Genomic DNA, 121,896 nt, shown 5'->3' with positions numbered 1-121,896 from the left:
CCACTATTCAGCAATGAGTTAATGGAGAAGATAACGCAATTATCTTCTCCATTAATTCCTATATCGCAGAGTACCGCACTGTAGAGAGCAAGCCAAAGCAAAAAGCATTACATTACTCGAAAAATCTTTACTTTATATAACTTCATATAACTCAGAATGGCATTATATGAAGAAAATCCTTAAATTTCCTAAAAAAAACTGCAGGTACCGAGGGAAATTTTCCCATAAGTCCCTGCAGGATCTTCAAATTCCGCCCCTGCTTTGCGGTGACTGCCGACTGGTAAGTACATTTCCAGCCTGTCAAAACTGACTAACTTGATTGAAATGTGTACACAGGCTTTATATTAGTCTAGCGTTCCCGCTAGGCTGTTTTAGCGGGGCGCGGCGCCCTGCCCTCCTTCTGGAAGGCAAAAAGCGCCCTGCCCTAACAGCCTGCGGGTGCTGTCTTCACCCGCGGGTCGCAGTGTCCCGCGGGTGAAGAAATGTGCGGTGACCTGGTCACCGCCGGAGAATAGACGCCGGGCGCATTCGTCCCTACAGCATCAGCGATGCTCTTGGCTGACGCTGTCACTTCTCTCCCGGCACATCGCAGGGACGGGCTACTTTCGGAGTCCCTGTCCCTTCAGGTGCAAATTGATACATCCAGGCGGTATGGTCGCATCTTGCAATGCGATCATGGGCAATACTATGGCACTCAGATCACATTGCAAATGCGATCATTGATAAATTGACCCCCTAAGACCATTAACCGAGTGTATAAATGTCTCAGGCTCGGAGGAGTCGGGATGTTGTCTTAAATGTAAACGCCCTAATGCAACCTTTGTTCACAATTTTTGGTTATGCCCTAAGATTCGCAAATTTTGTGAAAAAAAAAAAAAAAGTCTCGTTAATTCTGTTATGCATCTTAAGCTGCATACACACAAAGATTTTCTGTCCAACCATCCAACTAGTTGATTGGTTAGAATGAAAATCTGGTAACATATGGCAGTAACTGATGATCAGCAATTTGCTCCTAAATGCCAGAAAACAGATGAAAATGGTCGGTCAGAGACGTTTGAACAAATTGTTTATTTTAAACATTTAACAAACAACAGTTTTTGTCCATTTTCCGACGTTTGGGAGCAATTTGCTGATTGTCATTTGCTTTCATACCTTACCAGATTTTCATTCCAACCAATCAACTAGTTGTATAGAAAATCTTTACGCGTGTACCCAGCTTCAGTCTCAGGCAGGAGTGACCCCTTAACCCGAGGGTTACTGTAGTGCAGACCGCAGTCTGCACTACAGAGATAAACAAACACACTGCCGCCGGCACCGGCAGCAATGTGTTTGTTTTGACAGGCAGCCAATGAGAGTCAGACAGACTCTCATTGGCTGCTGCGCCCACTGCAGGAGCCGGGCTTCCGGCTCCCGCAGAGGGTAATGGGAGAGATGCCATGACGTCTCTCCCATAATTCAGAGCGGGCTGGCCCGGGAGGACAGAGGAGCGGTGGCGGCAGGAGCGGGGATTAAGGTGTTTTATTTTTTCTTTATGTGTGTGTTTATCTGCACTGCTGGGGGGGGATGGACTACTACTGGGGACACTGCATCGGGGGACCACTACTGGGGGGTTCCACTACTGGGAGCACTGCATCGGGGGACCATTACTGGGGGCACTGTATAGGGGGGGGACTACTACTGAGGACACTATATAAAGGGCACTGCATAGGGGGGACCACTACTGGAGGGCACTGCATAGGGGGGCACTATATAAGGGGCAATGCATAGGGGGGACCACTACTGGGGGCACTCTATAAGGGGCACTGCAGAGGGGGACATAATTAAAATTGTAGGAGGGGGCAGTTATGGGTCATAATTGTGTGAGGAGGGGGCAGAGTTTAAATACTGCAGTATAGCTTAGTGGCCCTAGGCTTCGTTGAATTTTTTAATGTGGCCCACACTGTCTTAAAGGTTGAAGACCCCTGCCTTAGCCCTTCCTAGTGCTAACTTCTCTGGCTTGGACCTTGGTCTGGAGAGGAAGGCTGTTATCGTCACTGTAGCTTAAAAAAAGTAATACGATGCAACTGGATCTCCGCTACGCCTCATTTTTTGGAGTCAGATAAATCACACTTGCATAAGATTTTGTACTGTGACAGACAAACCGTCCTCCCTGACCTTGAGACTGGGGTCCCTCTCTTCTATAAAAAATGGGGTAATTATATTGACTCCCTCGACTCCTGCACGCAATCCAAAACCCTTAAGATTTTTTAGACTACATCCTGGTACCTACAACGACAACTGCCCTAAACCCATATGCACATCAACCCGTGTTTTGTAGTGTTTCAATGGAATGATATGACATGTGTGACCCTTGCGAACCCATACCTGGTCTCAATTATGAGATGGTCGGGCATACTCTGTTATTCCAGCATTAAGCATCTCGAGGCATTCGTTTTAGTCACATTATGGAAAACGCAAATACATGTGAAACATACATAGGGCTCAGGGAGGCAATCTGCTCATATATTTATTTCCATTGTACAACAATCGTGTCGGGCAGTTAGCTAGATACGTCATTATCACTTGGATATATACAGATGCAGAAAACACAGTGGATAAACAGTGTACACTCAAAGGGCTATATTTACTAAGGTGTGGCATTTTAGAAGTGGAGGTGTTGCCCATAGCAACCAATCAGATTCTAGCTATTATCTTTTAGAATAGAGGGGTGCAATAAGGCCCCCCCCAGCTGTCGTAGAACTACACATCCCAGCATGCCCTGCCACAGTATTGCTATTTGGCCATGTTAAAAACTGTTGCAAGGCATGCTGGGATTTGTAGTTCAACAACAACTGGGGGGCTGCTTATTGCCCATCCTTGTTCTAGAAGGTGCTAGATAAATGTTAGGTAGAATCTGGTTGCTATGGGCAACATCTCCACTTCTATAAACCCGTACATTAGTAAATATTCCCCAAAGAGTCAGCCAATCACTGCCTGTCAGTAAGCCCTGTGATCACCAGAAGATAGCTACAGTACAGTAATTAAAAGATTTACCACAAGTATGATATTGCAAACTGATTGAAAAGATATATACAAGTAGGGGCGCACAGTTGCTCAGAGGTGACTGCATTTGTAACCTAATATGATAAGAAAGTAACGGTGTGAATGAGAGGTGGGGCCCAACAGTAAGAAATGTAATGATTTACTTCATCAAGAGCACTATATAATTTGACATAAAGGGATAAATTTACTAAGATGGGAGTTCTATGTAAGAAGTGATGTTGCCTATAGCAACCAATCAGATTCTACTTCTCATTTATCTAGCACCTTCTACAAGATAATACCTGGAATCTGATTGGTTGCTATGGGCAACATCACTTCTTACATAGAACTACCATCTTAGTAAATATATCCCCTACAGTCATACAATGTGATGCTGAGATATAATATCAATATGGTTCCAACCATATAGACATGCAAATTAATTGGGAAATACTACATACGGATTATTTGGGAATAAAACCCCTTGTTTGCTGGGAATATATAAATAGGCTCACATGAGAGTATAAATATTCTGGGAAGGAAAGAACACTGACAATTCCCTCCCCATCTCTATTTATTATATAAGCGGCTTATGGGGGTAGATTTAACTTTTTTTTTTATACAGGCAGACGCAACACGGGTGTGGATTGAAAGATCTACAGTGTCTAGATATTCAATAGACAGACTTTAGAAGGTAGAAAGTGAATAGTCGACAGGGTCAAAGGTCGACATGTATATGATCGACAGTGTCAAAAGGTCAGCAGTTATTTTAACTCTAATCCTAACCCTCTGCCCCTATTGCCTAACCCTAACCGTCCCCTTCCACAGCCTAACCGTAACACTCCCTCTAGTGCCTATCCTTCACCGTCTCCATCTGCGGCCTAACCGTAACACTCCCCCTAGTGCCTAACCCTAACTGTCCCCTTCCGCAGCCTAACCGTAACACTCCCTCTAGTGCCTAACCCTAACTGTCCCATTCCGCAGCCTAACCGTAACACTCCCCCTAGTGCCTAAACCTAACCGTTCCCTTTGGCAGCCTAACCGTAACACTCCCTCTAGTGCCTAACTCTCCCCTAGAGCCTACCACTGACACTCCCCCTAGTGCCTAATCCTAACACTCCCCCTAGTGCCTAACCGTACCACTGACACTTCCCCTAGTGCTTAACCCTAACACTCCCCCTAGTGCCTAACCCTAACACTCCCCCTAGTGCCTAACCGTAACACTCCCTAGTGCCTAACCCTAACACACCCCTAGTGCCTAAATCTATCCGTTCCCTTTGGCAGCCTAACCGTAACACTCCCTCTAGTGCCTAACTCTCCCCTAGTGCCTACCACTGACACTCCCCCTAGTGCCTAACCCTAACACTCCCCCTAGTGCCTAACCCTAACACTCCCCCTAGTGCTTAACCATCCTTCCGCAGCCTAACCGTAACACTCCCCCTAGTGCTTAACCATCCCCTTCCGCAGCCTAACCGTAACACTCCCCTTAGTGCTTAACCCTAACCATAAGAGCAGGTAACTGCGCACCTGGGTAACACCATGCTGCACTGCAAGTTGTGCAAAGAGAGTTAGCCATGAGAGAGTAGTGTCCACACTGACTTCTAAGTTGTAGTATAAAAAATAAAGCTGTCTAGTATTTGTAGTCTGCATGCAACAGCAGCCAGTATTTACCCTGCATGCAAACATAATGTATTTGCACCCCTCGCATTGCTCCAGCTGGAATGTTACCCGCTTTATTTCCACTGTGCGACTGGAGCTCTAAAATCCTCTCCATAACGCTTTCATGTCAATATACCTATGTATATACACAATATATATATATATATACACATATATATATATATATACACATACACACACAACACAGTATATATATGCCTGTTTATATAATTTACATTACTAATATCAACAGATTTTATGTTATTTAATTACTGCAATCCTATATCATGTACAGAAGCCCATAGGAATTGCTTGTCCCCTATGTGAGTTCTCTGATGTGTAACAAGATTTGATTTATGGGTAAAACATTTCCCACACTCAGGACATGGAAATGGTTTTGCACCCGTGTGATTCCTCTGATGCTTCACCAGATTTGATTTCTGGGTGAACCACTTCCCGCATTCAGCACAGGCAAATGGCTTCTCGCCCGTGTGAGTCCTCTGGTGCTGAACCAGGCTGGATTTCTGTGTAAAGCATTTCCCGCACCTCGCGCAGGAAAATGGCCTCTCGCCCGTGTGTATTCTCTGGTGGCGTATCAGCTCAGATCTCCGCGTGAACCATTTGCCACACACAGAACACGGGAAGGGCCTCTCACCCGTGTGAGTCCTCTGATGCTGGACAAGACTTGATTTCTGAGTGAAACATTTCCCACACTGGGCACATGAAATGCTTTTCGCACCTGCGTGAGACCTCCGATGTCTGACAAAGACAGACTGGCGCGTAAAGCATTTACCGCAATCAAAACAGGGAAACATCCTATCACCCATAGAAGCTGTACCAGGTATGACAAGATCTGGGTGATCTGGAGAACACTCCTCATAATTAGAGGGCTCAGATGATACATCCGCACTACGATGTACTGGATTTAGATTCAGGGTAATAGGGGTTTCGCCTGGAAAGTTTTCTGTGATGTCCTCATCTTCTATTTTAAAAGATGAACGTAGCAGGAGATCTTCGTCCGAAGTATTCATGCGATTGCGTCCATCTGCTGGAAACAGAAAAGAACGTATGAAAGCCCAAAGCTTAACCTACACTGATGAGCAGATCACAGTGGTGCAACATGGTCAAGCCAATCATCACGGGACAGGAAACCGCATAAGCCAGTGACTATGTCCAACAACAATTCACATCAAAACAGTGGGTCCCGGCAATGCATAGATCACTTACCTCCATTTAGCTCCGGTGGTGTGGCAGTGTCTTCCGGGCTCGGCAGTTCCAGTTGATGCAGAGTTTTGACTGTGTCATCTGATCCAGCGGTTCTGGCAGGGAGTATGCTAACCTCTAACCCTAAAACTAATCCCTCCCCCTGCAGGCTAACCCTAATGTCGGCACTCAACATAATGTCGGAAATTCACGTGGTGACGTTTCGGGTGTCGACATTTTAAACTTGTGGACATGTTGAGATTTCAAACAAACAATCTCAATGTCAGAACAGTCGACAAATTGGTGTCGACATGATAACTGTTGACACTCTGAATGTCAATGGGGTGACTGCATCTCGGAGCCCTGGAAGCAGAATAGATGTGAACAACTATTGCAGTCCCGGATGACACACAGGGTCCTTCATCCGCTAGAGAAGACGTCATCACGATCATCGGCACTTACACCTGCTACATGCAGACCCATTCCAAGTTGCGTGTGACTCACAATCAGGGCCATAAGTAGTAAAAGAAACCATTGAAGCAGCCTCTATGTATGAGAGAGAAGGAGGCCAGCAGGGCAGAGGAGTAGAACAGAGTACGGGCACAGAGTGACAGCACACAGGTATATATTAACACAGAAGGCTGACAGCCAATAGGAGAGCATCAAGACAGAGCAGGAGAATGGAGCTGTAGCTGTAGTGACAGAGGAGGGTGTAGGATAAGAGAGTGCTGTAGTGACAGAGGAGGGTGCAGGATAAGAGATGGCTGTAGTGACAGAGGAAGGTGTAGGATAAGAGAGTGCTGTAGTGACAGAGGAGAGTGTAGGATAAGAGAGTGCTGTAGTGACAGAGGAAGGTGTAGGATAAGAGATGCTGTAGTGACAGAGGAGGGTGTAGGATAAGAGATTGCTGTAGTGACAGAGGACGGTGTAGGATAAGAGATGCTGTAGTGACAGAGGAAGGTGTAGGATAAGAGATGGCTGTAGTGACAGAGGAGAGTGTAGGATAAGAGATGGCTGTAGTGAGAGGAGGGTGTAGGATAAGAGACTGCTGTAGTGATAGAACAAGAAGAATATGTGACTGTTCTGTACTTAGTGATTATTACTCACCTGTGCTGTTACCTGTAGGGATTTCCTCCTCTTTGATAATAACACGGAGCTCATCCTCCTCCTTTTTTATCTCTTCTATAACAATTTGAAAATCACTGAGGTTTTCATCCTAAATATTAAAGAAGAAAAAAAATATTTTTTTTTAAATACTCCCTAGCAGCTGTAATTTAGTTATTGAGTTAACTCTTTAGTCAGCTGAGTAGAGACAGGAAGAAGAACTCCTTCAGAAGGTATATAAAAGGACTCCTTCTTTCATTGGTGTCTTTGAGAACCTTCCCAATATATCCTACATAACAGACAACATGAGCGTCAGTATTGTGCTACCATGGAGTATGAAATAATGGCGGATTATGCTCTAATTTCCTTTTCAAACTCCAAGGCAGCCCATCATGTATGGAAAGTGCTCCAGCAATATAGCAATGAAAGCAACTGGGTTAAATATAATGAACAGGGGATGCATTCACAATACCAGCCATAATGACAACATTGTTGATATGTCGGCATGGAAATAACATCTGTAGAAGGTTGACTTTCTGCAAATCCCTTGTAACATGGTGAGATAAGCCGTAGACAGTAGAGAAGGTCTGCACCACCGAACTAATGTCAACCAATCTTATTGTAAATCAAGGAAAAATGATGTTTCCAGGCTTTAAAAAGTTCTCTCAATCATTTTGTCTCAGCAGTGACTGCTCAAACTCTATGCCCTCAATGACTGGACACCTGGGTTTGGATGAAGAATCAGTTCCTGGTGCAATCTGAGCAATGTGCCCAATGCCATGGCTGTTCCAGCAACATTCCCCAAGCCCCTGGGAAGCAGCCAGAATAGTAATACTGCCATGACCTCTACTGCTTCTCTCGATCAGGTGCGAGGTGAAGGAATGAGCAAATAGTCCAGCAGATAGTGCCATGGCATCAAGTACACATCTATTCCCTTTGCTCTGGTGTCCCTTGACAAGATAGAATCAAGCTCAGTGTTTGAAGATGTTGCCATGAGGTCTATTTGAGGAAGTCTGATCTCCTGTGTTAGTAGTAACCTCTTTATGTCTATTCTCCAAGATTGAATTGATATAATCGGATACCTGTGCCTGCCACGTGCAACAAAGTGAGGGATATAAAATTTTATAATAACCGTGAGAACAATTTGTAGAATTAGGTCTTAGGTGGGTAAAGTAAGTTTAGCAACAACAAAAGTGTTGACTAAGCTCCCTGGATGCCCTAGAATAATAGAATAAAGAGACAACTGAGCTGATCCTCCAGGAGCATGGAGAAGTTTTGACTTAGATGGTAGAGGGAGTGCAGTCAAATGAACCAAGTATGGCCTCTGCGCTACCAGCTAGGCTTTGGAGCCTATCGACTCCAAAGCCTAGCTCGTTGATACCATGCAGCACAGTATAAACACAGACCGTTCTTGGACCTCTTTTGGGGACAATCAGGGTTGTCCAAGCTTCATGGGTTCCACTGGAGTAATTTTGGCAATTGAAAATGAGGTGCCAGCCTAAAGGTGGAATGGCGGGACTGCTCCTTTTCCTGAAGCCACTACCTGAAACGACTTTGTGACACAGGCTTATAAGTTTGTCAAAGAAAGATGGAAGCTCGCTGGAAGCCAGTTCATCCTTAAGTGTATTGGAGAACCTGGCAAAAGGTAGAATCCAAGGTGTCGATATCCTACTGAAGCTCAAAAGCTATAGCCAGGAACTGGGTTGCACATTGTCCAATTGCCTGGGAGCCTTAGTGAAGCTGCAAAGTGCTGGAGAGCAACAAAAGGCTCCTAGACAAGGTCATCAAAGGTCAAATGCAAAGGAATGCAAAACAGTTGTGTAGAGCCACCATCCAAGAATATCCTTGCAAAGTCTGATATAGCGATCTAGAGAACCTGAACTATGGCGGCTAAGAACATGCCTAGGAGATGAAGAAAATCCATTATTGGAAGTTTTCGAAAAGACTGAACTTGCCAAGCGAGAAGTTGATCTTTGACAAGTCTTTCATGTGGCAAAGACGCTGTGTCTCGTGCTGTGCCCATCTTGTGTAAGTTCCAAAAATGACACCTGTTGACAAAGCACAAGATGACTTCCTGCTGTATTGATGATGAGACCGTGTTCCTGTAGGAAAGTCATCTCCTAAGCTGTTCTGATTTTGGCGACGTACTTTGACTTTTCGGTCACAAGAAGGTTGTCTAAATAAAGCCACGCCATGATGACAGAGTACGAAAGATCTGAGGAAATGATGTTGAGCTGTAATAGGAATGTGTAGATTTATTAAAGTAAGGTAATTTACTTTCTATATGGACTGAACTGACAACGTGCGAAAATTAATTAAGATGGCTCATGTGGAGAACTGTAGAATATCTCCTGGTGTTTTTCCTACCAGGAAAAGCTTGGAATAAATGTTTGTGCCACTTTGTGTCACAGGAGCAGGAAACCTCACTCCTCCACCAGGCTGTGTATCAATCTGTCATATGCGTCTCCTCAGGGCCTGGATATTATAGAACTCCTCTTAGAGACAAACATGTTCTGAATTGAGGATTAACTAGATCAGGGATGGGGAACCTCAGGCTCAGGGGCCGTATAAGGCCCCTGGAATCATTTGGTCTGGCCCTAAGAGCTTTTTTCTGCTAGCCTCATCTGGGTAGCAGAGTGCCTAGAATGTTACCCTGCAGGCAGAATCTATGCAGCAGTGCTGTCTGTAGTGTCTTTAAGATGATTCAGATGGTCCCACCGCTGTCTTTACAGCTCCCCGGGGCATCCTCAGTATGCTCCGGGCATTGCTGTAATCATCGGTGAGCAGCAACCATACAGCATCACTCGCAGCAACCATACAACATCGCTTGCAGCAACCATACATTCCATACAGCATTGCTCACAGTAACCATACAGCATCACTCACAGTAACCACTCGCTCGCAGCAACCATACATCGCTCGCAGCAACCATACATTCCATACAGCATTGCTCACAGTAACCATACAGCATAGTAATCATACAGCATTGCTCGCAGCAACCATACAGTATCACTCGCAGCAACCATACGGTATCGCTCGCAGTAACATCGATTACAGCAACCATACAGCATCGCTCACAGTAACCATACAGCATGTATTAAAACGGAGCTATTAGTTTATTATGAATTATATGCTTCAATCAAAAGTGGCATGCTCCCTGGCAGTCGTGGTCACGATTTGGGGCCATATCCAATTAGCTGCGGTAAATTACCACGGTTAATTAGCTCGCCCGGGGCTCACTCGTGGCTATCCAATTAGCCCCGAAGTCGGCCTGACAACGGCACTTATCAGGGTTTTTTTTCGGGACCTGATGTGTCTGAAACCCGGTGGTCCCGTTCTTCTTACTGGAGGGGGGTGCGCAGGAGGTCCCTTGTGTGCAGTGCCGGATCCCTCATTATGTCAGGAGCCAAATGCTGCAAATGCTCCTGTCACTGAAGGGGAGGCTACACCTTGGTGTCACACCTTGTTGGGTAACACCCGGGTGACGCCACTGATACCACACAGTAATGCCCTTTACAGATTACGCCACATAGTAGTAAGTGCCCCAAATAACACATTTTTCCACACAATGGTAGTGCCTTACATATTATGCCACACAGCAATGCCCCTAATAACATGATACCACACAGTAATGCCCCTTACACATTATGCCTACCCAGCAACTCACCTTCCTGTGTCCCTCTAGCAGCCTCTCGCCTTCCCCTGTGTGCCATCAGCAGCCAGCAGGTGTGGATGTGGTGCCAGGTCAGCAGCTAATTACAGTTGGCACTCCGGCAAGCAGCAGCAGACATGGACAGACAGCACTGGCACAAATTACATCTGGTGCTGGTGGTGAGCCAATCGGAGCTTGAGGGCCAGCAGCCAATCAAGAGCCGCCACTGCTGATTGGCTGCCGATCGGTGTGCCAGCTGTAATCAGCTGGCGATCCGCACCAAATCAACAACGCTGACATCCCGAAGAGCCCTGACTGGACCGATCCACCTTGTGCGTGACTGGGTACACGGGGAGTGGCAGGCCGCAGAGTCAGCTTGGGCACCATAGCAGCAGCACACCTTGCGCCCACGGTAGTTATGTCACTGCTTGCATGGTATGTTAGCAAACAGTGGGGTCCTTTCCATGATCAATGGAATGGTGTTATAGGCGTGGACAATGTAAACAAATAAAGGCTGCAGATGTACTTCAGGGTCCAGTCTTCAACCCGGGCACGCTGGGTATCACAGCTAATTTTATATATATGATTATCAGATGATGTTTATCTAGGTTACCCCCCATAGCTGCTCTCCCCATCACAATAAATGACAGTCTCCTGTTACCCAGTGATGTGAGGGGCCGGTGATTCTCCATCATCACGTCCTTGTACAGACCCCTGTGTCCTTCTATATACTCCAATTTGGGCAGCACAGATGGTGTAATGGTTAGCATTACTGCCTCACAGCACTGAGGTCATGGGTTCGATTCGCACCATGGCCCTACCTGTGTGGAGTTTGTATATTCTCCCTGTGCTTGCCTGGGTTTTCTCCGGGTACTCCGGTTTCCTCCCACACTCCAAAAATATACTGGTAGGTTAATTGGCTCCCAACACAAATTAACCCTAGTGTGTATGTGTGTGCGCATGTGATAGGGAATATAGATTGTAAGCTCCACTGGGGCAGGGACTGATGTGAATGGCCAAATATTCTCTGTAAAGCGCTGCAGAATTTGTCTGCGCTATATAAATAACTGATAATAAATAATAAATACATTTCTCCATGGAGAAACAGACAGTGACGTCCTCACACCTTAAAGGAACCTGACACACACAATGATACAGTCATCATCCAGACATCCCCTGGTGTTACTGTATAATGTCCCATTCCCAGCAGTCACCTCTCCAGTCATCACCCAGACACATCCCCTGGTGTTACTGTATAATGTCCCATTCCCAGCAGTCACCTCTCCAGTCATCACCCAGACACATCCCCTGGTGTTACTGTATAATGTCCCATTCCCAGCAGTCACCTCTCCAGTCATCACCCAGACACATCCCCTGGTGTTACTGTATAATGTCCCATTCCCAGCAGTCACCTCTCCAGTCATCACCCAGACACATCCCCGGGTGTTACTGTATAATGTCCCATTCCCAGCAGTCACCTCTCCAGTCATCACCCAGACACATCCCCTGGTGTTACTGTATAATGTCCCATTCCCAGCAGTCACCTCTCCAGTCATCACCCAGACACATCCCCGGGTGTTACTGTATAATGTCCCATTCCCAGCAGTCACCTCTCCAGTCATCACCCAGACACATCCCCTGGTGTTACTGTATAATGTCCCATTCCCAGCAGTCACCTCTCCAGTCAGCAGCTGAATGATCTTGTTGGTGAGTTCCAGGATCTTCTGGTCATTGTGTCTCTCAAGTATCAGTGAAGTGAGGTGGAGGCACCGTGATGGGGCTCTGTGTCCTGCTCAGATTTACTGACACACGGGGACGGCTGCTGGGTGTCTCACATTCACCTATCTTCTTCACTACTTTGTAATACTGTGTGTTGAGAAAATACTGAATATCAAGATGGATAGGCAGAACTTAAAATGTGTGTGATAAAGTAGAGAAAAAGAGGCATGTCACAGTGATGGTCTCAAATAGTGTTCATTCTAGCACCCTGCACCTGTCACAACCTATGCAGTACCCAATTTTTGCCTGGGGTGTCGTTCTCTGCTCTGGTGCTTCTAGCACACTCAGCTGATGCAACATTCTTCTCATATGACCGTACACACGGGTCGATCAGACGACAATCAGATGATCGTTGTCTGATCGCCATGCTGTGCTGGATGTTCGATATTGAATATCCAGCACATGCACCAACACCCGAACGACTATAACGACCCGCGATCAACCATCGTGAGTCCCTATAGTAACCAGGAGGTTGGCCTGCATGCACGGGCGATTATCGATATTGTCCATCGTTCGGGGGTTAAAAGGGCCCCAAAACAGGACGATATGAACGATAACAATATGATCGATATCGTTGTTGTTAATATCGTCCTGTTTAATCGTACCGTGTGTACGCACCAATATACAGACCAGAGCGTGCTAGAGGCACAAGAGTAGAAAGCAACACCCCAGGTAAGAAGCGGTACTGCACGGGTTGTGACTGGTACAGGGTGTTAAAAAAAAAAATATGAGATATGGTAAGAACTTACCCTTGTTATCTCTATTTCTACGAAGTCCATAGGGTTCCACAGGATACCTTGGGGTATAGGTGTGACGTCAGTCGCAGGGCACCAAAGAGTTAAGCCTTCAGCCTCCCAGGATGCACTAGGTCCCCCTCCTATACCCCGCCCCCGGGCCAAGGCACCTCAGTTAGTTACCAAGCCATAGGCCGGAGGAGGAGAAGGAAGAGAGAGAACAAAGATCTGGACACATACAAGAATCACATTCTCACCAGAGGGAGACGGAAAACCGGTGACCAGAGCAAAGCCCATCTGCAGCACAGGTGCGACAGGGCGGGAGTCCTGTGGAACCCTATGGACTTCGTAGAAATAGAGATAACAAGGGTAAGTTCTTACCATATCTCATATTTTCTACTTCAGGGTCCATAGGGTATCCACAGGATACCTTGGGGATGTCCCAAAGCAGTATCCTTTAAGGGTGGGGACGCTCCTGTGCAGAAAGGAGAATCCGCCGCCCGAAGGAAGCATCCTGAGAGGCGAAGGTGTCAAACCTGTAATACCTCACGAAGGTATGGACAGAAGACCACGTAGCAGCCTTGCAGATCTGAACTGCCGAGGCACCACGTCGAGCTGCCCACGAAGGACCCACAGACCTAGTGGAATGAGCCTTCAGAGAAGGAGGGACCGGTTGGCCTTCATGAAGATAAGCTTCAGAAATAGCCATACGGATCCAGGCTGCCAAAGTTTGCTTTGAAGCAGGCCAACCCTTTTTACGGAAGCCATAGAGGACAAACAAAGCGTCCGACTTCCTAAACGAAGAAGTGCGGTCAACATAAGTCCTTAAGGCCCGCACAACATCCAAAGAGGCCTCACCCACGGAAAGACCCGGTGAGTTAAAGGCCGGAACAACTATTTCCTCGTTAACATGAAACTGGGAAACAATTTTGGGAAGAAACTCGGGCCGAGTGCGGAGCACTGCCCTGTTCCCATGAAAAACCAAGAAAGGGGGTCTGCAAGAAAGAGCCCCTAACTCAGAAACACGTCTGGCCGAAGCAATGGCCAGAAGGAAAACAGTCTTAGCTGTTAGCCATTTAAGATCCACTGAGCCCAGTGGTTCAAACGGCGGTCCTTGGAGAGCCCTCAGGACCACAGCCAAATCCCAAGGCGCCACAGGTGGAACAAAGGGCGGCTGAATGCGGAGAACACCCTGCATAAAGGTGCGCACATCCGGGATTGTAGCAATCCTACGGTGAAACCAGACAGATAGGGCCGAAACCTGTACCTTCAAAGAAGCAAGGCGAAGCCCATGATCTAGTCCCGCTTGCAGGAAGGCGAGAATCCGAGACAGACGAAACTCCCGCGGTGCATAACCTCTCGGTCGACACCACTGGAAGAACGTATGCCACACGCGATGGTATATCCTCGCGGAAGACGGTTTCCGAGCTCGTAACATGGTACGCACCACAGAGCTGGAAAACCCCCGGGACCTCAGCATGGCCGTCTCAACAGCCACGCCGTCAAAGACAGCCGAGTCAGGTCCGGGTGAAGGCAAGGACCCTGAGACAGAAGGTCCGGTCGTAGCGGCAACCGCAGAGGACTGTCCACGGACAGACCCTGAAGGTCTGAGAACCAGTGCCGTCTGGGCCACGCGGGAGCTATCAACAGGAGCGTCCCTCCTTCCTGTTTGAATTTCCGGATTACCCGTGGAAGAAGGGAGACCGGAGGGAACAGGTATGCGAACCGGAACGTCCACCGGACGGACAGAGCATCCACCAGAGACGCCCCTTCGTCTCTTGTGCGAGACCCGTACACCGGCAACTTGTTGTTGTGCCAGGATGCCATGAGGTCGATTTCTGGAAGACCCCACCTGTCCACCAGTAGTTGAAAAACGTCCGGGTGCAGGGACCATTCCCCTGGATGAACGTCTTGGCGACTTAGAAAGTCCGCCTCCCAATTGAGCACTCCCGGGATGAAGACCGCTGATATGGCCGGAAGATTGCGCTCCGCCCAAACCAGGATCCGAGAGACCTCTACGAGAGCCGCCCGACTGCGAGTTCCTCCTTGCCTGTTTATGTAGGCCACGGTGGTAGCGTTGTCCGACTGGACCTGCACCGGGCGACCCTGGAGAAACCGCTGTGCCTGCTGGAGAGCATTGAAGACCGCACAGAGTTCCAAGATATTTATTGGAAGCTCCGCTTCTGTCGGCGTCCACCTGCCCTGGAACAAGTGTGGACCCGAAACTGCTCCCCAGCCCCGAAGACTGGCGTCCGTTGTCAACAGGACCCAATTTGGAACCCAGAACGGACGTCCCTTGTTGAGGTGGATCGTCTGTAACCACCACGCAAGGGACAGGCGAACCTCCGGGGTGAGCACAATCGTCTGGGACTTCAGAGACTGAGGCAGCCCGTTCCACTTGGACAGGATCAGGTGCTGCAGAGGTCTGGAGTGAAACTGGGCGTATTCCACCATGTCGAACACCGACACCATGGAGCCCAGTAACCTCATCGCCGAGTGTAAGGACACCCGGCGGCTGTGCAGGCAACTGCGCACCCTTGACTGTAAAGCAGAGATCTTGTCCTCCGTCACGAAGATCCTTTGCTGTCCCGAGTCCAATAAGGCTCCAAGATGCAGAATCCTCCGAGACGGGATTAGAGTGGACTTCTGCCAGTTGATTAGCCAGCCGTGCCGTTGCAGCAGTGCAATGGTCAGGTCCAAGTGGTGTAACAGGAGCTCTGGAGATCCTGCCACCAATAACAGGTCGTCCAAATACGGCAACATGCGGACTCCCTGAAGCCGCCATGACCGCCATCACCTTGGTGAAAACACGTGGTGCTGTTGCCAGGCCAAAAGGTAACGCCCGAAACTGGAAGTGGTCGCTGCGGATTTCAAACCTGAGGAACTGTTGATGGCGCAAAAGAATAGGGACATGCAGGTAAGCGTCCTGTATGTCCAATGACACCATGTAGTCCCCAGGTTCCAGCGCCAGAATGATGGACCGTAGGGTCTCCATCCGAAACTTCGGGACCTGCAAAGACTTGTTGAGTGCTTTGAGGTTGAGAATCGGACGATATGACCCATTGGGTTTCTGTACCAAAAATAGATTTGAATAGAAACCCTGGCCCCTCTGGGAGAATGGAACAGGCACTATAACTCCAGCCTGGAGCATAGTGTGCAATACCTTCCGCAGCTCCGTAGCCTTGTTCCGGTCTGATGGTAGACCCGTGGTGAAGAAGCGAGCCGGGGATCTGTGCCGGAAGGAGAGGGCGTATCCGTGGGAAACCACCTCCAGAACCCAAGTGTCTGTCGTAGTGGTCGACCAACACTGGGCGAACTGTAGCAGGCGGCCTCCCACCCTGGGATCCCCCAAAGGGAGGCCCGGACCATCAGGCCGCAGGCTTGTCATCTGGCTTGGGGGCCGGACGTCTTGTACTCCATGCCTGCTTCCGGGGCTTGACCGATTTCTTAGGGCCAGCCTGTCGAGGAAACGACTGTGGTTTGGGCCTGCCCTGGGCCCTAGATGACCGAAAGGACGATGGTCCAGAACCAGAAGGAGCAGCGGCCGACGGGAGACAAGCAGATTTGGCTGCCGCCAGCGTGGCCACAATCTTATCCAGATCCGGACCGAAGAGAACTTCTCCGGTAAACGGCAACGCTTCCAGACCTTTCTTGGAATCTGCGTCCGCCTTCCAGGATCGCAGCCACAAGGTGCAACGAGCAGCTACCACTGCTGAAGAAATTCTAGACACCAGAGTACTAATGTCTAGAGCTGCCTCGTTGATGTAGGTGGCCGAATCACGGAGATTGCCAATCAACTCCGCCTGTTCGGCCGGACAGTCGGATTCAAAAGAAGCCTCTAATGAATCCGCCCAGCGCTCCATCGCTCTGGCAACCCAGCAAATGGCCATAGCCGGCCGTGCTGCCCCCCCTGCAAGGGAATAAGCGGACTTCAGGCAGATTTCTACCTTGCGGTCCGTAGCATCCTTAAGGGAGGACATGGATGGCATCGGCAATGTGGCACCACGGACAAGACGGGTCACGTGAGAATCCACCTGTGGAGGGGATTCCCACTTAGCAAAATAATTATCCGCGAACGGATAAGCCACCGCCAGGCGTCTCTGCGGCTGGTATCGCTTGCCAGGCTGTTTCCACGCCTCCTCTAAATGGTCCACCAACTGACCCGAAAGAGGAAAGACTGTGGCATCGCCCTTCACATCTTTGAAAAAGGCATACTTAGATTTAGCCGCTGGGGGAACTTCGTCCTCAATCACCAAGGCTGTGCGGACCGCCCGAATAAGTCCAGGAATATATACTTTGCACTTAGCATCAGCGTCCTTAGTATGGAGAGGTTCCTGATCGTAAGGATCCAGAATCTCCCCATCATCAGACGTCCCTTCGTCATCCTCATAAGGAGCGGACAGAGACGCCACCGTCCTTTTATGAGGCCGCATCACAGACTCCCCTTGCAACACATCCGACAAGTGCTGTACAGAACTCGTCAGGGAGTTAACCCACGCTGGCTCCTGAGAACCCGGGAGCGGGGAAATAGGGAGACTGTGGGGTACCACCAATTGTCGTGGGAACCCCTGCATGGGTGACGACACCACAGACTGCTGGGACAAACCCATCGGAGTAAACGTGGGCTGCGGAGCTAACTGGCCCACTAAAGCTGTTAACGCCTGAGCGAAACAAGCCCAGGGCGGCTCCTATACCGGTGCTGTAACCGTAATAGGCCGCGCCATGGACAAACACTGCCGGCAAAGGCCCTCCGCGCTACCCTCCCCCTCCGCTAACGGTACTTTGCACGTGGTACACTGTAGCCGGAGGGGAAAATCACTTTCAGACATGATGGCACCACGTATGTGACCTCTCTCACCAATTAAGTATTAATAGGCGAGAGACCACCCTGCAGCACCGCACCGCAAGGGCTTTAGCAGAAAGAACAGGGACAGTAATAAAGCTGACAGTTTAGAGAAGAAAAGTTACAGGCAGCGCTAGCACAGTCACATACAATGCAGAGAAATAACAATTCCTGCACTAACAGCGCTGATCACTCAACTACACAGACACAGGGCCTGGTAGGACACAGCGCTGCATACACAGACCTGAGCCACAGCGGAGGAGAGGTATGCGGGGGGACCCAGACCACGATGCTTCCTTCCAGACTTCCAGCAGCGTTCACCATGCGTTGCAGAGAAGATGGCCGCCGAGGAGCAGAGAGAAACTGGCCTGGGGAAGGAGCGCTGACACAGGACCAGTCAGCACAGTGCAGAAAGGGCTGTGTGCAGCGGGGGAGGCGCCGGCTGTGAGACAGGGAAGGCGCGCTCCCCTGGCATGCATTTAACCCCTGGGACGCCGCAGCGCTACCTCTCTGCTGCGGTCCGCTGTCCAAGGGGGTAGTGGAAGCGCAGGTTGGTCGCCTGGCTCCACGCTGCAGCCAGTCCCCAGGGAGCCCCCTGCCTGGGGACGTAGGACCATGTGATCAGCGGGGACCCACCGCGGGACCCCGCTGCTTACCTCTGTCCCCCTTGAATCCGGCCATGGTCCGGAGCATCTGGGGTCACCGGTAGCTGTGACCCCAGACGCCCACCAGCATCCCCGAATCAGTACCGGCGTTCTGGTACCGGCGGGGTGTAGGGAAGACAGCATGGACGTCAGGACTGACTGTCCATGCTGTTCATCCAGATGTGCAGCCACAGCTGCATGAAGAAAAAGCTTCAGGGGCTCTTCTAGCCCCCACTCCAACAGGTGCACCCGACTCCGGCCGGGCACCAAACTAAACTGAGGTGCCTTGGCCCGGGGGCGGGGTATAGGAGGGGGACCTAGTGCATCCTGGGAGGCTGAAAGCTTAACTCTTTGGTGCCCTGCGACTGACGTCACACCTATACCCCAAGGTATCCTGTGGATACCCTATGGACCCTGAAGTAGAAATAACACTACTCAAAATTCATCCTCTCCCCAGTCAGGTTGTGTGAGCAATAGAGAAGAAAGTGATGTCACTGTGACACTCCCAGACTCCCTCATCTCCCCAGTCACGTCCCTGTGTTAGTAAGAGATAATAGTGATGTCACTGTGACACTCCCAGACTCCCTCACCTCCCCAGTCAGGTCCCTGTGTTAGTAATAGAGATAATAGTGATGTCACTGTGACACTCCCAGACTCCCTCACCTCCCCAGTCAGGTCCCTGTGTTAGTAATAGAGATAATAGTGATGTCACTGTGACACTCCCAGTCTCCATCACCTCCCCAGTCAGGTCCCTGTGTTAGTAATAGAGAAAAAAGAGTGATGTCACTGTGACACTCCCAGTCTCCCTCACCTCACCAGTCAGGTCCCTGTGTTAGTAATAGAGAAAATAGTGATGTCACTGTAACACTCCCAGACTCCCTCACCTCCCCGTCAGGTCCCTGAGTTAGCAATAGAAATAATAGTGATGTCACTATGAAACTCCCAGACTCCCTCACCTCCCCAGTCAGGTCCCTGTGTTAGTAATAGAGATAATAGTGATGTCACTGTGATACTCCCAGACTCCCTCATCTCACCAGTCAGGTCCATGTGTTAGTAATAGAGATAAGAGTGATGTCACTGTGACACTCCCAGACTCCCTCACCTCCCCAGTCAGGTCCCTGAGTTAGCAATAGAAATAATAGTGATGTCACTATGACACTCCCAGACTCCCTCACCTCCCCAGTCAGGTCCATGTGTTAGTAATAGAGATAATAGTGATGTCACTGTGACACTCCCTCACCTCCCCAGTCAGGTCCTTGTGTTAGTAATAGAGATAATAGTGATGTCACTGTGATACTCCCAGACTCCCTCATCTCACCAGTCAGGTCCATGTGTTAGTAATAGAGATAAGAGTGATGTCACTGTGACACTCCCAGACTCCCTCACCTCCCCAGTCAGGTCCCTGAGTTAGCAATAGAAATAATAGTGATGTCACTATGAAACTCCCAGACTCCCTCACCTCCCTGTGTTAGTAATAGAGATAATAGTGATGTCACTGTGACACTCCCAGACTCCCTCACCTCCCCAGTAAGCAGATAGATGATCTCCAGGGTGAGATCTAATATCCTCTCAGTCATGTGACTCCTGGCCTTGTCCATCCTCATTTAAGACTGTAAGATGATATAGAGAAGTACACGTTCCTCTGTAGATGGGTTACTAAACTGAAAGTGAGAACATTACAGAAATGGTAACATTGATGTTTTTTTTGTCCTCCACCATTTATTGCTACAGATAAGAATGCATTTATATGGTAAGGAATTAGACAGCATAATCACCCTTACTGTAAAGAATCCCTTCCCTAGATTTAGATTTGGGAGCGGCGTGTCCTAGCTCAAATCTAAATTGCAGTGTAAAGCTGGGTACACGGTACACACCTATACAATGGTCAGCCATATCACCTGACAGTTAGTCCAGGGCTCGACAAAACCCGGGGGCCATGTCAACCAGATTTGCAGCAACCCCTGCAGCCGCTAGTGTAGTGCAGACTGCGAGAGCAGTCCACACTACAGAGTGACATACACACAGCCGCTAGCGCCAGCTGTGTGTTTGTTATAGCAGCCGATGAGAGTCAGACAGACTCTCATTGGCTGCTGTGTCGTCCATGGAGGGAGCCGGCAGGAGCTCACCTCACTCATGAGCTCCGCCTTCCGGCTCCCCCAGCAGCGTCATTACGTCTCTCCCATAGTGAAGAGGGCCAGGAGGAGCGGACAGAGGTGGTCGTCAGCAGGAGTGGGGATCAGGTAAGTTGTGTTTTTTTTGTGTGTGTGTAAGGGGCACTGCATAGGGGTGGTGGTTGCTACAGTGGGCACTGCATGGGGGGTGGTTGCTACTGTGGACACGGTTTGGGGGACCCGCTACTGGGGCACTGTACAGGGTGGGACCTCTACTAGGGGCAATGCATAGTGGGGACTACTACTGGGGTCACTGCATAGGGGGGACTACTACTGGGGTCACTGCATAGGGGGGACTACTACTGGGGTCACTGCATAGGGGGGACTACTACTGGGGGAAATGTATAGGGGGGACCACTTCTGGGGGCACTACATAGGGGGACCACTACTGGGGGCACTGTATATGGGGACCACTACTGGGGGCACTGCATAGGGTGGGGGGTGGCCACTACTGGTGGCACTGTATGGGGGGTGGCCACTGCTGGGGCACTGTATAAGGGGGGTGCTACTAGGGCACTGTATAGGGGGGGTGCTAATAGGGGCAATGCATAGGGGGGACTACTACTGGAGGAGGCACTGCATAGGGGGGACTACTACTGGGGGCACTGCATAGGGGGTACTACTGGGGGCACTGCATAGGGGGGACTACTACTGGGGGCACTGCATAGGGGTGCTCAAAGCATATTCTTGCACCTGGGCCCACCACTCTCTAGTTCGGCCACTGCTTTCCTTGCCTGGAATTTTTGGCTGCGGAGGGGTGGTGTTTCTGGGGGTTGGTTGCCTGGAGAGGGGGGTTAGCTGCTCAGTAATGTGGCTGTGGGAGGATGGTTATTGTATCCATTCAACTGCGACCATTTTGTGGACTAGTATAGTGTGTATAACAGTTGCATAAGACAGAGTTGTGCTCCTCACTCACAATTGTAATTTTATGAGTGGGGGGGGAGGGGGGGGGGAACAGTGACCTGGCTCCTAAACTTTCATCCTGGCTCCTAGGTTTTAGAAAAATGTGTCAGGCCCTGCAAAAAGGTGACACGGGGATCCCGTCCAGCAGCGCAGTAAGCTGACACCGGGGTCTCAACCAGCACCACGGTAAGCTGACACCTGGGCCCCCCCAGTAGTAATGTGACACCGGGGTCCCCACCAGCAGACAGGAGGATGGCACTGGGGTCCACACCAGCAGCGCATTAGGGTGGTAGTGCAGTAACGTGACACCGGGGTCCCTCCCAGAAGCGCAGAAAGGTGCTCAGTATGCACAGTGAGGTGACATCAGGATGCCCCATAGCAGAGCAGTAAGGTGATACCTGGGTCCCCCAGAGCAGCACAATAAAGTGACACCAGGATCCCCCCAGCAGTGCAGTAAGGTGACACCGGGGTCTCCCTCATCAGCATAGTAAGGTGACACCGGGGTCCCTCCCCCAGAAGCACAGTAAGGTGACACTGGGGTCCCCCCCAGCAGCGCAGTAAGGTGACCCCTGGATTCCCCCCCTCCAAGCAGCACATTAAGATGACAGCAGGATACCCCCAGCAACACAGTAACATCAAGTGGAGAACCTCATTACCTGCTGCCAGACACAGCAATGTCCTCCCTCTGCTGCTGCTGCTGCTGCTGCTGCCTAGTTACTGTCGCTGGAAAGTTGCAGCAATGCAGCCAGCAAATAGATAAACACTTCCTGACTGTGGAACGCAGGGGGCGGGACTCAGTGGAACGCACAAAACGGGGACACAATAAAAGCAGGGGGCGGGGATAGAGGAAATGCAGATTGCCGGAAAAGAAGGCGGGGTTCGGGAGGAGGTTTGGTGACAGTGGACAGAGATCGAGGGGGAAGGCAGGGGGCGGTGCTCTGGTGTATTGCAGATTGTTTGGACAGAGGGAAAGAAGGGGGCGGGGCTCAAAAGGTTGCAGAGGGCGGGGCCCGGCTGGAACGCAGAAGGCCGGAAGTTTGGGGTCTCACTGCCACACAACAACATACTCACTCGCCATTTCCCTTATGTCTCACGGAGAAGGTAAATAGTTTTATATTAATTATGTTATTATCAATATATAAAGGAAAGGTGCATGAAGCAGTGATCCAATAAGGAAATAAAAGGTATTTCCCAGCACACACTGATAAGTATGTAATATTTTAATAATATAGGGGAGAGGGGACTGTACAGTGATATATGATGGGGGTAACACAGCTACCAGCACACACTGATATGTGGTATTATTATTATATAGGGGAGAGGGGACTGTACAGTGATATATAATGGGGGATAACACAACTCCCAGCATACACTAATATGTAATATTTTAATTATATAGGGGAGAGGGGACTGTACCTTGATATATGAGGAGGAATAACACGGCTCCCAGCACACACTGATATATGGTATTATTATATATAGGTGGGAGGGGACTGTACTGTGATATACAATGGGGGATAACACAGCTCCCAGCACACACTATGTGGTATTATATAGAGAAGAGGGGACTGTACTGTGATATATGATGGGGGATATAACACAGCTCCCATTACCCACTAGTATGTGGTAATATTATTATATAGAGGAGAGGGCTCTGTACAGTGATATATGATGAGAATATAACAGCTTCCAAAACACACTGCATGATATAAGGGATTATTATTATATATAGTTGATGGGTCTCTACAATTAGATTTGACAAGGGATAAGACATCACCCAGCATATTATACACTGGGTTTGTTACAGTGAGGTTAGTGAGGGATTCTGGGAATGCCCTAATGATCTCTATTACTAACACAGGGACCTGACTGGGGAGGTGAGGGAGTCTGGGAGTGTCACAGTGACATCACTCTTATCTCTATTACTAACACAGGGACCTGACTGGGGAGGTGAGGGAGTCTGGGAGTGTCACAGTGACATCACTATCATCTCTATTACTAACACAGGGACCTGACTGGGGAGCTGAGGGAGTCTGGGAGTGTCACAGTGACATCACTCTTATCTCTATTTCTAACACAGGGACCTGACTGGGGAGGTGAGGGGAGTCTGGGAGTGTCACAGTGACATCACTCTTATCTCTAGTACTAACACAGGGACCTGACTGGGGAGGTGAGAGAGTCTTCACCTCTTGTGATTTTGGTTTCTGCACAACTGTGACTCTAGTCAGACACATTTAGGACTCTTACATAAACAAAAAAAGGGAAACAGTAGGGGTTTCTTTATCCAGTGCACTATTCTCCTATATGCATATGGTATATTATCGTACCCTTTTCCAAATAGAACATAATGGTAAATATATGATACATTTTAAAACATAACTTTTCTTATTATTAACTCTAAAATAAGCAGCAAAATATTGTTTAAAATATACAGTCAGGTGCATAAATATTGGGACATTGACAGAATTTTCATATTTTGGCCTCTATTCACCCCCACAATGGCTTTGAATTGAAACAAACAAGATGTGCTTTAACTGCAGACTTTCAGATTTAATTTGAGGGTAATTACATCCAAATCAGGTGAACGGTGTAGGAATTACAACGGTTTCTATATGTGCCTCCCACTTTTTAAGGGGCCAAAAGTAATGGGACAAACTAAACAATCCTAAATCTACCACCACCATGCTTCATTGATGAGGTGGTATGTTTTGTATCATAAGCAGTTCCTTTCCTTCTCCATACTCTTCTCTTCCCATCACTCTGGTACAAGTTGATCTTTGTCTCATCTGTCCATAGGATGTTGTTCCAGAACTGTAATGGCTTTTTTAGATGTTGTTTGGCAAACTCTAATCTGGTCTTCCTGTTTTTGTGGCTCACCAATGGTTTACATCTTGTGGTGAACCCTATATATTCACTCTTGTGAAGTCTTCTCTTGATTGTTGACTTTGACACATATACACCTACCTCCTGGAGAGTGTTCTTGATTTGGCCAACTGTTGTGAAGGGGTTTTTCTTCACCAGGGAAATAATTACTCTGTCATCCACCACAGTTTTTCTCCGTGGTCTTCCAGGTCTTTTGGTGTTGCTGAGCTCTCCGGTGCGTTCTTTCTTTTTAAGAATGTTCCAAACAGTTGATTTGGCCACACCTAATGTTTTTGCTATCTCTCTGATGGGTTTGTTTTGATTTTTCAGCCTGATGATGGTGACAGCTCTTTGGATCTCATATTGAGAGTCGACAGCAACTGATTCCAAATGCAAATGTCACACCTAGAATCAACTCCAGACCTTTTACCTGCTTAATTGATAATGAAATAACGAGGGAATAGCCCACAACTGTCCATGAAACAGCTTTGAGTTGATAGTCCCATTACTTTTGGCCCCTTAAAAAGTGGGAGGCACATATAGAAACCGTTGTAATTCCTACACCGTTCACCTGATTTGGATGTAATTACCCTCAAATTAAATCTGAAAGTCTGCAGTTAAAGCACATCTTGTTTGTTTCATTTCAAAGCCATTGTGGTGGTGAATAGAGGCCAAAGTATGAAAATTCTGTCAATGTCCCAATATTTATGCACCTGACTGTAGGTGTGATTGTAGTAAGAAACATTGGGAATAAAGACTTTTAAAATCTGTTGTCCTCCTATATGTTAATCCTATTATATTCTCAGTGATTTATGAGAGTAAGTCAGCGTCTGTAGAACACAGAGATTAGTGTAAATGTTGTGAAGTATGTAGATCTTATAAGCTACGTTTCATAAGACAAATATATAAACTGAGGGACTGGCTATACACAATTAAGTGGAAAGAGGTAGTTTTTACAGGAATCTATTCCCGACAGCGGCAGCCCGACAGAGGAGGAAATCCCAATCGTCCTTAAGGTAAGTATAACTAACCTAATTCTACCCCTTAACCCTCCTTTAGGGGTGCCTAACCTTAACCTCCCCCCCAAGTGCCTAAATCTAACCCCCACTTCTCCACAGCCTAACCCTAAGTCTCCCGGGGGGGTGCCTAACCCTAACCTCCCCTCTGGGGTGCCTAAACCTAACCCCCCCCTTCCCCTAGTCTAACTTCCCAGGGGGGTGCCTAACCCTAAATCCCCCCCATCCCCCCAGGGAGCCCCTAACCCTCCCATCCCCCCCCCCCCCCGCAGCTGTCCGCGCCCGGCTTACCTTCGATCGGTAAACCCGGTGTCGGGCTCCAGGCATAGGTCTAATGACAGGTCTTGACATATCGACACCTGTCATTTGTACCTTGCCGGGATTAAGCATTCGGGAAGCCAGTGGTCGGCACCACCAGATTCCCGGCTGCTTCCCATTTTTACCAGTGATGGCATACTCCACATATATTATCCTGTAATAAGACACTACTGTTTCCCTTTGTTTGTGCATGTTTCCCTTTGTTTGTTCATGATTGAATTAGGGGGTACCGGTAGCAGTCCTCACATTTGTCTGAGAAGGGGATTGGAATTTGGAAATAGATATCGAATGACGAACTGAGAATTTTTCCAAATATTCTAGTATAAGGTCACTCAATAAATATTCTAGTGATTATCAAGGAATAGAGTGATAATAATATATTAGAGCCTGATTCTCTTCTATTTTATTACATTTAGGACTCTTGTCTACTATTATATATTTTAGAAATATAGATTTGGACATATTCTGCAATATTATTTGTGGCTTTTAGCTGTGAGATTTTGAGAAACAAATATATCCTTAAAGGTGCGTATCCACTAATAGACTTGGAAACGACTGCACGATTACGACATTGTAATTGTGCAGTCGTTTCCAAGTCTGTGGTTGTGCATACACTCAATGATCAGTCGTTCAGTGTAGGCACATCTATCATCCCCGAACATGGGCAGCCTGACGACATCGGCAGGTTGTCCAGCATATTCGGGTGATGATAGCTGTCTAAAACGACCAGCGGGCACGCGCATCGCTGGTCGTTTAAAACATTTAAATGCCCGATTTGCAGGCGATTAACAAGCGATTGAACGATGTCGTTATTGTTCAATCGGCTTGTTTTATCGATAACTGGCTGCGCACCTTTAGAGCAGTCTTTCCCAAATCTGGTTCTCATGTTGCCCCCAATAGCTCATGTTTTGAGGATTTCTGTTAGTGGGATATTTACTGATACAGCCAAGTAGACTAAGGGATAAAATACTAAAGTTTGTGTTTTTAAAAGTCGAAAACCAATTAAAATGATAGAATGTACCAGATAGATTTTAGCCAGAATCTGATTGGTTGCTGATTGCTTGCTATTGGGTTTTGTATACCAACACCTAATCAAATGTACCCCTAAGTAACTTTTACATGATTAAATAAAGGCTGATAACATGATCTGTGGGAGGAGGGGGGAGGGCATCTGTCTCATTTTCCTTTACATAGGGGCATCTATAACAAATTTACTATGACAATATAATTAGAGTTAACTTTTAGAAAAGTCGTTCCACAGAGAGTTTTGTAGTGACCTTAGAATACTTCCTTCTTGGGTCTTTATCAAGTTCCCATGATCCTCTCTTCTCTGGGTCACATGATGGTATCCATTTTCTCTTTGGTATGTTCTGCTCTCCTTCAGTCTTCTCATCTGCAGAGCTGTAACCTGGGCAGGAGGTATAGGCTGTATCTCTAAAGGTGCCTACACGCTAGGCGATCTGGTCACGATGCGAAATCGTGTCCGATTTCTCCCCCCGGCAGTCATGGGCACAATTTGGTGTTAAAAAATATCCAAATTGACCCACGATCTATCGTGCCTCCTAACTATTCCAGTGCATCGTGACTGAGATTTTCAGATCTTGCCTGCAACAGGCAAGATCTGAAGATGCGATGTACGACCAGCGGGGACACGCATCGGCCTCGTGATCGTGAGTGGGCACTCACGATTAGGACATATTTTACACGATTTGACGTTCCGATTTGTCGGAATCGGGCAGATCGTGTAAAAAATCGCCTAGTGTGTAGGCACCTTTACAGGTCCCAGAATCAATCAAGTTTGGATTTGTTATATTATTATTATTTTTGTATCACTGACACACTAATCAGACTTTGCAGTTTACAGCTTTTGGCCTATTCTAAGCTCTTATTAAATCCAACAATTATTTAATTAAATCCTACAATTTTACCAACATAGCCCTGTCCTATCTGTAACTGTCTCCTCCACACACTGTCTAATATACTGTATATATAACTCCTTGCTCTCATGCCATCTTCCGTGGGCTGGCTGTTCTGGGTCCTTTACTTTCGTCCAGCCCCCACCATCACATCATCTTGCTATTTGCAGCTCTCTGTTCAAAGCCGATAATACATCTGTGGGTGCCGGCTGTAGGCTGGGGACTCGGAACCTCACACCCCATGGAGATGGCTGGAGCTGGATGAGGGATAAATGTGTAATATACACTTTACTAGAGTGTGACTCCAGGAAATGTTTACAGGTGTAATATAGGTTGTAGAATATACCCTTTTTGTATATTCTGCACAATTAGCCTGTAAAACAATTCCAGATAGGCAAAGTTCCATTTCCCTTTTTATTGATGTCTCTCTCAATACCAATAGTGTAGAATACATCTAGTTAATATGAGACACCCAGCAGCTTCCTCTGTGCGTCATGGGTACTGAGCAGGACCCAGAGCCCTATCACAGTGCCTCTACCTCACTCACTGATACATGAGAGACACAATGACCAGAAGATCCTGGAACTCACCAACAAGATCATTCAGCTGCTGACTGGAGAGGTGACTGCTGGGAATGGGACATTTATACAGTAACACCAGGGGATCTGTCTGGGTGATGACCGTATCATTGTGTGTCAGGTTCCTATAAGGTGTGAGGATGTCACTGTCTATTTCTCCATGGAGGAGTGGGAGTATATAGAAGGACACATTGGTCTGTACAAGGACGTGATGATGGAGAATCACTGGCCCCTCACATCACTGGGTAAGAGGAGACTGTCATTTATTGTAATGGAGAGAGCAGCTATGGGGCCACCTATATACACATCATAGAAACATAGAATTTGAAGGCAGATAAGAACCACTTGGCCCATCCAGTCTGCCCCATATTTAAACATATTGTTACCTCATCCCTTATTGATCCTTACGTCTTCTGAAGGATATCCTTATGTCTATCCCATGCATGTTTAACTTGCTCTACTGTCTTAGCCTCTACCACCTCTGATGGGAGGCTATTCCACTTGTCCACTACCCTTTCTGTGAAGTAATTTTTCCTAAAATTTCCCCTGAACCTACCACCCTCCAGTTTCAGAACATGTCCTCTTGTTCTAATACTTCTCTTTCTTTGAAGAATGTCTCCTTCCTTTACCGTGTTAAAACCCTTTATATAGTTGAACATTTCTATCATGTCCCCCCTTTCCCTTCTCTGCTCCAAACTATACATATTAAGATCTTTTAGTCTTTCCTGGTATGTTTTGTGGTGTAGACCTTGCAGCATTTTAGTTGCCCTTCTTTGTACAGTCTCTAATGTATTAATATCCTTCTGGAGATATGGCCTCCAGAACTGAACACAGTATTCAAGATGAGGACGTATCAATGACCTATACAGTGGCATTATTACTTCTTTCTTTCTGCTACGGATTCCTCTCCCTATGCAACCAAGCATCTGACTTGCGTTCCTCATTGCTTTGTTACAATGTTTGCTTGCCTTTAAGTCACCTGAAATAGTGACTCCCTTTCCTCTTCAGTAGTTTCCAGTATAGTGCCATTAATACTATATTTAGCCTTTGGATTTTTGAGACCCAAGTGCATGATCTTGCATTTATTGGCATTAAGCTGTAGCTGCCACGTTCTTGACCATTCCTCTAGTCTACCTAGATCATCAATAATTTGTTTTACCCCTCCTGGTGTGTCTACCTTGTTGCATACCTTTGTGTCATCTGCAAAAAGGCATAGTTTCCCTTCAATACCATTTGCAGTGTCACAAATAAAGATATTAAAAAGCACTGCTCCAAGTACAGATCCCTGAGGTACTCCACTGGTAACATTTCTCTTTTGAGACTGCACTCAGTTTACTACAACTCTCTGTTTCCTATCCTGCAGCCATGATCTTATCCATTCAACTATCTTTGTATCCAATCCCATGCTTTTCAGTTTAATTAACAGTCTGCGATGTGGAACAGTGTCAAAGCCTTACTAAAGTCTAGATAAGCGATATCTATGGCCCCCCCCTTTATCTATTTCCTTAGTCATCCAGTCAGTAAGATTTGTTTGACATGATCTCCCCCCAGTAAATCCATGCTGTTTGGGATCCTGCAAATTGCTGGATTTGAGATAATCTATGTCTCTTTCTTTTAAGAGTGTTTCCATCAATTCCCCAACTACTGATGTAAGGCTCACTGGTCGTAGTTGCTTGCCTCTTCCTTGCTTCCACTTTTGTGCAGTGGGACAACGTTTGCTCTTTTCCAGTCCTCTGGAATTACTCCAGTAGCTAGTGACTGGTTTAATAATTCTGATAATCACATATATACAGTGTAATCAGTCACTGTGTGTCGCCTACAGATGGGGCCAGTAACAGGAATACCCCAGAGAGATGTCCCCGTCCTCTTTATTCCCAGGATCATACAGAGGAAAATCACAGTGTCCCACAGGAGGATCAGGTAGGTGGGATTGGGGGGTCTCACCAAATACCCATGTGAGTTTTCACTCTGTGTTCTGTAGGCCAACTGTGTGTGTCTTATACTCTAATAATATATGAATATTATCAAAGTGTTATTTTATTGTTTTGTGACTTATTTAGGGTGAAGTTTTTACTAATATTAAGGAAGAAGATATAAAAGAGGAAGAAGAGACGTATGTGAGAGGTGATCAGCAGTGTAAGGAGGAGGAAATCCCTACAGCTATCAGCACAGGTGAGTAATAATCACTAAGTACAGGACAGTCACATATTCTCATTGTTCTGTCACTACAGCCATCTCTTATCCTACACCCTCCCCTGTCACTACAGCAATCTCTTATCCTACACCCTCCTCTGTCACTACAGCAATCTCTTATCCTACACCTTGTTCTGTCACTACAGCCATCTCTTATCCTACACCCTCCTCTGTCACTACAGCACTCTCTTATCCTACACCCTCCTCTGTCACTACAGCACTCTCTTATCCTACACCCTCCTCTGTCACTACGGCAATCTCTTATCCCACACCCTCCTCTGACACTACAGCCATCTCTTATCCTACACCCTCCTCTGTCACTACAGCACTCTCTTATCCTACACCCTCCTCTGTCACTACAGCAATCTCTTATCCTACACCCTCCTCTGTCACTACAGCAATCTCTTATCCTACACCCTCCTCTGTCTCTACAGCACTCTCTTATCCTACACCCTCCTCTGTCTCTACAGCACTCTCTTATCCTACACCCTCCTCTGTCACTACAGCAATCTCTTATCCTACACCCTCCTCTCACTACAGTCATCTCTTATCCTACACCCTCCTCTGTCACTACAGTCATCTCTTATCCTACACCCTCCTCTGTCACTACAGTCATCTCTTATCCTACACCCTCCTCTGTCACTACAGTCATCTCTTATCCTACACCCTCCTCTGTCACTACAGTCATCTCTTATCCTACACCCTCCTCTGTCACTACAGTCATCTCTTATCCTACACCCTCCTCTGTCACTACAGTCATCTCTTATCCTACACCCTCCTCTGTCACTACAGTCATCTCTTATCCTACACCCTCCTCTGTCACTACAGCAATCTCTTATCCTACACCTTCCTCTGTCACTACAGTCATCTCTTATCCTACACCCTCCTCTGTCACTACAGTCATCTCTTATCCTACACCCTCCTCTGTCACTACAGCCATCTCTTATCCTACACCTTCCTCTGTCAGCGCAGACTAATGAGGACAAATCACAATAGTACACATACAGAATCAAATTTTCCTAGCTCTTAAAATTAGATAAATGTGTAGTCCATGGCTAACTGAAACAGCCACATTAGTATAACATAGTCAATACAGGTAAATGGATGAAATGGTCGGATAAAACACAAATGAACCAAACAACCCAATAGGATCAAGTTCTACCGTCATGAAGAGGAGATACAGTTGGTGAAAATCCCATATGGTAATGCACTCAGAGAGATTAACAACCAAATGAGCACATCTTAGGTAACTTGGTATCTGTAGTCCATCTCGGTGGAAACCGAATGGGCTGATGAAGTGGTTCCCAGAATGCAAGGGAAATAAATTGCTGTATGGTGCAGTTGATCCTTCTAAATTGTATTTATTAATAAAATTGCACCTATAAACAGTATTATGCTTAAAGACCAGATGAATCCTAAATATCGGCAAGATGGCCGCCTAATTTATAGACAATGGTCAGGCACATGTCTACTGTCTTTCAAGTTGGAATCAGAAACCCAAAATTAAAGAACTGAAATTGCTACAGAATGAACAGATTCAGAATACTCACCTGGTGCAGATAGACGATCCCGTCGCATTTTGACCAATGGTCCTTTATTAAGGCTGGATGAGAGGTTATATACATTATCCCATAGTTATACTGCTTACGGAAATCCTGTTTGCAGAATTCATATTGATCACAAATCAGAAAAAGTAGTTACTTCACAGAACGTTTTCCTTTTTCAACCATGCGGAACTGTATACAGCCTTACACTGTTCCCCGGAGCACAATTCAGTGCGCACTACCAGCATTACTCCACCACGATCCAGCTGAGTTATGGCTCCAGGAAGTCCTCAGGGGACATGAAAGAGTGAGCTACGTCTAAGAGGCCAGTCGTTCTTATCCGGGCATATTTCATTAATTCATATTTATGGTTCTGTGACGTGTATTCAATTGTGGTGTGCAGAAGCATTATATTATATTTATTCCGCACATTTTGGTGCCATTAGGACGTATGACCTGTTTTTGTATTTTATTGAGAAGCCTTCTTGTAATTATTCAGAATGCAAGCTCTTGCGAGCAGGGCCCTCTCCCCTCTTGTGCTTCTCCTTACTTTATGTTCATCTACTTCTTACTCACAACTAGGACACCTAACACTTGGTGCCAATGCTCTGTTGCTTAATTGGGTGTTATGGCCACCTATGTTCCAATGTATATTATCCATGTCCTTGTCCTTAATTGTATTGTATTTTACTGTAAGTCACTTCTTGGTTATGTACCTTGTAAGGTGCTGCGGAACACTTGTGGCGCCATATAAATAAACGATAGTAATAATAATAATTCACAGCACGAAGATAATATTTTGTCCGGGGCTATTTTATTGTAGCCCGCAGGCTACAATTTCTATTCGCACAATCTCCAGGAAAGCAGGGCCACCACGAGAGTGTTAACCTTTAGCGCCGGGCAGCTAACCTGGATCTAGAGGTTAACCACAGGCTTACCGCAGAAGGAAATGGGCTTATGATTGAATAACGCCGAACGTTAATGCTCGAGGTTATCTGCCCGCTGTAAGCACTGCAGCTAATTGAATATGCCCCTGTGGGGGTAGATTTACTAAACTATCTAAAACAGACATGTGGTGGTGTTGCCCATAGCAACCAATCAGATGGTAGCTATTATTTCTCTATTGCATTGTAGAAAATAATAGACAGAATCTGATTGGTTGCTATGCTGCAACACCTCCTCTTGTGTGTTATAGAAGCTTTACCCGTAAGTCTGTTTTTTCTATCCAGATGGTTCCTCGTTCCTATAGTGCTGCACAAAAGGTTTCCCTTGGCCTTGTCACATTGCTGGAGGTGTGGATACCATAGAAATATACTGGTCCATATCTTTCGGGAATGTCCTAAAATCAATCATGTATAAAGAGCTTAGTAGTGTATACATTTCCCATTGCCTGTATTGCTGCTTTTACAATCAAGCTTTGGGTTGCTGAGGTTAATAACCATATATAAATAATGTATTACAGATGGAGCCAGTAACAGGAATACCCCAGAGAGATGTCCCCGTCCTCTTTATTCCCAGGATGATACAGAGGAGAATCACAGTGTCCCACAGGAGGATCAGGTAGGTGGGATTTAGGGTCTCACCAATATACCAGAGTGGCTCTCATTACATGACCTGTGACACTGTGCGCGTCTTGCTCTGATATTATACAGTTTAATTCCAATTGGTTCAAATCAGACATTATTAAAGTGTTCTTTTATTGTTTTTGTGGGTTATATAGGGTCAAGTCCTGACTAATATTAAGGTAGAAGATATAATAGAGGAAGAAGAGACGTCTGTGATGTGTGATCAGCAGTGTAAGGAGGAGGAAATCCCTACAGCTATCAGCACAGGTGAGTAATATACACTTAGGGGTAAATTTACAAAAGCTTCTAAAACAGACCTGATACCCGTACACCATTGTGGTTCCATTACTGCTTAACGGGATAAGACCACATGTCATATTACACATGATCCTCACTGTAGTAATAATACATGTGCGGTACTCTGTAGTGAAGACATCCTCTTACATTTATTTCAGGCAAGCCGTATACTAGTACTACAACTACCTATGTCATTATGCACTTTCTGGGTTCCTGATTTGGCATGAAAAATTGGCCTATACCTGCAAACTGCTGAACAGCATGATGTAAAAAAACAGGTTTATTTTACAGAGGAAAATCTGCAAATTAATTAATCAAATAACATGAACGTAGAACACTAAATACCAAAATAAATAAATAAAAAAAACAGTGATGAGTTAAACAGGGATATCTGGAAAACCTGCTCACACGCAAAATCACTTGATTGCCACTGATCTGCCAGTTATTTTGATAGCAAGCAGGTTTTCTAGATGTCCCTGTTTGGTTTATCACTGGCTTTCATTTTTATTTATTTTCTACTTTCATGCTATTTGATGAATACATTTGCTGACTTGGCTGCCACTGATTTGCCAGTGAGCAAATGCATTCATCAAATAACGTGAAAGTAGAAAATAAATAAAAATGAAAGCCAGTGATGAATCAAACAGGGACATCTAGAAAACCTGCTTGCTATCAAAATAACTGGCAAAACAGCGGAAACCATACCAACACGTATATATGGTATCAAAATGCAACTGCATTGAAGAAATCATGTAAAATAAATGATCAAACAGAAGAGCTATTAAAAGTGAAACAGGGTAAACAGAGATAAGAACAACACAGAGCTCAGTGCTCACCTTCACTGTTACAGTGGCTGATTGTATCAATGCAATGGTAAAGAGCGTACATTTCCTATTGATCCAGCCTGTATTGCTGTATTACAGTAACTTGAAGTTTGTAAAACATCCCCTTTTATATTTTATAAATTCAGCATGGGACCAATCCTTCTTTCACTATCAAGCTTTGGGTTGTAGACGTTAATAATCACATAAAAATAATGTATTACAGATGGAGCAGGTAACAGAAATACCCCAGAGAGATGTCCCCGTCCTCTTTATTCTCAGGACCATACAGAAGAGAATCACAGTGTCCCACAGGAAGATCAGGTAGGTGGGATTTAGGGTCTCACCAAACACCAAAGTGGCTCTCATTACATGACCTGTGACACTGTGTGCGTCTTGCTCTGATATTTTACAGCTTAATTCCAGTTTATTCAAATCCGACATTATTGAAGTGTTATTTTATTGTTTTTGTGTGTTATTTAGGATCAAGTCCTGACTGATATTAAGGTAGAAAATACAGAAGGAGAAGAGATGTATGTGAGAGGTGACGAGCAGTGTAAGGAGGAGGAAATCCCTACAGGTAGCAGCACAGGTGAGTAATACACACTTAGCGGTGTCTGATAAGGTCCCTATTTGATCTAAAAAAGGGGCGCTTGTGTTGGTGCGAAGTAAAAATAAGGGAATTGTAAATGATGGGAAGTGTAAAAGACTATAAATTAGACCAAATAAAATAAATAAAAAATAATAAAAATAAAAATTAATTTAAATGAAAAAGTAAAAATCTAAATAATGAGATGTAAATTAAAAAATGAAACGTAATAATAATATTAAAATGAGAAGAGTATGCAACACCTGTAAAGGGAAAAAAAGGTTAGTATAAAAATTTTATTCCCAAAGTAATTGCACGTCATCGGTATGGCCTCTGAGCGAAAGACCAAGACACTCACGGTGCTAACCTGCCGAGAACGGAGAACTAGACACATATAGAGGGAAACCAGTCAGCACACGGCGAATAACGGCAGAAAAGGTAGGCAGATATAGGGACAGCTAGTTAATTCCAAATCTGCGGCTTTTTATGCAAGGCCAGTACTGACGCCATTGGAACCCCTGTACTTCCCAGCACTTACTATATACACAATAAAGGCTATAAACTTTTTTTATACTCACCTTTTTTTCCTTTACAGGTATTGCATACTCTTCTTATTTTAATAATATTATGTTTCATTTTTTAATTTATATCTCATTATTTTAATTTTTACTTTTTCATTTAAATTTATTTTATTTGGTCTAATTTATAGTCTTTTACATTTCTCATCATTTACCTAGTTTTTTACAATTCCTTCATTTTTATTTAGCACCAATACAAGCGCCCCTTTTTTATATTATTATCTTAATACTTTTGTAAGTGGAGTTGCTATTTAATAACAAACCATTAGCATGGTGTAATTTCCAACTTTCAAGGTCCCTATTTGATAAGAACTTTTATTTTTCTTTGTCAAAATTAAAACATTTACATTAAACCTTCCCTTTGGTACATCCTGTCGAGCACCTTTATTCTCTCTCACGTGTATCACATAATGCTGTCTAAGGCCTTATAGTGTTGTGATTTCACTTGGGACTTGGAACTATCTAATCCTTCTTCAAGCGGTAACTGAAGGAATACTTAAAATCAGAATCTTTTTGCACATTCAGATCCCGTAAAGGCTGATTCAACACATTCAGTCATTCATACGATGGTCAACAAGATTATAACAGTTTTTTTTAAAGTAAACAGTAAAGAGAGATATTGTTTTGATTATTCAATGTCCAATCAAGAATTAAATTCATAAAAATTTTTCGTATACTTAACAATACTTAACAGTTCTTGAATAGGAAATAAGTAAAGTACAAATACAAAATAATACATAGATAACATTTATAGTTACGTGCAGCAGGATGTCATCCTAGAACTTCAATCCCCAGTCTCCCCATAGCCCATAAAGGCTCCATTATTTATACCGTTTCTACAGGTGAAGTCATCAAAACTCATTTGTAAATCCATGGGAAAATATACTTTATATAACTATGCATATCTATGCAGGTGTCTTATTTCATTTGGCCTATGTCCATTTTTAGTTTTCCCTCGTGACCTTGGAGCTAGCTTACTTCACTTGGCATATGTCCATTTTATTTATTTTACATGTTAATTATTTTATTTTTCCAAGAGAACCTGGACCTCAGTGGCCATTTTACTTATAACTTCATAAGTTTAGTTTTTAACAACTTTCTAGAACTTGTATAAGATATATTATTTCTATTTTTATTAATATGTAATTAATATATTTATTCCCATTACATAGTAGCATAAAATGTATCAAAACATATTTTAACTTTAACATTAGTTATTGTCTATATATATAACTGTGTGTGTGTGTGTGTGTGTATATATATATATACATGTGTGTGTATATATACATATGTATATGTGTGTGTGTATATGTATGTATATATGTGTGTGTGTATGTATACATATGTATGTGTGTGTGTGTGTGTGTGTGTGTATATATATATATATATATATATGTGTGTGTGTATATATATATGTGTGTGTGTGTGTATGTGTAAAATATATATATACATTATTTTTATATTTTTTTCTGAACTCTAGTTAGTCCATCAGATAGTGTTTTTACTGCTATGTATCTAGAGGGGCTTATCTTCTCTTGTAGTCATGCTGCTGGAATCATTGAACTGGCTGGTTCAGTGATTCCAGCACTCTGGGGTTAAATGTGTAAATGTGCAGCCTGTACAGGTAGCTGGGACTGAACTAAAGCCTCCCATCTACTGGGTCACAGGAGTGGTCTGAGTCCAAATTAGCCTGAGGACACCCATCCCCAGGTAAGCCCCTGATTGTGTTCTTAGTCACAGATAATAGGAAGTTCTCTGTGTAAGGGACATCATTCTATGGATCTGCTGCATGTGATGTATAGCTCACAAGCAGAAAGATAACCTAAGAGCGAGTGACGCTTATATATTACTGGAGGAGCCTGGAGAATAGCAACCAGCGCTCAAGGCTTACTACTCCTGGTGGCCTTACAGGACCCCAGCCTAAACTTGCCTGTGCTATATCACAGAGTCTTACCTGCCCCGCGCTTCATCCTGTAACACACTGGGCTTGACTATGGAGGGGACGGCCAATCTCCCAGTTGGTATTACACCAATTTGAGACCTGCTCCACAAAGCCAGCAAGGGACAAGCATTTTCTGGCATTACCTGTAGCCGGCACATTGATAACCCCTCAATCACATGGTATTAACTATCATACCAGGTGTGATCTCCACTAATAATTGAATCCACCGGTTCTGGCATTCACCGCCGTGGTGCCCTCTGCCAAGGCGTCTTCTTCCGGTCAGTCTTTTTTACCCCCAACTGCCACTCGGGTTCTCATGACTTGCCAGTAAAGGAGCTCCTATCAGGGTAAGCGTACTACTGCCCCATATTCAGCAATTAGGAACCTCTTGCCCTTAAATCACATCTGAGAGCAATAGCTGTTCTTACCTAGAGCTATCAGTATTTCAGTATCCGTACTAACCTGCTGCCAGAAACTGCTGTAATAGCAGACTGGGCAATAAGCCCATCCAATGATTCCAACAGCATGACTACAAGAGAAGATAAGCACCTGTTGATACAGTCGCACACTGGTATACAAGTGTTACATATCTAATTAATTAGCACCGTCTCCTGGTGCGTCCTAGTCACATCGCATTGTGACTTAGACGCATTTTCGTCAATAAAAAAAATATGCCAGACTCTAGCAGAGTAGCATGGGACCTGCCTGCTTATGCTAGGCTTATTGCGCAGTATGGCTTGTTTATGTATGTATATATATGTTTATGTGTGTGTGTATATGTATATATATATATATATATATATATATATATTATAATATATTTTCTATTTTATTCTCAGCAGAAGGACGTAACAGCGGGAATACCTCAGAGGATCTTCTCATTTTATCACCTGATCATGAAATGGAAAAAAACGTCACCGTACAGGATTCTCAAAGAAAAAACCCTATTAGCCTAAATTTACATAAAGTACATCACAGTGAGGAATCTTTTCCCGGTAGCTCTGATAATGGTACATCTGTAACGTCTGTTGGAGCGGATAAAATATTTCCCTCCGCTATAGATCCCAAATGTTTTACACAGAACACAAAGCTTATCACCCATCGGCCAGCTAAATCCGGACAGAAGCCGTTTCAGTGTTCTCAGTGTGGTAAATGTTTTGCGCAGAAATCAAATGCGATTAGACACCAGAGAAGTCACACAGGAGAGAAGCCGTATTCATGTCCTGAGTGTGGGAAATGTTTTAAGCAGAGATCTTATGTTCCAAAACACCAGGTACTTCACAGAGGTGAGAAACAATTTTCCTGTTCTGAATGTGGAAAATGTTTCACTCGAAAATCTAATTTTCTTTTACACCAGAGATTTCACACAGGTGAGAAATTATTTCCATGTTCTGAGTGTGATAAATGTTTCATATACAAAGCAGATCTTATTAAACATCAGAGAATCCACACGGGAGAGAAGCCATTTTCTTGCTCCGAGTGTGGGAAATGTTTTGCACAGAAATCAACTCTTATTAAACATCAGATAATTCACACAGGGGAGAAACCATATTCCTGTCCTGAATGTGGGAAAGGTTTTACAGAAAATTCAAGTTGTCTTAAACACCAGAGCATTCACACAGGTGAGAAACAGTTTTCATGTTCTGAGTGTGATAAATGTTTCATATACAAAGCAGATCTTATGAAACACCAGAGAACTCACACAGGAGAGAAGCCATTTCCTTGCTCCGAGTGTGGGAAATGTTTTGCACAGTTATCATCTCTTCTTAAACATAAGAGAAGTCACACAGGGAAGAAACCATTTTCCTGTTCTGAGTGTGGGAAATGTTTTACACTAAAATCCACTTGTCTTAAACACCAGAGAACTCACACAGGTGAGAAACCATTTATTTGTTCAGAGTGTGGGAAATGTTTTACAGCAAAATCATCTCTTGTTACACATTGCAGACTTCACACAGGTGAGAAGCCTTTTTCATGTTCTGAGTGTGGGAAATGTTTTACAGAAAAATCAAATCTTAACAAACATCAGAGACGTCACACAGGAAAAACCATTTCCGTGTTATGAGTGCTGGAAATGTTTCTCACATAAATCCTCTGTAATTAAACACCAGAGAGGTCACAGAGTTGAGATGCCATTTTGATCTTGTTTGATATGACAGTACGTATAAACAACACATTTTTTTAACATGCATTTATACAGTTAAAACTTTGCGTATTTGCAAGTGGAAAGTATTTTTTCAAAAGAACAATTCTCATTATTCCTCCTGACTTTGGCTCTTCATTGACCTCTAATCATGTCTTTTTTGTTATATAGCATTGTTTGTACTACTGCTCTAGTTGTTTTTTTTGTTTTATTATATATATATATATATATATATATATATATATATATATATATAATTTTTTCCTTTTTTTTTACATTTTGTTAAATCATTTCCACTAATTGGATGGATGAAAAGTCAATTTGCAGACTAGTATTATTTGGTTCTGGATCAAATGGTATAAAATAGTTTGAAGGACACAAGGAACAGTGCATATGGAGTTAATGCAGGATAAACTAGTAACAGGATATTAGGTTTGATACCTGACAGACAGGTTGCTACCAAGAAATTTCCTCTAGCAAAAGCCTATGATATGCAGCAAGAAGCCCTGGTACTTAGAGAAATGCGAGGCTATAAATGGACACATATATGCCTAGAAAAAGTTGGTCAAGCAGAAGAATCGTCTCTTAGGCAATGACACAACCATTAGGACACTGTAAGGTGTAATGATTGTCCTATTTGTGAGTGCTCCTGAAGTTTTGGGTGGTCTTCTAGCATGAGAGTACACTTAATTTAAAAAAAGAGTGTTCTCTGCATCTCTCTCCTGACGGAAGAGGATGATGTTACAATCTATCTTTTTGAAATGTCACTTTGTGCTGTATGTATTAATATTTCCATAAATGCTGTTGAAAAGTCATGTGGTTTTATTTTTCAACCTGCGTTATCACTTTTCAATGTTGAGTTTTTTATATGTAAAAAAAAAATCACTATTTTAATTGAATTCAATGCATAAGTCAAACATACATAAGAAGAGAGTGCCTGAAACAAGAGTCAGAGAAGCAAACATTGTGTCAGTAGTTTTAGGTTACGGAACAAATTTGATTCATAGCAGGTCCAAATAGGGGCCAGCCAAAGCCCAAGAGAGAAAACATACCAATGTATGAAGTGGATGCAATGTAACATATCAGCGAACGGACTAAACAAAGGAATCGTTACACCAGAATGTGCCCTCACCCCTAAGAGAGAATAGGTTGGTCATTATCTATATTTCTTAATTCATATCACAATGTGGAATGAAATTATAGTTACTCCCACATCTCAAATGTTGGATTTGAACCTCCTTGGACATTGCTGACCGCATTAAGAGCACAGAAGAGTCACCTGCAACCCTTGGAAGTTCGCTAGCTAGGTAATTTCCAAAACGACCCGCTCCTTCCAGCAAGGCTGGAAGTTCAGGTCAGTTGTCGCAAATCTCTGAAGCTGAAGCCAAAAACATCTCACAAAAGGACAGCTAAATAGGCAATAGAACAATTCTGTCTCCAACCATTGAGGTCAAATGTGTATTGGGGATATACCCATCACTTATACCCCTTTTGTACCAGAGCAAAAACCTGGGTTTTTGCTGGGTCTACCTAGGTTGCAGCTCAGTATAAAAGGGTCTCTGAAAAATAACCCAGGTCAAGTGACCCGGCAATCCAACCCAGGTAGCTACCAGGGTCGAACCCAGGATGGACCTGGGTAATGGTGCAGTGTAAACGGCGCAACCCGGGTTATCCGACCTGGGTCATGCTTAAAATGAGCTGATTGATGATTGTGGAGCAGTCACTTCCCACTTTTTATGACCTCACAAGTTTAGTAGGGTAGACCCAGGTTCAGTGTGAACGGGGCTGACCCAGGAATAACCCAGATCGATGGAGCTGTATAAACTGTCTGACCTGGGTTGGAACCATGTCTGAAAACCAGGTAATAGTAACTGTGTGGGGTTAAATAAGTACAATGAGACACTAGAGAATATCTCCATGTACATTCTTGTAGGAATTAAGGGGTCTATTTACTAAGCCTCGGATGGAGATAAACTACCAGCCAATCAGCTCCTAACTGTCATGTCACAGGCTGTGTTTGAAAAATGACAGTAGCTGATTGGCTGGTACTTTATCTTCATTCACTTTATCTCCATCCAAGGCTTAGTAAATGGACCCCTAAGCAACAGGAATCTACTAGACCCGTAGTTCCCAATCTCTGTCCTCAAAGAATTCTTGGGGTTATATATTGAGAGTTTTAGAATTGGAGATGTTGCCCATAGCAACCAATCAGATTCTAGCTATTATCTTATAGAAGGTGCTACTTAAATGTTAAGTAGAATCTGATTGGCTGCTATGGGCAACATCTCCATTTCTAAAAACTCACTTTAATAAATATACCCCTTAGAGTCCAGGTTTCCGTGATTTCCATGGTTCTGCACAGTTAGGGCTTAATTAGTACCTCAAGTCTATTTGATTTGGCCACCTGTGCTCAAGCCTGGATATCTTTAAAACCTGGACTGTTACGGTGCCTTGAGGACCCAGTTTAACCTCTGTGCTAGACCTCTCAGCAAGGCATTGATAGTTAATTCAGGGAAGCGATGTAACCATTGAATTAAGCCTGTATTAAGAGACTTCATCTAGAATTTTACCAAAGAAAATGTAATAAAAGGTGGGGTCCGAGGATGTTATACTCCTCCGCTTGGACAAAGGTAAGGGTGTCTGCTTACTTTATCCACCAAATGACCAATGCTGTTAATTCCATTAGCCTTCCATGCTGCAAAGGGTTTGACGAGGAACTGTAATGAAATTCATCTCCTGGTCGTGAAGGTGCAAGAAAAAGACACTAGATTCCTATCTGTCCATAAGGCCTCCTCCAGGGGAATATCTGTATATCGCTCAGTTCCATAAAGCAGTATCTAAGGTGATGGAGAATGGCGGCATGACTATAGCGAGTCACATTGGGGAAGTTAATCCCACCATTCATTTTAGGCTGTTGTACATTTGATGAATCCATTATCCCGGTGCTTACTACTCAAGATGTATTTCTTAATTATAGGGCTTATTCATTTAGTATCAGGCTGCGTTAGTCGTGGTAATGATTGGAGTATGTTCTGGTAAAGTACCCATATTAACAAGATGGATTCTGCTTAGTTAAGAAAGTCGGAGATGACGTCAATACATACCAAAACAACGCACACTCAGAGAAACGTGGTGATATAACATGAAAGGGTTCTTAGGTATTTGAGTCCCAAGATATTGGATAAATGTTTTCTCAAACCAGAATGGAGCAAATCTGCCCCATGATGGACGTGTGACTCCTAGATTCAAATATAATATTACAGGTTTATCAGTAGGCATGGGGAGGCTGGATATAGAGCCATAGTCACCAAATATAGCAGAATAGAGCAAGATGACTGGGCAGCATTAGTCAAATAGAGCAGACTATCTTCCACAGAAGTGGTCACCTAAATTTCTGATGGAGTATCCACGCGTCCTACGGGCCAGTATTTAATACTGGTGAGACCATATAATGGTACCAAATGCCTTGTTGGCATCATGGCTGAGTAACATATTGTCAGTAGAAGGAGCTTGGGCAGAAGCCACAGTGGCTGCCACAGATGCCTGGATCCACCTAACAGAAATATGACCCCCCCCCCCCCTCCTTTCCAGAAAGCCCAGCTGGTGTCCCATTAACAGACCAAGAAAGATTGGCTGAAGCTGCACAGCCATAATCTTAGCCAACTGTTTAAAGTATATATTGAGAACCATGATAGGGCGATAGGATGCCACCAGTTGAGACTTTGGCAGGAGGGGTATAGTATTGGCATTGTTGAACCCCCGATTTAGTCACTCCAGGGGTCCTGGAGGTGCGAACTGCTCCCTGGGACCACTCTGTGTGCGTTGCCGGCACGCTCACTGTGTCGGGAGCAGAGTGCTGCATGTAATGCCAGTGCAGCACCCGGCTCCTGTCACTTAGGAGTCGGAACTTTGGTGTCACCCCTCGGCGGGTGAAACCCAGGTGTGGCCCACAACCCTCTTGTGACACCATTGCTCGACGCTGTGTGTACCCACCTTCCAAAAGAATGTGTGCCCGCTGTTGTCTATCCCAGCTGGGCCCTCTGCCTTCCAGCAGCCAGTGAGTGTGACCACCTACACACGGGGGTTGTTTGTCCCAGCGCCCTTCCCCTTGCTGTGGCCTCCCCCAACTGTGTGTGTTCATTCCACCGCCCCACGTCTGCAGCAGAAGCTTCCTCCGGCACCCCTCCAGGAGAGCACAGGAGGGAACTGTTGACATCCCACAGCCACCGGAGGTAAGTAGACACAGCTTGAGTGATCTTAAAACATCCCTCTGCTGCACAAGCTGCCATGTGAACAGCAGCTTGTGCTTGGTATCAGGTACTGTACGCCATCTCAGAGTGGCGTACATTATCACTCACAAGTTCCGAAAAAAATGCTTTTCCAGAACTTGATGAATGGCATAATTTCTACGTCCTGATACTAAAGTACGGGGACTGTGGAAATGATCCGGGCAGAATTGTAACCAGGAGATATCTGCGATATCTCCTGCGTTACAGGAATGATGAATGGCACTGACAAAAGTAGGGAAATATTACATTTCACTCACTTTTGTAGAAATTAAGGAATGATGAATAGACCCCACAGTGGTCTAATATGTTGATATCGAAATGATTCATTTCAGCATGCCATATTAATTATACCATCAGCTGCTGATTTTTCCTCCATGGAAAGGATTGTATCTGACACATTTCAGTGAGAGATACAGAATTGTTCTGAAAATAATAAAGGCAATATTGTTGAATTGTTATTGAAATAACTCAATCAGGTTTAGACTGCATGAATACAGTGTATACTACCGGTAGATAGCGATCGACGCCTGCTTTAGACATAACCATGCACCTGACATTGATTAAATAAAGGCTTTTTTTGAAACCACTATATTAGGGATGTGAGTTACAGTGAAATTATTTAACAAAATAAGCAATATATACGTGTGGAGCAGCGATATTCCGGGGTCTATTCAGCAATGATTTTTTTTACTTAAAAAATGTGGAAACTATAATTTCTGCATTTTTTTAAGTCTTTCCACTATTCAGCAATGAGTTAATGGAGAAGATAACGCAATTATCTTCTCCATTAATTCCTATATCGCAGAGTACCGCACTGTAGAGAGCAAGCCAAAGCAAAAAGCATTACATTACTCGAAAAATCTTTACTTTATATAACTTCATATAACTCAGAATGGCATTATATGAAGAAAATCCTTAAATTTCCTAAAAAAAACTGCAGGTACCGAGGGAAATTTTCCCATAAGTCCCTGCAGGATCTTCAAATTCCGCCCCTGCTTTGCGGTGACTGCCGACTGGTAAGTACATTTCCAGCCTGTCAAAACTGACTAACTTGATTGAAATGTGTACACAGGCTTTATATTAGTCTAGCGTTCCCGCTAGGCTGTTTTAGCGGGGCGCGGCGCCCTGCCCTCCTTCTGGAAGGCAAAAAGCGCCCTGCCCTAACAGCCTGCGGGTGCTGTCTTCACCCGCGGGTCGCAGTGTCCCGCGGGTGAAGAAATGTGCGGTGACCTGGTCACCGCCGGAGAATAGACGCCGGGCGCATTCGTCCCTACAGCATCTGCGATGCTCTTGGCTGACGCTGTCACTTCTCTCCCGGCACATCGCAGGGACGGGCTACTTTCGGAGTCCCTGTCCCTTCAGGTGCAAATTGATACATCCAGGCGGTATGGTCGCATCTTGCAATGCGATCATGGGCAATACTATGGCACTCAGATCACATTGCAAATGCGATCATTGATAAATTGACCCCCTAAGACCATTAACCGAGTGTATAAATGTCTCAGGCTCGGAGGAGTCGGGATGTTGTCTTAAATGTAAACGCCCTAATGCAACCTTTGTTCACAATTTTTGGTTATGCCCTAAGATTCGCAAATTTTGTGAAAAAAAAAAAAAAAGTCTCGTTAATTCTGTTATGCATCTTAAGCTGCATACACACAAAGATTTTCTGTCCAACCATCCAACTAGTTGATTGGTTAGAATGAAAATCTGGTAACATATGGCAGTAACTGATGATCAGCAATTTGCTCCTAAATGCCAGAAAACAGATGAAAATGGTCGGTCAGAGACGTTTGAACAAATTGTTTATTTTAAACATTTAACAAACAACAGTTTTTGTCCATTTTCCGACGTTTGGGAGCAATTTGCTGATTGTCATTTGCTTTCATACCTTACCAGATTTTCATTCCAACCAATCAACTAGTTGTATAGAAAATCTTTACGCGTGTACCCAGCTTCAGTCTCAGGCAGGAGTGACCCCTTAACCCGAGGGTTACTGTAGTGCAGACCGCAGTCTGCACTACAGAGATAAACAAACACACTGCCGCCGGCACCGGCAGCAATGTGTTTGTTTTGACAGGCAGCCAATGAGAGTCAGACAGACTCTCATTGGCTGCTGCGCCCACTGCAGGAGCCGGGCTTCCGGCTCCCGCAGAGGGTAATGGGAGAGATGCCATGACGTCTCTCCCATAATTCAGAGCGGGCTGGCCCGGGAGGACAGAGGAGCGGTGGCGGCAGGAGCGGGGATTAAGGTGTTTTATTTTTTCTTTATGTGTGTGTTTATCTGCACTGCTGGGGGGGGATGGACTACTACTGGGGACACTGCATCGGGGGACCACTACTGGGGGGTTCCACTACTGGGAGCACTGCATCGGGGGACCATTACTGGGGGCACTGTATAGGGGGGGGACTACTACTGAGGACACTATATAAAGGGCACTGCATAGGGGGGACCACTACTGGAGGGCACTGCATAGGGGGGCACTATATAAGGGGCAATGCATAGGGGGGACCACTACTGGGGGCACTCTATAAGGGGCACTGCAGAGGGGGACATAATTAAAATTGTAGGAGGGGGCAGTTATGGGTCATAATTGTGTGAGGAGGGGGCAGAGTTTAAATACTGCAGTATAGCTTAGTGGCCCTAGGCTTCGTTGAATTTTTTAATGTGGCCCACACTGTCTTAAAGGTTGAAGACCCCTGCCTTAGCCCTTCCTAGTGCTAACTTCTCTGGCTTGGACCTTGGTCTGGAGAGGAAGGCTGTTATCGTCACTGTAGCTTAAAAAAAGTAATACGATGCAACTGGATCTCCGCTACGCCTCATTTTTTGGAGTCAGATAAATCACACTTGCATAAGATTTTGTACTGTGACAGACAAACCGTCCTCCCTGACCTTGAGACTGGGGTCCCTCTCTTCTATAAAAAATGGGGTAATTATATTGACTCCCTCGACTCCTGCACGCAATCCAAAACCCTTAAGATTTTTTAGACTACATCCTGGTACCTACAACGACAACTGCCCTAAACCCATATGCACATCAACCCGTGTTTTGTAGTGTTTCAATGGAATGATATGACATGTGTGACCCTTGCGAACCCATACCTGGTCTCAATTATGAGATGGTCGGGCATACTCTGTTATTCCAGCATTAAGCATCTCGAGGCATTCGTTTTAGTCACATTATGGAAAACGCAAATACATGTGAAACATACATAGGGCTCAGGGAGGCAATCTGCTCATATATTTATTTCCATTGTACAACAATCGTGTCGGGCAGTTAGCTAGATACGTCATTATCACTTGGATATATACAGATGCAGAAAACACAGTGGATAAACAGTGTACACTCAAAGGGCTATATTTACTAAGGTGTGGCATTTTAGAAGTGGAGGTGTTGCCCATAGCAACCAATCAGATTCTAGCTATTATCTTTTAGAATAGAGGGGTGCAATAAGGCCCCCCCCAGCTGTCGTAGAACTACACATCCCAGCATGCCCTGCCACAGTATTGCTATTTGGCCATGTTAAAAACTGTTGCAAGGCATGCTGGGATTTGTAGTTCAACAACAACTGGGGGGCTGCTTATTGCCCATCCTTGTTCTAGAAGGTGCTAGATAAATGTTAGGTAGAATCTGGTTGCTATGGGCAACATCTCCACTTCTATAAACCCGTACATTAGTAAATATTCCCCAAAGAGTCAGCCAATCACTGCCTGTCAGTAAGCCCTGTGATCACCAGAAGATAGCTACAGTACAGTAATTAAAAGATTTACCACAAGTATGATATTGCAAACTGATTGAAAAGATATATACAAGTAGGGGCGCACAGTTGCTCAGAGGTGACTGCATTTGTAACCTAATATGATAAGAAAGTAACGGTGTGAATGAGAGGTGGGGCCCAACAGTAAGAAATGTAATGATTTACTTCATCAAGAGCACTATATAATTTGACATAAAGGGATAAATTTACTAAGATGGGAGTTCTATGTAAGAAGTGATGTTGCCTATAGCAACCAATCAGATTCTACTTCTCATTTATCTAGCACCTTCTACAAGATAATACCTGGAATCTGATTGGTTGCTATGGGCAACATCACTTCTTACATAGAACTACCATCTTAGTAAATATATCCCCTACAGTCATACAATGTGATGCTGAGATATAATATCAATATGGTTCCAACCATATAGACATGCAAATTAATTGGGAAATACTACATACGGATTATTTGGGAATAAAACCCCTTGTTTGCTGGGAATATATAAATAGGCTCACATGAGAGTATAAATATTCTGGGAAGGAAAGAACACTGACAATTCCCTCCCCATCTCTATTTATTATATAAGCGGCTTATGGGGGTAGATTTAACTTTTTTTTTTATACAGGCAGACGCAACACGGGTGTGGATTGAAAGATCTACAGTGTCTAGATATTCAATAGACAGACTTTAGAAGGTAGAAAGTGAATAGTCGACAGGGTCAAAGGTCGACATGTATATGATCGACAGTGTCAAAAGGTCAGCAGTTATTTTAACTCTAATCCTAACCCTCTGCCCCTATTGCCTAACCCTAACCGTCCCCTTCCACAGCCTAACCGTAACACTCCCTCTAGTGCCTATCCTTCACCGTCTCCATCTGCGGCCTAACCGTAACACTCCCCCTAGTGCCTAACCCTAACTGTCCCCTTCCGCAGCCTAACCGTAACACTCCCTCTAGTGCCTAACCCTAACTGTCCCATTCCGCAGCCTAACCGTAACACTCCCCCTAGTGCCTAAACCTAACCGTTCCCTTTGGCAGCCTAACCGTAACACTCCCTCTAGTGCCTAACTCTCCCCTAGAGCCTACCACTGACACTCCCCCTAGTGCCTAATCCTAACACTCCCCCTAGTGCCTAACCGTACCACTGACACTTCCCCTAGTGCTTAACCCTAACACTCCCCCTAGTGCCTAACCCTAACACTCCCCCTAGTGCCTAACCGTAACACTCCCTAGTGCCTAACCCTAACACACCCCTAGTGCCTAAATCTATCCGTTCCCTTTGGCAGCCTAACCGTAACACTCCCTCTAGTGCCTAACTCTCCCCTAGTGCCTACCACTGACACTCCCCCTAGTGCCTAACCCTAACACTCCCCCTAGTGCCTAACCCTAACACTCCCCCTAGTGCTTAACCATCCTTCCGCAGCCTAACCGTAACACTCCCCCTAGTGCTTAACCATCCCCTTCCGCAGCCTAACCGTAACACTCCCCTTAGTGCTTAACCCTAACCATAAGAGCAGGTAACTGCGCACCTGGGTAACACCATGCTGCACTGCAAGTTGTGCAAAGAGAGTTAGCCATGAGAGAGTAGTGTCCACACTGACTTCTAAGTTGTAGTATAAAAAATAAAGCTGTCTAGTATTTGTAGTCTGCATGCAACAGCAGCCAGTATTTACCCTGCATGCAAACATAATGTATTTGCACCCCTCGCATTGCTCCAGCTGGAATGTTACCCGCTTTATTTCCACTGTGCGACTGGAGCTCTAAAATCCTCTCCATAACGCTTTCATGTCAATATACCTATGTATATACACAATATATATATATATATACACATATATATATATATATACACATACACACACAACACAGTATATATATGCCTGTTTATATAATTTACATTACTAATATCAACAGATTTTATGTTATTTAATTACTGCAATCCTATATCATGTACAGAAGCCCATAGGAATTGCTTGTCCCCTATGTGAGTTCTCTGATGTGTAACAAGATTTGATTTATGGGTAAAACATTTCCCACACTCAGGACATGGAAATGGTTTTGCACCCGTGTGATTCCTCTGATGCTTCACCAGATTTGATTTCTGGGTGAACCACTTCCCGCATTCAGCACAGGCAAATGGCTTCTCGCCCGTGTGAGTCCTCTGGTGCTGAACCAGGCTGGATTTCTGTGTAAAGCATTTCCCGCACCTCGCGCAGGAAAATGGCCTCTCGCCCGTGTGTATTCTCTGGTGGCGTATCAGCTCAGATCTCCGCGTGAACCATTTGCCACACACAGAACACGGGAAGGGCCTCTCACCCGTGTGAGTCCTCTGATGCTGGACAAGACTTGATTTCTGAGTGAAACATTTCCCACACTGGGCACATGAAATGCTTTTCGCACCTGCGTGAGACCTCCGATGTCTGACAAAGACAGACTGGCGCGTAAAGCATTTACCGCAATCAAAACAGGGAAACATCCTATCACCCATAGAAGCTGTACCAGGTATGACAAGATCTGGGTGATCTGGAGAACACTCCTCATAATTAGAGGGCTCAGATGATACATCCGCACTACGATGTACTGGATTTAGATTCAGGGTAATAGGGGTTTCGCCTGGAAAGTTTTCTGTGATGTCCTCATCTTCTATTTTAAAAGATGAACGTAGCAGGAGATCTTCGTCCGAAGTATTCATGCGATTGCGTCCATCTGCTGGAAACAGAAAAGAACGTATGAAAGCCCAAAGCTTAACCTACACTGATGAGCAGATCACAGTGGTGCAACATGGTCAAGCCAATCATCACGGGACAGGAAACCGCATAAGCCAGTGACTATGTCCAACAACAATTCACATCAAAACAGTGGGTCCCGGCAATGCATAGATCACTTACCTCCATTTAGCTCCGGTGGTGTGGCAGTGTCTTCCGGGCTCGGCAGTTCCAGTTGATGCAGAGTTTTGACTGTGTCATCTGATCCAGCGGTTCTGGCAGGGAGTATGCTAACCTCTAACCCTAAAACTAATCCCTCCCCCTGCAGGCTAACCCTAATGTCGGCACTCAACATAATGTCGGAAATTCACGTGGTGACGTTTCGGGTGTCGACATTTTAAACTTGTGGACATGTTGAGATTTCAAACAAACAATCTCAATGTCAGAACAGTCGACAAATTGGTGTCGACATGATAACTGTTGACACTCTGAATGTCAATGGGGTGACTGCATCTCGGAGCCCTGGAAGCAGAATAGATGTGAACAACTATTGCAGTCCCGGATGACACACAGGGTCCTTCATCCGCTAGAGAAGACGTCATCACGATCATCGGCACTTACACCTGCTACATGCAGACCCATTCCAAGTTGCGTGTGACTCACAATCAGGGCCATAAGTAGTAAAAGAAACCATTGAAGCAGCCTCTATGTATGAGAGAGAAGGAGGCCAGCAGGGCAGAGGAGTAGAACAGAGTACGGGCACAGAGTGACAGCACACAGGTATATATTAACACAGAAGGCTGACAGCCAATAGGAGAGCATCAAGACAGAGCAGGAGAATGGAGCTGTAGCTGTAGTGACAGAGGAGGGTGTAGGATAAGAGAGTGCTGTAGTGACAGAGGAGGGTGCAGGATAAGAGATGGCTGTAGTGACAGAGGAGGGTGTAGGAGAAGAGAGTGCTGTAGTGACAGAGGAGGGTGTAGGATAAGAGAGTGCTGTAGTGACAGAGGAGGGTGTAGGATAAGAGAGTGCTGTAGTGACAGAGGAGGGTGTAGGAGAAGAGAGTGCTGTAGTGACAGAGGAGGGTGTAGGATAAGAGAGTGCTGTAGTGACAGAGGAGGGTGTAGGATAAGAGAGTGCTGTAGTGACAGAGGAGGGTGTAGGATAAGAGAGTGCTGTAGTGACAGAGGAGGGTGTAGAATAAGAGAGTGCTGTAGTGACAGAGGAGGGTGTAGGATAAGAGAGTGCTGTAGTGACAGAGGAGGGTGTAGGATAAGAGTGCTGTAGTGACAGAGGAGGGTGTAGGATAAGAGAGTGCTGTAGTGACAGAGGAGGGTGCAGGATAAGAGATGGCTGTAGTGACAGAGGAGGGTGTAGGAGAAGAGAGTGCTGTAGTGACAGAGGAGGGTGTAGGATAAGAGAGTGCTGTAGTGACAGAGGAGGGTGTAGGATAAGAGAGTGCTGTCGTGACAGAGGAGGGTGTAGGATAAGAGAGTGCTGTAGTGACAGAGGAGGGTGTAGGATAAGAGATTACTGTAGTGACAGAGGAGGGTGTAGTATAAGAGATTGCTGTAGTGACAGAGGAGGGTGTAGGATAAGAGATTGCTGTAGTAGTGACAGAGGAAGGTGTAGGATAAGAAATGGCTGTAGTGACAGAGGAGGGTGTAGGATAAGAGATTGCTGTAGTGACAGAGGAGGGTGTAGGATAAGAGATTTCTGTAGTGACAGAGTAGGGTGTAGTATAAGAGATTGCTGTAGTGACAGAGGAGGGTGTAGGATAAGAGATTGCTGTAGTAGTGACAGAGGAAGGTGTAGGATAAGAAATGGCTGTAGTGACAGAGGAGGGTGTAGGATAAGAGATTGCTGTAGTGACAGAGGAGGGTGTAGGATAAGAGATTTCTGTAGTGACAGAGGAGGGTGTAGGATAAGAGATTGCTGTAGTGACAGAGGAGGGTGTAGGATAAGAGATTGCTGTAGTGACAGAGGAGGGTGTAGGATAAGAGATTGCTGTAGTAGTGACAGAGGAAGGTGTAGGATAAGAGATGGCTGTAGTGACAGAGGAAGGTGTAGGATAAGAGATTGCTGTAGTGACAGAGGAGGGTGTAGGATAAGAGATTGCTGTAGTGACAGAGGAGGGTGTAGGATAAGAGAGTGCTGTAGTGACAGAGGAGGGTGTAGGATAAGAGAGTGCTGTAGTGACAGAGGAGGGTGTAGGATAAGAGATGGCTGTAGTGACAGAGGAGGGTGCAGGATAAGAGATGGCTGTAGTGACAGAGGAGGGTGTAGGATAAGAGAGTGCTGTAGTAGTGACAGAGGAAGGTGTAGGATAAGAGATGGCTGTAGTGACAGAGGAAGGTGTAGGATAAGAGAGCGCTGTAGTGACAGAGGAGGGTGTAGGATAAGAGATGGCTGTAGTGACAGAGGAGAGTGTAGGATAAGAGATGGCTGTAGTGACAGAGGAGGGTGTAGGATAAGAGATTGCTGTAGTGACAGAGGAGGGTGTAGGATAAGAGATTGCCACAGTGACAGAGGAGGGTGTAGGATAAGAGATGGCTGTAGTGACAGAGGAGGGTGTAGGATAAGAGATTGCTGTAGTGACAGAGGAGGGTGTAGGATAAGAGAGTGCTGTAGTGACAGAGGAGGGTGTAGGATAAGAGATGGCTGTAGTGACAGAGGAGGGTGTAGGATAAGAGATGGCTGTAGTGACAGAGGAGGGTGTAGGATAAGAGAGTGCTGTAGTGACAGAGGAGGGTGTAGGATAAGAGATTGCTGTAGTGACAGAGGAGGGTGCAGGATAAGAGATTGCTGTAGTGACAGAGGAGGGTGCAGGATAAGAGAGTGCTGTAGTGACAGAACAAGGAGAATATGTGACTGTTCTGTACATAGTGATTATTACTCACCTGTGCTGATAGCTGTAGGGATTTCCTCCTCCTTACACTGCTGGTCACCCCTCACATACGTCTCCTCTTCTTTTAGGCGAGACCCTAACATTTCTACCGGATTCCTCTGGTTGCCACTTTGAGTTTCCTCTGTATCCTGTGGGACACTGTGATTCTCCTCTGTATCATCTTGGGAATAAAGAGGACGGGGACATCTCTCTGGGGTATTTCTGTTACTGGCTCCATCTGTAGGAGACACACAGTGACTGATTACACTGTATATATGTGATTATCAGATGATGTGTATATAGGTGGCCCCATAGCTGCTCTCTCCATTACAATAAAAGTGACAGTCTCCTCTTACCCAGTGATGTGAGGGGCCGGTGATTCTCCATCGTCACGTCCTTGTACAGACCCCTGTGTTCCTCTATATACTCCCACTCCTCCATGGAGAAATAGACAGTGACGTCCTCACACCTTATAGGAACCTGACACACACAATGATACAGTCATCATCCAGACACATCCCCTGGTGTTACTGTATAATGTCCCATTCCCAGCAGACACCTCTCCAGTCATCACCCAGACACATCCCCTGGTGTTACTGTATAAAGTCCCATTCCCAGCAGTCACCTCTCCAGTCATCACCCAGACACATCCCCTGGTGTTACTGTATAATGTCCCATTCCCAGCAGTCACCTCTCCAGTCATCACCCAGACACATCCTCTGGTGTTACAGTATAATGTCCCATTCCCAGCAGTCACCTCTCCAGTCATCACCCAGACACATCCCCTGGTGTTACCGTATAATGTCCCATTCCCAGCAGTCACCTCTCCAGTCAGCAGCTGAATGATCTTGTTGGTGAGTTCCAGGATCTTCTGGTCATTGTGTCTCTCATGTATCAGTGAGTGAGGTGGAGGCACCGTGATGGGGCTCTGAATGCTGCTATATGGTTCTGCCACATGGTGATGGATCCCGGGTGTCAAATGCTCACCAAATGTATTTTTTACCATAGTGTAATCCTGAGCAAGGAGATAAATATAAATAAAAATTAAATGAAGCTCCAAATTATATATATACTGTATATATATATATATATATATATATTAGGGATGTGCAGGCTCGGGATCGTGCAAACTTGAACCTATCCGAGCCTGCACATCCCTAATATATATATATATATATATATATATATATATATTTATATTATTTTTTTTATAGGGGTTAAATTAGTAAAATATATAAGGTCCTTGTGTTAGTAATAATATGAGATATGGTAAGAACTTACCCTTGTTATCTCTATTTCTACGAAGTCCATAGGGTTCCACAGGATACCTTGGGGTATAGGTGATGACGTCAGTCTTCAGGCACCACAGAGTTAAAGTTTTCAGCCTCCCAGGATGCATCTGGGTCCCTCTCCTATACCCCGCCCCCGGGCCAAGGCATCTCAGTTACGTCACAAGCCATAGGCCGGAGGAGGAGAAGAAAGAGAGAGAAGAAAAAAATCTGGACACTCACAAGAATCACATTCTCACCATAGGGAGACGGAAAAAACGGTGACCAGAATAAAGCCCATCTGCAGTACAGGTGCGACAGGGCGGGAGTCCTGTGGAACCCTATGGACTTCGTAGAAATAGAGATAACAAGGGTAAGTTCTTACCATATCTCATATTTTCTACTTCAGGGTCCATAGGGTATCCACAGGATACCTTGGGGATGTCCCAAAGCAGTATCCTTTAAGGGTGGGGACGCTCCTGTGCTGAGAGGAGAATCCGCCGCCCGAAGGAAGCATCCTGAGAGGCAAAGATGTCAAAAGCGTAATACCTCACAAAGGTATTGACAGAAGACTACGTAGCAGCCTTGCAGATCTGAACTGCAGAGGCACCACGTCTAGCTGCAAACGAAGGACCCACAGACCTAGTGGAATGAGCCCTCACCAAGGAGGGAACTGGAAGACCTTCATGAAGATAAGCTTCTGAAATTGCCATACGAATCCAGCCTGCCAAAGTCTACTTTGAAGCAGGCCAACCCTTTTCACGGAAGCCATAGAGGACAAACAAGGCGTCCGACTTCCTAAAAGAAGAAGTGCGATCAACATAAATTCTCAATGCCCGCACAACATCCCAAGTGGCGTCACCCACTGAAAGTCCAGGTGAATTGAAAGCCGGCACAACAATTTCTTCATTGATGTGAAAACTGGATACCACTTCGGGAAGGAATCCCGGACGAGTGCGAAGCACCGCCCTATTCCTATGAAAATTCAGAAAAGGGGGTCTACAAGAGAGAACCCCTAAATCCGACATCCGTCTGGCCGAGGCAATGGCCAGAAGGAATATGGTTTCAACTGTAAGCCATTTAAAGTCCACTGAGTCCAGTGGTTCAAACGGCGGTCCCTAGAGAACTCTCAGGACCACAGCCCAATTCCAAGGCGCCACCGGTGGAACAAAAGGTGGCTGAATGCGAAGAACACCTCGCATAAAGGTGTGCACATCAGAGAGCGCAGCAATCCTACGATGAAACCAGACTGACAGGGCAGACACCTGCACTTTCAGAGAAGCCAGGCGAAGCCCATGATCCAGTCCAGCCTGTAGGAAAGCCAACACCCTAGACAGGCGGAACTCCCTAAGGGAATAACCTCTAGGTCTACATCACCGGAAGAAAGTATGCCACACACGATGGTAGATTCTTGCCGAGGAAGGTTTACAAGCTCTTAGTATGGTTTGCACCACGGAGCTAGAAAAACCCTCTGGACCTTAGCATGACCGTTTCAACAGCCACACCGAGTCAGGTCCGGGTGAAGACAAGGACCCTATGACAGCAGATTCGGTCGTAATGGTAACCTCAGAGGAACGTCTACTGACAGACTCTGGAGGTCGGAGAACCAGTGCCGTCTGGGCCACTCGGAAGCTATCAACAGTAGCGTACCTCCTTCTTGATTTGAATTTCCGTAATACCCGCGGAAGAAGGGAAAACGGAGGGAAAAGGTAGGCAAACTGGAACATCTACTAGACGGACAGGGCATACACCAGAGACGCCTTTTCGTCTCATGTTCGAGACCCGTACACCGGCAACTTGTTGTTGTGCCGGGACGCCATGAGGTCTATCTCTGGAAGACCCCACTTGTCCACCAGACTCCGAAAGACGTCCTGGTATAAAGACCACTCTCCCGGTTCCTCCTTGCTGGTTTAAATAGGCCACCGTGGTGGCGTTGTCCGACGGGACCTGCACAGGGTGACCCTGGAGAACTGGCTGTGCCCGCTGGAGAGCTCTTGACACCGCATGGAGCTCCAGAATGTTTATTGGAAGCTCCGCTACCGCCCGAGTCCACCTGCCCTGAAACAAGTGTGGACCCGTGACAGCTCCCCAGCACCGGAGACTGGCGTCCGTTGTTAACAGGACCCAGTTCGCCACCCAGAACGGGCGTCTGCAAACACCAGGTTAGAGACAGGCGAACATCCGGAGTGAGCCCCAACGTCTGGGACTTGAGACACTGAGGCAATCCATTCCATCTGGACCGGATCAATAGCAGCAGAGGTTTGGAGTGAAATTGGGCGTACTCCACCATGTCGAATACCGACACCATTGAGCCCAATAATCTCTTTGCCAAGTGTGTCGACACTCGACGACACTGCAGACAACTGCGCACCCTCAACTACAAAGCAAGGATCTTTTCCTCCGTCACAAAGATCCACTGCTGCCTGGAGTCCAATAAGGCCCCGAGGTGCAGGATCCTCTGAGACGGGGTGAGAGTGGACCTCTGCCAGTTTGTCAACCAGCCGTGACGTTGCAGTACCGCAATCGTCAGATCCAGATGGTGTAAAAGAAACTCTGGAGACCCCGCTATCAACAGGAGGTCGTCCAGATAAGGCAACAGTCGGACTCCCTGCGTCCGCAGGAGAGCCGCCATGACCGCCATGACCTTGGTGAATACCCGTGGAGCAGTCACCAGGCCAAAAGGCAGTGCCCGGAACTGGAAATGTTCGTTGCAGATTGCCAATCTGAGGAACTGCTGATGGCGCAAAAAAATAGGGACATGCAGGTAAGCGTCCTGGATGTCCAATGACACCATGTAGTCCCCAGAATAATGGACCGCAGGGTCTCCATCCGAAACAGAGGCACCCTCAAGGACTTGCTGAGGGCCTTTAGGTTTAGTATTGAACGGTAAGACCCATTGGGTTTCTGCACCAAAAATAGAATGGAATAGAAACCCAGGCCCCTCTGGGAAATTGGAACATGCACTGCGACCAGCACCGGGCGAACTGAAGCAGGCGCCCCCCACTTTGGGGTCCCCCAAAAGGAGGCCTGGACCGTCAGGCCGCAGGTTTGTTATCTGACCTAGGAGCCGGACATCTGGTACTCCAGACCTGATTCTTGGGCTTGGACAATTTCTTGGCCCCAGCCTGCCATGGACAGGACTGTACTTTAGGCCTACCTTGGGCCCTGTGAGGCCAAAAGGACGACCCACCAGCACTAGAAAGAATCGTAGCAGACAGAAGACATGCAGATTTCGCTGCTGCCAACGTAACTACAATTTTGTCCAGATCTGGACCAAATAGTACCTGTCCAGACCTTCTAATCCCTTTTTGGAATCCGCGTCCACTTTCCAAGAACGCAACCATAAGGTGCGACGAGCAGCCACGGCTGCAGAGGAGATCCTAGAGGTGAGTATACAAATATCTAAGGCCGCTTCATTAATGTAAGTGGCCTAGTCTCGGAGAATGCCCACCAACTCGGTCTGTTCAGCCGAACAGTCAGAGTCCAAAGACGCCTCCAAATTATCCGCCCAGCGCTCCATAGCTCTGGCTACCCAACACACGGCCAGAGCCGGTCTGGATGCTTCCCTGCAAGGGAATAAACGGCTTTGAGGCAGATCTCCACCTTGCGGTCAGTGACATCCTTCAAGGATGACATCGAAGGCATAGGCAATGTGGCACTTTTGACTAGGCGTGTGACATGTGAATCCACTTGCGTAGGGGATTCCCGCTTAGAAAAATAATTGACCGCAAACGGATAAGCCACGGCTAAGCGTCTCTGGGGCTGAACCGTTTACCTGGATTTTTCCACGCCTCCTCTAAATGATCCACTAATTGATCAGAAAGAGGGAACACTGTAGCCTCACCCTTAATATCCTTAAAAAGGCATATATGAATGTGGCCACCAAAGGATCAATATCCTCAATAACTAAAGCCGAGCGGACCGCTCGAATAAGACCAGGGATATACACCTTGGACTTAGCGTCCGGCTCTTTGGTACGGAGAGGTTCTTGGTCAGATAGATCCAGAATCTCCCCATGATCTGACGTCTCATCGTCATCCCCATAAGGAGCAGATAAAGACGCCACCGGCCGTTATGAGGCCGCAACACAGACTCCCCCTGTAAAACATCGGACAAATGCTGAACCGATGTAGTTAAGAGTATTAACCCACGCAGGCTCCGGAGAAACCTGGGAAGGGACAGGGAGACTGTGGGGTACCATCAATTGTCTCGGGAACTCCCGCATGGGTGACGACACCACTGACTGCTGGGACAAACCCGTCTGGGTAAACGCAGGTGGCGGAGCTAGCTGGCCCACAAGGGTTGTAAGCGCCTTAGCGAAACAAGCCCAGGGAGGTTCCTGTACCGGGACCGTGACCATAATCGGCCGTGACAGTGCCAGGCACTGGGGGCATAACCCCTCCGCGTTACCCTCTCCCTCCGCTATTGGTACCTTACATTTAGTACACATGAGCTGGAGAGGAAAATCAGTCTCAGACATGATGGTAAGTATGTGACACTCACACCTATACGTATTGGTATAGTGTGAATAACACCCTGCACACCGCGCACCGCAAGGGCTTTGAGCAGAGCAAGATCAGGGACAGTAATAAAGCTGACAGTAGAAAGTGAAAGTACAGACAGCAGGCTAGCAGTTCAGTCACATACAATGCAGAAGAAACAAATCCCTGCACTATTAGCGCTGATTCTCAACTACTCAGACCCTCAGGCTGGTAGGACTCAGCGCTGCATACACTGACCTGTGACAAACAGAGGAGAGGTATGCTGGGGGACCCAGACCGCAATGCCACCGCTCACAGGCTTCCAGCAGTGTTCACCATGCTTTAAAGATGGCCACCGAGGAGCAGAAGATGAAGGAGGCCGGCCTGGGGAGGACAGCTGACACACTGTGGCCAATCAGGCAGAGCAGAGAGGCTGTGTGCAGCAGGGGAGGCGCCGGCTGTGAGACAGGGAAAGCGCGCTCCCCTGGCATGCATTTAACCCCTGGGACGCCGCAGCGCATGCCGCTCAGCAGCGGCCCGCTGTCCCAGGGGGTAGTGGAAGCGCAGGTTGGTCGCCTGGCTCCACGCTGCAGCCAGTCCCCAGGGAGCCCCCTGCCTGGGGACTCAGGACCATGTGACCAGCAGGGACCCACCGCGGGACCCCGCTGCTTACCTGCATCCCCTTGGATCCGGCCATGGTCCAAAACATCTGGGGACACCGCTAGCCGTGACCCCATATGTCTACCAGCATCCCCGGATCAGTACCGGCGTTCTGGTACCGGCGGGGTGTAGGGGAGACGGCATGGACGTCAGTACTGACTGTCCATGCTGTACTCCCAGATGTGCAGCCAGCGCTGCCTTTAAAAGAAACTTCAGGGGCTCTTCATAGCCCCCCTCTGCACAGTGCCTCCGACTCCGGCCAGGCACCGACGAAACTGAGATGCCTTGGCCCGGGGGCGGGGTATAGGAGAGGGACCCAGATGCATCCTGGGAGGCTGAAAACTTTAACTCTGTGGTGCCTGAAGACTGACGTCATCACCTATACCCCAAGGTATCCTGTGGATACCCTATGGACCCTGAAGTAGAAAGAGATAATAGTGATGTCGCTGTGACACTCCCAGACTCCCTCACCTCCCCAGTCATGTCCCTGTTAGTAATAGAGATAATAGTAATGTCGCTGTGACACTCACAGACTCTCTCACCTCCCCAGTCATGTCCCTGTGTTAGTAATAGAGATAAGAGTGATGTCACTGTGACACTCCCAGACTCCCTCACCTCCCCAGTCAGGTCCCTGTGTTAGTAATAGAGATAATAGTGATGTCACTGTGACACTCCCAGACTCCCTCACCTCCCCAGTCAGGTCCCTGTGTTAGTAATAGAGATAAGAGTGATGTCACTGTGACACTCCCAGACTCCCTCACCTCCCCAGTCAGGTCCCTGTGTTAGTAATAGAGATAAGAGTGATATCACTGTGACACTCCCAGACTCCCTCACCTCCCCAGTCAGGTCCCTGTGTTAGCAATAGAGATAATAGTGATGTCACTGTGACACTCCCGGACTTCCTCACCTCCCCAGTCAGGTCCCTGTGTTAGCAATAGAGATAAGAGTGATGTCACTGTGACACTCCCAGACTCCCTCACCTCCCCAGTCAGGTCCCTGTGTTCGTAATAGAGATAATAGTGATGTCACTGTGACAGTCCCAGACTCCCTCACCTCCCCAGTCAGGTCCCTGTGTTCGTAATAGAGATAATAGTGATGTCACTGTGACATTCCCAGACTCCCTCACCTCCCCAGTCAGGTCCCTGTGTTCGTAATAGAGATAATAGTGATGTCACTGTGACACTCCCAGACTCCCTCACCTCCCCAGTCAGGTCCCTGTGTTAGTAATAGAGATGAGTGATGTCACTGTGACACTCCCAGACTCCCTCACCTCCCCAGTCAGGTCTCTGAGTTAGTAATAGAGATAATAGTGATATCACTGTGACACTCCCAGACTCCCTCACCTCCCCAGTCAGGTCCCTGTGTTAGCAATAGAGATAAGAGTGATGTCACTGTGACACTCCCAGACTCCCTCACCTCCCCAGTCAGGTCCCTGTGTTAGTAATAGAGATAAGAGTGATGTCACTGTGACACTCCCAGACTCCCTCACCTCCCCAGTCAGGTCCCTGTGTTAGCAATAGAGATAATAGTGATGTCACTGTGACACTCCCAGACTCCCTCACTTCCCCAGTCAGGTCCCTGTGTTAGCAATAGAGATAATAGTGATGTCACTGTGACACTCCCAGACTCCCTCACCTCCTCAGTCAGGTCCCTGTGTTAGCAATAGAGATAATAGTGATGTCACTGTGACACTCCCAGACTCCCTCACCTCCTCAGTCAGGTCCCTGTGTTAGTAATAGAGATACTAGTGATGTCACTGTGACACTCCCAGACTCCCTCACCTCCCTAGTCAGGTCCCTGTGTTAGTAATAGAGATAAGAATGATGTCACTGTGACACTCCGAGACTCCCTCACCTCCCCAGTCAGGTCCCTGTGTTAGTAATAGAGATAAGAGTGATGTCACTGTGACACTCCCGGACTCCCTCACCTCCCCATTCAGGTCCCTGTGTTAGTAATAGAGATAAGAGTGATGTCACTGTGACAGTCCAAGACTCCCTCACCTCCCCAGTCAGGTCCCTGTGTTAGTAATAGAGATAAGAGTGATGTCACTGTGACACTCCCAGACTCCCTCACCTCCCCAGTCAGGTCCCTGTGTTAGTAATAGAGATAAGAGTGATATCACTGTGACACTCCCAGACTCCCTCACCTCCCCAGTCAGGTCCCTGTGTTAGCAATAGAGATAATAGTGATGTCACTGTGACACTCCCAGACTCCCTCACTTCCCCAGTCAGGTCCCTGTGTTAGCAATAGAGATAAGAGTGATGTCACTGTGACACTCCCAGACTCCCTCACCTCCCCAGTCAGGTCCCTGTGTTAGCAATAGAGATAATAGTGATGTCACTGTGACACTCCCAGACTCCCTTACCTCCTCAGTCAGGTCCCTGTGTTAGCAATAGAGATAATAGTGATGTCACTGTGACACTCCCAGACTCCCTCACCTCCTCAGTCAGGTCCCTGTGTTAGTAATAGAGATACTAGTGATGTCACTGTGACACTCCCAGACTCCCTCACCTCCCTAGTCAGGTCCCTGTGTTAGTAATAGAGATAAGAATGATGTCACTGTGACACTCCGAGACTCCCTCACCTCCCCAGTCAGGTCCCTGTGTTAGTAATAGAGATAAGAGTGATGTCACTGTGACACTCCCGGACTCCCTCACCTCCCCATTCAGGTCCCTGTGTTAGTAATAGAGATAAGAGTGATGTCACTGTGACAGTCCCAGACTCCCTCACCTCCCCAGTCAGGTCCCTGTGTTAGTAATAGAGATAAGAGTGATGTCACTGTGACACTCCCAGACTCCCTCACCTCCCCAGTCAGGTCCCTGTGTTAGTAATAGAGATAAGAGTGATGTCACTGTGACACTCCCAGACTCCCTCACCTCCCCAGTCAGGTCTCTGAGTTAGTAATAGAGATAATAGTGATGTCACTGTGACACTCCCAGACTCCCTCACCTCCCCAGTCAGGTCTCTGTGTTAGTAATAGAGATAATAGTGATGTCACTGTGACACTCCCAGACTCCCTCACCTCCCCCGTCAGGTCCCTGAGTTAGTAATAGAGATAATAGTGATGTCACTGTGACACTCCCAGACTCCCTCACCTCCCCAGTCAGGTCTCTGTGTTAGTAATAGAGATAATAGTGATGTCACTGTGACACTCCCAGACTCCCTCACCTCCCCAGTCAGGTCCCTGTGTTAGTAATAGAGATAATAGTGATGTCACTGTGACACTCCCAGACTCCCTCACCTCCCCAGTCAGGTCTCTGTGTTACTAATAGAGATAATAGTGATGTCACTGTGACACTCCCAGACTCCCTCACCTCCCCAGTCAGGTCTCTGTGTTACTAATAGAGATAATAGTGATGTCACTGTGACACTCCCAGACTCCCTCACCTCCCCAGTCAGGTCCCTGTATTAGTAATAGAGATAATAGTGATATCACTGTGACACTCCCAGACTCCCTCACCTCCCCAGTCAGCAGGTAGATGATCTCCAGGGTGAGATTTAATATCCTCTCATTCATCTTGTTACTGTCCTTGTCCATCCTCTGTTAATTTGTGATTTTACACAGGAAGGGTTTCAGTTTTACTTGACTTCCAGGAAGGGATTCTCTGGTTCCTCACAGCTGAATTGTCTGGGAATAAAATAAATATTATAATAAACAACACAGAGTAAAATCACATGTAAAATACAGATATGATACAATGAGCTGCTGTTATGTCCTCCTTACTCTAGGCCATATAGTCTGTGATTCTCAGAGGACCCTCTCATCCTTCTTCATACTACCACAGATGGTGTAGTGCAGTGGTTCTCAAACTTGGTCCTCAGGATCCCACACAGGTCACATTTTCCAGGTCACCCAGCAGGTGCACAGGTGTGAACATTACTCACTGACACATTTTAAAAGATCTACAGGTGGAGCTAATTATTTCACCTGTGATTCTGTTAAGGAACCTGTAAAACATGCACTGTGTGGGGTCCTGAGGACCGAGGGCCTGATTCAAACCCAGAACGCTAAGCCGCGACCACTCGCTATGGGCGATTGTCGCCCGTCTGTGCATGCGTAAGCGTCAAAATACACATGCGCGTGCCAGTCACTGCGGCCGAGAATCGTGCGCTCGTAGTACACAGACTGGACGCTACTTTGAGTGACAGATTGTGCCGTTTGTGGGTGGTAACAGGGGAAGGTGCTTGTGAATGGGGGAGTGGTGGTGCGAATGCAGGCGTGTCTGGCCAGCAGTGATCGCAGTGCTTGCGGCGGGGTAGGGTTTACGTCATGCGCTGCGTGCAGCTCCGATGGTTCTGATTAATCATACACTTCCTGGAGATGACGTGTGTTAAGAAATAAAAGCGGGCGTCTTTAGACTGGCGTGCGTTCGCTCTGCCGACGCTGTCTAAGACATAGAGGGCGTCCCTACACCAGACAGTGCGATCGCAGAATTTGCATACCGGGCCCCTTTTGGCTGCGAGAGAGCGCAGCTTAGCGTCTGGGTCTGAATCGCCCCGAGTTTGAGAACCTGTGGTGTAGTGGTTAGCTTTACTGCCTCACAGCACTGAGGTTGGGGGTTCGATTTCCACTACGGCCTTAACTGTGTGGAGTTTGTATATTCTCCCTGTGGGTACTCCTGTTTCCTCCCACACTCCAAAAATATACTGGTAGGTTAATTGGCTCCCAACAAAACTTAATCCTAGTGTGTATGTGTATGTGTCTGTGACTGTGGTAGGGCACATAGATTGTAAGCTCCACTGGAGCAAGGACTGATGTGAATGGCCAAATATATTCTTTAAAGCGCTACGGAATATGTGTGCGCTATGTAAATAACTGGTAATAAATAATAAAATAAATACCAGTGTTCTCACTTAGACTCTACAGTACGTGTTTTCTGCCAAAAAAACAGCGTCAGGGAAGTCCAAAAAAAGACCAGTTTCCTGCAGTACACTCTCTGGTTAGTCAAATAGAGCCGCCCCTATCATAGCAGGGCGGTCACAGGCACAATTACGGCTCCCGTACACGGGCTGGGAGTACTCTAGTGACGAGGGTGCAATTGACCTTCTCTGCAGTAGGTAAGACTCGCAGGCTGATGAGGATTTTACATAATGCCATAAATTACAATGGGACCCTGAAACAATAAATTAGGTCCCCGATTTCTTTCAGTCCCTGGGTCCCACATTATTATCAATTTGGTGGGATTACTGAATACTCCTTTAATGTCATAATGCTTAAGGTGAAACTATTTGTCAACTGTCCTAATGTGTCCGGATACACATTCAGCAAAATTAGCTCCATTTAAGATTGGTTACAAATGTCTGAATTGTGGATTTCCATTTAATAAATGAATAAATGCAGGCCCTAAAAAGGCAGAACCAATATCCAAGTTATCTCTGTCAGTGATATACCCCTGGGACACAGACACTATGCACATCACAGTGAACGCTGTACACTGGTCACACTCATATATATATGATGCACTGTTATCACTATACACAGAAATACCTCCCAACATTTCGGGGTTTATTTACTAAGCACATGTAATAATTGCCACTTTCCAGCGCGTTTATGCCTGAAATTTAAAAGGGCAATGTTTTTAACAACAAAACATTGCCTTTTTAAATTTTGGGCGTAAGTGCGCCATGAAGCGGCAACTTTTTGGACTAGCCACTTAACAAATAAACCCCTTAGGGGTATAATTACTAAAGTTCGGGTTTTTAGAAGTGGAGATGTTGCCCATAGCAACCAATGAGATTCTATTTAACATTCATTTACCACTTTCTAGAAGATAATAGCTAGAATCCGATTGGTTGCTATGGGCAATATATCCACTTTTAAAAACCTGCACTTAAATAAATCTACCCCTTTTCATTTTTTTTTTTTTTTTTTGGGGGGGGGGGGTTATGGCATTTTACAGCTGCATTTTTGCCACTAAATGCATCCATCTCATTAATATTACTCATACACTGTCTGCTGAAGTTGGGGTTCTGCATGCCCAGGAGCTTGCCATCCTTCTTGCTGAATGCACCTTCATTACTTGGGGCACTTTACGTACGTTCCCCTTGTAGGTCTGTACAGCGACATCTTAGATCCTTCTTGCAAGAGTCTGTCTGGATGGAGCCTGGGATTTTTTGGGGTCTGGAAAGATAAATGGGAGATTGTCCCGGCCAGATCCAGGGAGTGCAGTCTTTTTTTGTATGTATCATTAGTCAGCTGTAGACAAAGCAAAAGAATTATAAATTCCTGATTGATATAAAAACTAGAAACTACAGATGTGTCCTTTCTTACTGTGGCTTCAGTCGCACCAAACAGCCCCTTCTTGGCCCGCTCTAGTGTTCATTCTAGCACCCTGCACCTGTCACAACCCGAGCAGTTCCTCTTTCCTATCTGGGGTGTCGCTCTCTGCTCTGATGCTTCTAGCACTCAGCTGATGCAACAAACTGCTCAGATACAGGGCCTGATTCAGGGCCACTCGTTCGTTCGGAGCAATGTTCGCACATCTGCGCATGCGTTTTAGTACGCATGCGCGAACCAGTCAGTGCGGTCAGAAATCGTGTGCTCGCAAAATAGCGAATGCCTGCTCATTTGAGTGACAGGATGAGGCGTTTGTGGGTGGTAACAGGGGAAGGTGCTTGAAAACGGGGAGTGGAGATCCAACGCAGGCGTGCCAAACGGTCAAAACGGGCGTTTAATGGGTGTGCATAATTAACAAAGCAGCATCATCGACCACGTCACTTGGTTGTATTTTAGCCTGAACTGCTCGCATGATTGCGGTAGGAAAATGCTACCACAAGAATAGCGAGCAGTTCATTCGCCTTTCGATGTACTCGATTAATCTAATAAATAGCGGAGATGACGTATGATGTGAGCGGCCAGGGGGTGTTTTTATCAAAAAAACGTTCGCATGTTTTGTTCGCTCGTTCAGACATAGAGGCGTCAACAGACCGCAAAGAGCGAGCACTCAATTTAAATAGCCAGCCCCTTTTTCTGGACGAGCGAGCGCAAATAGCGTCCGGCTCTGAATCAGACCCACAGTCCAAAGTGTGCTAGAGCGACACCCCAGGCAGGACAGAGGAACTGCACGGGTTGTGACAGATGCTTGGTGCTAGAATTAACACTACGCCAGGCCCCACGCGTCTTTCTTGCTCAAATTTGCATCTTATTTGCATAAATAAAAAAAGTGGAAGCTGCAAGACTACATTGCTAGTGTACACTGACCACTGGGGTGTGCGACATTTGTACATCTCTGTGTGCAACGAAGTCCGAACCTGTGTATAAAGGGCTCCGATGTGAGCGACTGCAGCTTTTCCTCACGCTGATTTCCGGTGTGCTTCATTTGCGCATTTGTATGTGTGTAAAACCAATTCCTGTGCGGGTCACAGCCAAGTGCCTCTGGTGCACCGTGAGCGGCTTTTCGCTGCTTCTGTGATGCAACTGAGACCCAAAATTTTACGAAAAATACGGTACATTAGTTTGTGTTTCCACTTTATCCTTATTTGTGTGTAGGAAAGGTTCTTTACACCACAGAGGGTGCAGTCCGGCCAGGTAACCTACACGAGTGAGTGCGACTAGGAACACCGCCCAAGGTGTCAGCCATTTCAGAGGAACATCTGTTAAAGGTGTGTGTGAGCATGTGGTAGGGAATATAGAGTGTAAGCTCCACTGGGGCAGGGATTGATGTGAATGGCCAAATATTCTCTCTGTACAGCGCTGCGGAATATGTGTGCGCTATATATATAACTGGTAATAAATAAATAAAGGGTCAAAGGGATTAGAAATGAGCGTTTCTAACACTAGATTATGGCCCCAAAGTGCTACAAAAGGCTTCATACGGGAAATCACTAAGGGCCCGATTGTGAGTCCCATGCAATGGCCGATGTTTACGGAGCTGCGATTAAGACGCACTGTATCAGAAATGTACTGACAAACAGCAAAGTGGTTCCAGGTATCCACAGCACGGCAATGGACGAGACGCGATGGCGGGAACCGCGTGCTGCAATGTCAGTCCCTGCCTCCATTCCTCAGGTGTAATATGCTGCAGGTCACCTTTGTCCCTCACTTATTATGAGTCCTGCTCTTATTCCTCTTCATATATCATTATACATCCCCTCTCCTCTGTATAGTCATAATAATAGTAATGATAATCCTAGTGTGATAATCAATATATGCTGGGGACCCCCTTTCTCTATAGAGGAATCAGAATAGACCCCATGTGATAAACTGGGTGTGCTGAGAGATCTCTCATCACTCAGTCTTCATATGTCACTTTAGAGACCCTTCCCCCTCTATATAATGATAACAATGTTCCCTAGAATTAACAGCGCATGCTGGGATGGGTCCTATCCCTCCTCATAATAAAATGAAGTTATAGAGAGAGATATATTACCTGCGCCTTGCTCACGTACCCCAGAGTACCCCGGATGTAACTATTGCCTATGGATGGAATATTTAAAAAAACGCTCACCAGGTTCTAAAATGGCGTTTGAGAGATCGAGTGGACACGCCCCCCTCCGCAGCGTCACTGGCTCCAAGCGAAGGCTGGATGCCTGTGAGTGGGAGGCTCACAGAAAATGGCCGCCGCTGGCATGCACTGACGACAATAGGCTAATTCAGCAAATAAATTAATGTTTTACTCTAGATATGAAATTGTAACCATTTGGAAATTTCTGCTATTTAGAATATAATTTTTTTTTACCTAGAAAACAATGATGTTAACTCAGCCAGACTCAGTGTGTTACATAGGACTCTCCCCTTTATATGTCTTGTACATGTTACATGAACATTGTAACACTAATAATAGATAGATAGATAGATAGATAGATAGATAGATAGATAGATAGATAGATAGATAGATAGATAGATAGATAGATAGATAGATAGATAGATAGATAGATATGGGAGATAGATAGATAGATAGATAGATAGATAGATAGATAGATAGATAGATAGATCGATCGATCGATCGATCGATCGATCGATCGATAGATAGATAGATATGCGTTATATAGATAAGAGATAGATATGAGATAGATAGATATGAGTTATATAGATAAGAAATAGATAGATAAGATAGATATGAGTTATAGATAAGCGATATATATGAGATGTAGATAAGAGATAGATATGCGTTATATAGATAAGAGATAGATAAGAGATGGATAGATATGAGATATATAGATAGATAGATAAGAGATATATAGATATGAGATAGATAGATAGATAGATGGGCTATAGATAGATATGCGTTGTATAGATAAGATATAGATAGATATGAGATAGATATGAGTTATATAGATAAGAGATAGATATGAGTTATATAGATAAGAGATAGATATGAGATATGTAGATAAGAGATAGATATGCTTTATATAGATAAGAGATAGATAAGCGATGGATAGATATGAGATAGATAGATAAGAGATATATAGATATGAGATAGATAGATAAGAGATAGATAGATATTAGATAGATAGATATGAGATAGATAGATAAGAGATAGATAGATATGGGATATAGATAGATATGCGTTATATAGATAAGAGATGGATAGATATGAGATATATAGATAGATAAGAGATATATAGATATGAGATAGACAGATAAGAGATAGATAGATCGATAGATAGATAGATATGGGATATAGATAGATAGATAGATAGATAGATAGATATGCGTTATATAGATAAGAGATAGATAGATAGATAAGAGATAGATATGAGTTATATAGATAAGAGATAGATATGAGTTATATAGATAAGAGATAGATATGAGATATGTAGATAAGAGATAGATATGCGTTATATAGATAAGATATAGATAGATAAGAGATATATAGATAGATAGATAAGAGATATATAGATATGAGATAGATAGATAAGAGATAGATAGATATTAGATAGATAAGATATAGTTATGAGTTATATAGATAGATAGATAAGAGATAGATAGATATGAGATAGATAGATAGATAAGAGATAGATAGATAGATAGATAGATAGATAGATATGAGTTATATAGATAAGAGATAGATAGATATGAGATAGATCGATAAGAGATAGATATGAGATAGATAGATATATAGATATGAGAGAGATAGATAGATAGATAGATAGATAGATAGATAGATAGATAGATAGATATGAGATAGATAGATAAGAGATAGATAGATAGATAGATATATAAGAGATAGATAGATAGATAGATAGATAGATAGATAGATAGATAGATAGATAGATAGATATTATAGGCTAAAGTGAACTATGAAGCTGCACTGTTTTTCCCATATTTGTTATCACCCTTTCTGGTCTGTAACTCATTATGGGGGAGATGTATCAAACCTCAGAGAGAGATAAAATAGAGAAGATGCCCACAGCAGCCAGTCAGCTTCTCACTGTCATTTATTTAGCAGAGTCTATGAAAAGACAGACGCCCATCGGTTTGATACATCTCCCCCTACATATTTGTGCAATTTCAATATTATTGAACCTTATAAAAAAATACTATTTTTTGGGGGGTTTTTTTGCTTTATATTTTGTAGATTCTTTTTTATTACTTGTCCCCCCCCCCCATATATTTAATATATTATCCCGTTACACCCAAATGCACTGCAGAATGTTGTAGCACTTTTTAATGAATAACTGATAATTAGGATTGAATGATTCTGCAGTGTGATTGCCAATGCCTCATTGGTTACCATAGTACTCGTCCAATCATGAATCAGTTGTCATTTATACGTCAGTGTCAGTGATGGGCTGTTCAGTGCCTCACAGCACACGGGAGCCAGTCCCTCTGCAATGTCCACGTGGCACTTGCCGCCATCTTGGATCCCTACAGTAGGTGACAGATCCAGTACCGGCAAACTTTCATCAGTGTCTATGGAGCTGCATTTCCGCAGTTGTCTGTCTAGTCTGCAGCACCGTTGTCAGCCCCCTTCAGTAGCCACCGGCCCCATCCTTGCACAGTTCCAGCCAGCATCCTGAGATCTGGCTGCAATACCCTTGGGGATGTGAATCTGCCTGTGGAGGTTCCAAGGCCAGAATGCACTATTATATACATTGATGAGCCCACATCTTCCTCTCTCTGCCTGTTAAATGGATCTGTGTGAAAATATACCAAAATACAGAAAAACACAAAATCCATAATGCTTCTGATCCCAAGCATTTCGGATATGGGAGACTCAACCTGTAAATGCACAATAAAATAATAGCTAAGATATATTGGCAGAATAACGCTATATTGGGTTCATTGCAGTTAGGTTCACGTAGTTATTGTTAAAAGAGGAGTACACTACTGCGCAAACTCCAGCCTTCCTGTTCTCCAAGAAGGCTTCATGCCCTGTTCCAAGATGGCCGCAGAGCTCACTATTGGTCATATGCTGGGGCCAGGGGCGTTTTAAGAGAGGATGGGGCCCGTGTGCAGACTCAGGGCCTGATTCAGACCCGGTCGCAAGCGCTGAGCGCTCGCAACCGGGTGGATGGTGGCCCACAGCGCATGCGTACGACGGAGCCGGCTCCGTCGTGCGCATGCGCGAGACCCGGCTAGCGACGGGCAATCCGTCGCCCCAGGTCTCGCACCAAAGGGGGCGAGCTGTCGATGTTGAGTGACAGCTCACCCCGTTTGGTGGGCGGGCTGGGGGGGTGGCTGCCCAAACTGAGGCGTTCCCGAGGGAACGCTTGCCGTTTGGGGGCGGCCCCACTGACATCACGAGTGATGTCAGTGGAGAGCTTCCGGCTCTGTTAGAGCTGAAAGCTATCTGGGGCTTGTGATGAACGAGACCCTACCACAAGGGTCTCGTCGCAAGCTCGATGGTCGCGATGGTCTTGACCATCGCGACCATCATCATGGCCGCTCGCTATAGCTGTGGGTGGTCACCCACAGCTATGCGAGCGACCAGGAGGCCGCTCCAAAAATAAACAAAAAAACGCCCTGATTCAGAGCGAGCGCTCTGAATCAGGGCCTCAGTGCGGGCCCCCTCCTCTCTCTAGTGGTGCCGCAGCGCGTGATGCAGCAGTAGATTCGGGCTTAGTGCCAGAATCGACTGCGCATGTGTGGATCTCCGGGAAAATGGCGGCTGTGCTGTTTTCCCGGGAACAAATGTACTGCGCATGCACAAGTCACCAGGAAAATGGCCGCCACCATTTTCACAGTGACTTTTGCTGCTCTGCAGCGCCGGCCTGCACACCTTTCACCCATTATAGATACTCCCCTGGCAGGGGCCATCTTGTCTTTACTGTGTGATGGTGCATACACACGGCCAGATTTTCATTCAGATCTGTACAGTAACGATTTTAAAAATCGTCCAATCGTTCATATCTGAAGGAAAATCTGACATATCTGACATGTTTGTCAGATGAACGATGCTCGTTCCCGCTAGTCAGATAACGATATCTGACATCTGATGTGTTTGCAGTCAGACTTGGACGATTCCATTCATTTTAATGCAGTCAGAAATCGTTCAAATCGTTAAATCATTCATCTGACACATCTGACCATTTGTATGCTCTATAAGAGTGACATGGTGGGAGACAGGAGAATATTTCTGGAACATCTGAGTGATTCTCAGCTCCCCAGTTCATACTGCTTCGCCAGCCGGTCCTAGAATTTTTTGCTTATGTGTGATCCAGCACGGGCTTCCGCTTTCAACTGAAAAAGAAATAATCGGAAAAAAAAATAAAATAATTAAATTAGAAAAAATGCTTTAGTTAAATAATGAGCCATATTTTTCCGGTAAGGGTTCACCGATATTTCCATTTTGTAGAGATGGTGATTGAGACAAGGATTTGCAATGGTACAATATGGTCTTTATTAGATAGGGGAATCCTACGCCACTGAGATCCAACAACAGAAATCGCTGGCGATACCGTGCAATACCTGTGACAGGCTGGGAAACTTTAGTAGATAGGGAGAAGCCATATACACCCGACAAATGGGTTTTATCCCTGTCCATACCTCCCAACGTTCCCGATCTCAGTGAGAAAGTGACATTTTGAGGTCTCTGGGTCAATGTTAAGGCCCTGCGCACGCAAGTCTCTCGCTCCGGAGCTCACTACAAAAGGGCCGGCTGTCGATGTTGATCGACGGCTCGGCCCGTTTTGAAGGCGGGGCAGGGGGGTGGTTTCACAAACGGAGGCGTTCCTTAAGGAACGCCTGCTGTTTTGTGGGCGACCACACTGACATCAGTGGTAACCCACAGCTTAGCTAGCGACCAAGTGGCCGCACTTAAAAATAGAAGCGGCCGCCCTCATTCAGAACAAGCGCTCGCTTCTTGCGACCCTCATTCAGAACAAGCGCTCGCTTCTTGCGACCGCCTCTGAATGAGGGCCTCTATCCTGCTGCATCGTCCAGATCAGCCGAAAGTGGAGAGGTACGTCGTGTTCACTGCTGCTAAGCTTAGCACCAGCCCCTGGTATGTACGGCACTGACAGCGACTGGAAATGGGGGAGGGTACATGAGATGTATAAGAGGAAGCCTAGCGTGCATACCCCCGGCGGTCGTGTGCCTACGTCTTATCCACCTTATCTATCTATAATTGAATAAGTATATTTTATATATATATATATATATACACACATGTATATAACTATATATACAGTATATAGCGGGGATAAGTGTGTCTCAGGTTATTCTAAATGTCCATGAGGAAGGTGTATATGTCACGCCGAAACAGCTGTCGTACTGAAGGATGTGCGTTCCCCCACGGGATGTTTTCACTGGCAATTTTCCCCACCCTGGCTCTGTAATGGCACAGTCTCCCTGTTGTGGGTTACGTGAGTGAACGCACTTGTGCATACATTTATGCTGCTATCTTTCTATAAAATAAAATACTTTTTATAAAATAAAATACTTTTCTTGCATTTAAGAATTGAAGGGGCGATTCAAATGTTTTGCCGGCGACTTTTTTTTTAAGACGCCCAACAGAGCAATTAAATTGTCGCTCTGTCAGGTGGCGATAGCTGCCGGCGCCGGCATTTCTGCACGCACTCAGGAGGGCGCGAGCAGAAAAGTGTGTGAGCCCCCTGGTTAGGGCGCGCTAACCGCAGTTAGCGCGCCCTAACCATAATTTTAGACGGGTTTAGCCGTTTTACACAGCTAAACCTCGTCTCATAGGCGGCGAAGAGGGTGATAATTAATGAGTGCCCAGAACAATTGAATAGCAAACTGGGCGCTCATTAATTATCACGACCTAAAAACATTTGAATCACCCCCGATTTTTTAAACATTGCAACTATTACTCCTGATTTTCACCTTGGTGAGTGCAGCTGGAAGATGTACTATTTATTTATATATATATATATATGTTCCAAGTATGAACCGGCACTCGAACTATAATGAAGTTATATGCCAGGGTGCCCTCTGTGTACATCCAATATCCATGCGAAAAATCAGCGGCACTCCTGGATTGTTATCATAGGCAAAAGAAGTTTGATGCATGCCACATAGCCGACGTTTCAGAGCCAATTACAGCTGTCCATAATGTAATTGAATACCGCAATGCCTGCCTTGAGAAAAGGGTCGTGTCTGGCTCTGAAACGTCGGCTATGTGGCATGCATTAAACTTCTTTTGCCTATGATAACAGTCCAGGAGTGCCGCTGATTTTTTGCATGGATATATATATATATATATATATATATATATATATATATATATATAAAGCATGGGTAAGGGGACAGCGGCACTCAGGGAGTCTTTTAAAGTAGGTAAAATCTCACGACCCCGAAACGTCGCGCTATTCCATATAATGGATTAAATAGATTTTACCTGCTTTAAAAGACTCCGGGAGTGCCGCTGTCTCCTTACCTATGATTTAACTAACTAACTATATATATATATATATAAAACTATATATACAGTTACACACGTATATATGTATATACGTTTTTCTTGCTAGTCACTGACAGTTGACACTAATTGAGAAAATCAGACAGAAAATAAAATATTTCTGTTAATATGACAGTGACATGATCTTCTGCAGCGTTTATGAGAGCGGAAGCCATTTTCTTGTGGTTCAAACAGTGGACACTTTATAATTAACACATACGTCCTTTATTGCTGTTGGTAAATACAACAACGCAACCTTGTATTTGCCAGAACCCGCATATGACAGGTAGTAATCCCCATTGTTCGCCTGCAAACAGCGGTGACCTTTTTCTAATAGTCTCCCAGGCAAAACATCATGACAGGTGACGCTGGGAAGGGGGTGTGGCCACAGGCTATCTCAGGCGCCATTTTACAACCTGGCGAGCGCTTTTATATCACATGCCCAAAACCACTTCCTGATAACGGAACGGTGTGCAAAGTGAGCAGCAAGGCGGAGGTACCGTGTCCCTGTAATAATATATTATTATATGCATACAGTGGGGTGTGATGACCAATAGTGAAGCTCCCAGCACACACAGCTTATGGTGGAGGAGATTATTATTATTATTATATAAGGGAGAGGGGACTGTACAGTGATATATGAAGAGGAATAACACAGCTCCCAGCACACACTGATATGTGGTGTTATTATTATTATATAGAGGAGAGAGGACTGTACAGTGATATATGATTAGGAATAACACAGCTCCCAGCACACACTGATATGTGATAGTATTATTATATAGGGGAGAGGGGACCGTACAGTGATAGATGATGAAGAATAACACAGCTCCCAGCACACACTTATATGTGGTGGTATTATTATTATATAGAGGAGAGGGGACTGTACAGTGATATATGATGGGGGATAACACAGCTCCCAATACACACTGATATGTGGTTTTATTATTATATGGAGGAAGTGAAACTGTACAGTGATATATGATGAGGGATAACACAGCTCCCAGCACACACTGATATGTGGTATTATTATTATATAGGAGGTGGGACTGTACAGTGATATATGAGGAGTGATAACACAGCTCCCAGCACACACTGATATGTGGTATTATTATTATATAGAGGAGAGGGGACTGTACAGTGATAGATGTTGAGGAATAACGCAGCTCCCAGCACACACTGATATGTGGTATTATTATTATATAGGGGAGAGGGGACCGTACAGTGATAGATGATGAAGAATAACACAGCTCCCAGCACACACTTATATGTGGTGGTATTATTATTATATAGAGGAGAGGGGACTGTACAGTGATATATGATGGGGGATAACACAGCTCCCAGCACACACTGATATGTGGTTTTATTATTATATAGGAGGAGGGGACTGTACAGTAATATGTGATGAGGGATGACACAGCTCCCAGCACACACTGATATGTGGTATTATTATTATATGGAGGAAGTGAAACTGTACAGTGATATACAGTATGATGAGGGATAACACAGCTCCCAGCACACACTGATATGTGGTATTATTATTATATAGGAGGAGGGGACTGTACAGTAATATGTGATGAGGGATGACACAGCTCCCAGCACACACTGATATGTGGTATTATTATTGTATGGAGGAGGTGGGACTGTACAGTGATATATGAGGAGTGATAACACAGCTCCCAGCACACACTGATATGTGGTAGTATTATTATATGGAGGAGGTGGGACTGTACAGTGATATATGAGGAATAACACAGCTCCCAGCACACACTGATATGTGGTAGTATTATTATATGGAGGAGGTGGGACTGTACAGTGATATATGAGGGATAACACATCTCCCAGCACACACTGATATGTGGTAGTATTATTATATGGAGGAGGTGGGACTGTACAGTGATATATACAAGGTCCGCACAACAAAATACAAGTTTTGTGAAAACATGGTACCATCTGTATTACGTTACTGGAGGAGCTTGCTGGGTGCAGTGCCATACATACAGGACACTAGAATTGTTCTGTCCATTAAAAAAAGGGTAATAACTGTGTCAGAACGGGCAGTGGGCAAAACAAAGGGTAGAGTAAATGAGGTGGTGAATTCCATGGTTACAGAAAGTAGGGTTCTCTTTCGTTCTGGTATCTCTTTATTGCTGGCATTAGCTATGTAATGCTCTTACATTACTCTATCCTAACAGAGGAAAATCCTTCTTGTACTGATAAATATTAGCCATTTGTGCTGCGCTGGCGCTACCACAGTGTGTGGCGATAACAGAACAAGTGAATGATGATCTCTGGCATTTATCATGTGTGCAGCCCATTGTCGCTACAAGTGCATGCTCCTGGGGAGACTAAGGTGTGGGAATGAGGAGAGCGGCCAGCATAGCGAAACCGAGAGCTGCAGCCACAGTAACCTTGGCTATGTCTATATAACATGTCATACATGAGTCTGTTACTGTATCTTGTGTACCACTGCTTTTTCGCTGTCCATTCTATGGTTCCTGGCTAGGAACAAACGTAACCAGAATTCAAAGCTGTTGTATCCACCATCCAGCCAGAGCATAGAGTCTACGGTAGTCTACAATAAAAAAAAATAGAACCATAGTAATGCTTCGCTGGCCACATACAGCTTGTGGAGGACCGGTAGCCATCGCCTAGTGTGCCGCGCTGCGGACATCGGGTCCTATATTGCCCTCATCTGATGCGAAGGAAAGGGATATATTCAGTGAGATATGAAGTGGAGTAAAAGGGCTTTTAGCTTTCAACTCTTCTTGGTTTGCTTTTTTTGACTGTATCCTGTATCATTGTGTGTGTCAGGTTCCTATAAGGTGTGAAGATGTCACTGTCTATCTCTCCATGGAGGAGTGGGAGTATATAGAAGGACACAGGAACGGGATGATGGAGAATCACCGGCCTCACACATCACTAGGTAAGAGGAGACTTTCATTGAACTTATGCCATAAACGTCATTAAGAAGTAATGAACGACGGAATGATCCCGCGCCGCATGCAATATCGTCCTGTCGTCAGTGCAGCGCGGCCAACCGGACAATAACTCATGCGACCGTGGGACTGCGCAGATTGTCCGTACAAACTGGGTGATCCGGTCGATATGTCGTTCCGATTTGGCCGGAAACGACATATCGGGACCACATTGCTCCGGTGTGTACTTCGTTTTAGATACACACATCATCTGATAATCACATATATACAATGTGTGTCTCCTACAGGTAGATCCAGTTACAGAAATATACCAGCGAGATCTTCCCATCCTCATTACTCTCTGGATTGTAGAGAGGAAAATGACGGTGTCCCACAAGAGTATCAGGTAGATATAATTGAAGGTCTCCGCAAAACTAAAATACCTAAGTGACTATTCAGTATATAATTAGTAAAACGGCTCTGTGTGTATCTTCCACATAAATATTCTGCTGTCTAGTCTAAAAAAGTGAAAATCAGACTTTATTAGTGTTTTATGCTTTAATTAGGATGAAGACCTTACTGGTATTAAGGTAGAATATATAGACGGAGAAGAGGAGACGTATGAGAGGGGTGATCAGCAGTGTAAGGAGGAGGAAATCCCTACAGATATGAGCACAGGTGAGTAATAATCACTAAGTACAGAAGAGAGTCACGTATTTGTCTCTTTGTACTGTATACACGTTAGTGTTTACGATAAGATTGTCTTGGGCAGGGTGCTAATCTCTGAGGACGGCTCATTTTAATATTGAAGGGCAAAATTTTGTACGCTTTGTTAAAGCTAAAACATATAATATGCCACACAGTAATGCCCCCAGTTCATAACATACATCAGAGTAGTGCCCCAATAAATAATATGCCACGCAGCTGTGCCCCAATACGTAATCTACCACGCAGCTGTGCCCCAATTCATAATCTACCACGCAGCTGTGCCCCAATTTATATCCCATGCAGCAATGCTCCAATACATAATATGCCACACAGTTGTGCCCCGTATATAATAAGCCACACAGCTGTGCCCCAATATATAATATGCCACACAGCTGAGCCCCCAGTATAAAGTGTGTCACACAGCTGAGCCCCCAGTATATAGTGTGCCACACAGCTGTGCCTCAGTATATAATGTGCCACACAGCTGTGCCCCAGTATATAATATGCCACACAGCTGTGCCCCAGTATATATGCCACACGGCTGTGCCCCAGTATATAATATGCCACACAGCTGTGCCCCCAGTATATAATATGCCACACAGCTGTGCCCCCAGTATATAGTGTGCCACACAGCTGTGCCCCCAGTATATAGTGTGCCGCACAGCTGTGCCCCCAGTATATAGTGTGCCACAAAACAGTATTGTCCCCCAATTCATGAAATACATCATAGCACATATAAATAAATTTTTACATGGGTACAGTATCAAATATCACATGTGAGTTCAATATAATATGTTATTATTGCAAAAAAGGTCATTGTATGTGTGTGTGTGTACAATGTGTTTGTTTTTTTCCCCCTGCAAATAATATTACATAAAATGTATGTAACTTACTATCTATCTTGTTTTTGTTGTAATAAGGACAGGTGTCAGGGACAAACTACCAGGAGGGGGTTATACTGAGCACAGATAAAGGGGAGAGAACAGGGTGTAGGGGATGGGGTACCATGGGAAAGAGGGGAGGGTTTTATATATCAGGATCCAAACTGTCCTAAATGCATTTGGGCATTGTGCACAATCCCCAGGAAAAGTAGCGCACCGTTTCTTCATTTCCTATTCTGCATAGAAGCTGTTGGGTTTTCCCACTGTGCCTGTAACCTATATAATATATATACAGTAAGTATAGAAATATTATGTAAATAGAAGCTGTTAAATCAGTAATTAATCAGATAAATGACTGTACGTTCTCTAAAGAATTAAATCGAAATACAGATCAATAAACAGTAGTAGTCGGTTTTATTGAAGGTTTTCTTAAAAATAAAATAATAATAATACAGAAGGGAGGAAGGAGGGGGAGCGGGATCAGGGGGGCAGTGACATGCAGGAACACATCAGCCACACGGGATGCGGTCAAAATGCTGACCGCGGGGATTCCGGCCGTCAGAATGCAGATGCCGGAATCCCACCACTTGTCAGGATACAGAGGATAAAAGAGTCTGCGCCAGTGGGAGGTTACACCATAAAAATAAAGACTCTAGATCTCTTGAAATAAAATCATTGAAAGAGAATGGCCAAATAAACATACTTTTTTGTTCCTAAACTCATATGACGACTCTGCCTGCCAAGCAGTAAGTAAGATGCCAGATGGGAGAGGAGGAAGGGGTGCATGATGGGTTTACCTGCTATAATAGGATCTGCGCTACCACCTCCACCTCCCTCACCCCTTTCGGCTGCCTCATAATGCTGCCTGGCGAGAAATACATTCTGGGGTGATCACTGATGTAGTGAAGATAAAATAACCTTTTATAAATCTGATTTTCATTCTTTCTTTTTTTTTTTTCCTCCCACAGAACTGCATAAAGATCCATCTGCTCACATTAAGCAGGAATCTGTCTCATGTGATGGCGGAAATCTCCCATATCCGGATATTTATACACCGTATTCATCTACTTATATTACGGAGGATTCAGGATCTCCACCCCTTGGTGAGAAATATTTGAATGACCGTTTAAGTTCATTGAGACAACAGATGGGGCAGAGGAGAGCAATCGCATTGTGGCGATCTGCAAAGTCCCAAACAGCATGGGAAAAGTGTGTAAGATCTTTGAATGGGGAGGGGGAACGGACCATGACAGATGATGAACATTTTGGGAGTTACGATTTCTACAAGGAAGGCCTTCAGTGTGGTTTATTGGTTGAAACTGATGACTGGAACCCTTAATATAGCAAGATTTATATTATTACAGTATGTATCGCTTATCTAGTCTTCATTCTAGCACCCTGCACCTGGCACAACTCATGCAGTTCCTCTTTCCTGCCCGGGGTGTCCTGTTCTGCTGATGCAACAAACTGCTGAGATTAAGCAGTATGTGTGCTAGAAGCACCAGAGCAGAGACCGAATCTCCCCAGGCAGGAGAGAGGAACTGCACAAGTTTTAACGGGTGCGGGGTGCTAGAATGAACACTGCTTATCTACATCATAGTAGTATTAGTGGTGACGATAAAGTAACATGTCATAGAGCTAATCCCCATCCTTTTCCCCAAGCAGGACCACAACACAAGAGAAGGGAAGCTAGGAAGAAAGCGGCAGAGGACCTGCAGGAGTTCGGCGAGGAGACGTGGGGCGACGACAACGGCCAAGTGTGCAAAACCAAGTGCGGCCGCAACATTCGCTTCTCCCACGATGAGAATTGCGTCCTCATTAACAGCATCGTCGCCTGCTACGAACAGATTTTGGGGAACCGGGCGGCCAAGACCCCCCTGAGCCGCAAACGCCAGCTGTGGAATCACGTCTGCCATGTTGTGAACGCAGTAGGGCCGTTGAAACGCTCCGTGACCCACTGCAAGAAGAGGTATTCGGACATCAAGAGGCGCGTGAAAGAGAAAGTGGCAGAGGAGAGGCGGGCCGCCGCGGCGTCCGACGGCGAGCCTCCCGTAGTCGTCGAATACCTGTCCTATGAGGAGCAACTGAGGCGCGTCCTCCCACTTGAGCTTCTCCATGGTACCAATGAGACTAACAAGCCTCCAGCGATGCAGGCTGGTGAGTATAGCCGTGGCCTTACCCATATAATGTATGCACTTTATTTTGTATTTTAATAAAAATAATATATATATTTGAAAATCAAACATTAGTATAGGAACTTGACAAATATTTCACGTGTCCATTATGAAGAATTTATACAGTGATTACAATATACCTAAAATATAATCCTGTTTATTATCCCATCATTCAAGCAAGAGGCTCCTCGCGCAGGCAGCCCCCATCTACACAAACGGATCCAACCAAAGATGAGGAGGAACCTGGTGAGTCTCAATTTTTTCCTGTAAATGCCGCGGCAGCAACATGTGACCGTCAAAAGTCATTGTAAAGTACATCGATTTACCTTTGCAGGACCGTCATGGCAACACGCACAGCAGCCAAATATAGAAGAGCCTGACGACGAATCTACAGAGCTGGATCGGGACGCCATTTTCACCCTCCATGTTCTCGACACTGACGCCCTGCCTGCCGCTGATAGAAGTCAGACGAGTCACCCGCCTCAGCGTGAAGCCAACCCTCCCCCACCACCGCGCCCTTCCGAGCCTCTCACTAACCTGCAAGCCGCTGTAGATGATTTCAGGCGCACCCAGAGAGACTTTATGCACGGCCAAAATCGCCAGATGCGTCAAATTAATACCCAATTGCAAAGGGGCTTAAGATACAACTGTGTAGATACCAGCGCACAGAATCGGATTGCCAATGCCCTCGAGAGAATAGACACCCATTTATTACAGATTAGTGGGGCGTTACAGGGCTTAACAGGGTCTGTGAGAGAACATAGCGCTAACTGTATAGCTGCCATTTCCCAGCTGCACCACGATGTCTTGGCACGCCTACCTCTCGCGCCTTCCCCTGAGAGCAGTGCTGCCAGCACCCCCTCTACATCCGTGACAGGTACGCCCCCAAAACGAGGCCGCCCCAGGCGTGGCAGAAGTAGAGGTCAAACTAGGGGCATACGAAGTGAACCAGCCTATAAAAAAATGAAAGAAAAATAGTTTTAATATTTTATATAAAAAAAATGTTTTGTATTTTTGTGTATTCCTTTACAGCATTGGTAATAAGTAAAATGCTTTTTATATACCCTTTATGTTTGAATTATTATTGAATTATTAATTCTGTTACCTGCACCTAACCCTCCTAAGTATTCTTTCATCGCTGTCTACTGGTACATCAGTAGGCTTATATCGTAGTAAAACTAGATTGTGCAGTAGATGGCAAGGAACAATATTATCCATTTTAGCAGGAGCATAACTGCGCACCCCACCAGATTTATCAAGGGACCTGAACCTGCTCTTCGAAACGCCCCAAGGTGCACCCGAGCACATACCTAGACCTAAGATGTGTCTCATTACATTTGTGCTGGGCATTAAAATGTGGACTCAACAGAGAAATGGGGCAGATGTACTAAGCTCAGAAAAGTGATACATTTGAGAGTGATAAAGTACCAGCCAATCAGCTCCTAACTGTCATGTTACAGGCTGTGTCTGAAAAATGACAGGAGCTGATTGGTAGTTTGTCACTCTCCAATTTATCGCTTTCCAGAGCTTAGTGCATCTGCCCCATTACGTCATATCCTTGATAGTCTGAAATGAAACAATACACGTTACATTTATATTTCGGGTCGGACATGGGAACCGTATAAGCACATGTTTACTGTAATGATTGATTTTACATAGCCAGTAGTCATCACTTGATTATGTCTCACCGCTCAGGCTTGTTGCATAGCGATGACTGGTGCAGTTGTCCTTTTTGCGCCACGTGGCACGAGACGCCTGGCGGGATTCCCAAGCGGTGCACTTTTTCCTAAATGTTGCTACTTTTTCTTCAGCTTTTTGTCTTAGCTCACCTATAGTGTACTAGGTACTCAGGATTGGTGTTTTGGCGTGGCAAGTCCGTGGCGTGCTAAATGAGGCTATTTTCCACGATATGAGCGTGGGTCAGAGGTCTTCAACCTTGGTCCTCCAGCTGCTGTGGAACTATACATTCCAGCATGCACTGCCACCTTTTTGATATAACAGCATGCTAAAACTGGCAGTGCATGCTGGGATGTGTAGTTCCACAGCAGCTGGATGGCCAAGGTTGAAGACCTCTGGCGTAGGTGTATGTGGACACATCTGTGGACCATCACCTCCTCCCCATTGGAACCTAACCTCATGGTTCAGCTGTCTTTGCTTTTGTATCTTATGTTATGCACTGTTTTGTGCTGTAAGTATTTTACATTTTGTTTTCTGTTTTTTTTCTTGTTTTGTTTGCACTGCTGCTTATATATTATGTAAGGCGCTGCGGACCCCTTTGTAGCACCACATAAGTAAAGGATAATAATGTCAGGCTGCTACTACACTTATCATACATGTTTGCATCACAAACCACCTGCCGATTATTATTCTTGACCCTGACCCGTCGTCTAAACCTCCTAGTCGGTGTGAAACGTATACATCTATCTTCTCCAGAGAGCCAACCATAAACGGTATGCCTCTGATAATCTATTTCCACACTTTCCAACTTTTTCCTTTTAAAGGAAACCAAATCACTTAAATTTATCTAGCTGAATTGCATACGTTCTAACCAGTTATCAGATTTATCTGCTGCAAGGATAGGTGTATTTTCTCTCTCAAAGTCTTTGATGTCAGACCTGATTTTAACAAGTTCCTGGCTAACTTCCTCAATCACTAATGTGATCAAATCTAGAGAGCATTTGTTCAGAATCCCACACCACCTCACACAAAACCCAGGGTTTCTACGACCTATAGTAGGTACATTTGTTACTCTAAAACCTCTGGGAATACGTTTTCTTCCTAACATATTCAGATAAAAACTGCCCATGTAGAACCAGTTCAATCTCTCTTTTTTTTTAAACGGTTCAATTTATAAAACACATCCACAGGAGTCTGTGTGGGCAATTGATCGAATTCAAACTGATTATACAAAACTTTGTTAATCTCATCATCAGTCAAGCTGATTTGAATACTTTCGGCCTCACTTAGAGAATCATTGTCCACCAAATTGAATCCATGAGCCATAATGTACTACAGAGATCAATTTTACGATCTTTCAAATATCGATTTAAAACATTCCCCCTTTGTTTTTGGAAAAGGAACATAGATTAACACATAACAGCTGAAGTGATCGGGTAAAAAGAAAAAATTAATAATAAAAAAAATTAACCTATAACACAAAAAAAATACCACAAATATGGTGCGAAAAAAGGCAAAAACCCACAAATATGGTAACTACATCAACAGGTCAGCAGTAACCAAAAAAATGATAAATAAAAAAAATCAACCATAGTAACAAATGTCCACTTTAAATCCGTGTTTTCAGGGTGCACACTCAGAGGTCAGCCAAATCCGAGGTCCTTAAGTATATATCAGGAACAGAGCAGCACTCGCTATTAAATGCACATCCTTGCTGGGGTGCCACACTCAGGCTTGTAAATCCAAACAGGAGCCAATATAAATAATTTGAAAAAAGAGTGCACTCACCAGGCTCTTTCAAAAAATGAAAGGTATACTCAGCAGTTTATTACATCATATAGTCATGGATGGTCAACGTTTCGGTCCACGCAGGGACCTTTCTCAAGACCAACGACCTGCACAGCAACCACACATAATGGAGATGAAACCCCACACTGACACCCGTGTGCCCATATATACCCATAACAACGACCGTGTACACCTGCAGCATAAAAGTTGGAACGTGTGGAAATAGATTATCAGAGGCATACCGTTTATGGTTGGCTCTCTGGAGAAGATAGATATATACGTTTCACACAGAATAGGTTTAGACGACAGGTCAGGGAACTGAGTTCGATCAAAATACACAATCTTCTTCCGAGTCCGAGACAACTGAAGGGCTCCCTCCATCTGGGTCCTCTTTTTTAGGACCAAATAACAGGTCAAAGAGAGGGGGTCAAAAAGTAGGAGGAGGAAGAGGCCACACCCTAGAAGAGGGGGTAGGAAGAGGCAAGGGCAAAGGAAGGGGTTGAAGAGTTGATCTTCAATTTGTCTAAACATACCCTGAGCCCATCTGAATATTCTTTGCTCTCAAAGGGCCTCTCCTTTGTCCCAACTCAGTCATTTGATGATTTCCAGTGGTCAGTTGATTTGTTTAAAATCGTCCGTAAGCTTAGGCTTCGTGAATATTTTGATAAGAAAGAAAAGGGAGAAATCAATATTGACAATAGGATTAATAAATCTAATAAAAGTAGTACTTTCGATCCAATTTCTACGAATCCTAGTTTAAAGATGTTTTTGAGAATGGTGGACCATGATGTAAAAAATTGATACTGCTGAGAATAAAAAGAAGTTTGATAACTTGAGTTTTGATGAAAGACAGGCTTTAAAATCTTTACGCAATAATACGTCTATAGTAATAAGAAATGCTGATAAGGGTGGGGCTGTGGTTGTACAGGACATTGAGAAATATGATGCTGAAATTAAAAAACAATTGACTGACATCTGTACCTATTCAAAGTTAGAATATAATCCGATGATTCGCATTAAAAAGGAGGTAAATGATCTCATTGAAGCAGCCCTTACATATGGGTGGTTCGATGAAAGTACAGCTGAATTTTTGACTGTGGATTTTCCTGTATGCCCTGTTATTTACACTCTTCCAAAGGTGCATAAATCGATGACAGACCTGGCTGGCAGACCCATAATATCTGCCAGGGGGTCAATTTTACAGCCAATTGCGCAGTTTCTTGATCGCTACCTACAGCCTTTGATGCAATCTACTAAGACCTATCTTTGAAATACAGGTCATTTTTTGAAGGATTTAAATTTGATTGAGTCCTTGCACCAGGATGCTTTATTGGCTACTCTGGATGTAGTATCCCTATACACCTCTATACCACATGATGATGGGATAGAGGCCGTCAGGGAGGCCCTTGTACGGGGCCCTTATAATGGTCCACCAATTGAGTTCATGTGTGAGCTCTTGGGTAAGGTATTAAGGTGTAACCACTTCATGTATCATGGGGAGTACTATATCCAGATCGCGGGAACTGCCATGGGATCGAATATTGCACCCACATATGCTAATATCTATATGAACAGATTTGAGCATAAATATATTTTGCAACAATTTTTTGAAGCTATACTGTATTTTCGTCGATTCATAGATGATATATTTCTGATATGGGGGAAAGATGCTGAATCATTTAACACTATGGTTAAATCTTTGAACGATTTAAACAGCCCTATAAAATTCACAGCATCGATTGACACAACAACTATGAATTTTTTGGATGTTACTGTATTGAAAACAGGGTACACACTTGAATTCACGTTATATAGGAAGCCCATTGACAGAAATATGTTATTGTGGGCCACAAGCCACCATCCAGATTCACTCAAATCGAATTTGCCTATATCTCAAGTTTTGCGTATATTGAGAAACAACTCTGACAATTCTAGAGCTGAGATACAACTGGAGGAGTGTAAACAGCGATTTATTGAGAGGGCCTATCGTCCCAAGGTGGTAAAAAGTTGCCTCACCAGAGCTAAAAGGTTATTTTATATGGGATCCAAAGAAGGTGGGTCTGCGAAGAATATTTCTAACAGAATGATTCTTAATACTCGTTGTGACACCAGCCTGAAAGCAGTACAGAAAACAGTGAAAAGGCATTGGCCGATGGTAACCAGTGATTCTGCGTTTAAGAAATTACAAGGACAGCGACCACTACTAAGTGTGAAAAGGGGACCCAATTTAAAGGATGCCCTATTGAGACCAAATATGCAACCTGTAATATGCAGAGATGATAACTGGTTATCGCAACAGAAAGGCTGTTACAGATGTCTCGGATGTACAACTTGCCGAGCAATGATAGTGGGGAAGTATTTTAGTCACCCACACACTGGGAGAAAGATCTACCTTCGATATCGGCTGACCTGCCTCATGGATCATGTGATCTATTTGTTGATGTGTCCCTGTGGCCTGATGTACATCGGGAAAACAATATGCACTTTCCGTAAAAGGATGAATCAGCATAGATCTTCAATTCGTTTGGCCTATAATAGTGGCTGCTCTGATAAACCTGTGGCGTCACATTTCCTCAAGGAAAATCACCAGTTGGCAACATTACGCTGCATGATGATAGACTGGATACCCCCGTTGCCAAGAGGTGGTGATCGTGGCTTGAAGTTATTAAAGAAAGAAGCGTGGTGGATACATCATTTAGGAACAGTGGCCCCTAAAGGTCTTAATGAGATGAATTCTTTTTCTATTTTTGTCTAAGGGCTTATCGTTCAGATTAATACCTGTGATGTTTGGATTCGGCATTACTATTATTTTTTTTTGCTTTAAAAACAGCTGGTGATCGGGTTAATTGTACTGTATGTGTGTTATGTTTTTAACATTTATACGTATTGTATTTTCATACTAGAGGTATCAAATGGTAGTTAATGGGTGTAATCACTGACACCTGTGTGCTCTGGACCCTGGTTATAAACAATGGGAGTTGTTACTGGGCTCTGCACTCCAGGTTTTCTGGTTCATTGTTAATGGACCATGTGATTGTTGTGGTCTAGTGTAGTTAATGTAAGGGGAATGCTAACTGTCGGTTAGTTATGTGTTCCAACCTCTAAACCGGTTTGTGATTGATCATGTGACCGGCACCTCATGCTGGTGGAACGCAAGCCTGTTCTGTAGTCAGGTTATGCTTTTCATGCCTCGTAGCCGCGTAGTGTTGGACTTCCTGATTGCTCGTCTCGAGTGAGACTGCGGGGAGTATACCGTGATGCTTTGAGCAGCGCGTGGCTGCATCTGACCTGTATGGGTCAAAGTGCGAATGGGCGCATTAGGTATGTTGCATATTAAGATGTTGATGTATTAAGGCTGATATAAGACGCTGATATAACTATGCTGGAGCTTGGAGGTGGTTACTTCCGGTCGCTAATTATGCGTTAGGTGTACACGGTCGTTGTTATGGGTATATATGGGCACACGGGTGTCAGTGTGGGGTTTCATCTCCATTATGTGTGGTTGCTGTGCAGGTCGTTGGTCTTGAGAAAGATCCCTGCGTGGACCGAAACGTCGACCATCCATGACTATATGATGTAATAAACTGCTGAGTATACCTTTCATTTTTTGAAAAAGCCTGGTGAGTGCACTCTTTTTTTCAAATTATTTATATATATATATATGTGAATATTGGAACTGGAATAGAGCACCTCATGTGCTTATGTACCCTTGTATATGTATATTAAAAATAGTAACCTTATAATGTAAAGTGCTTAGTGACATACAAAAAAGTGCTCAGTGTATAATTCCAATTCCTATGGAAAAATCTCCAAATTATTACTAATATTCACAAAGTGATAGGAGTATGATTGACAACAATATATAAACAAAATGTCATAATTGTGTACAACAGTGCATTAGTATTCAGTTTATAAATATGCAAAGATACTCATACGATTTATAAATAAATATAAAAAACAACTTATAATAAAAGACAAGAGTGATATCCTTCCAACTGTAGGATAGTATGCATAAAAGCTACAAATAAATATACATATAAAAAGATTTTTTCAATATAAAATAGGAATAAAAAATGGCTTATCTGATCATAAAAAGTGGCAAGTTTATGAATGGGTAGAGAATATGAGCCTCCAACGCGTTTCGTCCGTATCTTGGATCAACTAGCTGAACACATGGCAGCAGCCTGGTAAGAGGTTTCAGCCCCAAAAATGTCTAACCACCTGTTAACCATTTCCTGCGGTCCATTGTTCAAAATGGGAGACTCCCCCTGAGGTGGATTCACATGTTACGTGTTTAATTAAGAGCGCTACATTACCTATCCCTACAGTATCCTCTTTGAAGGACCCTATAGATAGGTTGATTCTTGCCTTAAATCAATATACTCTCTTTCAGGGACTGTTGCCCGTCCGACCATGGCTATTGCATGGGTGGCTAAAGCTATAGAGAGCTTTGACGCACTTGAAGACTCTTTTCCCTCAGATGCTTCTAGGAATCAGATGTATTTCTTTGCTCACATACAAGATGCAACTTCCTATATTGGAGAAGCGACATTGGATGCCAGTCTCCTAACATCCAGAGTTTCGGCCACGGCGGTGTCTGCTCGCCGTACCCTGTGGCTACGCTCATGGAAGGCAGATGCGGATTCCAAGAAGGGCCTAGAAGTATTACCCTACAAAGGGGGAGATCTTGTTTGGCCCAGACCTTGACAAGATTGTAACCACATTGGCGGCATCAAAAACTGCATTTCTGCCTTCAGCGACTACTACTACAAAGTCTCGGACTACATCTTTTAGATCCTTTCGTCCTCAAGGAAAGCCTACAGGTCAGTCTTTTTCTAGACAGTTGGCTTCCACTAGGGCCGCCAAGCCCAGGACCAAGCAGGTCTGGACCACCAGATGCCCTGCTTCAAAATCCGAGGACAATCCCTCAGCCTGACGGGATGGGCCTCCCCCTGGGGGACCCCAGAGTAGGAGGCCGACTTCTTCAGTTCGCCCAGTGCTGGTGTCAAACCACCATGGATGCTTGGTTAAGAGAAGTGGTCCCTCACGGGTACGCCCTCATTTCTTCGACGGCCACCCCACCAGTTTTTTTTACACAGGCCCTCCTTCAGACCCAAGCAGGGACCTACAAATCCAGAAAGCCATACAGTGCTTGCTGCAAGCAGGGGTAATTGTGCCAGTCCCGCTATCTCAGCGAGGGACCGGTTATTATTCTACTCTTTCTGGTTCAGAAGCCGAATGGGTTTCATCGGCCTATCCTCAACCTCAAATCCCTGAACAAATTCCTCAGGGTACCCAGGTTCAGGATGGAAACCCTACACTTTATAATCCTAGCTATGGAGCCTGGGGACTTTATAGTATCTCTGTTAGGATTAGCGGATTAATCAGGAAGATTTAGGCTGTATACAGTCTTGAGAAGGGGGTGCACTTGGCAAATAATGACCTGCAGGTCGTTACCACGGTGCGGCTTTTGAGCCATGTAGCAACCTTGAGGGTTTGATTTTTGGCTAGCTACGGCTAATGAGCCGTGAGTAGATGCGGCCTTTGGGCCATGTAGCAGCCTTGAGGGCTGGAATGTCTTGGCTAGAAGCGGCCTGTGAGCCGTGAACAAGATGCAGCCTTTGGGCTGTGTAGCAGCCTTGAGGGCTGGTTTGGCTTGGCTGGTAGCGGCCTGTGGGCCGTGAGCAAGATGCAGCCTTTGGGCTTTGTGGCAGCCATGAGGGCTGGTATGACTTGGCTGGTAGCGGCTTGTGGGCCATGAGCAAGATGCAGCCTTTAGGCTGTATGGCAGCCTTGAGGGCTGGTAGGCACTGGCGTTGGTGCACCGGATTGTGAAGTTAGGACGCTGAAGTGCGGCCTATGTCGCCAGGTTGACACAAGTGTTGATGTGCTGGATTGTGCACTTAGGACTCTGAGGTGCGACCAGTGCCGCCAAGTTGACACAAGCGGCTGGGTGCAGGGATGCACGCCATACCACCTAGATGACACAAGCGGCAAACAGCAGATGTTATGCGGACCATGCTGCCTGGATGCTACAAACGGCAGACAAGAAATGAGGCAAACAGGAGAAATGGAACTAGACTGAAACAAAGAGGAGACTGATCACAACCGGAAACGTGAAAACGCTATCACTGGCTTCGGAGCAGTGTTCAAAAAGGGAGGAAATAGAGACCGGAACCAATCAAGGTCAATTCCAGTATGGCAGGAGGAGAATCAGTTGACATTTGTCCAGCGTTCAGCTCATCCTGAGGACGCAGTTCGGCGGCTTGTGACAGTACCCCACCCCTTGACGAGGGGTTAAAGAACCCCTTGACCCTGGTTTGTCAGGAAAGTCCTCAAAGAATTTTCTCTTCAGGGTAGGAGCATGTAACGACCTTTCAGGAATCCAGAAGCGCTCCTCTGGTCCATACCCTTTCCAATGCACAAGAAACTGAAGACCAATTCTGGAGTCCAAGATCTTTTCAAGGACAAATTCCTGGCGCCCCTGGACAAGCACTGGTGGAGGTCTGACTGAATGCTCAGGAGAAAATCTGGTGGAGAGGAAAACCGGTTTCAGAAGAGAACAATGAAAAGTATTATTGAATTTAAGAGTCCGGGGTAACTTCAGATGGAAAGCCAGAGGATTCACTTGAGAAAAAATCCTGAACGGGCCGATGAACTTGGGTCCCAACTTTTGTGACCTCTGACGTAGGTTAATGTTTCTGGCGGACAGCCAGACCAAATCCCCCACTTTGAGACCACAGGGCCTACGATGTCTGTCTGCTCAGATCTTGTCCAACCAGACGCTTGAAGAAGGGAATGATGCACTTTATTCCAGACAAGCCGTAACCTGGAAACAGACGAAGGAGTGGTGGAAGCCGAAGTCTCAAAGGAGTTACTCCTCGGATGAATGCCGAAGTTGGAGAAAAACGGAGACACTGAGGAGGTGGAATGGCAGGATTTGTTGTAGGCAAACTCAGTGAATGGCAACAGACACCCAGTTGTTTTGACACATGGAAATAAAGCAACGGAGGTACTGCTCCAGAGTTTGATTGGCCCGCTCCATCTGTCCATTACTCTGTGGGTGATACCCTGACAGGCTGACATTAATGCCCAGATCAGCACAAAAGCATCTCCAGAACCGAGCAACGAATTGGGTACCACAGTCAGAGACTATGTCTACAGGAAGCCCATGAGGTCTAAAAACATGTTGGACAAAATGAACTGCCAGTTCTTTGGCTGAAGGCAATTTTCTCAGAGGAACAAAATGTACCATCTTGGAGAAACGGTCTACAATGGCCCAGATGACCGTGCAGCGGAAGGATGACGGAAGTTCCACCACAAAATCCATCGCGATATGTGTCCAAGGTCTGTGAGGAGTTGGTAATGGACACAACAGACCAGAAGGAGTGGTACGGAGCGTCTTGTTTCTAGAGCAGACATCACAAGCTACCACAAACTCATGAATGTCACTAGACATGGACTGCTATCAGACAGAGCGAGAAAGCAGTTCAAAAGTCTTGGAAACGCCTGGATGTCCAACAGCCTTGGACAAGTGGAACTCCTTAAGGACTGCCTTACGAGACTTCTCTGGAACAAAAAGCAATCCTAGAGGCATCTCGGTAGGAGCTTCAGACTGGCACCACCTCATAGAGTCTGCCAAGGTTCTTGTCAAGGCCAAATGAATCCGAGAAAAGGGATGATGGTTTCTTATTCAACAGCAGGACAATGGTCAAGAGAAAAATTACAGGAAAGGGCATCCGCCTTCACATTCTTAGATCCAGGCCGAAAGGAGATGGTAAAGTTAAAGCATGTGAAAAACAGGGCCCATCGCGCTTGTCAAGAATTCAGTCTTTTGGCCGACTCAATATAGGCCAGATTTTTATGATCCATCAGCACAGAAACAACATGGTCAGCCCCCTCTAACCAGTGTAACCAATCCTCAAACGCCCACTTTATGGCCAGAAGATCTCGGTTGCCCGTATCATAATTTATCTGTGCTGACTGAAGTTTCCGAGAGAATAAAGCGCATGGATGTAATTTATTGTCCTCCAAATCTCTCTGGGAAAGAATGGCCCCTACTCCAAACTCAGGGGCGTCCACTTCCACCTCAAACGGAAGGTCAGGATTAGGATGTTGGCGGACAGGAGCAGACACAAACGCTGTCTTTAGACAATTGAAAGCATGAACGGCTCTGGGAGACCAATTACCGACATCTGCCCCTTTCTTGGTCAGGTCCACGATGGGAGAGACAATAGTGGAAAAGGATTTGATGAATCAGCGGTAATAATGAGAAAATCCTAAGAGCTGCTGAATGGCCTTTAATGATGTGGGTTGTTCCCAATCTAGGACAGCCTTCACTTTACTCGGATCCATGGAGAATCCACGAGAGGAGATTATGTAGCCCAAGAAGGAGATCTCTTTTACCTTGAACTTGCATTTCTCCAACTTGGCATACAGACTATTATCCAGGAGTCTCTGCAATACCAGCCTCACGTGTTGTCGATGTTGTTCCACAGATTTGGAAAAAATAACAATGTCATCCAAATAAACAACAGCAAAGACCCCCAGAAAAACCCTCAAGACCTCACTGATAAAGTCCTGGAAGACGGCTGGGGCGTTGGAGAGACCGAAGGGCATAACCAGATATTCGAAATGCCCCGAGTGGGTGTTGAAAGCCGTCTTCCATTCGTCTCCTTTCCGGATGTGGATAAGGTTATAAGCACCGCATAAATCAATCTTTGAAAATATAGAGGCCTCCCGTAGCTGATCGAACTGGACTGAGATGAGCAGTAAGGGTTAGGCATTTTTAACGGTGATATTGTTCAGTCCTCTAAAATCGATGCAGGGTCGGAGAGATCCATCCTTTTTCTGAACAAAAAAGAAGCCAGGACCCACCGGGGATTTGGACAGCCGAATAAATCCTGTCTCAAGAGCGTCCTGGATATACTCCTGCATCGCCTTATTCTCGGGAATTGACAAGGCGTATAGCCTACCTTTGGGTAGTCTGGCGTCAGTTATCAAGTCGATGGCACAATCAAAGGACTGATGTGGCGGAAGAACATCGGCTTTCTTTTTAGAAAACACCTCTGCCAGGTCAAGATAAGGAGCGGGGATCACGGAAATCTCAGACGGAATGACTGCAGCAAGACGAACCGGACGAGACAAACAATGAGCGAGACAGGAGGATCCCCATTGTAGAATCTCCCCAGTTTGCCACTGGATACCTGGGCTATGCTTCTTCAGCCACGGCAAACCCAGTACCATGGGAGCCAATGGGCATTGAAGGAGGAGAAAGGAAAGTTCTTCCCGATGAAGAGCCCAAATGGTCAACTGTATCGGTGGCGTCCAGAAGGAAATGGGTACTGAAGCAAGATTCTTGCCATCCAGGCCAACGACTGCGAGTGGGGGTACACAACGGTTCTGGAGAAAGCCCCAAGGTCTCAAAAAATGACAAGTCCATGAAGTTTTCGCGGCTTCGCTATCAATGAAGGCCGACACAGAAACCTGGCCAAAAGAAGAAGTATGATGGGGAAAAGGACTGAATTTCTTGGAGAGATGGATGCAAGGCCTAGATGCAACTCTCCACTACCATCTAGACCAGGGATGGGGATCCTCAGGCCCCGGGGCCGTATAAGGCCTCCGGAATCATTTGGTCTGGCCCTCTGAGCTTTTTTTCTGCTAGCCTAATTTGGCTAGCAGGGTGCCTAGAATAGCACCCTACAGCCAAAATCTATGCATCAGTGCCACCGGGAGCATCCTTAGGACGCTTCAGACCGTCACACCTCTGCCCTTACAGCTCCCGGAGCATCCTCAGGATGCTCTGGGCATTGCTGTAATCACTGGCGATTGTGACCCCGCCCCTGTGTGACATCACACGGAGGGGGCGTGACCTTCACCAGGCCCGCGAATACTGTTTATATATATATATATATATATAAAAATGGCCCTCGGCAGAAAAAAGGTTCCCCTCCCTTGATCTAGACCTTGCCTTTTCCCGGCTTGATGGGACAAAGTTGGGCCATGTGACCTTTACCACCACAATACATGTACAGTCCCAGTGTGCGTCTTCTACGTCTCTTCTACAGGGAGATGGAAAGCCCCTAGTTGCATTGGTTCCTCCTGTTCCACAGAAGGCATCCAAAGAGGCAAACGAGGAGCTTGTGAGGGCAGGTTCTTCTCCAACCGGCGTTCCCGGAGACGTCGATCGCCACGAATGGTCAGACTCATAAGTTCATCCAGTGTGTCTGCGGAAGGTTGTTGAACCAGGATGTCCTTAATCTGATCTGATAAGCTTCATCGGAACTGACTCAGAGAGAGCAGAATCGTTCCATCTTGAGTCTACGGCTCACTTCCGGAACTCCGTACAGTAAGTCTCCGCTGCCCTATTCTCCTGTTTAAGAGACCGAAGGCTAGCCTCCGCCATTGCTGCCTTGTCTGGGTCATCATAAAGCAACCGCAGAGCTGAGAAAAAAGAATCCACGGTCTGCAGGGCAGTCAAAGATTAAGGTAGACCAAAGGCCCAAGTTTGGGGGTGTCCCTGTAAAAGAGACATCACAATCCCGACTCGCTGAACTTCGGACCCTGAAAACAGAGGTCTGAGTCTAAAGTAGAGTTTACAACTTTCTCTGAAATTCACAAACTCCTTGCGATTTCCAGTAAATTGGTCGGGCATGTTCAGTTTGGGCTCAAGGACTGTAGGATGGGCAGGTGCAGCCAGAGTCTCCTCAATCTAGAGGGAAAGTTCCTGCACTTTTTGGGTGAGCACCTGAATCTGGGCTGCCAGAATTTGCGCAGGATTCTGCCCAGGTTCCATGACTAACACTATATTTGGACCGGTGATGTTAGGATTAGGCAAATAATGACCTGCAGGTCATAACCACAGTGCAGCTTTTGAGCCATGTAGCAACCTTGAGGGTTGGATTCTTGGCTAGCTGCAGCTAATGAGCCGTGAGTAGATGCGGCCTTTGGGCCATGTAGCAGCCTTCAGGGCTGGAATGTCTTGGCTGGTAGCTGCCTGTGGGCCGTGAGCAAGATGCAGCCCTTGGGCTGTCTGGCAGCCTTGAGGGCTGGTATGTCTTGGCTGGTAGCGGCCTGTGAGCCGTGAGCAAGATGCAGCCTTTGGGCTGTGTGGCAGCCTTGAGGGCTGGTATGTCTTGGCTGGTAGCGGCTTGTGGGCAGTGAGCAAGATGCAGCCTTGAGGGCTGGTAGGCACTGGTGTTGGTGCGCCGGATTGCGCACTTTGGACGCTGAAATGCGGCCAATGTCGCCGGGTTGACACAGGGGTTGGTGCACTGGGTTGTGCACTTTGGATACTACGGTGCGACCAGTGCCGCCAAGTTGACACAAGCCGCTGAACGCTGGGTTGCGCACTCAGGACAGCGAGTGCACCCAATGCCACCGGGATGACACAAACGGCTGAGAACAGGGATGCACGCCGTACTGCCTAGATGACACAAGCGGCAAACAGCAGATGTTATGCATACTGTGCCGCCTAGATGGTACAGAAATGAGGCAAACAGGAGAACTGGAACTCGCCTGAAACAAACAGGAGACTGATCACAACCGGAAACACATGAAAATGCTATCACCGGCATCGGAGCAGTGTTCACACAGGGAGGAAATAGAGACAGGAACCAATCAAGGTCAATCCCAGCATGACGGACAGGAGGTAGGAGGAGTTTGTGAACATTCGTCTGACGTTCACCTCGTCCTGAGGATGCAGTTCGGCAGCTTGTGACAGTCTCTGGATATTCAGGGCACTTACTTACATGTACGTATAGTGTCCTCTCATCAGCGATATCTACGGTTTGCTATACTACAGCAACACTTCCAATTTCAGGCTCTGCCCGTTGGACTATCCACAGCTCCACGGGTATTTGCCAAAATTATGGTAAATACCCGCACTTTAGTAAATATACCCCTAATAGTGGCAAAATGATTGATGAGTGCTACACAGTAGTAAAGGACAATGAATGAGATGTAACAAGGAAAGTGAGCAGTGGATATTCTTTATACTTTGAAAGGCACCTTACTTTCTATTGTGGAACTTTAACAGATTTCAGGCTAGTATGCATGGAGCCATAACAATCTCTGCCCATACAATTTGGCACCTATAACCACAGCTTCTGCAGCTGATTCTTTGGTGTCTCCCTTCCATCAGCTATTCCTGCAGCTGGTACTCTGGTGCCTCATTTCTGTGAGCCATTACTGCTGCTGGTACTGTGGTGCCTCATTTCCGTGAGCCATTCTTGCCGCTGGTACTCTGGGGCCCCGCTTCTGCAGCTGATTCTTTGGTGCCTCTCTTCCATCAGCTATTCCTGCAGCTGGTACTCTGGTGCCTCATTTATGTGAGCCATTCCTATCGCTGGTACTCTGGTGCCTCATTTCCGTGAGCCATTCCTTCAGCTGGTACTCTGGTGCTTTCTATTATCACTGTCTTGGTTTTTGTAATTGTGCTATTGGCTTTCTTGTACCATGTTGTCTTATTGCTATACAGTGTCTTTACCTGTAGGACTGTTGCCACCTAGGGGTATGTTTACTAATGTGCGGGTTTTTAGAAGTGGAGGTGTTGCCCATAGCAACCGATCAGATTTTATAAAGATCTTCTAAACATTTTATTTTCTAAAAGGTGCTAGATACATAAGTAGTCTTTGATTGGTTGCTATAGGCAACACATCCACTTCTAAAAACCCCACATTTTAGTAAATATACCCCTGGTTAGAGTAGAACATAATGTTAATGTTGTTTAGGCCCTTACAAATATACCTCCAGTAGCCACCTAGTGAGCACTCTGTATATTTGCTAAATATAAGGAGGTAGAGGGTAAAAAAATTTAAATTAATCCTAAAATATAATACTTTTCCTACACTATTGTGATGTAACACCCTTATATCAGGGGCGTATCTATAATGGGTGCGGGGAACACGGGCCCCTGGGTCCAGGGGGGCACCGCACACCCTGCACCCATAGTATTACTTACCTCTCCGGAGTTCCACGTTGGCACGGGGGTCAGGCGCTGTTAAAGCGACTGGGAAATGGCCACAGAGGCCATTTTCCTGTCGTTTGCGCAAGCGCAGTACAGGGAAAATGGCCGCGGCCATTTTCCCGGTGACCTGCGCATACTCTACAGACTCTGGGCGCACTCTAGTGCCCAGAGTCTATAACTCTGGCGCTGGCTCAGTGCGCTGCCGGGCGCCGGACAGAGAGGAGGGGGCCCGTGTCGGAGACTGCACATGGCCCCCTCCTCTCTAGAAACGCCCCTGGCTTATATTGTCTGCTTGCAATGCCCTCATCCCCAGGAGGTATCCCAAGGCATTTACTAGCTGCCCCTTAATATTATCCTGCCTTGTTTTGTGGTTGCACGCGGCGCCACTTTCAGCGCCCCAGTTCTTTGCCCTCCATGACCGTTTTTCAAATTTGATAACTATATTATAAATGACTTTTCTACATGTATTAAGCCAATGTTATTCAATTACGGTGTGGGGTGACACCATAAAGGGTGTTTGCCATCAACTGTTAAATACTCTTTTGTGAGTCATAATTTTTTCTTTCGTGTTATCGGAGAGTTAACATTAGAAGACACCAAAACAACAGGATCGCTTTTGAAGAAGTGGGAGTGAAGACGTTCCAATTGTATTATTGTATGATAAATTGATATATAGGGATCTGTAGAATCCTGTTAGCATCAAAATACGCTTATATATATATATATTTATATATATATAGTTACTTTATTAGTTGGTTTGGTGGACACTGTTAAGCTGGTATTGGCGGCAATTGTATTATTACCACTTAGGAAGATATTAACTCTGTGAATAAGGAAGTGCGGGCCTTCTGAGCCCCTGGCCTAGACAGTTTTACCGGCAAATTGTATAAAATCTTTATAAATAACAACCACTATATTTTAGTTATATCAATGAATCCATAATCAGACCCTCTACTATCCCTCTTCCAACAATGCCAATACTATACCCCTCCTGTCAGAGCCTCAACTGGTGGCATCATATCACCCTATCAAGATACTCAATATATATTTTATAATGTTGGCTAAGATTATGGCTGTGCAGCTTCGACGATCTTTCTTTTACTGTTAAGAGGACACCAGCAGGGCTTTCTAGGAGGGGGTCGTAATTTTGTCAAGTGGACCTGGGCAGCTGTTGCAGCCACTGTGGCTTCTACTCAAGCTCCTTCTACTGACAATATGTTGCTCAACCTTGATGCCAATAAGGCATTTGGTACCATAATATGGTCTCACCAAAATTAAACACTGTCCCGTAGGATGTTTGGACCCTCCATCAGAAATTAAGGTGACCACTTCTGTGGAAGATATTCTGCTCTATTTGGCTAATGCTGCCCAGTCATCTTGCACTAACCTGCTATATTTGGTGACTATGGCTCTATATCCAGCCCCCCCATGCCTACTGATAAATCTGTAGTATTATATTTGAATCTGGGAGTCACACGTCCATTGTGGAGAAGATTGTCTCCATTCTGGTTTGAGAAAACATTTATCCAATATCTTGGGGCTCAAATACCTAAGAAGTGCTATTAAAGGACAAAGGTGGTTATGAGCTTCCCAAAGAAAGAGGCGTAGAGGGAGAAGAGGAGGAGACAGGACAGATCCTTAGAGAAAACCAAAAGCAAATGGAAAGGAGATGAGGTGGAGGCAGGAGTAGAGACATAGAAGTAGTGGTTGGAAAAGCAGGAGAGAACCACAAGAGTGAAATGGAGGCCAGTGGAGTGGAAAATTAAAAGGAGGCGGTCAAAGGTGTTGAATAGACAGATCTGTATAGAGAAGTGACCCTAATTTTGCAGAGAGCAGGATATTGATGACTAAGGCCAGTTTCCGTGAGTGGTGGGGAAGAATTCCAGATTGGAGTGGGTCAATGAGGGAGTTGGTGGAAAGAAAGGAGGTAAGTCTGTACTAGGCAACACACTAAAGTTATAGAGGGAGGAGGGTGGTAAGGGATGGTTTCTTGATACATGCTCAAGGATACCAGGGCATGTCTGAAGGAGGAGAGAAAGGTACCCGAAAAGATGAATAGGCTGGGCAATGTGGGAGCAGACGTTAGGAGGAGGTGGGAGATGACTGGATTGTGAGGTCACATGGCGGGAGAAGTGCCAGGTGGAAAGGACACACTGTTGGCTGAATGTTGGTGGGGAGAGGAGAACAAAGGTAGAGGACACTGTAGATGGAATACAAACTCAAATGCAGTGAAATATGAGAGGTGGGGGCGGGGGAATTGAAGGTGATGAAGAGGCAGCATGGGCTGGAAGATTGGGAGATAAGAGATTTAAAGAAGGACAGCTTAGAAAGAGAAAAAGCAGAACTGAAGGATGAACAGAAGGATGAGAGCATGATTTGAAGTGGAGGAAATCAGCGTGAGAGAGATGATACACTCCTTTGTAGCAACATAAGACATATATAAGGAAGAATCACTCCAGGAGAAGGGAATTGGGAGCATGCAAATTAATTACACTATGGGCAGACTATACTACTTATTGCATGCCCCAGGAGAGGCAGATTAATTGCCAACATGCTCATGGCTGTCACAGCATTTGTAGAACTGGGGCCCATTTGAACATGTAGTTCCACAAACCTACCGTATAGGTTATAGAAGAGAAAAAAAACACACACACCAAATTTTGGAATGCTTTAATTAAATACCGAAATCCCTCGTTTCCCCTTCATTTATCAGATAAATCCCTGGGCAAGTTTCTTTTCCACCCTAAATTTAACCAATAGAAAAAATAAATGGTCGTTAAGGAGTGGCGGAAGGTGCTTATTACAGAGCGACAATGCAAATGAACAGGTGTCTGCAAGCGAATATTTAATAATGCAATGCTATATTGATTAAGAAGAAATATTACATGACTTACTGATACAATAAATACTTTATTTCTTTTCATATACAGTTGCTCAACGCATGGAGGGAGGTCAGCAATCCCAAAGGTGGAGAGCAGTGGGCAGTGCTGGCAGGCAACTATTATCAGACGTGATATTTTAGGAATGGGATTGAAATGCTGCCGGTTCAAATCCCGACAGCGGATGCCCGACACAAGGAGGTCCCGATTGGGGCAGGTAAGTAGCCTAACCCTCCCCTGCCCCCAACCCTCCCTTAGTGGTGCCTAACCCTAATCTCCTCCCATGGGTGCCTAAACCTGACCCCCCCCCCCCCGCTCCCGCACTCTAAACCTAACCCTCCCGGGGGGTGCCTAACCCTAACTTCCCCCCAGTGGTGCCTAACCCTCCCTCCTAGGGGTGCCTAACCCTAATCTCCCCACCCCCCCAAACCTAAGCCTAACCCCGCTAGAGTCCCTAATTCTAACCCCGCCTAACGATAAAGGCGCCCCGGACTTACCTTCATTCGGGCTGGCGTCCTCAGCGTTCCGGGGTTGGGATTAACATAGGCGTCAGTGTTTCGACGCTTATGTTAACTCCCTTGCCTGGATTCTGCTGTCGGGATTGAGACCGGCGGCCGCATCATAACTACATCCCAATATTTTTTGTTTAAACAATTATTACTGTTGTTTTTAATGTATGTTTGTTACTAAAAGTCCATGTTGTATTAAAAAAAAAACTGCTTGTGTTACACTATACATATTACGGTAATTTTAATTAATGAGCTGACATAAACTGTACTAATATAGTCAATCTATATGGATGAAAAGTGTCCGATAGACAATAGTCTAGGTACAGTGACAGACAGGGAAAAGTTTAAAAAACCTCCTAAAGAGTAAAAAAAATTACACAATTGGAGAAGTTTCCCAAAGCACTGAATAGCCTTCTAGGTAGCATTTATCAAGTACATTCTTTAAAATGATAGGTAGAGTCTGATTCGTTGCTATAGGTAACTTAACCACTGCTCAGAAGGCATGAGACATCTCCTCCTTAGTGACAATTACAGCAACCCTCCGCCATTTTATTTAAATTGAGTTTGCTAATTGAATGAAATTACGAGGCAATAAATAGCTAGGAAAGTTCAAACAGTAATTATAAGCAAGTATATTTTAGGTCGTAAGGGCACACCCTATGCTCTCACCCAAATACACGCGCAATCTACAACCCTGATCCAATGACACTGATATTCAAGGTTGTTTTTTTTTTAAGTTTTATTTCCCATTAATATTTATATTATTATTAGATTTTTTTTTAATATAGCATCACAATGGTTCCATAACACTGTGACGGCATATAACATTACATAAGAATATTAGACAGTTACAGACGAGTTATCAAAATTTACATATTAACATAATTACATCCCGTTTGTTATAGGAGACTACAGGAGCGAGGGCCCTGCTTGTAAGCACTTATATTATACAGGAGGGTGGCCAGACGTAAGGAGGGAGAAGGGAACAAAACTAGGGGGTGCTTAGGTCAGAGTGTGAAGGAGGGGTGGTAGGTAATAATGAAAACATGAGTTTTGAGGAGACGTTTAAGAGCTGTGAGGCTGGATTAGGGAAATATGGTTTATTTTGACTAGGTATGCAAGATGCGTCATACGCATACACAGCAACAGTAACACACCATTACATTGTACACCGTTATATTGTAGAAGCTATCATCCGAATGCGCCTGGCACAAGCATGACTCCATGGAATTCAGCTGCCAGGTCCAGCCGATATGGAAAGTTCATCATACGCATAACAGTGACCTCCAGTAGAAATACTGTAGTGTTATACTATACCGTATTATGTATGCGTCATACTACATCACACATTAGCAGACTCATTGAGTTCCATGTCACGCCCCAGCAGAGCACCGTAAGAAGCGGATGTCTTTGTTATTATAATTTTATCCTCGTGTTACAATGTGGATGAGTGTTCCCTGTGCACTACATCAGGAATAAGATCCCTTTTGGATTTGGGTGTAAATGCTCCTATAAATTCAGCGTGTGTATTATTTCCTATTTAGACCTATTTCTGGAATAACAAGATTCAACGGGCCCATTCAGCACTGGCTGGGTTTGCCTTAGTCATGGGGATTCCTCCATTTTGTTGTAGTCCAGATGACCCTAGGGGACTCCCTCACACTGCTGTAGGCAGGTATCACATATTGTGGGTCTCCCTGTAGCAGTATGACCAGCCCAGTTTGGCCTATTGGTGCTAGTTTGTGTTTTTGCAAGGGGAAGCTCGTGCTCTTTGTCCCCTTTGCATGGTGCTGGTGATTAGGAGGGGAGAGGCCAACTGCCTCTGTGTATTTTAGCAATAGCATTTTGTGAATGAATAGCTTTCACAATGTAAAAAGGAATCTGTAATCTCAAACTGTCCTGTCTTCTAGAAGCACCATATCAGGAACCTGTCTGACCCCAGACCAAGCACTGGGCCAAGGAGTGGTTGGCACCGGGCCTAGCAGTGCTTGGCACCTGGCCTAGCAGTGGTTGCCAAATATTGTAACTACCGCTGGTCCCTGTCTCTGTATGACTCCCTAACTGGACTCTCCTAGTACAAATATTAACACATGAATAGAACGATGCATTGAAAACATGACACTTTGGGTGTGAAGTTCATATAAATATCCTACAGATCAAAGCAACGAGATTGGAGACATGTGGCAGGTGTAAAGTAAAGACCGTTTACGTAAAGTCCAGACCATTAACAACATGGCTAACTAGTTCTGAGCGACTTTTAAAACATTTCCCGCATTCAGAGCATGAATATTTTCTGTCCCCTGTGTGACTCTTCTGGTGCACCGCGAGGTCGGAGTTCTCCCTAAAGCGCTTCCCGCACTCGGAGCAGGAGAAAGGCCTCTCTCGTTCGTGAATCATCAGATGTCTACTAATACTGGATTTCACAGTAAAACATTTCCCGCATGTGGGGCAAGAGTACGGTTTGTCTCCCGTGTGAGTTTTCCGATGTCGGGCGAGATTTTTTTTACTGACAAAATATTTCCCACACTCGGTACAGGAAAATGGCTTCTCTCCAGCGTGCCATTGTTGATGTGCGACAAGTTCTGCGTTGCACCCAAAACATTTCTCACACTCAGAGCAGGGCCAAGATTTATCATCAACATGATTGTTTTTTTCTTTCCTTTGGTGATGAACAGAGCTGAACCGGGTATTAAAACATGGCTCACCATTGGTAGATGATCCTGATTCCTCTTCAGTATAACTCGATGTACACTGTGTTTGATCTGTGGGTGTATATATGTCATTGTCTGTGAGGTTTCCTCCACCACATGAGACTGATTCCTCCTTAATATGATTAGATATATACTGTGTATGATATGTGGGTGTATAATTGTCAGTGACTGTGAGCTTTCCTCCACCACATGAGACTGATTCTTCCTTAATATGAGTAGATGTATACTTTGTATGATCTGTGGGTATATAATTGTCAGTGACTGTGAGCTTTCCTCCACCACATGAGACTGATTCCTCGTTAATATGAGTAGATGTATACTGTGTATGATCTGTGGGTGTATAATTGTCAGTGACTGTGAGGCTTCCTCCACCACATGAGACTGATTCCTCCTTAATATGATTAGATGTATACTGTGTATGATCTGTGGGTGTATAATTGTCAGTGACTGTGAAGTTTTCTCCACCACATGAGACTGATTCCTCCTTAATATGAGTAGATGTATACTGTGTATGATATGTGGGTGTATAAATTTCAGTGACTGTTAGGTTTCCTCCACCACATGAGACTGATTCCTCCTTAATATGAGTAGATGTATACTGTGTATGATATGTGGGTGTATAATTATCAGTGACTGTTAGGTTTCCTCCACCACATGAGACTGATTCCTCTTTAATATGATTAGATGTATACTGTGTATGATATGTGGGTGTATAATTGTCAGTGACTGTGAGCTTTCCTCCACCACATGAGACTGATTCCTCCTTAATATGAGTAGATGCATACGGTGTATGATCTGGGGGTGTATAAATGTCAGTGTCTGTGAGGTTTCCTCTATTACATGAGACTGATTCCTGCTTAATATGAGTAGATGTATATTGTGCATGATATCTAGGTGTATAAATATCAGTGTGTGTGAGGTTTCCTCCATCAACATCAGACGATACTGATTCCTCCTTAATAGGAGTAGATGTATACTGTGTATGATCTGTGGGTGTATAAATGTCAGTGTGTGTGAGGTCTCCTCCATCACATGAGACTGGTTCCTCCTTAGTATGAGTAGATGTATACTGTGTATGATCTGTGGCTGTATACATGTCAGTGTGTGTGAGGTCTCCTCCATCACATGAGGCTGATTCCTCCTTGGTATGAGTAGATGTATACTGTGTATGATCTGTGGGTGTATAATTGTCAGTGTCTGTGAGGTTTCCTCTATTACATAAGTCTGATTCCTCTTTATTATGAATAGAAGTGAATAGTGTATGATCTGTCGGTGTATAAGGGTCAGTCATTTGGTGAGTTCCTTCTTCAAATGGAATCATTTCTTCCTTAATATGAGTAGATGGATCTTTATGTAGTTCTGTTGGAACAAAATGTATGGAGTTAGGTGTCTAAAATGTCATTTTATCCTCACTATTAATTCTGCCATATAACAGGCTCAATTGGACTATCCCGATGTATAAGATTAGGGATTCCGCTTAATGGAGCATACACACGGTCAGATTTGTCAGACTTGTCAGATGAACGACTGAACGATTTTACCAAAGTTTTGAACGATTTGAACGATTTTTGACTGCATTAAAATGAATGGAATCGTCCAAGTCTGACTGCAAACCCATCAGATGTCAGATATCGTTATCTGACAAACGGGAACGCGCATCGTTGATCGTCCATCGTTCAGGTATGTCAGATATGAATGATTTTCCTTCAGATATGAACGACTGAACGATTTTTAAATCGTTATCGTTCATATCTGAAGGAAAAATCTGATCGTGTGTATGCACCATAAGACAGAAAAAATGCTCCCTCATAGCATTCTGTGTCCGTAGATACTTTCCACCAACACTTTAGCACAATCCCCTCTCAATGCTCCGCTCTTACCCGAGACCAGATGCCCTTCTTCAGTAGAAGAGTAATGCATATGTTTCATTAGGACACAAACTCCAGTGATGTCCCCAATTAGGCTGGGGGCCCCCTAGTCTGATACCATTGTAAATAGCAGCGATGATAAATTACGAGGAAAATGGAATATATGTGGCAGCAGGGGGAAGAGAACTATGTAGCAAGAGTGTGAAAGGTCACTAAATGCTGATCGAGTACCCCAAATGGTGTTGTTAGCTACCGGTCTGTAGACCATTGGGAGACACTGAAGTAGTACCATGGGTTACAGTGAGTGATGCAGGATCTTGGTCACATTAAGATTGGCAATTAAAGCTCCTCCTACTCTATACCCTAGTGGCTGTCAGTTTTGTCTAACAAAGCCCAAAAGACAGGTCAACATAACGAGAGGGACAAACAATAAGTGCAAAGGAAGGGCATCCAGTGTCCCCAAGTAGATATTTGGGTAATGAATTATCTAAACCATCCATTTGGGGACACTAGAGTAATAGGATGGAAATGTGACAAAGCTGTTCCTTACGAAGGGTAAGCTCAGAATCTGGCATCTCTGGGCACAACAATATATAAATTTGATAGGTAAGGACCGAATAATATGTGGCAGCCTAGCACAACTTCTAAGCAGAGGCACAGCGTGGCACCACCCAAGATGCATCCACCAATCTGGCAGAATGCTCCCTGGTCCATAAAGCACTAACAAAGTCCATAAGAACAAGGAGAGTCCTGTTTGTCCAGAGACTTATTTTGTTCCAAAAACAGGATCACAATGTCCTGGCACAGAAGATGAGGAAGAGAGACCATCAAGATAGGGACCCCAGCTATGAAACTCTACTGGCTCAGGAGATGGCCGACAGGAAGGCAATCTTCCAAGAAATTCACAGAATCTAAGGGTTCAAAGGGTTGGTGCTGCAGTGCAGTCAGCACTGAGTAGAGATCTCAAGTAGCTTTAGGAGTGATGTATGGAAGCGAACATGCAACACCCCCGTATAAGGTGGTCTGCACTTGAGGCAAAAGATGGTTTTCGTTCAAAGAAAACCAAATGGGCTGAGATCTAAACATTCAAGATGCTGAGTGTCAAACCTACATTCAGAATGTCCATTAGAAATACAGGTTAAGGAGTCTCCCATATCCATATATTCCGAAATACAGAATATTTTTAGCACGACTGAGATAGTAAAACCTTTGCTTTTTGATGGTTAAAAGTACACAAACTTTATTTAAGCACAAAATTATTAAAAATATTGTATAAAATGACCTTCAGGCTTTGTGTATAAGGTGTATATGAAACATAAATGAATTTCTTTTATGTACACAAATTTTGTTTGAGCAACAAAATCATTGAAAATATTGTATACAATGACCTGCAGGCTGTGTGTGTATAAGGTGTATATAACACATAAATGCATTCTGTGTTTAGAATGGGGTCCCTTCCCCAAGATATTTCATAATGGTATGCAAATATTCCAAAATATGGCATATTCCAATATCCAAAATATTCAAACCTGGTGGTAAATTTCATCCAAAACTGGTTTTTGAGCTTGGTCTATATGGTCAGTATATACCTTAGCCTTAAGGTTCAAGCCAGCCGAAGCAAGCTCTGGTGATGAAAGGTACCCCGACTTAAGAGATCAGGTGTTAGAGACAGGCGTCACACGCCCTTCTACCATATTGAGAACCTACATGTACCAAGACCATCTGGTGCTATCAGAATCACTCTAAGCTATCTTTTTTACTTTCTTGAGGACAAGCAGAAGCATTGTTGATGGAAAAAAAACACAAAGATCAAATGGAATGTCCATGGAACTAACAGGGCTGCTACCAGCAATGCTTGTAGATTCCCCATCCAGGAGCAGAAGCAATCCACCTTTGTGGTTTCACTGAAATGCCATCATGTCAACATTTGGTTGCCCCCTTCGGTCCACAAGCTGTTGAAATACCTCCAAATGGAGGGAGCATTCCATTGGGTGAAGGGTTTGTCTGCTGAAGAAGCCTGCTTCCCATTTTCTGACTCTGGTAATATACACCACTGCAATAACTCAAACTTTTTGGTCCTCCCAATGCATGATCTTGCTTTTCTCATTGCCCGGGCACCCTGGTTATTTGTGTAAGCCACAGCCGTAATTTTATTAATACTGTACCTTTCCCTTCAAGGTCTGATCTGGCATTGGTATATCAGAGCACTGAAAATAGTTCTGAGCTCTAGAACACTAATTAGCAGCTTTGACTCTGAAAATTAAAGACCCTGAAACTTGGAGCACAGATACACAGACCCTAGCAGTGAAGGCTGGAGTCCATTGTCAATATCTTCCAGTCCCAGATGGAGAATTGGTGACTGTTGCTATTGTCATTCTACAGCTACCAGCAGAGCAAGAGACTAGTCCCTCAGGAGTCTGAAGAGCTGACTGATCAAACTCTAGTGAGACTTGTTCCATTTTGAATTCAGCTCAAGCTGGAATACCTATTAATAGATCTGTGCAAATTATACTGCCTCAAGAGTTGAACTCTATCTTTTCTAGGAACTTAATAATTATTATTATTATGCTGTAATAATTATCTGATATTTTTGAAGCTGGCACATAGTTCCTGCAGCGCCGTACTGGGAATATAAAAATCAACAATGAAACTTGACATAAGTAATTCGTACAATAGTGAATTAAACCAGTTCGAGTCAACAAAAAATTCACCAGACCCTGTAGCAAAAGGATCACCCGATGTTCACAGGTGTCGAACATAAGGTCTAGGAACATCACTTGTTGGGAAGCAATTAGGTTGGACTACTGCACATTGAGAATCGACCTGTGAGCCTCCATGGTCTGACTAACAATACCACTCACCCAGGGGTAACCCATCATGCTCTTTGTCTGAGGTCTTGGGACCTGGTAGCCTAGCTGCCTAAGCCTGTCTAATTCACCTCAATCCTCCATTAGGGGCAAAAAAACTGACCATTCGCCTTACCGTAAGAATGTTACAAACAAAAATTAGGTCCCTTGGGTTTAAGGACACTGGTAGGAGAAAGGAAAAAACAGTTAATTCTTGTATTCATATAGAAACTTCAGATTCCACGCTGTTCCTGACAGCATACTCAAGGATCCCCTACTCCTAAATTCCCAGAAGGATCTTCATGATATAAGAAACACTCTTGAACAGACTATCCTGCTACCTCACACTCCTCCTGAAGGGGAGGGGGCAATAAGAATCAAACTCCTATCAAGTCTAAGAAGTCACAGGAACCTGCCACTTCTATGATCCAAAAGAGGAGGTGGTAAGCAGAACCCCTTAGAAGAAAGTGGACCGGTAGTGATCGTGCAATGCCCTACGATCCAGAAGGGTCATCAGATGCCCCTGAAATGGGAGAAAAAAGGGGTTAATTGTGGTCCCAGAGTCGTTCACCATAGGGAGGCAAAAGATGGTTTTATTTCAAAGAAAACCAAAGGGGCTGAAATCTGAGAATTTCTGCTCAGTATCTAAAACCTCTTTCCAATCTGTGTAATCTGTGCCATGGCCGTGCCCCACACTGACTCCACTGAGTACTTGCAGGCGAGTGCGGCACATCCTCCATGCTGTGTACCGGGCTAAGCCCTTGATGTGCTCCCCATAGAAAAAACTACACCCACAATACACATTACAACTACATTCCTGCAGATGAGAGGGAAAATGTTGTGTACACTCCAACACCGTGCACCTGTTAAAATCAGTGCAGTTCCTCTTTCCTGCCTGGGGTGTTGCTCTCTGCTCTGGTGATTATAGCACATAAACTGCTTAATGTCAGCAATTTTTGCTGAGTGTGCTAGAAGTACCAGAGCAGAGAGAGACACCCCTGGCAGGATAGAGTACCTGCATGGGTTTTAATAGGTGCAGGGTACTAGAATGAAGACTAAAAATGAGGTTCTGCTGCTGGTGGCTCCCTGAAAATGCACACTGTGCTTGTCCTGGTGGCCTTGCCAGACCAGTGATGTTATCTCCTCCCAAGCACAGTACATAGCAACCAGGAAGGCCCTCTTCAGCCACCACAATGCCTTGTGTAGGGCTGCCCTGTTAGGAGCCCTTACTGACACCCTGCACTCTACTCCATGCAAGAGAAGAGGGGAGCCACGTACCTTGTTTCTATACCTCCTATGCGCAGATCGGCACCTATAACTGGGCTGATGAGAGGATCCTAGTAACTATTACTTACGCTTCGGCTATTGCATACAGCTGATTAACAAAAAAATAACCACTACACCACACACACACAAACAAACCCCTTTTTCCTAACATCCTCACTTAAAAAAAAAAACAAATGAAGAACTAAACTACATGGAGTTTCAGTAACGCAGAAAAAACATATGTTTATTGCTTGTAAAAAAACATAAAACCAGGAATACACAACACAGTTCCCCCACTAAAAAAGTAAAATAAGATTATAACAACTTTACTTATATTGCACCCACATTAAATATATATATATATATATATATATATATATATATATATATATATATATATATATATAATGTGGCTATACCAGTGGTTCCCAAACTGTGCGCCGTGGCACCTCGGGACACTTGCAGGGGTGCCTCAGGTTGGTGGTCCAGCACCATATCGAATTCTTTATGGTCAATGTAATGTAAATATGTGCACAAACAGAAGCACAAACCTGTCCTCATCACATAACTGAACCTAAAGATGACAGGGAAATATAATTTACTTCACTACATTTATTTCTGAATTTCTCAATTACAAACTTTTGGCTTAGGGGTGCCGTGAAAACAATAGTGATGCACTAGGGCGCCGTGATTCAAAAAAGTTTGGGAACCACTGGGCTATACAATATAAAAACACTCACACTGCATACATGTAACAATGTCTTGATACACATAGGGGCTGGTGCAGAATGAGGGCTGTGTCAGGTTGCATGATTCCACACTGTGCATGCTCTACTAGCAAAAAAGTTCTATGCAGACTCGTCTTGAACGAATCTTACACCGTTCTTCCGTTAGGATATGTTCACATATATCTTAGTGTTCATTCTAGCACCCTGCACCTGTCACAGCCAATGCAGTTCCTCTTTCCTGCCTGGGGTGTCGCTCTCTGCTCTGGTGCTTCTAGCACACTCTGGTCTGTATCAGCTGAGTCTGCTAGAAGAGAGCAGAGAGTGACACCCCAGGCAGAACAGAGGAATTGCACTGGTTGTGACTGGTGCAGGGTGCTAGAATGAACACTATATAATCTTTTGTGTACCTGATACAGGCAGGTGCAACTACATACTAATAGTGAGGATTGTCGCAAAATATTAGCATGTGTCTACCCAAGCACAGAAGACAAATGTGTTGAATTTAGCATATATGCAGATATACTTTTCTTTTGTTTAATCTTCGCCCACTTTGCTACAAACTCTGCTTCAGCCCCACAGTAATGACGTCCTATATACACAGACAGGATTGTGATAAACCTCTCTTACCCAGTGATGTGAGAGGCCGATGATTCTCCATCATCACGTCCTTGTACAGACCCCTGTGTCCTTCTATATACTCCCACTCCTCCATGGAGAAACAGACAGCGACGTCCTCACACCTTATAGGAACCTGACACACACAATGATACCGTCATCACCCAGACACATCCCCTGGTGTTACTGTATAATGTCCCATTCCCAGCAGTCACCTCTCCAGTCATCACCCAGACACATCCCCTGGTGTTACTGCATAATGTCCCATTCCCAGCAGTCACCTCTCCAGTCATCACCGAGACACATCCCCTGGTGTTACTGTATAATGTCCCATTCCCAGCAGTCACCGCTCCAGTCATCACCCAGACACATCCCCTGGTGTTACTGTATAATGTCCCATTCCCAGCAGTCACCGCTCCAGTCATCACCCAGACACATCCCCTGGTGTTACTGTATAATGTCCCATTCCCAGCAGTCACCGCTCCAGTCATCACCCAGACACATCCCCTGGTGTTACTGTATAATGTCCCATTCCCAGCAGTCACCGCTCCAGTCATCACCCAGACACATCCCCTGGTGTTACTGTATAATGTCCCATTCCCAGCAGTCACCTCTCCAGTCAGCAGCTGAATGATCTTGTTGGAGAGTTCCAGGATCTTCTGGTCATTGTGTCTCAAGTATCAGTGAGTGAGGTGGAGTCACCGTGATGGGACTCTGGGTCCTGCTTAATCCTCCTGACACACGGGGGCAGCTGCTGTGTGTCTCACATTCGCTGGATGTCTTCTTTACTAATGTGTATTCCTCTGAAAAATATTATAATGTCCATTTACAAACTGGACTGGTCTTCCCATACTCGAGCTTAAAGCACCTTTGCTAGGTAGATTAGTGATGTCACTGTGACACTCCCAGACTCCCTCACCTCCCCAGTCAGGTCCTGTGTTAGTAATAGAGATAAGAGTGATGTCACTGTGACACTCCCAGACTCCCTCACCTCCCCAGTCAGGTCCCTGTGTTAGTACTAGAGATAAGAGTGATGTCACTGTGACACTCCCAGACTCCCTCACCTCCCCAGTCAGGTCCCTGTGTTAGTAATAGAGATAAGAGTGATGTCACTGTGACACTCCCAGACTCCCTCACCTCCCCAGTCAGGTCCCTGTGTTAGCACTAGAGATAAGAGTGATGTCACTGTGACACTCCCAGACTCCCTCACCTCCCCAGTCAGGTCCCTGTGTTAGTAATAGAGATAAGAGTGATGTCACTGTGACACTCCCAGACTCCCTCACCTCCCCAGTCAGGTCCCTGTGTTAGTAATAGAGATAAGAGAGATGTCACTGTGACACTCCCAGACTCCCTCACCTCCCCAGTCAGGTCCCTGTGTTAGTAATAGAGATAAGAGTGATGTCACTGTGACACTCCCAGACTCCCTCACCTCCCCAGTCAGGTCCCTGTGTTAGTAATAGAGATAAGAGAGATGTCACTGTGACACTCCCAGACTCCCTCACCTCCCCAGTCATGTCCCTGTGTTAGTAATAGAGATAATAGTGATGTCACTGTGACACTCCCAGACTCCCTCACCTCCCCAGTCAGGTCCTGTGTTAGTAATAGAGATAATAGTGATGTCACTGTGACACTCCCATGCTCCCTCACCTCCCCAGTCAGGTCCCTGTGTTAGTAATAGAGATAAGAGTGATGTCACTGTGACACTTCCAGACTCCCTCACCTCCCCAGTCAGGTCCCTGTGTTAGTAATAGAGATAAGAGTGATGTCACTGTGACGCACCCCAGACTCCCTCACCTCCCCAGTCAGGTCCCTGTGTTAGTAATAGAGATAATAGTGATGTCACTGTGACACTCCCAGACTCCCTCACCTCCCCAGTCAGGTCCTGTGTTAGTAATAGAGATAATAGTGATGTCACTGTGACACTCCCAGGCTCCCTCACCTCCCCAGTCAGGTCCCTGTGTTAGTAATAGAGATAAGAGTGATGTCACTGTGACACTTCCAGACTCCCTCACCTCCCCAGTCAGGTCCCTGTGTTAGTAATAGAGTTAAGAGTGATGTCACTGTGACGCACCCCAGACTCCCTCACCTCATCTTTTATTTCTTATGCCAAAAATATATGAGAATAAACATACAGGTAAACCAAATTAAATGAACCTATTAATTGTGAATATGTTGTTACCCCTGTACAGCTGAGTCCTAATGCACCTAGAGATTTTTAGCCATATGGCACAAAATGCTTGGCGCGACTTATATGCTCCGCCACAGGTAACACAGGTTACTTTTCAATAAATATTACTTCTTAGTCACATAGTAGCCACATATAAAACCGCTCACAGTGTACCAGTGACGTTTTCGTTGCAGAGGAATTGATATAACATACATATAAAGTCAAACATAAAGAAACGTGGCGGGAGGAACCTTTTTACACAGATATGTTACTAAGCAAGCCCCAGTGGTCAGTGTACACTTGCAATGTAGTTTTGTCGCATTAGTAGTGCAAATAAGACACACATTTTAAGAAAATAGACTCTTGGTGTGGCTAAGTCGCAAGATCAAGACATGCTAAGTGGGAATATTTGGCATGATTACAACAAAGGTGTATGAGGACACATCTGTAAATGTAAATATTATTTAAAAACAGGCATAATAATAATACCCCATATCAGTGTGTGCTGCAAATATCGTGAGATCCCCGCGTGCAGCCTGGAGCCGGCAGCAGGGACAGCGCTGTCCATGCTGTGCGTATAGGCTAGCGCCAGAAGAAAGTGTAGAATTAATTCCTGCGCTACGCACTGTTGGATTCTCAAATTGAAAACTCTACATAAGGTTTGCTGTCTGTTAAATTGAACAGGAGGCTTTAATTAAAATAAATATGATGCTTTAATACAATGTAATCCACAGATAAACACTAATACTTGCAATCAATTGTGCATAAATAAAATAAAATCAAACATATAAAAAATGTCAATCATATAAATGCAAAGATCATATAACTCTAACTTTGATGCATTGCTAAGAGAGTGTGACTTGATACTGTATCACTGAGATTTCTACAGCACAACGTTCTAATGTTCCACTCCTACACCAATGTGGCTACAAATGTAGCAATTTGTTTCCAATGGTGAGGCAGCTCAATTGCACTGCTTGGATTGCAATCACTACTGGCGTCCCAGTGTGGAATGCAGTCACGCTGGAAAATATGTAGGTGGGTAAAGACAACTGGAGTATCTCACCCCTGGAAATCTGTGATCACACTGATGTCCGTCTGGACGCTGTGATTTCGCGGCTGGATGGAGCAGACTGCCGTGCAGCCGGAGACTGACGCTGCTAATGGAGCGGTAGCTGTGTGTCAGCTGGCGGTAAGCTTCGGGGATGAATCGGCATCTATCACCTTGCAGAAATCCTCCAAAGTAGCGTGCGGCAGGTGGTAATGTGCTGTGAAACAATCTCAGGTGCCTGGGTGATGACGTCAACGCGTTTCGTCCCGTGGAAACAGTCTTGAGAAAGTCCCGGTTTCCAGCAGCATCAGTCTCCGGCTGCACGGCAGTCGGCTCCATCCAGCCGCGGAATCACAACGTCCAGACGGACATCAGTGTGATCACAGATTTCCAGGGGTGAGATACTCCAGTTGTCTTTACCCACCTACATATTTTCCAGCGTGACTGCATTCCACACTGGAACGCCAGTAGTGATTGCAATCCAAGCAGTGCAATTGAGCTGCCTCACCATTGGAAACAAATTGCTACATTTGTAGCCACATTGGTGTAGGAGTGGAACATTAGAACGTTGTGCTGTAGAAACCTCAGTGATACAGTATCAAGTCACACTCTCTTAGCAATGCATCAAAGTTAGAGAGTTATATGATCTTTGCATTTATATGATTGACATTTTTTATATGTTTGATTTTATTTTATTTATGCACAATTGATTGCAAGTATTAGTGTTTATCTGTGGATTACATTGTATTAAAGCATCATTTATTTTAATTAAAGCCTCCTGTTCAATTTAACAGACAGCAAATCTTATGTAGAGTTTTCAATTTGAGAATCCAACAGTGCATAGCGCAGGAATTAATTCTACACTTTCTTCTGTTTTTGTGGAGACTTTTGTCTCTAGGTTTCTGACCAAACCTGTATTACTTGCAGCTGGCACTGCTTACAATCAAACAATTTTTGTATTGAGCGCCGGGATATTTGCAGCTTTGACTGCAAATAGTTTTTGTTCATAGGTTACCGCCAGGCTGTAGCTGTCGATAACGACAGCTACAGCCGGACGAACGGTCATGCAGTATGACCGTTCGTACATGGCCCTGCCGCTTGGCGCTGCTATCTTGTAGATAGCAGCGCCGATAATGACAGGGCGCATAGCGCCCCTGTCATTTACCGCCCAGACCCCCGATCATACATCGGGAAGAAGCAGTATTAGCGCACTTAACGTGCACTGATACCGCTTCTGGGCTTCATACATCTACCCCAGTGTGTGCTGGGAGCTGTGTTATTCCCCCTCATATATCACTGTACAGTCCCATCTCCTTATATAATAATAATACCACATATCAGTGTGTTCTGGGAGCTGTGTTATCCCTCATCATATATCACTGTGTACAGTCCTCTCTCCCCTATATAATAATAATACCACATATCAGTGTGTTCTGGGAGCTGTGTTATTCCTCCTCATATATCACTGTGTACAGTCCTCTCTCCCCTATATAATAATAATACCACATATCAGTGTGTTCTGGGAGCTGTGTTATTCCTCCTCATATATCACTGTACAGTCCCCTCTCCCTATATAATAATAATACCACATATCAGTGTGTCCTGGGAGCTGTGTTATTCCCCCTCATATCACTGTACAGTCCCCTCTCCCTATATAATAATAACACCACATATCAGTGTGTTCTGGGAGCTGTGTTATCCCCCATCATATATCACTGTGTACAGTCCTCTCTCCCCTATATAATAATAGTACGTATCAGTGTGTGCTGGGAGCTGTGTTATTCTCCCTCATATATCACTGTACAGTCCCCTCTCCCCTATATAATAATAATAATACCACATATCAGTGTGTGCTGGGAGCTGTATTATCCCTCCTCATATATCACTGTACAGTCCCCTCTCCCCTATATAATAATAATAATACCACATATCAGTGTGTGCTGGGAACTGTGTTATTCTCCCTCATATATCACTGTACAGTCCCCTCTCCCCTATATAATACCACATATCAGTGTGTGCTGGGAGCTGTATTATCCCTCCTCATATATCACTGTACAGTCCCCTCTCCCCTATATTATAATAATAATAATAATAATAATAATAATAATACCACATATCAGTGTGTGCAGGGAACTGTGTTATTCCTCCTCATATATCACTGTACCGTCCCCTCTCCCCTATATAATAATAATATCATATATCACTAGAGAGTCCTCTCTTACTGAATAAATAACATTACAGAAGGTACCTTAGCGCTGCCTGTTCACGTTTTATCACTATGGCACCGGAAGCATCTGTGGGGACACGCCCCCTCCGCGGCGACATCGGTCCTAGGCGGGGAGAGATGAGGTGAGACCTCCGTCGTGTCTTGGAGACTATAAGAAAATGGCCGCCGCTGATCTGCATCGAGGCCAGAATAGTTATATAAAGGCAACTATTGTACTACTGTACTGATTAAACCATCACGGGGAGTTAGATGGAGGATATAGTGCTTACACGAAAACCATTTTATTTCCCTACGAATCAATTTTTCAGTGTTTATCCAACGGGCTCAATAGATAATCACTAAACGGGCTACGAAAACATGGCCGACGCTTTATTTAAAAAAAAAAAAAAAATACCTATAACTTGTAATAAGTCTGAATAAATCAGGTTTGAGTTATTTTCATCTACTGCTTCCTTTGGTAAATGCCCTCACAGATTGCCCTTTATATAGAATACAATAATGACATTCTGTACACTATTCATTAAACTGGATAAACATTTGTTCTACTAGAAAATGTCCTCTGCTTTCCAGCAGCCACACAGATATGTCCTGCACATGAGAGGCGTAACTACTACTAGGGATGATACATACTGGCCAAACTATTTACAAAACGGCAGCTTTTCAAACTTGCTGTTTGTTTGCGTTTCTGGACATGGGGTTTAAAAGGGCAATAATAAATGCAAAACCATGTGTGTTTTGCATGTATTATTGCCGTTTTAAATCCTGCAGCCAGAACATCCCAACTTGTGGTTTAATTTCTTAGTAAATATACTGCCTAGTCTTAATACAGCACTAGATTTAGCCTGTATACAGGCTATTCCCTTTATCATTCCTCACAACATTGACAGCAATAGACCCCATCAGAGAAACTATTCGCCTGATCTCGACAGTGAAAGCTTCACCATGCAAGGCATGGCCTTCTGCAACGCTAAATACCCATAAGCCATATAGGGAGGTATTCAATTGTTGGCCCCGGCAGTTGCCCCACCTTCACGCTTGACGCAGCTTTTCAATTGTTGCTCCTGTCGGGCGTGAACAGCTGCTGGTGCCGGCATTTCTTCTCGCAGCCCTGTGGCTGGCGAGCTGAAATGCGCGAAAGTGACAATTTTGGGCACTCAAACTGCACTTTTTGCGATCGCTTCCCAGCACTTTGTGCGCCCCGGGTGCAGTCGGCGTGATAATCAGAATCAATTGAATATCGCTCCGCGACCTGACGGGAGATCGGGCACTATAAAACAATTGAATACCACCCATAGAGTCCATTATCGACATTAGGCCTGATTCAGTGATAGACGGTAATGTGATCGCAGTTGCGATTTCGCAAATGGTTCCAAAGCTATATTGCGCAACGTCGGGGAAACATTGGGGGAAGTAACCCTGAGCCCCAGGAAAGTAGCAAACAATATCAGATAACAGTAGAGAAGGCTTAGGGTCTATTTATAAGGGGAGAAAAGGAGGAAAAACGCAAAAGGCAGAGAAAATCCCTGTACATACAGCTTCTCAGTATGTACTAAAGGGATTTTCTCTGCCTGCAGCCTGCCAACGCTAAGTGCAACCTACAATATCGCACTGCACCTGGGGCACTTAGCGCTGCCATAGACATCTATGGCAGCGCTAAGTGTCCCAGGTATTACTAAGGCGAGATGTCACTTACCGTCGGGTGTCTTCTCCAGCACTGATACCGCCTCCTGTAGCTGCCAGTTTCTGCTTCTCCTCACTGGAGAAACAGAACTTGAGCTGTGTCAGGTTGGCCGTTTGTTAATAAAGTTTGTTGAAAAAAAAACATGAAGTGGTTGCGTACACAGGCGTTTAAACGCTCACATCGGATGCAGAGGCGCTTTAAGAGAGGAGGGGGCCCGTGCGTAGGGTCCGATCGGGCCCCTCCTCTCCGGCGGTTCAGTAGACTCTGGCATTGTGTCAGAGTCTACCGCGCATGCGCCGGTCCTCGGGAACATGGCGCCTGCTCCACATTCCCGGGACATTCTACTGCGCATGCGCGAATCACCTGGAAAATGCACACCTTTCACCCATTATAGATACGCCCCTGATTGGAGGCCATAGGGCTGGTGCAAGTTTCGATGTGCGACCGATGGTTGCATCTAAAGACGCACCAAACGGGATTGCAGCATCTTAAGGTGCTCAGTGTGGGAGCAGACTTATACTAGCATTAGCATAAAGTTGTTGACGCAACTACGGCACACAAAGCTATCACGATCGCAGCATTGTGTGACTCAGAACCAGCCCCATGGTCTCTATTTGAAAATAAATAATCAGTACTAATCCTGGATATCTGAGCAATTGGTAAATATTCTAGGCATCCCTCTCTCCACAACCGGCCCGACAATAAATCAATAGATCCCATATTTAATAATGAATCCTCTTTCTCATCGAACCGGACCGACGGTATTAAATTAACAGTGATTTTGGGTTAATAAATAAGCCAAAAATTCTAAAAACTGTGCCTCGCCATGCTCGCTCCTGCACCTTCGCTCCTGTGAATAGTGGCATGTGGAGCATTTTGCCATTTTAATTAGTCCAAATTATTATTATTATTTTTTTAATTCACCGTCTATAGGCCTAATTCTGAGTTGTACGCTATTGTGCGCGTGCGTCACAGCTGCAGTGCGCATTGAATTGCGATTACGGTTGCAGTGAGGACTCATTCGCAAGTGATTGTCAAGAAGCGAACGCTTTGTGGGAGGTAACAGGGAATGACGGATGAAACGGAGGCTTGTCCATACCATTTTAGGGGCATGTTTCCGGCTGTGTCTGCGATCCAGTACGCAGATAACATGTCTCAGGTGCGGCGGGCATTCGTCCGGTGCTGTGCATGTGTACACAGTTGCAGACAGCTGTGATGGCTCCAGTGGGCACCTCAGTACAAGTCCCAGTGGCTGTGCCGTTAGCATACTTTAAAAGAAGGTACAAAGAAACCTTTAAAATGTGGAACATGCCGCACCGCCCTAGTTATGGCTCTGAGTCCAACAACAGTCTTATGGCCGAACGTCATCTACCCGACGTTGGATTCTCGCGAGACTTGGTTCTATATAAAGCACCGGGACTCTGCGCCATTTTGTCACTAAGGACGCAAGCTGCGCACAGCTCTGCAAAGTCGTCTGCCAGTGTCTGTATAAAAAAAAAAGACTCCATTTTCTATGCTGTTACCCATTGGCTATGCTGTTAATGTTAAGTGACTGTAGGGGGATGAGTCAGCACGCTGATGTATGCTGCGCTACTTTGCTAATAATTACAGTGGCTGCAGTAGCCTGTGTCCACTGTCCAGACTCTGTTGGCTGTGCTGTTAAGTGGCTGTTCTCTGCTGATGTATGCTCAGCTGCTGATTATATAGTACTGACAATCTGCTCCAGTGTAAAACAAAAGTTTATTATTTAAGTATAAAAAAATTAAAAAAATTTTTATATCATTTATTTTTGTGCTGTATCCCACTGTGTAGTGTACTGTTACTACTGTATAGTGTATACAAGCACCGTGACTTCTTGGGCAGTTGCCCTTTGTGTGTATAAGCACCGTGACTTCTTGGGCAGTAGCCCTCTGTGTGTATAAGTAAGCACCGTGACTTCTTGGGCAGTAGCCCTCTGTGTGTATAAGCACCGTGACTCCTTGGGCAGTAGCCCTCTGTGTGTATAAGCACCGTGACTAATTGGGCAGTAGCCCTCTGTGTGTATAAGCACCATGACTCCTTGGGCAGTAGCCCTCTGTGTGTATAAGCACCGTGACTCCTTGGGCAGTAGCCCTCTGTGTGTATAAGCACCGTGACTCCTTGGGCAGCAGACCTCTGTGTGTATAAGCACCGTGACTCCTTGGGCAGTAGCCCTCTGTGTGTATAAGCACCGTGACTCCTTGGGCAGTAGCCCTCTGTGTGTATAAGCACCGTGACTCCTTGGGCAGTAGACCTCTGTGTGTATAAGCACCGTGACTCCTTGGGCAGTAGCCCTCTGTGTGTATAAGTAAGCACCGTGACTTCATGGGCAGTAGCCCTCTGTGTGTATAAGCACCGTGACTCCTTGGGCAGTAGACCTCTGTGTGTATAAGCACCGTGACTCCTTGGGCAGTAGCCCTCTGTGTGTATAAGCACCGTGACTCCTTGGGCAGTAGCCCTCTGTGTGTATAAGCACCGTGACTCCTTGGGCAGTAGCCCTCTGTGTGTATAAGCACCGTGACTTCTTGGGCAGTAACCCTCTGTGTGTATAAGTAAGCACCGTGACTCCTTGGGCAGTAGCCCTCTGTGTGTATAAGCACCGTGACTCCTTGGGCAGTAGCCCTCTGTGTGTATAAGCACCGTGACTCCTTGGGCAGTAGCCCTCTGTGTGTATAAGCACCGTGACTCCTTGGGCAGTAGCCCTCTGTGTGTATAAGCACCGTGACTAATTGGGCAGTAGCCCTCTGTGTGTATAAGCACCGTGACTTCTTGGGCAGTAACCCTCTGTGTGTATAAGTAAGCACCGTGACTTCTTGGGCAGTAGCCCTCTGTGTGTATAAGCACCGTGACTCCTTGGGCAGTAGCCCTCTGTGTGTATAAGCACCGTGACTCCTTGGGCAGTAGCCCTCTGTGTGTATAAGCACCGTGACTAATTGGGCAGTAGCCCTCTGTGTGTATAAGCACCGTGACTTCTTGGGCAGTAACCCTCTGTGTGTATAAGTAAGAACCGTGACTTCTTGGGCAGTAGCCCTCTGTGTGTATAAGCACCGTGACTCCTTGGGCAGTAGCCCTCTGTGTGTATAAGCACCGTGACTCCTTGGGCAGTAGCCCTCTGTGTGTATAAGCACCGTGACTCCTTGGACAGTAGCCCTCTGTGTGCATAAGCACCGTGACTCCTTGGGCAGTAGCTCTCTGTGCGTATAAGCACCGTGACTCCTTGGGCAGTAGCCCTCTGTGTGTATAAGCACCGTGACTAATTGGGCAGTAGCCCTCTGTATGTATAAGCACTGTGATTT

At 45.2% G+C, this 121,896-nt stretch overlaps 2 protein-coding genes and 2 pseudogenes across 3 annotated transcripts; 2 read left to right on the top strand and 2 right to left on the bottom strand.

Annotated features, from left to right (window-relative positions):
• Positions 1 to 3,374: 3,374 nt before the first annotated feature.
• LOC148500763 (uncharacterized) lies at positions 3,375 to 68,560 on the bottom strand (annotated as a pseudogene). Its single transcript, XR_015870127.1, has 10 exons — positions 68,490 to 68,560; positions 66,069 to 66,316; positions 63,581 to 63,748; positions 54,535 to 54,726; positions 54,068 to 54,191; positions 53,725 to 53,949; positions 50,022 to 50,828; positions 12,316 to 12,428; positions 6,991 to 7,099; positions 3,375 to 5,728 (listed from the first exon to the last, which is right to left on the bottom strand). The product of XR_015870127.1 is annotated as an uncharacterized LOC148500763 (transcript).
• On the top strand, positions 22,703 to 40,200 carry LOC148500764 (uncharacterized; annotated as a pseudogene).
• Positions 68,561 to 75,300: 6,740 nt separating the features above from the next.
• Positions 75,301 to 82,660, top strand: LOC148500762 (uncharacterized). Its single transcript, XM_088451390.1, has 8 exons — positions 75,301 to 75,417; positions 77,736 to 77,847; positions 78,148 to 78,245; positions 78,406 to 78,517; positions 80,397 to 80,531; positions 81,094 to 81,585; positions 81,780 to 81,848; positions 81,937 to 82,660. The coding sequence occupies exons 2-8, from the start codon at positions 77,775 to 77,777 to the stop codon at positions 82,578 to 82,580; spliced, it is 1,623 nt and encodes a 540-aa protein (XP_088307516.1). The 5' UTR covers positions 75,301 to 75,417; positions 77,736 to 77,774; the 3' UTR covers positions 82,581 to 82,660.
• A 19,320-nt stretch (positions 82,661 to 101,980) lies between these two features.
• LOC148500761 (uncharacterized) lies at positions 101,981 to 117,004 on the bottom strand. Its single transcript, XM_088451356.1, has 4 exons — positions 116,923 to 117,004; positions 112,068 to 112,259; positions 111,469 to 111,592; positions 101,981 to 105,492 (listed from the first exon to the last, which is right to left on the bottom strand). The coding sequence occupies exons 3-4, from the start codon at positions 111,551 to 111,553 to the stop codon at positions 103,628 to 103,630; spliced, it is 1,950 nt and encodes a 649-aa protein (XP_088307482.1). The 5' UTR covers positions 111,554 to 111,592; positions 112,068 to 112,259; positions 116,923 to 117,004; the 3' UTR covers positions 101,981 to 103,627.
• Positions 117,005 to 121,896: the final 4,892 nt, after the last annotated feature.

The sequence above is a fragment of the Taudactylus pleione genome, unplaced genomic scaffold, assembly GCF_031769625.1.
Source record: "Taudactylus pleione unplaced genomic scaffold, aTauple2 ptg000547l, whole genome shotgun sequence".
Classification (NCBI taxonomy): domain Eukaryota; kingdom Metazoa; phylum Chordata; class Amphibia; order Anura; family Myobatrachidae; genus Taudactylus; species Taudactylus pleione.
Note: the sequence above shows the minus strand (reverse complement) of the source record. Positions and strands in the feature narration are given on the sequence as shown.

Excerpts from the sequence above, each read along its gene's own strand:
- LOC148500762 (XM_088451390.1), top strand. The coding sequence starts at position 77,775 with ATGGAGGAGTGGGAGTATATAGAAGGACACAGGAACGGGATGATGGAG. Across the intron at positions 77,848-78,147 it reads CCGGCCTCACACATCACTAG|GTAGATCCAGTTACAGAAAT; the intron begins GTAAGAGGAGAC and ends TGTCTCCTACAG. Across the intron at positions 78,246-78,405 it reads GTGTCCCACAAGAGTATCAG|GATGAAGACCTTACTGGTAT; the intron begins GTAGATATAATT and ends TGCTTTAATTAG.
- LOC148500761 (XM_088451356.1), bottom strand. The coding sequence starts at position 111,553 with ATGGAGGAGTGGGAGTATATAGAAGGACACAGGGGTCTGTACAAGGAC. Across the intron at positions 105,493-111,468 it reads TCGGCCTCTCACATCACTGG|AACTACATAAAGATCCATCT; the intron begins GTAAGAGAGGTT and ends TTGTTCCAACAG.